General features: G+C 38.1%; 6 protein-coding genes and 1 non-coding gene across 21 annotated transcripts; 5 read left to right on the top strand and 2 right to left on the bottom strand.

Moving 5' to 3' along the window:
- The first annotated feature begins 4368 nt into the window (after positions 1 to 4368).
- On the top strand, positions 4369 to 4440 carry trnaq-cug. The gene has a single exon. It is a non-coding gene; the product is annotated as a tRNA-Gln (tRNA).
- A 133-nt stretch (positions 4441 to 4573) lies between these two features.
- Positions 4574 to 7006, top strand: LOC122138158 (RING-box protein 1-like). The gene is made up of 5 exons (XM_042729106.1): positions 4574 to 4725; positions 5628 to 5706; positions 5818 to 5888; positions 6000 to 6085; positions 6802 to 7006. The coding sequence occupies exons 1-5, from the start codon at positions 4600 to 4602 to the stop codon at positions 6812 to 6814; spliced, it is 375 nt and encodes a 124-aa protein (XP_042585040.1). The 5' UTR covers positions 4574 to 4599; the 3' UTR covers positions 6815 to 7006.
- Positions 7007 to 9733: 2727 nt separating this feature from the next.
- On the bottom strand, positions 9734 to 17344 carry LOC109049411 (ST13 Hsp70 interacting protein). The gene is made up of 13 exons (XM_042729102.1): positions 17184 to 17344; positions 16741 to 16891; positions 16429 to 16480; positions 15541 to 15625; positions 14261 to 14334; positions 13678 to 13744; positions 13453 to 13537; positions 13261 to 13371; positions 13056 to 13158; positions 11713 to 11829; positions 11570 to 11627; positions 11344 to 11435; positions 9734 to 10655 (listed from the first exon to the last, which is right to left on the bottom strand). The coding sequence occupies exons 2-13, from the start codon at positions 16848 to 16850 to the stop codon at positions 10524 to 10526; spliced, it is 1086 nt and encodes a 361-aa protein (XP_042585036.1). The 5' UTR covers positions 16851 to 16891; positions 17184 to 17344; the 3' UTR covers positions 9734 to 10523.
- Positions 17345 to 21404: 4060 nt separating this feature from the next.
- On the top strand, positions 21405 to 35702 carry xpnpep3 (X-prolyl aminopeptidase 3, mitochondrial). The gene is made up of 10 exons (XM_042729092.1): positions 21405 to 21724; positions 22207 to 22329; positions 23169 to 23582; positions 23665 to 23849; positions 24049 to 24111; positions 25728 to 25841; positions 26827 to 26912; positions 27010 to 27193; positions 32548 to 32668; positions 34904 to 35702. The coding sequence occupies exons 1-10, from the start codon at positions 21655 to 21657 to the stop codon at positions 35074 to 35076; spliced, it is 1533 nt and encodes a 510-aa protein (XP_042585026.1). The 5' UTR covers positions 21405 to 21654; the 3' UTR covers positions 35077 to 35702.
- Positions 35703 to 37036: 1334 nt separating this feature from the next.
- LOC109082495 (histone acetyltransferase p300-like) lies at positions 37037 to 70912 on the top strand. 15 transcript variants are annotated; one of them, XM_042729065.1, is made up of 31 exons: positions 37037 to 39160; positions 41102 to 41685; positions 44318 to 44479; positions 45062 to 45302; positions 45403 to 45516; positions 45775 to 46002; positions 46798 to 46906; positions 47008 to 47139; positions 49202 to 49319; positions 49597 to 49765; positions 51000 to 51098; positions 51191 to 51279; positions 51529 to 51681; positions 52890 to 53348; positions 55106 to 55333; positions 55460 to 55619; positions 56326 to 56477; positions 59738 to 59977; positions 60515 to 60603; positions 62948 to 63058; positions 63205 to 63261; positions 63377 to 63454; positions 63905 to 63972; positions 64152 to 64302; positions 65147 to 65293; positions 65437 to 65716; positions 65857 to 66024; positions 66292 to 66453; positions 66541 to 66822; positions 66948 to 68813; positions 68931 to 70912. In XM_042729065.1, exons 1-31 carry the CDS (start codon positions 39067 to 39069, stop codon positions 69768 to 69770), a joined length of 7830 nt encoding a protein of 2609 aa, XP_042584999.1. In that variant the 5' UTR covers positions 37037 to 39066; the 3' UTR covers positions 69771 to 70912. The 15 variants fall into 15 exon arrangements, with proteins under 15 accessions (XP_042584999.1, XP_042585008.1, XP_042584943.1 ...); XM_042729074.1 differs by having other exon boundaries at positions 66948 to 68825; positions 68949 to 70912; XM_042729009.1 differs by having other exon boundaries at positions 45065 to 45302; positions 66948 to 70912.
- Positions 70913 to 71473: 561 nt separating this feature from the next.
- On the bottom strand, positions 71474 to 76234 carry LOC109061103 (chromobox protein homolog 8-like). The gene is made up of 6 exons (XM_019078239.2): positions 75912 to 76234; positions 74860 to 74903; positions 74426 to 74491; positions 74257 to 74323; positions 73463 to 73784; positions 71474 to 72769 (listed from the first exon to the last, which is right to left on the bottom strand). The coding sequence occupies exons 1-6, from the start codon at positions 75984 to 75986 to the stop codon at positions 72171 to 72173; spliced, it is 1173 nt and encodes a 390-aa protein (XP_018933784.2). The 5' UTR covers positions 75987 to 76234; the 3' UTR covers positions 71474 to 72170.
- Positions 76235 to 84919: 8685 nt separating this feature from the next.
- Positions 84920 to 90141, top strand: LOC109107083 (desumoylating isopeptidase 1-like). Its single transcript, XM_019120351.2, has 6 exons — positions 84920 to 85232; positions 85898 to 85919; positions 86013 to 86082; positions 86341 to 86450; positions 86609 to 86731; positions 88367 to 90141. Exons 1-6 carry the CDS (start codon positions 85142 to 85144, stop codon positions 88458 to 88460), a joined length of 510 nt encoding a protein of 169 aa, XP_018975896.1. The 5' UTR covers positions 84920 to 85141; the 3' UTR covers positions 88461 to 90141.
- Positions 90142 to 108483: the final 18342 nt, after the last annotated feature.

Genomic DNA, 108483 nt, shown 5'->3' with positions numbered 1-108483 from the left:
CTTAAAAGTGAAGGGTTTGTATAAATGCTCTGTAGTGAAACTGGTTTAAAAATGTACCTTAAAATACTGTAAAGAAATATATATATATAAACGGTTTGAAATGTTTTGGAATCAGATTTATTTATTTATTTTCGCAATGGCTGCATCTTTAGGGTTGTAGGGAGTGTATGTACGTCAAGGGGGCCTGCAACCTTTTGTTACCGACATTCTTCAAAAGATCTTTTATGGTCAAGAGAAGAAACAAACTCATACAGGTTTGGAACAACCTGAGAGTGAGTAAATGCTCTGACCTGAGCTTGTATCTTTAGGATGGATATATGTGACCCTGGACCACAAAACCAGTCTTTAGTGTCAATTTTTTGAAATTGAGATTTATACATCTCCTGAAAGCTGAATAAATAAGCTTTCCATTAATGTATGGTTTGTTAGGATAGGGCAATACTTGGCCGAGATACAACTATTTGAAAATCTGGAATCTGAGGGTGCAAAATATTGAGAAAATTGCCTTTAATGTCATCCAAATGAAGTTCTTAGCAATGCACATTACTAATCAAAAATTAAGTTTTGATATATTTACGGTAGGACATTTACAAAATGTCTTCATGGAACATGATCTTTATCCTAATGATTTTGGGCATAAAAGAAAAAAAGAAAAGATAATTTTGACCCATACAATGTTTTTTTGGTTATTGCTACAAATATACCTGTGCAATTTAAGAGTGGTTTTGTGGTCCAGGGTCACACACACACACACACACACACACACACACACACACACACACACACACACACACACACATATTTATATATATATGTCCAGGCGGGGTCATTTCTCTAATGTCATTCCAGTGTAGACCGTGACTGAAGGTCCAGCAGATGTGAAAGGAAGGTGCTCGATCTGCAAATTTAAGGTTTCTAAAGTCATGTTTAGTTGTAATGGAAAGTAACACACTTGGGGGATCAAGAAAATATTTCCTCTTCACTGTCAGGTTTAGAAGTGCTTGCTTTGAAGGTCTTCAGCTGTCCTGATCATCATGATCGACCATTAACCATTCTGTGATTACATAACTCCCGAGGGTCCTATCAGAGGGGAGTTTTGTTGTCATTTCTTTCTTCATCTCTGTTTATGGAAATAATAGATTACATTCAACTCAATACCTCTGAATGGGCATATGTGTAAGAATTAAAAAATGAAAATGAGTAAAATAGCCAAGTTATTTGTCTTTCTCCATTTATGCCGTAAGGTTGGAGCCGCTGTGAAATGTGGTACCACTGTTAATTGTGTAAAGGGCAGGATGGGATCAGAGGTCAAAATGCAAGAAAATTACCCATGGCTTTTAAAGACAAGTGTTTGTTGTGTTTGGTTTGAAATAGGAATAAAATCTTTAAAAGGTTACAAGAACTGTAACAATGAATGTTCTCATATGTTAATTTTGTTTATATTTGCTACTACTATTGTTTTTATTTTTTTACATTAATAATGTGGATGTTCCATTTCTCTCAAATTGTATTTCTGAGATAATAAATAAATAAATAAATAAATAAATAAATAATTTGGATGACCCAAAATGTTCTCTGAATAATTCCCAGATATCTGTCTCCCAGGTAATGTTGAATATTGTTGCGTTTGAGTCATAACTCTCTAAATAATCTTGTGACAGAAGCCTTTGCTGGTCGACTTGTATTTACACACTTAAACCTGGACCTCCAGTACTTTCCTACCAAAACTATGACCAGGTTTTTTTTTTTTCATTATAGTCTTTTGAAGCGAAAAGCTGTGTGTTTGTAAGAAACAAATTCATCACTGAGGCATTTTTAACTTCAAACTGTTGCCGACGGCACCTATTCACTGCAGATGATCTATTATTGACCAAATGATGTAATGCTAAATTTCTCCAACTCCTTTCAGATTAAGAAAACAAACTTGTCTACATCTTGGATGGCCTTAGGGTGAGTAAACTGTAGCAGATTTTCATTTTTGGGTGGACAGTACCTTAAATTTAATACATATATCTCCATCTCAACACATTTTCTGTCCTCCTTACTCTCACCATCAAGGCTGCAGTTCAGCACACTACATATGAGGACCGTGGCCACACTAAAGTGCCCTCTGGTTTCCCTGGCAACACTCTTCTGCTTGACATGTGTGGCAACCATTGCCATTATCTCCCTAGCAACCGTTTCTCTAGCGTCCCAGCGTGGGTGTCCCTTCACCTGGACAGTTGTAAGATCCATGAGATCGAGGGTGGTGTTTCCGGGGCATGAAGGGGCTAATGTACCTCTACCTGTCCGACAACCAACTGTCCTCCCTGGACACAAAAACCTTTGAGGGTGCCCCTGAGATCATGTACCTTCACCTAGAAGGTAATAAACTAACTGGGTTTCCTTCTTCAGCTACACTGGCTCACATCCCCAAACTCCTTGAGCTGCATCTGGAGAGAAACCTTATAGCTAAACTAGAGCCTTCAGGGCTCCCTTCCATTGTCCCTCAGCTGACGGGCCTCTACCTCAACAATAAATTCATCACAAATATAGTGCCAAAAGCTCTAGATCGAGATCCCAAGCTGGGCGTCCTTCATCTTGAAGCTAATGTGCTAACAGAAGTCCTGAGTGATGCAGTAGGCCACGCCCCACTTTTGTCTGAGCTCCGCCTTTCAGGAAATCTGATTCGCTGGATTGGGCCAAGCTATCTATCTATCTATCTATCTATCTATCTATCTATCTATCTATCTATCCATCCACCCACCTCCTCCGTGATGGAGGCAGCCATCTTTAAAGGGGTCATATGACGATGCTAAAAAGAACATTATGTTGTGTATTTGGTGTAATGAAATGTGTTTATGCGGTTTAAGTTTCAAAAACACATTATTTACCACATACTGTACATTATTGTTTCTCCTCTATGCCCCGCCTTCTGAAACATGTTGATTTTTACAAAGCTCATCATTCTGAAAAGCGAGGTGTGCTCTGATTGGACAGCTATCCAGTGCATTGTGATTGGCCGAATACTTCAAGCGTGTGACGGAAATGTTACGCTCCTTACCATATAGTCATGCCATGTGTCCCGCAGCGCTGAGACAAAAACATTAAAACCCATTACAAAAGAGGCTTTTGTAGCATCCAGTGGGGACATAATTACGGATTATAATGACAATACCAGCGGTTCTCAATTCCAGTCCTCGCGCCCCCCAGCTCTGCATATTTTGCACGTCTTTCTTTGTTAACACACCTGATTCAGATAATCAGCTTGTTAGAAGTGAGCTCCGTGCTTGAACTGTGTTCCCATTGACATGGTCCCTACAAAGTGTGCATTGCTCCCTACTCCCTGAGCAGGGGATATCTGTTGAAGTTTACTTCACTTCGGAACATTCATTCATAGATTTGTGCTGTGCAATGTCTTCACACACAGAGAAGTGTGACATCATATACCTCTGTAAATAAATACAATTTAAATTCACGTCAGCAGCGAGAATCTTTCTTTGCATGAACATTTGGGTGGTGTTATGCAAATCTTCCCACATCATGATGTAGACATGTGGGGGCGTGTTTAAACGAGCCGTTTTAGAAGTGTGTGGTTGATTCTTAACTTTTATAAAGAATATCTCTTTGGATTTGAGACTTTAGTCTTTGCAACTTTACAGATCTTCTTTATGCACCGATAGCTTGTAACACCCCAAAGAGAAAGAAACATTGAAATTACATCATATGACCCCTTTAAAAACTGTTCTGGAGAAAATGCTCATTCCTCCGTCACTACCAAAGCCCCTGCACCAAACAAACCTATGCAGAACACAACAAAGACCAGACCCGTGCTGTCTGAACCTAATCCTAAACCAGCGAAGACCAAACTGACAGCGGCACCAAAGAAAAATGAGTCTGGTATACTCAAACCAGTGCGGGCCCTAAAAACAACCAGGCCAAAAAAGAGAAAAAGAGGAAGGCGACCAAGGATTAAGTCATCAAGGATAAGAGCCATATAGTTTTTGGTTTAAACTAAGAGGATAATGTGATATATTAGTCTGGTGAACAAATTTGGTGTTATTACTGTTGTTAGATTGTCACCAAAGTTGCCACTGTACTCAGTCTTTACATTCACTTATAGTGCTTAAATGTGCAATGTACTTCAGGGCAGAACAGAATAATTTTGAATATGTTAAACATTCCAGCGTTGTTGTTTTTTTTTTTTTACATATATATGGCGTAACTCATAAATATGGGTTTTCGTAATGTTAAGTATGTGTCATTTTCAAATAAATCTTTTATTTGAAAAACTGTTCTTAATTTCCTTTATATATCAGTATATAATCATTTCTGGGTTTATATCAGTATTCCTTTAAAAGCAGTGATATCTAGCCGAGCCTAGCGGCTGGTTCCATGGTGTAATGGTTAGCACTCTGGACTCTGAATCCAGCGATCCGAGTTCAAATCTCGGTGGAACCTGAACTTTTCCACTTCCCGATAAAACAGTAGAGTTTACATATTCAGAGAATACCAACTTTTCAAGTGTATTAATATGTTTTAATATAAACAGAATTCTAAACTGCGCACTTTTGCTTTATTTATGGGCAACCCATCCGCTGATTATTAAACTAAGGAACTATGCGATCTCACTCCCTCACTCACTCTCGCGAGATCACATTAGCAAACATGGCGGCCGCGATGGATGTAGACACCCCCGGTGGAGCTAACAGTGGAGCCAGTAAAAAACGTTTCGAAGTGAAAAAGGTACAATACTATTGAGACGTCAGTGTTAAGTATTGATGTTAAGTATATTATACATTTAAACAGTTAAGTCTCTTTAAAATGTAAACTCTTTCACAGCGGCGTGTTTATAATCCCCGGTTAGCATCGGCGGCGCTACTCTTGCTCGTCATTATTCATGTTAATCTCTCTCCTGTGTTCTTTATATGATTACAGTCAACATGTGTGGAATCTGATATCAAGTCGACACTTGATAATTCTAATTTTGGCGTTCTTGACGCTTCTGATTTAACTAACGTTAGTAAATTCTGCTGCGTAATCCAAGAGATTATTAAACCAGGCCATGAAGCACTAATAGAAATCACTTAGGGTTAGGGTTTAGAAACCTAAAGAGTCGCTTACCTGAACAACATTTTTAGGCATCATAGATGCGTTCAGTTTTGAGCATAAGTAGGCGCTTTCAGTTTTTTAATAACACACACCAGGGTGGTTCCTTTCTGTTTCTTAAATACAATGAACATGGTAATCATTTAGTGCATGAAAGTTTCATGACATTATCTTGACTGATGCATTCAGATTTCTACATGTATTTTCCGACCTGTGTGCATGGATTGTAGATCTGTAACAGTTGTTATATTTCCTGATTTGCATTGGGTTGGATCCCAGTCTCACTGGAAAATGTAACTATTTTGATGTGTATCTTAGAAACAAACTGGTCAAACATACCAAAGTTTAGGAAAACAAAAACAAAAAACAGCATAAATGTCCACCACTGAACATAACTGTCTCTGAGGGTGTAAGCAAATTGTACAGAAATGCACAAATGAGATAGTATGAGTAAATGTAAAATAGTTATGAATTGCCATGAGGTTGTGTTGAGAGACGTGATTGGTTGAATTAATTCCAGAGCTGTGTTTCTCTTGCAGTGGAATGCTGTGGCTCTGTGGGCTTGGGACATTGTGGTGGACAACTGTGCCATTTGCAGGAATCACATTATGGACCTCTGTAAGTATCAGCTCCCGTTTGGTCTCACCTGACTGTATTCTATCGTAGTTTCTTGTTTAACACACTTTCAGCTGCTATTTAGTCGTTTAAGTCCAGTTCATCTTCCTTCAGGTATAGAGTGTCAGGCCAATCAGGCGTCGGCTACATCAGAGGAGTGTACAGTGGCCTGGGGAGTCTGTAATGTGAGTATGATCACCTCTACACCAACCAACTGTGTTTTATTTGTTGAAATCAAAAGTGTGGACTGTGGTCAGTTCGGTTGTGTTATTAAAATGTTGTTTTTGGTTCTGCAGCATGCGTTTCACTTCCACTGCATCTCTCGCTGGCTGAAGACCAGACAGGTGTGTCCTCTGGACAACAGAGAGTGGGAGTTCCAGAAGTGAGTGATTTTGTTTCTTCATTAAAAAAAGAGGGAGACCCAGGACATGTATTAATAGAGAATCCTAGTTCACTTAAACATCAGTCAAGACCTCTTGAACCCAGTGTAGATAACCTGTAACTTGTATCACTTTATTAGGATACACATATGATTAATGTTAAATACTTTTGATTCAATTATCAGCAGTTATACATGCTAGAAATGATTGTTTTCCCCCATTATTTGTATTTTCCAGAAGTTTATCATTCATGCATTGTTGATCCAATCACACATTTTCTGGCATGTCTTTTATTGGTTGTAATAGGGCTGTGCAAAAAATCGAATACGATTTTCATGCGCATCTCATCAGTAAAGACGCTCCTGTAATTAGTAGTATATCTCCAGCACGTGCGTTAAGATCAGGGTTGCCAGGTTTTCACAACAAATCCTGCCCAGTTGCTTCTCAAAACTAGCCCAATCGCGTTTCCAGGAGGTTCCCTGATAAAAACTGCATCCCGGGGTTAAAAAGTACGTTTTTCGGCAGGGTTGCCTTGGTAAAATTCTCATTTTAGGGGCTAAATATCACGTTGGAGATGCTGGAGATATACTACTAATTACAGGAGCGTCTTTACTGATGAGATGCGCATGAAAATCGTATTCGATTTTTTGCACAGCCCTAGGTTGTAAATGTTAGTATGCTTGTATTAATACTCATCTTGTGCTGCTCTGTTTTTCAGGTACGGCCATTAGCAGCTCAGTGTCTGTGCTTCAGATCTAGGATTTTCTTTCCTGGGATGCATTTTTGTTGTCACCATTCTCTCCCTGTTAAAGACCAAATGGTCCACATTGAAATTGTTACTAGTTATGGTGTTTTTTATTTTATTTTTGAGTTATGTGCAACATTCTGAGCTGTAAATTACCAATAAAGCCACTCTAAATCCAGTTCTATCAGTTCCAGTATTTCTGAAATGTAATTGCGTTCTAACACAACTCAGATATTTCTGTGCTGCTGTTTACTGTAAGGCTTTATGTAAGAGGCTTACCAAGCCCAGTCACTTCATCTCATGTTAAATAAAAAGTAACGTGGAGAGAAGATTGAGTTCTTATCTAAATGTTTGACTGAGTCTAAGGAACCTGGGGCCTGTACCATGAAGCCGGTTTAGCTGGCTAGACAGGTAAGTTTCAGTTTAGTGTTAGGTACCATGAAAGTGAATTGGCATTTAGCGGCATTTGTTGCCTTAGTAACTTACACTCCACAGCTAACCTGCTCTGGGGCAGTTTATGTTCTGGTTTAGAGATCTCAAACTGAAATTTGACCAATCAGCTTCAAGCAAAGTGACACATCTCTGATGCAATAAAGCCACTCCCCCAGTTTCTCTTACTCCAAATTAAAGGACGCTACATAGTAAAACATTTTTAAAGATAAAATTGTCTGGTTTTTAGAGATGAATATTTTTTTTATGATTAATTTATATAATTATAATACCCTTAATCCATTACACAAGCTAGCTTGGTTTAATAGTAATTATTAAACTTTTATTTTAAATTAATATAAACATAGATAATATGCAATATAAATAAGTTTTAGAATCAATAGATTCACATGAGCTTAGATTTTTAAGTGTTATACCTATAAATACAGGTGCTGGTCATATAATTAGAATATCATCAAAAAGTTGATTTATTTCACTAATTCCATTCAAAAAGTGAAACTTGTATATTATATTCATTCATTACACACAGACTGATATAATTCAAATGTTTATTTCCTTTAATTTTGATGATTATAACTGACAACTAAGGAAAATCCCAAATTCAGTATCTCAGAAAATTAGAATATAACTTAAGACCAATACAAAGAAATGATTTTTAGAAATCTTGACCAACTGAAAAGTATGAACATGAAAAGTATGAACATGTACAGCACTCAATACGTAGTTGGGGCTCCTTTTGCCTGAATTACTGCAGCAATACGGCATGGCATGGAGTCGATTAGTCTGTGGCACTGCTCAGGGGTTATGAGAGCCCAGCTTGCTCTGATAGTGGCCTTCAGCTCTTCTGCATTCTTGGGTCTGGCATATCGCATCTTCCTCTTCACAATACCCCATAGATTTTCTATGGGATTGAGGTCAGGCGAGTTTGCTGGCCAATTAAGAACAGGGATACCATGGTCCTTAAACCAGGTACTTTTAGCTTTGGCACTGTGTGCAGGTGCCAAGTCCTGTTGGAAAATGAAATCTGCATCTCCATAAAGTTGGTCAGCAGCAGGAAGCAAGAAGTGCTCTAAAACTTCCTGGTATACGGCTGCGTTGACCTTGAACCTCAGAAAACATAGTGGACCAACACCAGCAGATGACATGGCACCCCAAACATCACTGACTGTGGAAACTTTACACTGGACCTCAAGCAATGTGGATTGTGTGCCTCTCCTCTCTTCCTCCAGACTCTGGGACCCTGATTTCCAAAGGAAATGCAAAATTTACTTTCATCAGAGAACATAACTTTGGACCACTCAACAGCAGTCCAGTTCTTTTTGTCTTGAGAAGCTTCTGACGCTGTCTGTTGTTCAAGAGTGGCTTGACACAAGGAATGCGACAGCTGAAACCCATGTCTTGCATACGTCTGTGTGTAGTGGTTCTTGAAGCACTGACTCCAGCTGCAGTCCACTCTTTGTGAATCTCCCCCACATTTTTGAATGGGTTTTGTTTCACAATCCTCTCCAGGGTGCGGTTATCCCTATTGCTTGTACACTTTTTTCTACCACATCTTTTCCTTCCCTTCGCCTCTCTATTAATGTGCTTGGACACAGAGCTCTGTGAACAGCCAGTCTCTTTTGCAATGACCTTTTGTGTCTTGCCCTCCTTGTGCAAGGTGTCAATGGTCGTCTTTTGGACAACTGTCAAGTCAGCAGTCTTCCCCATGATTGTGTAGCCTACAGAACTAGACTGACAGACCATTTAAAGGCCTTTGCCTTCTTTAAATTTTCCTCTTTCATGGATATATCGTTTCATCTTGTAAATGTGTTTAAATTCTTCATATTGTTCAATCTTTTAATCTTTGGTGGTGAATCGCACTGACTCTCTCACGAGAAGTGAATCACAGTTTCAAGGCATGTGATTGGCTGTTCATTACTGATGTCACTCTTTCATGTGCACTGCTCCATTAACTCAGGATCAAGACTGAGTTGACAGAGAAACTTGATCAATTTCATGGTACCAACAAAGCCGGATTGGACTGGTTTGGTTTTGTCAACTCAAAACTAATCCTGTAAACCTAAGTTTGTTCAGCCACCATCATGGTACAGGCCCCTGGTGCTAGGTCAGTTCACATTTGAAGAGATACCTGTATTGTACTGTACTTATACAATATATTACTTATAAACCATTCTGGAGTCTTGCTAGTCTTTTGAACACTAAAAAAAAAAATGTTTTGAATTATTTGGGTAACCCAAGTAGTTAACTGTAGCCAATATTTTTTTCCCATACTATGGAAGTCAATGGCTGCCGTTGATTGTTTAGCTATCCACATTCTGAGAAATATCATCTTCTGTGTTCAGCATAACAAAGGTTTGGAACCACCTCAGAGTGAGTGAATGATGACAATTAATTTTTGGGTGAACTATGCCTATAAGTCAACATTTCAATGCCGTAAATAAACAGACGACTTATATTTGCAACAACCAAAATGTTTATTGAATTAAATCATGAAAACCATACAAGATGCAAATTTGTCACAATAAGAATGTTGTTCATAACTGAATTTTACACTGAGGGTAAGGAGAGCAAATAAAAATAATGAACTAAAGAACAAAAACATGAATCAAAAACCTTTAAAAGGAACACCCATGAAATCTAAACAGGAAGTGAATGACTGATTGCTTTGGACAGGGAATATGTTTTCATCTGTATGAATATAATCTAGACCCCATTTTGATCCTGACTCCACTGGATAAGACCACAAACATAAACTATGTAGCATACTGAATGGATGAAGGTCAACAGAATTAGACTAATTAACTTGAATAACTGGATGCTGAATGGACACGTTTGTTAAGTTTGTCAATGCAGCAACTGTCAGCTTTAATAGGCTCTCAAATCTCAAACCCCTGATATTCTGGAGAAGTGACCAGGATCGTGATTGCTAAATGTGCTAGCCTCAGTGAAGCCCACAATATAATTTGTCCCCAACAAAACGTTAAAGGAATAAACCCAATTCTTAGTTCATGCGTCACTCAAGCTCCCCCCACCCCCCAAAAAAGCGCCACATCTCTCATCTCTGGTCTTGTTCCGATACTCTTTCTTAGTTTCTTCTGCTCTCATCAGCACAGTCCAGACTTGTCTAAAATCAGTATCTCTAGCGTCTCATAAGCTAAGTGCTGTCTGTGATTTATGGCAAGAAACCCAGTAAGAAAAAGCTACAGCAGAGTATTGGAACGGGACACAAACTCTTTCGGCCCTTTTTAGGGCTGCTGGCCGCCAAACTTGGAGCCGAGTTTGTTGATCAGGGTCATGACTTTGGGGTTGCTCTGGTACTTGGCGATGTTGGCGGGGTTCTGCGCCACATCCTGAAAAGCTGCCATCACCTCCGGGTCCTGAAAATAATAATACATAAACAATTTTCCATCATGTAGATACTATAGTCAGCGGAGACGATCAGGAATGTCAGATATAGTAAAGTTTATTATGGACATTTATGAATATGGTTCAATACTAATGCTTACCAACCCAAGTAACCCAAAGTAGAAACAAAAGTAATAGTGATTAACAATTTCAATGGTTTATTTATTATCACAATGTATTATGAAGCATCTGTGAAACAAAAATCAATTTACAAATCAATTAAAAAGACTCAGGTCAGTAAGATTTTTTTTTTATTAAAGAGATTAATACTTTTTAGAGTTGTCTGTCATAAGACTTCTAAAAAATTATTCAAATGTAGACTGATACCAATGAATCAATCTAATGAACTGATTGAGCTAATTGTGAACTGCTTTTACCAAATTATTGTAAATACCAACATAAAAGTAAGATTCTATCCTAAATTGGTTATCATTATGGCTTTGTCTCTATCTTAAGATCAATACTTAGCCAGTCAAATATTTTACCGCTGAGCTTAACGAGAAAAATCACTATCGACCTTTCCATGATTTTCAAAAATTGTACTGACTGAGATGATTATTTTTAAATTCCCTGATAATTTCAGGCTTTCTTTGATTTTAGACTGCAGTCCATGCAATTGTTAACTGTGTTTAAATGCACCATCCTGGTGCTTAACTTTACCTGCATGGCCATGAGAACCTCTGGGTCATTAAATAGCTCATTAAGTCCAGCCATTCCAAACGGAGGAGCTCCACCTGGGAAACCAGCACCTCCTGAAGGATCACCACAAATACTAACATCAATTATACAATTTCAAACAACAAACATTGTTGATCTTTAATGCTTGCAGTAACCTCTCTTAATGCTTGACAAATCAGTATGGCTTATTACATAAACTGTTCTATACCTGGGAATCCTGGGAATCCTCCACGTGCCCCTCCGGTCTGTTGTCTGGCTTCCTCTTCCTGCACACACAGATGCACATGAACAGGACTGACTGTGCAGAAAATTCTGATGCAGTGGCTTGATGCGAATCAATAGATTTCTTACCCTCTGTGCTCTCTCGTGCTCCTCCTTCGCTTTCTTCACTCGTTCTTGCCGTGCTCTGATCTCTCGTTCTTCACGCTTGCGCTCATATTTGCGCCGGTGCTCAATGATTTTGTTGGCCTGTGAGGGAGAGGTGGGATCACATGAGCCACATCAACATTTCTGCACACTCAGTTTGCTTTTGATGTTTTCAACAAAAGCTTAAATAATTATTTTGCACAATCACAATATAAGTAGTGATTTTCAATCATTCACTACCATTCAAAAACTACCTTAAGATAGTCATTTTAAATACACACTACTGTTTGAAATGTTGGGGTCTGTAAGATTTTATTTTTGTGGATTATTATTTTTTTTTTTTTTACTGACAGGAAAGACATTTGTTAAAAAAATAGTATTTCAAATTAATTGTTCTTTTGAACTTTCTATTTATCAAAGAAAATATAGTCACAATGTAGTTTCACATTCTGAAATATAATCAAATAGAAAACAGCTATTTTAAATTTTAATAAAATTTCACAATATAACCATTTAACTGTATTTATATCAAATATATGTAGCCTTTGTGAGCTTAAGATTCTTCTTTCAAAAACATTAAAACATCTTATCAGTCCCAAACTTTGAACAGTGGTGTACTTGGGTCAGTGATGTAAGCAATAGTAATATGCTAACTTTATAAACAATGATGCTTATATTCTGTTCAGATATATATATAAAAAACAAAAACAAAAGAGGAATTGAATATTATTAAATTATGGTAAAATATATATCCAACATGCAGGAAGCCATTTTGTCGTCATGTCACGTGACAAGCAAACTATAAAACAGGAAATTACATCATGTAAATCCATCATGACTGTATCAAAATCGAGTTCAGAAGTCTTTCAAAAATGCCAAATAATTTGACATTTCACAGCAAGTCTAGTTCATGCAAATTCATTAAATTTATAAATACATCAAAAGTGTTTGTAAAACATAAGTCATTCAATATAAGCTGAAAATTTAAACTATTAGTATTACTTAGGGATGCACGATAAATATCGGCATGATATTAATGCGCATCTTGCCAGTAAAGCTGGTTCTTTAATTAGTGGTAAATCTCTACACATGCGTGCTTTCACGTGGAGCAGCATTTACTACACACAGCCGTCGTTCACTGACAAGCTGCGCAAAATATGATTGTGCCGATATTTATCGTGCATCCCTAGTATTACTATATTACTCGATTAAATAACATCAAGAGGGTTCTCCAGGTGGCAAATTAATACAACTGTTCTCCAAAAAATAATTACAGCAGCTCAGCTGTCTTTGTGTAAGGGTCATAAACAAGAGCTCAGCACAGATACCTTTGGTTGGACTTCTTTTAGCATGGCACTGGCCTCGTCATCATAGTCTAGCTTACAGGCCATCACCAAGTCTCTAGCAGCCTCCTCCCAGTGGCCAAGCAACCTGTAAGAATGAGAGGTCTCCATCAGCAGCACTGAGCACTGAACACAAGTGTCAAGGCAGAAATCACACCTCTTCTGTGAAAATCTAGCGGTGCTCTTTTACCTGTGGGCCTTCCCTCTCCACTTATAAGGCTGGGCTGAGTCTGGGTTGATGCTGATGGCTCGGTCACAGTCTCTGATGGCAGCGTTGGGCTTCTGCATTTTCACAAACACGCTGAAAGACACAAATAGACACGGGTGACCAACCGCCAAACAAACCAGGTCGCTAAAAACCAAAGCAGGGATGGGCTGATACCTGGCTCTTTTGGCATACAAAATGGCCAGTTTGGGGTTGAGTTTGATGGCCTCTGTGAAGAGCTCTAGAGCTTTCTGTAGGTCACCTGAAAAGTTGGCATGTTTTGTTGATTTCATCACAAATTTTAACCTCATGATTTCATCACGAATTATTACTACAACTAAGGAAACGTAAACTATGATTCATTATTACAGATTTCATAATTTCGAGTAAGAGGCAGCTCACCGTCTCCCAACACTCCAATAGCCTCCACCTTCTTCTCATTGGCCTGGTCCATCATCTCATCGGTCACCTGCGATTAAACAAAGCATTTCATAATCCCGTCTGTATAATTTCACTTCATACTAAGAGCTTGATGAAAGACTTGAATCACAAGCAGATACAGGACACCCTCAGTCAATTATGACAGTATTTTGTCAAATACATTTTTTTATTCAGTCATCAAATAACCTTGAAATAATCACAAATGTCAGGATTCATTTTCTTATTTGCACAGAATACAAACTTATATATATATTAATAATAATGTTGCCAGAATGACTCGCAAGTCTGGTAGTGTATATATATATAATCCTCAGTTTTTCTTCTGTAACTACTTATAAAATCGGCAAGTGTATGATACCTAGTTCAGATTTTAAAAGCTGTGTAATGTATTCCAGCCTTTAGCTTCAATATATGGTCTCTTTAGACTGAGGAGAAAGTCTGAGTTCTACACTTTGCGGTATGTTTTCATAGAACAATGAACTCTCATTTCAAAGGATTATGGAAATTTTGATTTGTCACGATATTGCGCGTTCACTGCATTTACCTCCAGGTTTTCATAATCTCCCATCTCCTGAGGATCATCTGTGTCAGGCTCAATCACTCCTTCATTATCAATTTCTGGAGAAATGAATGCCAGATAAAGTTCACATAACAGCATAAGTATTAGAAACTGTTGTTACAAAACGAGAGCATATTCTCCAAATCGACATTAGCAAATGATAAAACTCAACAAGTACCAAACGTGATTAAAAACTGACTGTGCAAAGTAAATCTTTACAGGCCAGTAAGCTGCTAGCATTTCTGGGGACTGCAACAAAGCAGTCACTAAGAGTGTTTTTTAATGAATACTTTTATTCAGCTAGAATGCATTCAATCGGTTAAAAGTGACAGTAAAGACCTTTATGATGTTCTAAAAGATTTCTGTTTCAAAGAAATGCTGCTCCTTTGAACTTTCTATCTATAAAAACATATTGAAAAAGTTTCATGGCTTCCAAAAAAAAAAATCAAACAGCACAACTGTTTTCAACATTGAAGCAATAAGAAACATTTGTTGAGCATCAAATCAGTATATCAGAATGATTTCTGAAGGATCATGTGACACTGAAGACTGGAGTAATGATGCTGAAAATTCAGCTTTACACCACAGGAATAAATGACATTTGTAAATATATTAAATATATAAAAAAAATTATGTTAAATTATAATAATATTTCACAATATTTCTGCTTTTTCTGTATTTTTGATCAATTAAATGCAGCCATGGTGAACAGAAGAGATGTCTATCAAAAAGATTTTAAAAAAAAATTACAACCTAAATCTTTTAAATAATAGAGCATTTGAAATTGGTGATATAAACTAATTTTAATGAGGTTTAGCATCAGTGACTATTGCACCTTTAAGCAGCTTCTTTACCTTCAGAAGTTCAGGTAAAAGCAAAAAGCTACTTTTGTTACCTCCACAGTCAAAAGATTTCAGCCTCTAGTTTCTATGATACTGCAAAACAGACTATTTTAATAGTTTAAATTTAATATTTTAATAAAGGTTCATTTTAAAGCTTAGAGATCAGCTTCACATCAAACACTGTTAGCAGCTGTTTCATTGTCTACTGACGGCCCTAGTTTGAATATCAGAAACAAAGCTGACGTTGCACATTGCCATGGAGCGAGAAATCGAGAGCCAGACGACAATCGCAATAACTGGAAAAGTTTAGAGAAAGTTCAGAGCTATTAACAATCCACAAAAGAAGGCCAGAGCGATGGCATATCAAGATGACATATGAGGAGCAAACAAAAGATATTACAGGAGATATTAGAGTCAACACACCTAATTCACTCTCTTCACTCTCAGATGGAGGGGCATGTTGGGGTTCTGCTGCTGCTTTGGGGGCTCCATCACATGGACAGCTTCCCTACAGACAAATGAAAACACAACAACAGCAATCTGTAGAAAATATCATGCAACAGCCCTGCTACAGTTGCAGATCACGTAAAGTAGCATGAATCTAAAGCACTGGCACTTCAGTGTTTCATCCGAGGAAAAACTACCATCAAATACACTCTGAAACGCAAAGAGTTTCGCAACAAACCACCAAAACAGGAAGAAATCATGACAAAAATAAATTACCATTGTATACTAAAAATTTAAATCTTAAAGTAATGATAATAATATATTTTTTAATCATAAAAAGATATACAATTTTAATTTATCCAGTTATTATTCGACTAGAAAATAAAAATTAAATGCTTTGTTGTAAATTACATGATTTATATTCATTTGATTACATTTTACAATATGGATTTAATTGCTAGAGTTCTATAAATTTATTTCATTAGACAAATAATAATAATTAAATAATGTGCATTAAATCATAAAACACAGAATCCAAAAAAATTATAAAAATAATAATAATAATAATAAATTGAAAAACAGATTTTAGGGAAAGATAAAATGGCTTTTATGGGGCCCTAATTTAAAAAATAACCTAAAAAATTAATTGCGAACAAGCTAGTTATGTTTACATTTACTCTCAAGATTTAAGAAGCATTTCCTTCCCCAGTAATGATAAGTGAATATTGTCACAAACACAATGGTGTGTGTGTATATATATATATATATATATATATATATATATATATATATATATATATATATATATATATATATATATATATATATATAGACAGTAAAATGATTCTAGATATCTTTTCCTACCTTGCACGATGAGCTGTCATTCTTTGTTGGTAATGGTATGTTTGCTCCCATTCTATAATAAAGTAGCATATGTGCATTTAATATGAGTCATACAGGGATGTTTATGCATCTGTGTGCTCCACTGAAACATGATGAATCTGGAACTTTCTGGGAGCCACATGTCACGCTGGACGTGGGTGCGACTGCTCACACAGACACTGCACTTTGGCTATAGAAACACATCACTACACTTCGTAGCTTATCACTATTTTAATAGAAAACATAACATCAGTGCTGAATACAGAAATATGAAGAACACAAACGAGCACTGACCCCTGCAGCCAGGTCTTAAAGAAGCCCATCTCCGGCAGATGCAGCACGGATGGATTGTCTTTGCACAGCTGCACGAAGGCCTTTAACTCAGACACTTTCCTCGAATCCATATTCCACAGCACGAACCAAACTCACGCTGAGAAACAATGTGCTGGAAAACAAGGAAACGTGATTTAATATTCCCGTCTTATGACGCGTCCGATCAGCGCGCGGCCTTAATCATTTACGCAACGCCGAAAACGCACAGGAACTGTGTACTTTAACTAATGCAACAGTGCAGCAAATAACCAGTAATTAGTACTGCACGTGATTAACGCATAGAAGCTTCTGGAAATAATGCGCGAAGAAGCGCACTTTGTAAAATCAGCGTGGTATTTGAATTATTCTATTATTCAGCTGTCTCAATATAGGCTCATTCAAAAAATAAAACATCAACACAGTACCTGAAAGAGCTAAGTCCCTAAAACGTGCTTCCCCAGCAGCGATTTGAGGGTTTGAGCTCGCTGTCTGACTCACTCTGCACGCGCGAGGCAATGAACACGAGACTGAGAATTCTGCGCAGGCGGGAACTAAACTCCTCAATACTGTGACGGACACAACCAAAACAACAGGGGTCCTTTCTGGCATTGCCTTCATTTTCGAGCAGATACGGAACACGTCAAAGACCTACTGTATGGGTGTGGAAAAATATACTCTGAGCTTAAATAAAGCTATTTTAATTAATTAACTGAACTTGATTAAATTAGCCATAAATAAATGTACATTTGCTGAGCACAAATCTAACTGCTTTATCTTACTGGGAAACTAGGCAGTACATTGAGGGACTGTTTGAATAAGACCTGTTTAACCTGTTTATTTTGCTTTTTATGTGCTTTTTTTTTTTCTTTTTACTCCCACTTCTCTGTTATAGTACTGTAAAATGTTCGGTGGTTTATAAAGAAAAAAGAAAGAGACTTGCACAGATATGTTACTCTTCGCATATAAAATCATAGGAATAACAATTGATGCAATCAGTCTTTTTCAGAAAGATATTATGTGTATGAAATCCTTTGCTATACCCATAAATATTTAATTACTATTTATAAGACCGATTTAAGTTTATTTAAAAAAATATAACAATTTCCTTCTGGGAATGTATATGATTTTTACATATTCTTATTGTGATCATGGAATTGTCTTTTGTTTGGAAATTTGCTTGTTTATTAAAGAAAAAAACATCTTGAAGATGTACTGTTCTGTTTTTCATAATTATCATATATCACAGTGAAGTTAGTATTATTTTGTTAAATTGTTACATCTTTTAGGCAAATTTCACATACATAAAATATACATAACTCTATATGTAGGAGCAAGAGGTTTTATTTTATATCTCTAACACTAGAATACAACAAAACAACAATGAAATTACAACAAAAACAAATACTAAAATAATAAATCTGTAAAAAAAATGGTAAAAAATTATGTTTGTTTCTTAATATCGCCACAAAAATAAAGAAACGAATGGTTTTTATGATGATAAAGTGTTATTTTTGTTAACTTAGATTTTGCAATGCTTTTATAAGCTCTTGTGATGATGTCCGTATGACTCTTTCTCTTACTGTTAATACCATAGACAAAAAAAAAGATGGACGATCTCAGTATGGCCGCTGCCATCTTGAGTAAATGAGTCAGAGTCTGTGAATGATGTATTTTTTTGGAGCCAGAGTCTGTTCAGTAGAGATTTGTTTTTAGCCAGAGTCTATTCAGTAGAGATTTGTTTGGAGCCAGAGTCTGCGCAGTAGGGGTTTGTTTTGGGGCAGGGTTTTTTTAGTTGGGGTTTTTTTTTTGGCAGAGTCTGCACAGTACAGATTCGTTTGGAGCCAGAGTCTGCGCAGTAGAGATTTGTTTGGAGCCAGAATCTGCGGAGTAGAGATTCGTTTGGAGCCAGAGTCTGCGCAGATTTATTTGGAGCCAGAGTCTGTTCAGATTCATCTGGAGCCAGAGTCTGCGCAGTAGAGATTCATTTGGAGCCAGAGTCTGCGCAGTAGAGATTCGTTTGGAGCCAGAGTCTGCACAGTAGAGATTTGTTTGGAGCCAGAGTCTGCGCAGTAGAGATTCGTTTGGAGCCAGAGTCTGCGGAGTAGAGATTCGTTTGGAGCCAGAGTCTGCACAGTAGAGATTAGTTTAGAGTCAGAGTCTGCGCAGATTTATTTAGAGCCAGAGTCTGCGCAGATTTATTTGGAGCCAGAGTCTGTGCAGATTCATCTGGAGCCAGAGTCTGTTCAGATTCATCTGGAGCCAGAGTCTGCGCAGTAGAGATTCGTTTGGAGCCAGAGTCTGTGCAGATTTGTTTGGAGCCAGAGTCTGCACAGTAGAGATTTGTTTGGAGCCAGAGTCTGCACAGTAGAGATTCGTTTAGAGCCAGAGTGTGCGCTGTAGAGATTTGTTTGGAGCAAGAGTCTGCGCAGATTTGTTTGGAGCCAGAGTCTGCGCAGTAGAGATTTATTTGGAGCCAGAGTCTGCGCAGATTTGTTTGAAGCCAGAGTCTGAACAGTAGAGATTCGTTTGGAGCCAGAGTCTGCGCAGTAGAGATTCGTTTGGAGCCAGAGTCTGCGCAGTAGAGATTTGTTTGGAGCCAGAATCTGCGGAGTAGAGATTCGTTTGGAGCCAGAGTCTGCACAGTAGAGATTCGCTTAGAGCCAGAGTCTGCGCAGATTTATTTGGAGCCAGAGTCTGTGCAGATTCATCTGGAGCCAGAGTCTGCGCAGTAGAGATTCGTTTGGAGCCAGAGTCTGCGAGATTCGTTTGGAGCCAGAGTCTGCGCAGTAGAGATTCGTTTGGAGCCAGAGTCTGCACAGTAGAGATTCGTTTGGAGCCAGAGTCTGCACAGATTTATTTAGAGCCAGAGTCTGTGCAGATTTATTTAGAGCCAGAGTCTGTGCAGATTCATCTGGAGCCAGAGTCTGTGCAGATTCATCTGGAGCCAGAGTCTGCGCAGTAGAGATTCGTTTGGAGCCAGAGTCTGTGCAGTAGAGGTTAGTTTGGAGCCAGAGTCTGCGCAGTAGAGGTTCATTTGGAGCCAGAGTCTGCGCAGTAGAGGTTCGTTTGGAGCCAGAGTCTGCGCAGTAGAGATTCGTTTGGAGCCAGAGTCTGTGCAGTAGAGATTCGTTTGGAGCCAGAGTCTGCGCAGTAGAGATTCATTTGGAGCCAGAGTCTGCGCAGTAGAAATTTGTTTGGAGCCAGAGTCTGCGCAGTAGAGATTCGTTTAGAGCCAGAGTCTGCGCAGATTTATTTGGAGCCAGAGTCTGCGCAGATTCGTTTGGAGCCAGAGTCTGCCCAGTAGAGATTTGTTTGGAGCCAGAGTCTGTTCAGTAGAGATTCATTTGGAGCCAGAGTCTGTGTAGTAGAGATTCGTTTGGAGCCAGAGTCTGTTCAGTAGAGATTCGTTTGGAGCCAGAGTCTGTCAAGTAGAGATTCGTTTGGAGCCAGAGTCTGTGTAGTAGAGATTCATTTGGAGTCAGAGTCTGTGCAGTAGAGATCCGTTTGGAGCCAGAGTCTTCGCAGTACAGATTCATCTGGAGCCAGAGTCTTCGCAGTAGAGATCCGTTTGGAGCCAGAGTCTTCGCAGTACAGATTCATCTGGAGCCAGAGTCTTCGCAGTAGAGATTCGTTTGGAGCCAGTAGAGATTCGTTTGGAGCCAGAGTCTGCGCAGATTTGTACGGTGGTGGATTATTTGGGGTAGGGGTTTGTTTGGTGGCAGAGTCTGCGCAGTAGAGATTCGTTTGGAGCCATAGTCTGCACAGTAGAGATTCGTTTGGAGCCAGAGTCTGCGCAGATTTGTTTGGAGCCAGAGTCTGCGCAGATTTGTTTGGAGCCAGAGTCTGCGCAGTAGAGATTCGTTTGGAGCCAGAGTCTGCGCAGTAGAAATTTGTTTGGAGCCAGAGTCTGCGCAGTAGTGTTGTGCGGTGGAACCGCAGAATCAAACTCCCACCCAAACTCTTTTTTAAAATATTTAAAATGACCAAACTAGTTTACCACAATGTGTGGTCATGATATTTAGTTTAATATGCCACGAGAAACAACTCTAAAATGTCAGAAACGTTCCTGCCATTTTAAATCAGCTAACTAGATCGATTGCAGACAGACTCGATTAATTAGAGTAGGCTATCATTAGTTTTGTCTTCCTAATTATTATTTTATACCCATAAAAAGAATTAGTAATTGCCAGATAACGATCACCTCCCTTTTCTCGTCATGGCTAACGTTAGGCGTGTTATCTTATCTAATAACATTTATTAGATACCAAAAAATCTCAGTGATCCATCAGATCCTGTAGGTCGGTTAGTACAGTTTACTGCTTAACAACTCATTTTATCGGTGTGACATAACAGAAATCGAAAATTAATAGTTGGTTATATCTTCAATCTCCTCTCGAAGCTCTGAAATTTGTATTGGAAGTGTAATTTAGTTTTTTATTTTGACTTATTCGTTTACATAGAGAGGGCGGGGTTTATGAATGTACTGCAGCCAGCCACCAGGGTGCGATCAAAGAGCCCGCAGCTAAAAAAAAGAAAAAAGAAAGAAGAAAATAAAGGTCCTCCATCATTCAGAGTCGCAGATTGTAGCTGTCATAACAGAGCTGTCCAATCAGAGCGCTGGAGTCGCTCTCAGGCCACCAATAGGAGGCGGGAGCTCAGGGTCTTACATGGGAGTGACACTGTCACCTTCCACGCGATCATGCTCACAGCTGTATGAGTTAAGAGGGAACGCTTACGTGTGCTTTATTCCTTCAGAATGTTACCTTTAGGTTAACAATCCGAAATCATTTCGGTTTATGTATTTTTAATTGAACACGTTTGTTCGAACTTATTCTGCCTCATGCTGAGAGTTGGCGGATCAGTGCAGCTGGTCAGGAATCTCGCGTGCTTGCGACAATGTTGCCCTCCAGCAGCGGTGTACTGAGAGCCGCCGTCCAGCGCGTGACTCGCGCTCACTGGAGTCCAGGTAAGGCATTATAGTTATACTCACTTGTTAGCGGATCTGGCTTTCAGTGCAGTGTATTAATTTAACTCATAGCTGAGTACTTGAGTCAGGAAGCTTGCTGCTGCTGATGTGTGTAAAGAAAAGCGTTGTACTAGGATGCACAAGCTGTTTCTTTTTCCATATCAAAAACCAGGATTAATATGATGTTTATGATTAGGCATTGATGAATAAATTTGCATGGGAAATTACCATTCACCACCCTGACCTCATCATAGCATGTATCAGTTAACATTAAATAACATTACATTTTACATAACATTATTATATAAAAATATATTAAAATAGAAAAGTTATTTCACAATTTGTGTTTTATGAGATTACTGTTTTTACTGTATTTTTGATCAAATAAATGACCTCAAAGTTTTGAACAGTAGTGTACATCAAATTGCGGAAGTAAAATGAGTTGCAAATACAGTTAACTGTAGCTGTGGTTTGTTTTACAGGGTCTGTGTGGTGTCCGTGCAGGAATGTGTCCGTGAAAACTGGAGGATGGAAAACCAAGAAAGTTCCTCAGAGATACCTGGGACAGCCAAGCCCATACACACACCCTCACCTCATCGGATATGGTGAGAGAGAACAAGATTAGTCTCCTTTTCAGTTCTTAGACATAAAATCCAATGTATATTCTTGGTCTTATTGCGAACAATTGATTGTGCACAAGACAAAAAAAATGTGTTTGTAATATTTAACTAAAATGTAACGGCTTGCTTCACCTCTGAAACAACTTTCATTTTTATCTGATGTTATTCAGGCCATGCAGGCTATTGGTTTATAGAGTAAAATAGCTATTTAGCCCTTGTTTTAGATAATACTGTTGTAGATAATAAAGCCTTTACAAATCTTTTTTGTTTTTGAAGTCTCTTATGCACACCAAGGCTGCATTTATTTGATCAAAAATACAGGAAAATTGTGTAATATTATTACAATTTAAAATAACTGTATTCTATTTTAATATATTTGACGATTAAATTTATTCCTGTGATCAAAGCTGAATTTTCAGCATCATTACTCCAGTCTTCAGTGTCACACGATCCTTCAGAAATCATTCTGATATGCTGATTTGATACTCAAGAAACATTTATTATTATCAATGTTGAAAGCAGTTGTGCTTCTTAATGTTTATGGAAATGATACATTTTTAAAGAATGATTTGATTAACAGAAAGTTCAAAAGACCAGCATTTATCAAAATAGAAATCTTTCGTAACATTATAAATATCTTTACTGTAACCTTTGAGCAATTTAATGTATTCTTACTGAATAAAAGTAACAAATTCTATCAAAAATAAATAAAATAAAAATTACTGATCCCAAACATTTGCACTGCAGTGTATATCACATTATGTAAAATAAAATGGGTTGCTCTGGGTTGTTTAATAATTTTTGCAAATGTCTTGGTCTCATAGGTGAGGTGACGCCAGGTCTCACCCAGACAGAGTTTGAGTTTCGGCGGCAGCGCTTGGCGTGTCTGATCGAGATGCAGGCGGAGCGGCTAACAGGTTCTGGAGCCTCTTCAAACTCCTCCCACATTGTCATCGTCCTATCGCATCCCATTCGCTACATGACCAATGACATCCCTTACCCGTTCCACCAGAACCAGGACTTCCTGTACCTGACAGGAATTATGGAGCCGGACAGCGCACTGGTGATGTACGGATCGGGTAAGCCGGACCAGGCCGTGTTATTTGTCCCACGGCGAGACCCGGCACGAGAGCTTTGGGACGGCCCTCGCTTGGGGAAAGATGGGGCAGCTGCTTTAAAGGGTCTAGAGTGGGTTCACAGCACAGAGGAGCTGGGTGTGGTGCTAAAAGCCTTGAAGGGTAAAAAAACGAACATACATTTACATTTACGTGTATCCAAGGTTTACATTTGCATCAGCATCTTAACTTTTTATTCTCTTAGGAGGAACTATATGGTATGACAGCTCTCAGCCTTGCCATCCGCGGTTACACCAGACTCATGTGTGCCCCCTATTGGAAGGAGGACAGCTGACGAAGTCTCTCCGACCCCTCACTCATTCCCTCAGAGCCATTAAGAGCCCAGCAGAGGTCGCTCTGATGAAGGAGGCAGGACGGATCACTGCCCAGGTAATGAATGTCATGTAATAATAGTACCATATGTTGTGGCAAATTACTTTAAATGAAGGTTTGGGTCATCTTGGGTGACTTCGCTAGGTTAAGGAAAGGAAGGTGTTTGTGTAAAGTCTGAGTGAATTGATCATTTCAGTTATAAGGGACTTGACGTAGGTCAAACGTGCATTGTATTGAGCCGAGTGTTTATCTTCAGGCATTTAAGAAGACGATGGCCATGTCAAGAGGAGACATTGATGAGGCAGTTCTCTATGCAAAGGTGAGCAGAGGGACTAAAATCATGCAAACACACATAAACAGTCCATTTAAACAAAAGATTTAGTGTTTTGCAACCTGTACCTTGTTGTATATTATATATTATTATACAGGGCTCGAAATTAAGAGGGGGGTGGCATCCCCCTGGTGGAAAAAAATGACAAAAATCATCCCCCCGTGAAACCACCATCCCCTTTAGATTAATAATGTTGTGTATTATGTAAAATTTATTGTGCAAATTAAATGTTAAAATTCTCTACATATGATAATTCACGAACTAAATAATGGGGATTGGCCAATCAGAACTCGTTTCTGTAACAAGCGGCCACAAGCTGAACCAAGTTTCTGTAATTTTTCATGCACAATGGTTCAAGCGCAACTTTTGATTTTCTTTAAAAAGAAGACAACAGAAGGTATGATTTATGCCTGATTATAATTTAAGACATTCCCCTGACAGAATGTCATTGTGCTGTATGTGTGACTGTGAGGGACTGAGAGACGATTGGAGAGCTGACGAGTATGTCACAGACTTTGCAAAAAACAAACAAAAACACATCTTGAGAGTCCAGAAGCGTTCACTGCTTGATGAAGCCTGTTGGAATACAATTAGAATGCCCTTATAATTCAAGCAATGAAAGAAAAAATACCCATGTATGAGTTTTTATGTTTTTATATCCATTGCACAAGCAGTGTACTTTTCTGAATATCACCACATAAATATTATAATTTTATACATCAGTGTAGAGCAACGCTGTTTCATTCCTTGAATTAATCTGTTTTTGAACGAATCATGTGAGCCAGTGATAAAACGGTCCATTCACTTGTTTAGTTTCTAATCGAATCAGCCGTTTTGAACAAATCGTTTGATGTGAATGATTCAATAAATCATTTATTAAAACAGGCATTTGCTGCGACCTACTGGTGGTTTTATTGTTATCTTTATTTATCCATGACAGGCCTAAACCAGACAAGGCGCCAGCACAAAAACACATTCAGCAAAATATTGTTTAATTAGCAGTATTGACCCAAATTTCTCCATTTCAGGCCCCAGAAGGAAAAAAAAGAAGCTTAAAAATAATAGTTTAATAAGGCTAATTTTTCAGTACATGAAAACCTTTTTAGACACATTTTGTAATCATTGTGTAAAATTAGCTAGGTTCTTCAGCAAGCATCCATTATAAAACACACGCTGTACATTAATTTTGACAACTACGTGAATATACTGACCTGCAATTGTAATTTAATAAAAATGTTAGTGGACAAATTAATTAGTTGGAGCCTGAAAAAGACAATCTAAGACTGCTAACAGTTGAAGAAACACTTGTGTATATATATTCTTATGTAGCAGAAAGTGACAGTTATTTTTAAGCCTTTCAGAAGTTTTTTGTAGCTCTGGGGTAGAATTACTATACAAGGTTGTCATTGTTTGGCTTTTGGCCAATGCAGAGGTAATGGACCGTCTAAGAACTGAAAGTGTACCACAGAATCAAAGTGACGTCAGCAGGCTCTCGGAGAGTCACATGTTAGTGTGTCCAGCCCACATGCTGACTAACATCTGTGCCTTCTTTCTTCCTTTCTCTTTCTTCTCTCCTCTGTTTGCCATTTTGCTCTTCCGTACAGTTTGATTTTGAATGCCGTGCTCATGGCGCGAACTTCCTCGCATATCCTCCCGTGGTTGCTGGTGGAAACCGAGCCAACACACTTCATTACATCAATAATAATCAAATAGTGAAGGTAAAGTACAAACGCACTCATAATCACTACTGGGCCATTTTTTCTAAGAGTGGGAGTCTAGAAAAGATTCAGTAGGAAACTGTAATTCTGTAGTCTGTTTATACTCCGGTTTGTAAGCAGCATGTATATGAAAACTTTGTTTGCTAGTGATGCACTAAAATTTTAGCACCCAAAAATTTGAAGCTGATTTTTCAATAATTTCGGCACAAATAGTTCTGGAGGCCCAAAATCATTGACTGAAACCATGACGTGTAATTAGCATTTTTACTGTCAGTGTCTATTTCAGCTCTGTTAGCGCTCTTTAATGTGACGTGACCGATCGCTTTAGTCACAACTGATCTTCTCTTTACTACTAGTTATAACACCAAATAAACACGAATGAACATCAGAAGGCATGTTGAAAGAACGGTACAGCTTGCTGAAATGTATCATGCCTCATGTAATCACTTAATCAGTGTTTCATAATAAACCAGCTTGTAAACAATATTTACCCTTTAGGAGCCATTCAATAACCATAAACATGTTAGAAACTCTAGAGAGGAACATTTTGCTAACTATATGCACTGTTTTACATATTTATAAGATTTTTTCTTAACCTTTTGACTATATTATTTAAAATTATTTTTTTTCTATTAAAGCCACCATTTAAATGTTTATATTTTGACAACAATAGTAGAGTAGAAACATAATTGTTATTAAAACGGCAACATAAAAACTGACTTGCGTCCCTCAGGATTTATTTGAGTGTTGATTTATTAAATACATTTGATATATTTTTTTATATTAATATCAGTATCGATATTAATATCGGTTTTAGTGTTTTGGTAAAAAATTAATTTTGGTGCATCACTATTGTGTCTGTGTTGAGTTTTTACAAGGCAGATGTACAGTATACACAATGTCATAGGACTGGGTGATCTAGACAAAAATATCACAATATTTGAATATTGCTTTTTTTTTTTTAATGCTTTCTTATTTTTCTCAGGATGGAGAAATGGTCTTGTTGGATGGTGGCTGTGAATATTTTGGTTATGTGAGCGACATCACACGCACTTGGCCGGTGAATGGAAAGTAAGTCTGTTTTCAACAGATCTCTCATTGTCTCATAATGTAGCTTTAATTTTGTGCTATTAGTAAGTGATCAGTCAGCTCCGTGTGCCGTGTCCAGGTTCAGTCCTGCTCAGAGAGAGCTGTATGAGGCCGTGTTGGAGGTGCAGTTGTCCTGTCTGTCTCAGTGCAATCCTGGCGTCAGTCTGGACTACATATACTCCACCATGCTCACGCTGTTGGCCCGGCAGCTCAAAGAGCTCGGGATCGTCCCGCAAGGCACGAGTGATACAGACACACTGAAGGTACTCCGTTTTAAAAGCTAGCTGTTTAAGGAAGTGGTTCCCAAACTTTTTGCAGCGTGCACCTCTTTCTAGTGTTTGACACATGTCGAGCACCCCTACCACCGTACTCCAGTTAAACATCACATTTTTAACTGCAATATAAGTATAAATACAAAGTATTCACTGTATTCAGGGCTTGACAGTAACTCTTTTGCTCACCAGCCACTGTGGCTAGTGGTTTTCCAAAATTACTACCCACTCAGCATTTTCACTGGCCACAACATTGTTGCTGGAAAATTACATTTTATATGACTAAAGTTACTGCATATTAAAATTTATTTGAATTGATTTCCAGGTCCTTTTTTTTTGCCTATAAAAAGGGCATTTCCTCCTAGTCTTATTAAAATACATGTGTCATCTTTCATATCAAATTCTTACATTTTATTAATAATTTCACTTAATGTAATAAGACTCTGTAGGGCTATTACCAATCAAATGAAATCAGTATTAACAAAACCAATTTTTCCACTGCCGGAGAAACAGACGCAGCTGAAGTGGAATTTAGATGCATTTACACAGACAATTTAATGAAGATGAAATGTAACATGAATGCATTTACACTGCAAAATTACAATAATGCTGTGACCGTGGTGTTTTACATCAGGTTTTTTTTTTTTTTTTTTTTTTACAAATATGAAATGTTACTTTTAAATTTGAAAGTAACCCGCCAGCAGCAAGTGAATGTCTTAATGAGTGAGTCATTGAGGCATTCAAACGATTCGTTCAGACGGCTGATTCATTCAAGAATGAAGCAAGCGCCTGTCTTTATGAATGGAACACTGAATCATTGACTCAAATTATTAATTCAAAATTGTGAATCAGTCAGTAACAAAACACCACTGTGTGTTGCTCAGAGATGCGCAACAGTTCTGCTAATAAGTTTGCTTGGAACTATTTTCATTAAACAAATCGAGCAAAAACATTGACATTATTGTACTAAAACGTATGCCCTATGTCACTTAATATTAACTCCTCATTTGAAGTACTACTCGTTTTTTGTTTAAAATCAGTGACGAACTTACATTCGTACTGATTTTCAGGGAAAACTGCACTCTCTAAAGCCCGAGACACACTGCACGATTTTCGGCTGTCCCAGATGAAAGACTGGCATCGTGAAACAATCGTGGCGATATCTGTGATCGTGGCTCCTAATCGGTGGTCCTATGTCGTACAGTGAGAGAGGTTCAAAGATGGCTGTTGTCACAGTCTTGCGACCAAAGATAGCCTACGATAATTTTCTGGCAGTGTCAGAAATTCAGCATGATCATCGCACAATGTGTTTGCAGTTACAACCCATGTTTACAGACCAACCAGTAAAAATGCGACATGAAATCAACGTGACATGGTGCTAAAACATAAAACTGCTTACCTCAAGCTCTTATTCATTCCTCTTTCGCCGCTCCCACTTTTTCAGCACACATAAAAACTACAACTGTCAAAGTGTGTTTCAATATGCTCTTTTTGTTTACCACTAACACATGCTAATGACGTTTTATTCTTCTATAGAAACGTGCGTCGTAGCCTACAAGTCAATAGGTGTCATCATCATACAGTCTACATGCATGTCGTACCCAAGTTTATCAGATCCATGTCGCACAGTGTGACCAGCTATGATCTTATAGGATTGCTAAAATCTTGCAGTGTGTAGAAGGCTAAAGTCTTGTCATGTTAATTAATTAGGTTAGGCCAGGGGTCTCCAACCCTGCTCCTGGAGAGCTACTGTCCTGCAGATTTCAGCTCCAACCCCAACCAAACACACCTGAAGCAGCTAATCAAGGTGTTCAGGGCTACTTGATAATTACAGACAGGTGTGTTGGAGCAGGGTTGGAACTGAAGTCTGCAGGACGGTAGCTCTCCAGGAGCAGGGTTGGAGATCCCTGGGTTAGGCTATATGTAATAAATACAAAAACTAAATTTTTCTGTGTGCAGTTGTGTTAATTTGTTTAGAGTTCTCCATGAGATTGTCTCATGTGAGTCTCAACAGCCACGACCTTGTTACTATTGATTATCCATTATGAATTGCCGTTTACACCAAGTGTAATAGAACAGAAATTTTGGTTCTTATCCCTAATTCGATGTTTAAATTAGATTAGAAAAGTTGTCCGGTCGGCCAAATAAAGTTCTCTTTCACTTGCCTCTTCAAAAAATGCAGACAGATCATCAAAAGCATTCCCCCGCGGACCCCTGCTGGTCTGTATGTACACCCCAGTTTGGGAACCGCAGGTTTGAGGAAATTGTTAATCCAAAAATTAAACAACTGATGTTATTTACTCAATATATCAAATATATATTACCGTTTAAAAGTTTGGAGTCGGTAAGATTTTATTTGTATTTTTTTTGGAAAGAAATGAATACTTTTATTTAGCACGGATGCATTTTATTGATCAAAAATGACAGTTTTTATAAAGTAGACATTTATAATGTTACGAAGAAAGTGTTTTGTTGCATAATTCCAAATAAATAGATTATGATCCACAAATAAATTTAAAGAAATCTTCAAAAAAATTTACATATTGACAAATAAATAGAAAGAGATCCTCAAACAAACATTGATTAAATTCTATTATTTTTATTCTACAAACACAACTTTGCCTGGCGTACATTTGTGAATCGCGTCCTGTGCATTTGTAGATCACTGCACGCATTTGTGGATTTTGAAACATTTCTAGCATCAGGACGCTGACAAATCCTCAAATAGGTAGACGCCACCCTCCATCTACACAAGCCAGTCAGATAACAGCTACATTTTGCTGACCAATCGTAGCACATTCTCGCTATAGCCAATCAAGTTTTGCTTTACAATCAGGGTGAGATCAGATTCATTTATTTGCACTCCTGTAAGAACTGCATTCTATGGAAACTTCGTTCAAATTGAGCTGAAGTGCTGTTTGTGTGGTTAAAAAAAACCCTGTTTGGCTTCTTTATTTTTCCATCAGGATCAGTGAATGAGGATAAACTCAGGATTATACACAACTTATGATCATTCACAGATCCTGAGCATCCTCGAAATCATTATAATCAGCCATACAGTCTATACTGGACGAGGCGCGGCACGATGAAGCACAAATGATTCAAACATCTGCTTTGATGCGTCCAGTTGCAGTTTACAGCACTGCGTGACATTGTAAGTGGACCATGTAAATAAAAACCTGGGATAGCCTACTGTTAAGTTACTTTTACAATCAAAACTAGTAAGTCTGATTCATATGAAATATTGTTTGTGTGATCAAGGGTTTTCAACCAATAAATATCTCTTGTTTTACATTTATATGCACTTGATTTCAACACACCTGCAACACATTTAATGACAATGGCAATAACTTTGTTATACTTTTAATAAATGTCTGAAAATATTATGTATAATGCTTTATACATCATTAGATCCACATTGCTGCTCATGTACTTCATTTAAACAGCTTGACTGAAAAAATGGAAAACGCTGTTAAGTTGGCTGTTGTGTGACTAATTTAACCTATTACACAAACCTGATGTTTATCATGAGGTTGAATCCAGTTATTGACCATTTTGTTTCCATCTTGAATAACATGACTCTTCCAGTATATCCAGTATAGCATTGTTCCCATAGCCATGATTTAAAGTGCTGTTTCTCTGGCATTTTCAAAGGCACGTAAAATATAACACTGTGGCTTGGCTTGATACACAGTCTAATGGTCTAACGAAATCCAATTTTAGACATCTTTTATTGTACCAATTTTGCAGCCCTTATATTTCCTTATTTGAGCCAATGCAGATGAATGAAGTTATTTCAGGACGAGACCACCCTGATTTTAAAGCAAAATGTGATTGGCTATTGCTAGAACGTGCTACGATTGGTCAGCAATATGTGGTTGTTATCAGATTGGCTTGACAGACGGTGGGTGGAGTCCACGCATTTATTTATTGTCAGCGTCTTGATGCTAGAAATGTTTCAGAATCCACAAATGCGTGCAGCGATCTGCAAAAGCACAGAAAGCCATTCACAAATGAACAGGAAGCAATCTGCAAAGGAATGCCAGGCAAAGTTGTGTTTGAAACATAAAGATATTTGTGATTGTGTTTGCGTCTCATTTTATTTATTTGTGAATTCAATTCATGTTTGTGAAACTCTAATGCCCGTTTTCACAGACAAGGCTTAAACCTAGTCCCAGACTAACATGCATTTTTGAGCCATCTTAACTAAAAGCAACCTGCACTGGCATATCTAAAGCAAAAAACTGTTTTTTTTTTTTTTTTTTTTTTTTTTCCTAAGGCACATTTATAAAAAATAAAATAAAACTACTTAAATGTCCCAATTTAACTAAGGCTTAATGCTGGTTTAATCTAAGCCCTGTCTGTGAACCCAGTCCTAAGATTTACTTGTAGATCATAATGTATTTATTTGGAAAAAAGCAACAAAAATATCGCCATAGTTTTTACTGTACTTTTAATCAAATAAATGCAGCCTTGGTGAGCATAAGAGACTTCTTTCAGTAACCTTTAAAAATCTCACCAACCTCAAACTTTTGAACAGTATTTCTTATTTTTATGTTGTTGTGTTTTAGAGATAAAACTTGGCAGAGAGAGTTTTGCTGTTCTAAACGTATTACAGTAACATTCAGCATGCTAAAACTTCCAAGATTCATCTTTATTCATCTTTCATTGCATCTTTAAATTCATTTAGTAAAGAACCACAGGAACACACATTTAAGCAGCACATTTCTAACGAATTTGCTGCCTTCAACAGTAGATTTGAAAAAATTAATATGGTCGTTTTGTGTAAGAAAAGAATAAATTTAGCCTGTTTATTCATTTAATATCTGGATTGGTCCGCACTTTTTTTTAATTTCTGTGTATACATAGAAGAAACAGACGCTCATTGCATTGTTCCAGTTTTTACATCATTAATGCCAAATGCAACTAATTCTTGCTTGTTTGTAATCGATTGCAATTCTCCAAGCATGAATATACTGTAAAATGTATCACTGGCTTGTCACACCAACCTGAGATTCTGCTTCACAGTGCTGAAACACCAAGAATTTGAAGCATTCTTTATTTATTTAATTGAACTTCCCTAAAGCTCTGTGGTTGGGAAATGACTCTAAGACTTTCTGCCCAATTTAAATGGCAAAGATCTGACCCACTTATAGCGTATGTAAAGTGCCACACTGCCAAAAAAGCACCATTTCACTTTCAATGCAGCGAGTTTATGAAGCCAGGTTCCTCACATGCAGGTTTTCATCTGTTTCACTCGCTGTAACATGCATTATAATCACATTACAGTTGTTTTTTCTCAATGGATGTCTGCCTGTCTCGTTCCCCCCCCCCCCCCCCCTTAGGCTGCTCGTCAGTTTTGCCCCCATCATGTGGGTCACTACCTGGGCATGGATGTTCATGACACTCCTGAGCTGTCCCGTTCACAACCGCTGCAGCCTGGCATGGTGATCACAATAGAGCCAGGTAAAGATCACTTTTATTCAAAAAATAAATTAAGTTCCATCTCATGCTTTTGTGATTGAGTTGTAGGTTGCTTCTCATGGACTTTACAATATGAACAGCGCCTCTAACCTAAATGTATCCGTCCACAATAAAAATTAACCATTTAATATTGTCCATTCTATTCTTTTCATTTTATTCTCTGGTATCGGATGTGGCTTTTTCCTTGCATAGAGTAACCTTCACCCCCCAAAACAACAACAGACTGATGAGATTCTAGAAAATGTTGGACTTGAAAGTATGGCGACTTGCAAGAAATGCAGGTGTACTCAATACTCCAGCAACCGTTTTGTAATTTCCACAGTTCATTGAGCAGCACAATCATTTTCCACTGTGCTAAAAATGAGGGAAGTTTCTTGAGTAGCAAATTTGAACATTGGAAAGATTTCTTAATAACAAGGTCGAGGTAACAGTGTTTGTTTACTGTATAATGGCTGCTGAAAATTATGCTTTGCCATCACAAATTAAAATAAATAATCATTTAAAGATAAAAATAGAAAGCCATTCTCTCTTGTGTTGTTATTCTCATCTGAAACTGTTAAAGCATTGTTGTTAATTAAAATAAAGCTGAAATAAAACAAATATTAGATAAATAGATAAGCACTGAACGTACTAAAACTAAATAATAATAATAAAACGAAATAATAATAATAAAAAAACTAATAAAAATGACAAAACAAAATTACTAAAACTGAAAATACTTTGAATTAGCTGTTATATATTTAAAACTATAATAGTATATAAAATATTAAAGGGGTCATTATGGTGTTGCTAAAAAGAACATTATTTTGTGTATTTGGTGTTTTGCAATGTGTTTATGTGGTTTAAGGTTCAAAAAACACATTATTTTCCACATACTGTACATTATTATTGCTCCTTTATGCCCCACCTTTCTGAAACGTGTTTTTTTTTTTACAAAGCTCATCGTTCTGAAAAGCGAGGTGTGCTCTGATTGGCCAGCTGTCCAGTGCGTTGTGATTGGCCGAATACTTCAAGCGTGTGATGGAAATGTTAAAGGGGTGGTTGATTGCGATTTTAACTTTTTTAATGTTAGTTAGTGTGTAATGTTGCAGTTTGCGCATAAACAATATCTGCAAAGTTGCAGGGCTGAAAGTTCAATGCAAACGGAGATATAGTCTTTTAAAATTCTGGCAGTTTAATGTTTAAAATTATGGCTGTTTAGTGACTAAAAAGTGCTTCTTGCTTGTTCCGTTGTGTGTTAAATGATGATAAACCCCGCCCCCGGGAACACACAACAAAGGGGGCGAGGCCATGTTGTGCTGCTTTAGAGAAGCAATAAAGAGGAAGAGAAAACTAGGGGTGCACGTAAAAAACTGTACATATATGAATCGTGATTCTGTCTTCTAATGGATTCACAAGTTTCAAATCCTTTACATATGAAAATGTACTTACAGACTGTGAGTCCGAAGCACCAGACTGTCTTGCAAAGTTGGAATTACCCCACTTTATAGAAACTGACACCGGCATTGTAGGCTATTCTCACAGGAAACAATCCTCATCCTCCGCAAAATGCGCTGCACATCATCTGAATATTTGGGTTGAACTGTTCTGGAACAGTGTTGTAAATACAACTTAACCACTGATTTCTAGTCGTGTCCTCTTTTGGAGGTCTGACAAAGACACTGATTGTACATGCTATGTTGATTGTATGGGTTAGGGTTAGAGTGGTATGCATCATTATAATCACAGGAATCTCAGCTTTCCAAAGATATGTGTTATGTTTAGCTTTTGCTTTTTCTTCAGTTTTAATATGTCACGAAGTTAGCCCTCAAAAAACACGCTGTGGAACGATAACTTAGTCAGTCAAAAAAATACATTGGCTGGACTAGCTGAACTAAAATCGTAATGAGACGTAAGTCATCTGAATGCATGTTGGAACACACTCCACCGGGCACTTGATTTGCTGCTTACAATCAGAGCGATGTAGTCTTGTTTTGCACTTTGAGTCCCAATAGAGATGTTTTGAAACCTGCACTTGTTGGGGACATGCATACAGCACCATGTTAGAAAAATAATAATAATACTAACAAACCGCAGGCCTGTATCTTGAATGCACTGTAATTTTCACAGAACCGTGGCATACTGGTCAAAGTAACATTCAACTTCTCAGCACTTGAGCTGTACTGCAAAAAACAAAACGGAAGCTCTAAACTTTCATCTCTTGCTCCTTTCACGCAGGACTGTACATCAGTGAGGACGAAAGCTCATGTCCAGAGCGATTTCGGGGTCTTGGGGTGCGAATTGAGGATGACGTGGTGATCCGAGAACACGGGGGACCCCTCGTCCTATCTGCAGACACCCCAAAAACCATCGCTGAGGTGGAGAGTGCTTGCTCGCATGGAGAGGACTAAAAGAAGAGAGTAAAACATAGCAAGTCCTTCTAGAATGAGACTGTTTCTCCCATCTTTTAACACCTCCGCTGGGAGGGTTTTCTGTAATAGTCAACTCAGGAGGTCTGGATCTCACAGAACTACCTCCAGTCATGTATTAAATCTGAAGGATTAAGAGCTGGACGTGTTGGGACAGCGTGCAACGTCTCCCTGATAGCCAGTTGGGTTATGTTTTGTATTTGACATACACAACTACACTCTTAGAAAAAAGGTACAAAAACTGTCACCGGGGCGAAACCCTTTCAAAACGTACATTTGTACCTTATATACATACATATTAGTACCTAAAATGTACATTTCGGGACCTAAATGTACATATTTGTATTTTTTTTGAACAGGTACCACCCCAGTGACAGCTTTTTGTCTGAGTGTGTAAGATCTAGGATGAGGGTTTATTGGAGACTTCAAATGAGAAACAAACAGGTTACTATATGATTTAGCAAAGTTGAACAGTTTATGTTTGGGAGATAATTTATCTGTTTCACTGTGAGAGGCTCTGTATGTGTTTGATTGTGTTTGTCTGCTGAGGTTTTTATTGTCATAAATGTGTTTTTTTACTGTTGTCAGAATAAATGTCCGATTCTTGATTTTGTTGCTGTGTTTTGTAAGAGCAATGCATTTCTAAACCACATAATTAGTCACTGAACAGATTCTTTGCAAAAAATTAATTTTTCAATACATATTCTAAGTACATTTGAAACTTTTAATCACTCCGTAACCCACGAATGATCTGATGTAGTAAATAAGTTATACTAACATATACTAGATTTGCTTGGTTTTAAGTCACAGTGGTTTACTACTAGAAGTCTAAATAAATAGGTTAAGATTAATAGAAAAAATTGTTTAAAAGTCATTAAATTTATGCTGAATGAAGTCTAAAACTACAATTGAATAGCATTTTTCACAATACATACAGACACTAAAATAGTCCTCTAATGCCTCAGTAAGGTTGGGAATGACCAGGGGACAACAGAATTTATTTGTGTGATGGGCTGCTGTATTCTTTGTATGTCTATCCTAATAAAACTAAATATATATAAAAGCTAATTCAACATATTAATATACTACAACACTAAAACAACACACACTTAAGGTGTCCAAAAAACTAAAATTTTGAGACAAATGATCTCAGTTCAGATCACTTACAATTCGGCCATAAATGCTGTCTTGGAAAGCAACTTGATGTTTTGAGCTGAATTGACTCTGAACATGTTTATGCTGCCCAAACTGCTGCTACATCTTCAGTTCCCTTGGTTTTGAGACTGTCTCCTAGCTGAGATGATTTGTGGTTATGCTCGAGTTACACTGTTGCCAGTTGCTATCTAGCTACGGTTTTGAGCCGAGCAGACTCTTGATGCGCATACGACGTCCAGCAATGCCGTATAAATAGGTAGCTCACTAGGTTTTGGAGTTTCTTTATCTGAAATCCCTCTGAACATGTTTATGATGCCCAAAATGCTGCTACACAGTAAGTTCTATGGGTTCCCTGCTGGAAAAAAAAGACTGCTAAATCCAGTCTATGCTGATTTAAGCTGGGCATAGCAGGTCTCCCAGCCTGGTGTGGTCTTCCAGCTAATGAAGTGGTCAAACCATTCTGAAATGACCAGGCTGGAAGACCAGCCATCCAGCTAAGACTGGTTTCAGCAAGGTTTTGAGACCCAATCTCTCATCTGAGATGATGCCTAATGCAGTTATGGCAAAAACAAATCCTAGTAAAGCAAAGCTTCTGAGCTAAGCTGACTATGAACATGCCTATGATGTCCAAAAATACTCTCTAGTTTGGCAGTAGGATGTCCAAAAAGAAAAGCTGACTGCTTGTTCTTGACTCTATCACTATTGCACTTGGTTTCTCCGAGAAGACTGACTGTACCTCCAGCTAGCGAAGCAATATTTAGCACAGCAAGTCAGCAGGTGGGCATCATTTCACTACTGGTGACTCCATCATCTGATGATGCTGGACCGCGTCTCGCGCCCGCCCAGAACAGAAGCAACTCCGAGAGAGTGCGGAAACAGCGCTGTCCGGGAAATCCCGATCGCCATCTCCCCCTCCACCCCCCTGAACTAATGCAAGCGCACCTCCAGCCTTCCCTCCCCCCAGCCAGAGGAGTAGAAACAACAAGCCGCCATTTTGTTTGTGCCGAGAGAGTGAAGGAGGCAGGAGCGAGCGAAAAAAAGCCACTCGAGCGCCGACCACTGCGACTCCGAGCGCCGCCGGCTCCGTGCTCGCGGAACACAACCGGATCAAACACAGCTCGAGCGATTAGCGGAGGGAGATTATAGATTCTCCCGTGTGGGAATCAAAGAGCAGACTGGGTTTTCCTTTCTTTTACTGGTCTTGTTTTAAAACGAAGCGGAGAGGCGGAAGAGAGCAATACATTTAAATGAAGGGAAGCTCGTCAGGGGGAAAGGAAAATAACAGCGTCACGAAGTGGGAATATCTGTGAAATTGCATCGCCGGTTGCTGGCGGACGACAGCGAAAGTGGGAAAAATTGCTGGAACTGTGCAAGAGAAGGGAGAAATTTAAAAGGGATGACCGCGCAGGGGGGTTCACGGCATCACAAAGCCTATGAAGGGGGTTTGAGGACCCCCAGATTTTGGGGGGTGCAGCTGGCAATATCTCCCGGATCGGCAGATGCTTCAGCGCCGAAATATTACTGAAGCCCACCTCGGTTCGGTTCTGTTTTCTACCCACTGCTGTTCCTCTCGCGCTTTCTTAATGCTGCGCAAGGCTCTTCGTGCAGTGACGAATTATTCTTATTTCTTGATGTGTCAGTGCATTGAAATACACGCATATGCATTGACCAACTTCACTTGATTCCCGTTCTGTAGCTCCGTGCACAGCGGACTGCACGACAGCGAGACGAGATCCTGCACTTCAGACGAGCTGCCGATTGCGTAGATGTTCTGTCCATTAAACAGACACTTTTGAAATAATTTCTTTGCATTTTGCATGCACGAGCTGTGCGCAGTGCAGGGTGGTCTCTTGAGGCAATGGTCAGAGGTTTTCTGCAAACACTTTTAACTCGTGCAGTGGACACATTCACACAGAGGGCGCACGAGCCATATTCAGATGTGAATGCACAATAAACCATTTAACTTGTCACTTTGAAGTATTGTTGCAAAATACTAAGAGACGGACGCTGAGATATGCAACTTGTTTGGAATCATCTAAAGCAGCAGCTCGTACATGCAAACTGGTCATTTACAGTTCTTGGATGCACATTTATCGTGTTATTTATTCTGCAAAGAGCATGAAAGGAAACTTTTACATGCGTATGGTTGTTTAATTATTTTCCCACTTCCAAGTATTTATTTGTTCTCTCCATCCACCTTAATGAGTTTGGAGGAAATAAATACATTGATGAAGGAGATGCAAACATCTGTGTCGATTTCAAGGAGCATGATGGACTTTTAATCTTCTAAATAAAGTGATGCTGGCTGAGAATTGCACATGGTGAAATGCAAAGAGACATAATTCTGAATCTTAGTGTTTGCTCGTAAACATTGCATGAAGCCGCACCGGAGCGAGTTCGGTTTCTCGTACACAACGCCTTAAAAAAAAACCAACACTTAAGCTCGCCGCCGACAATGGCGGAAAAGACGGATGCAAGCAGCGAGGATAAATCTCGGGAAAATTGCTCAGTCGCCGAGGAGGCTACGTGAGTTTGCGGCGAGCTTGCATGACCGTCTGTCCCTCCCTTCACCTCCTCCATTCGGAAATATACTTTGAGGAACTAAAGACTAGAAAATCTTAAAAGGGAGCTTTAAAGGTGGACTGAACATTGAAGCATTGCATTGCATTGCATGTATCGTCCCATGAAAGGGAAACGGGAATCCGTCCGGAGCTCGTGAACGAGGAGAGATTTCATTTGCACATCGGCGCGCGCGACTGCACAGGAAGGGCTATCCTACGCGGGATATATGCTTTAACACTAAACCGGAGGAAAACTATGGCCGATAATGTGCTGGAATCCGGTCCACCTTCAGCTAAGAGGCCTAAATTGTCTTCCCCGGCTCTGTCGGTCTCCGCGAGCGATGGAAACGGTAAATAATAATGTTTCACGCGCTGCGGTGTGCGGCGAGGCGAGTCTCGCGCCTGCACACTAAGGCTGCTCTCGTGCATGTGTGTATATATATATTTAAACAAACAAAAAAAGACACTCGACGTGTGTTTTTAAGAGCTTTCTTTTGTTGTTTTTGCTTGGTTGCATCGTGCCCCAGTATTTAAATAACTTAGCAGGATAGCTAGCAGGCTAATTTGTTCCGTGTTTTCATTTGAAGTTGATGAGGTGTGTTACAATACTGTTTGTGCGTGGTCATCTGAGTGTGCAAAATAGTATGCAGTGTTTTTCCGGGTGTGCGTTACAGAAACTTTTCGCTTTGTTCGTCGTTGTGAGATGTCGAGAGCTGGGGTGGGTGTCAAAGGTTTATAAGGTGATGCATTTCGAGCTTGTCAGGAAAAGGAATACTCGACGGGAACATGTTATATATCACGTCCTTTTACTGACACACGGTTGGGCAGACTGCTTCTTTTCAAGTTGGTTTACGTGTAGTGCGTACTTAATAGTTGACAAACTAGTGCGAGAGCAAGTTTCTGATCAGCACGAAGTGGTAGATGCTACTTCAGTCGTCTGGTTTCTCTATATTTTAACTTGCTTAATGTGGTTTGCAGGTCTTACTGTTTGACCAGATGAAAAGTGTCCAAGATCCTTCTAAAACCAGCTTGACCGGTTAAGACCTGCTAACCTTTCTGAGCTGGTTTAAGCAGTTTTTTTTTGCAAGCAACGATGATAAAGAAGTGGAAGCCAGGTCATATTGTCTGAACTTTACTGGTCCTCCAGAACAGATACTGATATCAACATAACAGATGGTATAATTAAAGATTACCTTAAGATTCCCATAAACCAGGCATAAGATGGTTATTTTAATATTCATAATTTTTTTTTTAATTTTTAGAAATAAAGAAAGAAAGAAAAAGAAAAAACATGCCAAAAATTTTAAGCATTGGCTAAATGCTGTCACTTCTCATTTGTTTCTCTTAAAAATTTGCATGCACTTAAAAATATATATTTTAAAAATAAAATTAAATAAAAGTTAAGGGGGCGGCACTCTCACCTATGCACAAAAAGGGTTGTATGCAGACTTAAAAAAAAAAAAAAAAAAAAAAAGCCTAAATCACCATAATCTCAAATTCAAATCCAAATATTGTCTGATTAATTGTTTGGCTGATATTTTGATCTGTCACTAATGTGAAGACTGCACTCAAAAGCTTGCTTGCTTCATATTTAGAGTATTTAACATCTATTCGTTGTTGGTGTGTTGCTGTTATCAGGACCTGCCATTATGTAGGAAACCCCCCTCCCATTGTGTCCCACCGCTTGTCCATTGTTATGCCATGTGTTTTTTATTAGGATGAACCATTAGGACATGCACACCGGCTGTACTGCATACTGCTCTCCTGTGAGCCGATAATCTCAGTCTTTCTCTCATCACGGGAGCTGCAGTAAACGGTTTCACGAGATTCGTTCCGCCACGCTTTGGTCAATTTGTCTAGATTTCTTGCTGCAGAGTGATGGATCAACCCATGCATTGAGGAGGCCAACTAACCTCCCGATGTATTGAAATTACAGATGTGTTGTGCACTTCTTGTTTTAGTATTACTTTGTCTCATCAGATTAAATTAGTTCTAAAAGTTTTTATCTCCAGCAAACTTCAAAAACCTTATATAGTTTTTTAAATGGCTCTTTTATGGTGTTTCAACTTGTTATCCACCAAGGAAGCTGGCATGGCGTTAAAACACCAACCAACCAATTCAACCATTTAAAAACTTGGCAACTTGGGTAAAATATGGTTTATTTTGCTGTGGCTTTGCTGGACACGTCTCATTTTTTGGGCATACTATAATTATTCTCTGATGTATTTCATTATGACTGATTTTTCTGTGAGCAACAACCTGATTAAAGTCTCTTTTCCCTTTTCTTTTAGATTTTGGCTCTCTATTTGACCTGGAGCATGACCTCCCAGACGAGCTCATTAACTCCTCCGACCTGGGCCTTCCTAACGGGATGGACCCCAGCCAGTTACACACCAGTCTGGGTGGAGGAGGGATGTCGGGCCCTCTGGGCGGCTCGGGCCAGGACACAGCAGCCAAACACAAGCACCTGTCTGAGCTCCTCCGCCCTGGCGGCCCTCCATCCACCTCCACGGCTGCCGGCATCCCTGGTAATGTGTCCTCCTTGGGGATGATGGGAGGTCTGAGTGGCACCCCGGTTAATCAGGGACTGGGTGGCCCTCAACAGCAGCAGCCTGGGATGATGCCGCAGCCTGGCATGGTGACGGGACTGAACCGGGGCATGATGGGTGCCCAGAAAGGGAATGGACAGCCGCAGAGCATGATGGGAGGGCAGATGATGAATGGTGCACCTAGAATGGGCTACGCCAATGTGAACATGAATGCGGGCATGGTTGGTAACGGGAACATGCTGCCTGATGCTCTGCAGCAGCAGAACACAGGGCAGCAAACAGCACAGGTAGCAATGAGACCGCAGCAACCAGGAGCAGTGAACAAGGTAATGTGTGAACATATCAGTGTGTCAGTATAATATTTCTGCGTGTTTGTACAGTTTAAAATGCATTCATGCATCTAAACCAATGAACTGCATGCAAAATGGTTTTGCTTCAAGCTTTAAGGTTAACTTGAATTTATGTTTTAGATCTCATTATGCATCTATGAACTGATGTGTTTTGTGTGAAAGAATTATGTAGGCTACGTTTAAACGACACAATGTAGTCAAAAACAGAAAAGTTTTTGCGTTTTTAAAAAGTTTCACGTATACACGACAAGATTCTCAAAATGATTTGCGTTCACACACAACCGCGAAAACGGCCAAAAATGCTGTATTACGTATGCCTGTCCAGTAGTTGGTGCTGTCACCTTGTTAGTAAACAGTACCTGTAGGAAAGTGACGATTATATGTTGTATATGATGCGTCTCTGCTGTTGGTTGTAATATTGAAGTAAATCCACACTTTGCAGAAGAAGCGTTAGCAAACTCTTGAGCACCAACAACAGTGCCATGTACTCCGCCATTGTTGTGTATGTTTGTTCGCGCTTGCCTTTAAAATCGACACGTACTGCGCATGTCTACATATCTAACACGTACTACTCACGCGCATGACGTCACTGTTTTCAAAGATTCCCGTTTTGGGTGTTTACACGGAAACGATAACGGTGGCGTTTTCTAAAACTTGCACTTTTTAAACCTGTTTTCAAATATATGTGTGTTCAGTCCCCAAAACGCCGTTGTTGTGTAAACGAACAGGCAAAACGCAAAAAGTTTCCCGTTTTTGGCTGAAAACATTGTTGTGTAAACTGCCCCTTTCATCAAGGACTAAACTGAATTTAATATAATGTTATAAGAATTATATTTTGTCACCTTGGAATTACAAGGTTCTATCTGAAATTTTTGTCAAATTTGAGTTATTAACATATATTCTTATTCTGTAACAACTTATTTACATTGTGTTTTTGTGTGTGTGTGTACGTTGTGTAAATTTTGGGACTTTTTAATATAAACAAAATCAAAAAGATTCTATCTATATGGAATGCAAAAATGTTCAATATCTCATTTTTTTAGAATACAGGCAGAACCTTATAAGGTGTCGATTTAAAATAAATGCTGTTCTTTTGAACTTTGTTCAAGAATTCTGAAAAAAAGTATCACATTTCCTCAAAAATATTATGCAGTACAACCATTTTCAACATTTGTTATAATATGAAATGTTTTGTGAGCAGCATATCAGAATGATTTCTGAAGGATCATGTGATGCTGAAGACTGGAGTAATGATGCTGAAAATGATGATGAAAAACACTTATTTAATATTGTAATATTTCACAATATTACTGTTTTCACTGTATATGTGATCAAATAAATGCAACTTTGGTGAGCATAAGAAACTCAAACATATAAAAATCGTATCACTCCCCTTTTATCACCAACTTTTCAACAGTAGTGTGTATGTATAATTTATTATAGATATTATATTTAATTTTGATATAATTATTAATTACAATAAATATATATATTTTTTTATTAATTTAATATTATTTTAAACAAACATGAGTGTTGCTTTTCATTAGACAAATTGAAAAATTGACAAAGACCCAATGAAATAAATAAAGACCATTGGCATGTTTGAATTTTTCAAACAAATGAATGAATGAATTTATTTTTTACAAAAAGTGCAAGCCCTTTTAAGCCCTTCTGTCCCAACTTCCTGTTTCAACAGTTGTCAAACTATTTTATGGAGAGAACCAAAAGCACAATGAATGTTCTGATGCTGTCACACACCTATCAGTCCCGGTCCCACACTTTATGGTTAAGTTGCTTTAGAGAGAAGCTAATATTAGAAATTAAAGGTCAAACTAAAAGTTCTCAGGATTTATGACTTTTAAAGGCCACGTTTTCTTATTTTCAAACTTTATAAAACGACTCGTAGTGTTTATCATTGGTTGACTGGTTAAAAACTAAAATCTGACAATTCTGTTTTTCATCATCTGATTAAACTGATCTGATGACTTATCATTCTTATGATATCACTCTATTCCCCTCCTTTAAGAACACAACCTTTTGTTGCATTTTTGTCCAGTAAGACTGTTGTAGAAATCAGGTAGAGAAATAGACTATTCAGGATAGGTGAAAGAATAATGTTTGTTTGGTTTGAATAAGACATTCAGTGATGTGATTGTTCACACCAAAACTGACCTGAGTTTGAAAAACCTTCTCTACTCCCTCATACGAGGAACTGTGTGCACCATTTTGTTGATTCACGGGCGATTGCACAACCTGGACCGCAGGAAATGGGCAGAAAAAAGAGGGAATGACATTTTCTTTTTTTTGTTTTGCTGGATTCTTCTAGATTTTTAGCAGCTGTTTTGAGGTTTATTTTGCAGAATTGATACCACAGTGTCTGTGATATTAATACATAAGCGATGAGAGAATGTGAGAGTCAAACAGGCTGAATGATGGATGCTCATCAATTGATGTTCATTTTCTTGTTTTGCCGTTAACATTCTCTCAGTTTTTTCAAGCTCATCTTTGAAGTTTTATGATTCTGCTCAGGATGATGGATCATATTCTGTCATTACTAAAACTGATACACTAGCTCATTTAAATTTTTTGTTTTTTTGTTTTCTCTCAGATGGGAATGATGGGTGCTCCAGGACCCTACGGGGGTTCGTACGGTCAGTGCGGAGGACAGTCCCTTGGGCCTCAGCACCAAAACAAATCGGGTCAACCCAACAGCATTAACCAGTTCAACATGGACAAGAAACCCCAGCATGGGCAGAACATGGTCAGCATGGTGAGAGAACTATACGGAAATTGTCATAGTGAACCACATGCACACACATTCCCTGACCCTCTCTGACTGAAGGGAATTAATTCCTTCTGGCCTCCAGGAGCCTTCTGTTATCATTTCCCCTCAGAGCTCAGCCAGAGGTTCATCCCACAGACACAGAACCTGGTGATTGATTATTTTTGTGTAGTCACAAAATTTGTTACCCCAGATTTCTGCACAATGTAAAAGCCCATTTGTTATGAAATTCTACACATCAGTTACCCAATTTTCCTTTAGTTTTAATCTTGAAAGTGCTTTCAATAGTGATGCACTGCAATGAAAACTCGTCGCCTAAAGCTACTGGAAATTCTGGACTCACTGGACTGAAAGACAAAATCAAAAGTTTTTTTTTCTCCATTTAATGTGTATATAAACAATTACACCAACTTACTTAGATTAGTGTGACCTTATATCTTAAATAGTCAAAAAAGAATACATTTTAAGACACTGCTCTTTTGATCTAATCCTGATCTGATTTGGATCTAATCCTTAACCCTCTGCAGCACCAGGGTTACCAATGAAAACCGTCTTTCTGTCTGTCTCTAGCAGAGCTCAGGTGTGGTGGGTGGCGTATCGGGGCCAGGCGGGGCGGCGGCGCCCCCTGCAGCAGACCCAGAGAAGCATAAACTCATTCAGCAGCAGCTGGTGCTGTTACTTCATGCTCATAAGTGCCATCGCAGAGAGCAGGCCAACGGAGAGGTCCGCCAGTGCAGCCTGCCCCACTGCAGAACCATGAAGAACGTCCTTAATCACATGACACACTGTCAGGCCGGCAAATCCTGCCAGGGTGAGCGTTGCCACCTATTTATCTTCTTTCAATCATATTTTATTTTCCCACACATAAACAAGAAGATATGGCATCTTAAATGCTCGTGGTTCCTCTGCAGTGGCTCACTGCGCATCCTCCAGGCAGATCATCTCTCACTGGAAGAACTGCACGCGGCATGACTGTCCCGTCTGCCTGCCGCTTAAAAACGCCGGAGACAAACGAAACCAGCAGTGTGAGTTAATACCCCCAAATGCTACTCATCCACATGTCGTTCAAAATCTGTAAGACTTCTTTTCTGCTGTCCAACACAAGAAGATATTTAAAAGAATGTTTCAGCTGTTTTCACCAATTAAATGAAACGACACTGGATTCCATTGACTTTACTTATGACATTATAATTTTTTTATACAAAAGTAGTGCAATATCAACACATTTTAATATTTCAAAAGAAATGTTCAGTCTTTAATCCTTTCGTTATCTTTCTCTCTAGCTCTGCTGGGAGGTGCTGGGATGGGCATGGGTGCTCCGTTAGGTGGGTCGTTACCCAGTGGTCAGCCTTCAGCCCCAAACTTAAACCCACCCAGTCAGATTGACCCAAGCTCCATTGAAAGGGCGTACGCCGCCCTTGGACTCACCTACCAGGGCAACCAGGCATCCAGTCAAAATCAGCAGACCTCTGTACCCGCTCAGCCCGGCATGAGGACGCTCAACATTATAGGTGAGAGCTTCAATAAGCCTACATCTATATCCACTAAAGGTATTTTTTTAAGCATTTGTGTAGAACAAAAATATGTACACCACCACTAAAGGATCAAACTGATAAAATCATCTCAGTAATTCAATACAACATAGTAGGGCTCCATGATTTGGGAATTTTTAATTTTTTTTAACTGATAGTAATTTTAAAATACGATTAGCCAAAAAAAAAAAAAAAAAAAATATCTAGGTTTGCTGCGCTTGTTTGTAGGGCTGCAAAATTTGGTAATTTATATATCAATATGGCTATCGTAGTAATAATAATTTATGTATTTAGCAGACTCTTTTCAGGACTCGCAAAATCGCTATCCCAATGTCATGGGGCTATTGTGTCTTCCAGTCGGGCTACCAAAATGTATCACCGCCGTTAAATACAGGGTACCTGCAGGTTCTTAAAAAGTCTTCAATTTAGTTGTATCAAATTTAAGGCCATAAAAAGTCTTAAATACCTTAAATGATATAAGAAAAATCTTTATAATTACAAGAGGTCTTTTGGGGGAGAGGAAAGACAAGAATCATGTCATCTTTCCTATAATGCTTGATGAAGTAGTCTTGAGGGGTGCAGAGCTCCTTTGTGTGCAGGTGTTTGATAATAGTGTAAAGCAGTTTGATAAACGCACAAAACCAAGTTACATTTTAATTTTTATTTCGTTATTAATCATACATCCTGTATTTTTTACAGGTAGTTTAAAGACTAGTCAGCTAGTGCACATCCTTAAAATGTCTTGCCTACAATGTCTTAAACTGTGTGCCCCAGCAGGTGGGAACTCAATGGGAGTGAACGGGGGAGTCAGCGCTCCGATAACAAACCAGCATCCAGGAATGCTGCCTGACGGCATGATGCACAGGACCATGATGGCTCAGAGGTACTGTACATCACTGCGGCTCAGTGGGCCAGGTCTGATTTAAATGGATTGGTCAGTGAAAGCTTTATGTTGATGTTTGATGGTTTGTCTCTCTCTTGCAGTCTGATGAATGACGGCTCTGGTGTTGGTAACATGGGTTCTGCAGTGACAGCCGCACCTCCCTCTGCAGGAATGAGGAAGAACTGGCATGAAGACATCACACAGGACCTCCGCAATCACCTCGTTCACAAACTGTGAGTGATATGCTAACACACAGCCTGTCAGTTTATACATCTATTATTAGAAATGGATGTAGAAAGAGTAGAAATATGTTTGGGAATTTTACATTTATGATAAATTGATAAAAATAAAAAAAAACCCAGCTAAAACAGTCACTATTGCTCCTGTCACAAGAAAGCACCTCTCATTGAAAATGAATGACTTTAGGTCATTTTATACAGACACACACACATATGGTGACTAGGCCTATGTATTTACATGTTGTATCTTAAAAATTTGCATGTAATGCCTTTTTTCCTGATTGTCTTGCGATTGCATCATTTGCTATGTTCACATATTAACTGAGACAAAGCGCATCAAAGTTTTAGTGAAAAAAGAGTTTCAAACAGTCCTCATCTCAGACTCTGCCACGCTGACGCACAGCTGATAAACGCAGCTCAGATGTGCGGTGCAAGAGAGATCGAAATGACGGAGACGTAAGAAGTGAAAGTGCAGAAAAGCAGCGTCTATTTCTTGCACAACTTGAACAAACTACAACAGGTAAAGCTGACAACTGTGGATATTGGCAATATCGTTAACAATTCTCGTTTATAATCATTAATAATATGGTTTCTTCTTAACAAGATCTTAGGTCTACGCTGTGTTCTGTTAATGCTTGAACTTCATTATTTGAAGCGCATTGCCGTCCAGCAATCGCAAAAAGCTTTGAGCTTTGTTACTTTTTAATAAACAAAGTATCAGCTTTAAAATTATTCAAAATTCATAACAAAATACAAGCAATAAATAAAGTTTTTTTTTTTTGTCATTCTTTAATGTGCCAGGCGTGATCGCTTTAGTGAAAACCGCTTTTAGACGATTTTCAAGCGGCAAGTAACCCATTTAATCTTTCTCTTTACTACTATAGTAAATAATGAACATGAATTAACATCAAAAGGTAGGCTATTTTATAAGAGAGCCTACACTACAATTTTCTGAAATGTCTTAAAGCTCATTCAGTGTTTTAAACTGCGGAAAACATGTAAAGCTTGTAAACATTGCAACGCAATATACATGTACCTCAGAATAACCCTTCGGTGTTAAAAAGCTCATCAGTCAGCAAGAAAAATAACTATAAAGAGGAGCATTTTGCTATATTTATGTGCTTTTGCATATTAATATTTTTACTTAACCTGTTGTCTACATGATTGAACTCCTCCTATAAAACTGCATTTTACTAATTAAGAAAAAACAGGCTGAAAGTGTGAAAGACATACATTCTTATAAATAAAGGTGCTTAAAAGTTCTTCACATAACCATTTTTGGTTCCACAAAGCACCATTCAGTCAAAGGTTCTTTAAAGAACCATCTCTTTCTCAACTTTTTATAATCTGAAGAACCTTCTTTCACCACAAAGATCCTGTTGTGAAACGTAAAGGTTCTTCAGATGTTAAAGTTTCTTTATGAAACCATTTAGACAAAAAAGGTTCTTCTATGGCATTATGAAGCATCTTTATTTCTAAGAGCGTATGCCAACATTTACAGGATGCATTGAAGAGGAGCCCAAACTGGTAAAGTGATGCTTATGGTCCATGATATTGGTACAGATATTGAACAATTCTTTGTGACTGTATTTATTTTAAGTTGGAAAAGACATTTAGCTACAAGACAAGATGGATTAAAATGCTGATAAAGTCAAGAAGAGATGAGACATAAACACATGACAGTATGATTAAAATGATAAAATGTAAAATAATAATAAAATAAATATAACGTTTATTCTGTCGCCTAAAAAAATAATTTGAAAAAAGTTTTTTTCTTATAGGAGCCAATGGCTCCTTACTCTATACTCCTGCGTATAGACAAAAACTAAAAAAACAAAATTACTGAAAATTTAATAGAAAATTAAACAGTTAATTGAAAATATGAGTAAAAAACTATAATAGAATCTCAATGATACTGATTTAATTTAATTTACTTTGTGAACTCACTCTCCACAAAATGATTTGAAAGTCATACACGGGGTGCTGTTTAATTTCATGAACTCACTCTTTTACGTGTTGTGTGTGTGTGTGTGTGTGTGTGTGTGTGTGTGAGTAGTGTGCAGGCTATCTTCCCCACTCCAGACCCTGCAGCACTGAAGGATAGGCGGATGGAAAACCTTGTAGCTTACGCTCGCAAAGTGGAGGGCGACATGTACGAATCCGCCAACAGCAGGGTAAGAAAACGCTTGCACAGTCTCATGTCTGTGGATCATATTTGGTAAATATCTAAGTGAATCCACAGAATCACTTGATTCCTCACATTTTACCCATGATGCAGCTGTCACAGTCTAGTGCTGGACAGAGCGCTGGAAAACCTCATCCTAATCAGGCGTTATACGTCCATTAATTTTTCTGTCTTCACTAAAAGCTGCTTGAAAAGCACTTTGTACCAAAACATTGTGAATGTTTAAAACGAGTTATAAGAATGAAAGTCCTGTTTATCTTTTCCAGGCGGAGTATTACCACTTGTTGGCGGAGAAGATTTATAAGATTCAGAAGGAGCTGGAGGAGAAGAGGAGAACCAGACTACAGAAGCAGGGTATGATGCCAGCTCAGCCTGGCATGCCCAACAGTGCTCTACCTCAAGCACCAGCTGGCATGAATCAGGCACAGCCGCCCAGTACGTACACATACACACCTGCATGCACTGACCTTAAAGGAATAGTTCACCCAAAAATGAAAATTTGCTAAAAATTTACTCATTCTCGGCCCATCCAAGATGTAGATGAGATTGTTTGTTCATTGGAACAGATTTGGAGAAATGTAGCACTACATCACTTATTCACCAATGGATGCTCTGCAGTGAATGGGTGCCGTCAGAATGAGAGTCCAAACAGCTGATAAAAACCTCACAGTAATCCACACCACTCCAGTCCATCAATTAACGTCTTGTGAAGTGAAAAGCTGCATGTTTGTAAGAAACAAATCCAACATTAAGGCGTTTTAACTATAAACTGTTGCTTCTGGCCAAAATATGAGTCCATAGCTGGAAGCAACGGTTTAAAGTTAAAAATCTCTTAATGGATTTGTTTATTATAAACACACAGCTTTTCAGTTATGTGGATTACTTGTGACTTATTGTGATGTTTTTATCAGATGTTCGTACTCTCATTCTGACGGCACCCATTCACTGCAGAGGATCTATTGGTGAACAAGTGATTTAATGCTATATTTCTCCAAATCTGTTCCCATGAAGAAAAAAACTACATCTTGGATGGCCTGTGGATGTGTACATTTTCAGTAGGGCTGCACGACAAATCGTATGTGTTTATTATGTGCATCTCGTCAGTAAAGCCGGTTCTGTGATTAGTAGTAAATCTCCAGCATGTGCTTTCAGATGGAGCATTATTTACTACACAGAGCCATAGTTCGTGGTGAGGGGAAGTCGTGGTATTGTTTTTAGAGTTTTTGTCCTAACCCTAAGGTTGTGGGTTTCGAGTCTCGGGCAGGCAACACCACGACTGAGGTGCCCTTGAGCAAGGCACCGAACCCCCAACTGCTCCCCGGGCGCCGCAGCATAAATGGCTGCCCACTGCTCCGTGTGTGTGTTCACTGCTGTGTTTGTGCACTTTGGATGGGTTACATGCAGAGCACGAATTCTGAGTATGGGTCACCATACTTGGCTGTATGTCACTTTCACTTCACTTCACTTCACTTCTTTCACTTCACTGACAAGCTAAGCAATATGGCGTTCATTATCAGCAATGTATCGCATGCGATAATGAAAGCTGGTTGCGTAGCTTGTTAGTGTTTGAGTGAACTATTCCTTTAAATTTAAACCATGTATTAAAGTACAAACACACACAGTTAAATCAGATGATGCTGTTTGTGATGGATGTTCTGGTCTTTCGTAGATGGTCCCCATTCAGATCCATCCTTAGTTCAAGCTGCTGGACCCAATCAGATGGTCAACCGCATGCAGAATCCTGCTGGTATGGCACACTCACTAAATGGTCTGTAGTTGAAGCAGATTTTTTTTTAACATCTATAAATAAATCACTGTTTTTGTGATTGTATTAATTTTATTTTTTTAACTTTTGCGCAGGTATGAATCAGTTTGCCCAGGTAGGGATGCAACAGCCAATGGGACAAAGGGCAACGCCACCCCTGCCAATGGGAGCAAACCACAATCAGGTAAAATTACTTGTGACCTAAAGAAGGCCATTTACATTACATTTACATTTATGCATTTAGCAGACGCTTTTATCCAAAGCGACTTAGTGCATTCAGGCTAAGATTTTTTTTAGCCAACATTTGTTCCCTGGGAATCAAACCCACAACCTTTTGTGCTGCTAACACAATGCTCTGCCACTGAGCCACAGGAACACACAAATAATTTAACTGATAAAGTGTTTATTTAGAGTCTTTATTGTGTATTTTTAGATGGGTATGCATGGAACACCTCGAATGACTCAACCCAATGTACCCCAATTACAAAACCAGTACATGCAGAACCAGTTTCCAGGCACGGGTGCCGGACTGGGCCAAGGAGCGGTCGCCCTGAACCAACCTGCGGGGCAGGGAGCCATGTCACAGGTCAGCTATTAAAACACATTCACAGGGCTCAACGCTAAGGATTTTTTCTACTGGCCCAGTTTGTTACTTGCCCTGCCAACATTTTCACTGGCACTGCCACAAAAAATAAAATTGCTGCCTTTATCGTTTTTGATCCGTTATCTTGGATTCTAATAAATAAGCTTGAATGAAACCAATATTTTAGATACCAATTAAATTTTACAATTTAAAAATCTGATACAACAACAAAAACTACTAGACTGACAAATATAAAGTTCAGTCATTATTAAAGACAAGTGAACAGTTAGTAAATAACAACAAATGAACAAATTACAAACAATAGCACAACTGAATATATAGAACAAAGATTGAAATGACATGATTTTATGTTTGTAGATGTTCATGTACAGAAACTGAATAATCACATCTAAAATATCATTTCCATATTCTTCACTCTGTGTTGCATCTTGATTTTTCATAGCCATTTGAAATGAGTGGAAACCACTGCATTTTAATCATGAATCGATTAAAAAAAAAAGATTATACACTTGATTTAAATTAGACTGTATAATTTAAAAATTTGAAGAAAAAACAGAATGGCCTGACTTTAGCGGACCTTTGTTAATGGCCGTTTACAGACTAAATATAATATTAACATAATATTTCCACACAAATGACATTTTGAGAAAAAATAATGTGAAGTTTGTGTGCAAGCACGGAACAGAAACCTATTTTGATCACTGATAAACATGTATCTTGGTGTGTTTGTATATGTTTTAGTTATGCTGAGTGATTTGTTAGTGTTACTTGACTGTGCTCATAAACATTAATAAAACTCAATGTTAAATAATACTTAATGTGAAGTAAAGTGACAGTATACAAAGCAATGCACAAAAATATTTCAATATTTAACTTAAATGTTTTAAAATTCAATAATAATAAAAAAAACATCCTAAAACTATGCTGTAAGAATTTACTCAAGTGAATTGCTGAATTGAACAGACTCTATGAAATGGACAGAAATGAAAAGTGAAACAAGAAGCAACTTTGGAAGAGTCTACAGGAAACAACAAATTTAAGATCACTGCAGTATTCACAATTCGTAGTGTTACATCACCAACAAAACTATCAGGAATATTTTGTAAATATTTATTAGATCACCCAGCCCTCGATGTATAGTAAAACCACCCAGCTAAGTCTCATTTTTGTTTGTTGTCTTTCTCTCTCAGAATCAGATGCCCACTCCACCATCGCTGGCAGTCAGTAGTCCAGTAGCTCAAACCCAGGCTGCAGTCTCTGGCTCCGGAGCCACTGTCGGCCCTCAGGGGCCTCCGTCCAACCTCCCTCAACCTGCTCCGCAGCCCGGATTGCACACGCACTGTCCTCCCTTACGCCAAAACTCCCCTTCTCCTGCACGCAGCCTCACCCCTACCCCTGCCCCACATCAAACGCCCCCGCAGTTGCCGGGTAACCAGACCCCCCAGCCCCACACTCCCACTTCTTCGACCACTATGGCCCCACCCACAACGCAGCTGCCCCCGCTGTCACAGGGGGTGGGCTCAGAAAAAGCCAGTCAGCTACAGCAGCAGTTGCATGGGGGTGGAGTTGCAGGAGGCCCCCAAACAGGGCTAGCGTCATCTGTGCCTTCCCAGAATGCACACGGGCTTTCTGCACACCCACACACTCCCGTGAGTATCACAATCGAGAACGTGTTTGTTTGGGGTGTTTTTACTTATATGTTCACATCGTCTCATAAGTTGACTGTCACTGAAAAGCCTCCATTTATCGTTGTTCGGCTGTAAATGTAGGGCCCTTTGATTTCCGTGATGCGGAAAACACATCAGAATCATAGAATCATAAAAATGGAATTTACATTATAATGTGAAACCTCAAAGAATTTGTCAAAATTTGGATGATTAAATAAAAAGTAGGGCTGTACACTTCATCAAATCACAGTATGAAGTAGTGTCTTTGGATATTAAAGCACAAAAAGACTGCATGTCTATGTGAATTAGATTATATTTCTTAAAGTAATAATAGTAATAATACAGTTTATTAAAATACTATTAAAACACATTTTTTTGTCCATGTTTTAATTTAAACTGTAAGCCTTTGATGTGCAGGGCTGTGTTCACCACAAATGAAACAATTGTTCAAATTTCATTTGATTACATTTTAAAAGACTGAATTGCTGTATGCATTAATTTGATTTACAACTGTTTTTGATAATAAGTATGTATTAAATATTACAACACAGAATCCAGAAAAAATTGAAACACACACAACTGATTTTCTGAAAAAAAAAAAAAAAACTTTTTTATGGCACTATCACTGTTAAATGTTAACAATTCAGTTTTTTTTTTTTAAATTAAAATTTAATTAATCCATCAAACTGAATCCAGAAAAATTAAAATGGAAAACAGAATTTGGGAAAAAATAAATCAAAATGAAAAACTGATTTCACAGAACCAAGGATTCCGTCAAACATGTCCAGCGTGAAAGCTCTCTTAATCTGTTGTATGTTTTTGCTTTTCCTTCATACTCTCGATTCATATTGCTGTTCTTTTTTGTCTTTTGTTTATGGGTTTCTTATTTGTTTTCTTACTCTGTTGTTCCTTTTTTCACTTCCTTCTGACACGTGTTTCTCTAGTTTGCATGTTATTTTTTTTATTTGCTGTTCCTTTTGTTCGCCATTTGGCTGCTCTTTATTACTTTGCTGAGTTTTTTTGTATCTTCCTTCTGATTTCTGTTTGCCATTGGCTGTTTTGTCTTGCTCTGCTGTTCTTTATTTGTTTTCTGGTATTTATTTTATTTCACTGTTAGCTCTTATGATATTGTTTCTGTTAACTGGTTCTCTGATTTTGGTTTGCCATTGGCTGTTCTTTATTGATTTTGTTCTGAAATGTTTTCTGTCTTCACTCCTATACTACTGTTATTGGCTATTATTTCTGATGTTTGTTTGCCATTGGCTGTTTGGTCTGTTTTTTTTTTTTTTTTTTTTTTTTTTACTCTTCCTTCTGATGTTTCCTCTTACTTTACTGTTCTGTTCCGACACTTATTTTCCCTATTTGCTCTTAACTGTTCATTTTTTACTTTTTTGCTATTAGCTGTTCTTTATTGACTTGTTCTGAGTTTGAAAAAAAAAATATTTTGGGGGGATGGGGGGAGTTGGCTGTTCCTTCTGATTTTTGTTTCCCATTGGCCCTTTTCCCGTCCCTTCTGACTCATTTCTTATTTGGTCATTTGCTCTGTTCCTTTCATTTATTTCTCATTGGCTGTTCTCTCTCTCTGCTGTGCCTTGTTGGCTGTTCCTCTCTCATTCTGTTTGTTGTTTGCTCTTCTCTCTTAATCAGCTGTCTTATTTATTTTTATTTTTTGCTTTTCTTTCTTGTTTTTGTTTGCCATTGGTTGTTCTCCTAAATTGGTGTTCTGTCCCACCCCTCAGCTCTCTCAGAAGTCGTCTCTGATGGCCGACGGTCAGGCCTCAACTCCTGCCTCGGACAGCAGTGCTGACCCTAGCTCACAGCTAACATCATCCGAGCCCACCGCCCCACTCGACCCCAAAACTGAGGTCAAACAGCAGGAAGAAGAGGATGAGAATGAGACGGAGGATAAGGCCTCAGGGAAAATGGCTTCCATGCAGACTAAGATTAAGACTGAGGAGAAACCAGAGGTGAGCAGAGAAACATGGATGACAAAGAAAATCATTAAAAACACGTCTGTTAAATCCAAGACATTCGAGTGATTGATCCTTTATTTTGATTCCGTCTCTAACCTTATTTTGGTCTGGCACATAAAGAAGGAGGAGCCTGCAGACGATGAATGCAAGAGCGAGCCGATGGAAACATCGACTGGATCGACAGGCGAGGACAAGAAGCCGGAAGTCAAAACTGAACCCAAAGAGGAAGAGGCTGCAGGGACGAACAGCTCTCCCACAAACACACAAAGCAAGAAGAAAGGTAAAACAAACTCACGCACACCTTCGTAGATGCATTTTACACAAAACTCTTTTGGGGTTCAGTGTAAATCTTTTCCTTTTAATCCTTTCCCATCCATTTTTCTATGCAAGTATAATGTGCTGGGGAAAAAATCCATTGGTAGACTGTCTCAGAAAAGTTAAACATGATGCTTTTTGTTTTAGATGTCTCCATTTTTAATTTGAGTTTTATTTACAATGCTTCATGGGATGTAATTCTATCCTCATTCAAGCTGCCAAGTATACAGGTCAAATAATTACACAGTTTCAAATAATTTGTTTTATGTTGAAGTGTGTAATAGTGTAACTGATCTTGTAGGTTTAAGCTGGTTTGTTTGGTTCATGGTTTTAAATGAAAAAATTCTGATTGTCTTATATGCTTCACCTTTAAGGATGTTCTTATATAATTTGCATACAGTCATTAACCAAAGCACCTTAAAAAAATGAACTAAAAAGGATTTATTGTTATTTTATATTGTGGTTAAATTTATATGTTAAAAATAGGGAAAATCATCAGTTCTCGTTGCATGAAATCTACTAATTCTGATCTAGAATCAGCAGGTGCTTGTTCCTTTTCTCAGTTTGATACGAAGGACAAACACTGCTTTGAAATCAGTACTCATGATTTTCATGATTGTGTGCCTGATTCTTGACTCTGCTGCTACCTTTATTTCCTTCCTCTCCATCAGTATTTAAACCCGACGAGCTCCGCCAGGCTTTAATGCCCACTCTGGAAGCTCTGTACAGACAGGACCCAGAGTCGCTGCCCTTCCGGCAGCCGGTGGACCCCCAGTTACTGGGAATACCCGTACGTATTCGAACTAGTAACAAAACTAACCTGGTAAGGGCCTGCGCTGGCACGCATTACGCTACAAACAACCTAGCACTTTTCAGTTCTAGTCTCATTCCTGTTTTATTTTTATTTTTTTACCCCCCTCTCTTTCTCTCTTCTGCTCGCTGTTGTGTACATTGTGTTTGGATGTGAGAGAGACGCTACAAGCTTGCTTCTGTAGTGTTTCTGTCAGAAAACAAGAGTGAATATAAGGCAGCGCAGACTATGAACATCTGTTTTTGTGATTGATATGTCAACAGTATGTTAGACACAATTCAAATCAGGAAAATTTAAAGCTAAAGTTTGTGATTATTTTCACCTTTAACTATTTTTTGACCAGCCCAAAACAGCAACTTTGACTCAACCAATCACGTTTGAGGAGTTTTCAGTTATTGATAAAACAGCATAGGTTGAGGGTGAACCAACTCCAGGGTTAGGCTAGAAATAGCCTAATGTTTGTGAAATCTATTAACTATGCACTCAACCTGCAATATGGGTGTCATCTCATAACATACTTTTAATAGGACTGAATTTGTGTTTAACATGATCACAGTTTAATAAAAACATTGTAAGTTACTGATTATAATGCTTCAGTTTCCACAGTTATTCAAACAGCAACATGCAACTCTAATTGGCGATTGCATTCATAAGCTCAGCAGAATCGTGTGTGATTGCTTAAATTGTGCAATGCACATAAAAACAAATACGATGCAGAATGAAAGGATCTTAAATGTTGTTGGTTGTTTGACTGCTCTGAAAGGTGTTATAGTCTGCACTAGGCTTATTTTCTTCATTTAGTATCGTTTTTGCTCTCATCTGATTAAAATCCATGTAATTCATTATCTTAACCTGAGCTTCAAGCCATTGCAGTTGTTTTATTTTGCCACATAAAATTCTCATGCTGAGTTTACCATCATTCCCCAGAGTTATGGCCTTAAATATTTTAGTAATAACCAGCATAGCAGATGAAAATGTACTGATTGATCAATGCATCACATTTATGTGACGTATAATTGGCTTTCATTTACATTTAAGGAGCTACATTTCTTACACCGATCAGTTGACTTATTTTGTTTCTTAAAATTGTGCCAGAAATGAAAATTAATTTCCTGCTTTTCTGGTTATTTTGCTGCTTTATCAGTGGTTTGTTTGAATGAGGCACCGGCCCTATTTAAGGTGTGACAAGCAAACATTACAGACCGGAGAGAGAGATGTGTAACCTAAAAATTGAAGAGTCTTAAATAAAATATGTATAAAAGTAATCAGGGGCAATCAAAAAGTCAGGTAATCCCTGAAAATGTCTTTTCAGAGTGCTTGTAAAGAGTCTGTCCCTCTGATTCTGGGTTTATTCCCTCTTCACTGGTCTAAGATTAGTGTTTGTTTGAAACACCTCAGGTTGTCCTGACATTGTGTCTTCCCCATCGTATCTGCTTGAAGATCTCATATGGTTGTGTAAACATAGATGAGGGAACCATTATTGTAATCGCTGCACACATTCATATTTTAATATATGGTTCTGCAGATCTGTCTGTTGGTTGTTTTTGTTTGTGTATATATATTATTTTTTTTTGTGTGACAAAAAATCTAAATATATTTCTCTAAAACTAAAGTTTTGATAAAGAAACACAAGTTGATTCTAAATAATTTGACTGTCTGTCGCACACAACCTGAATACAGTGGGGCTGGCAGCTGAAGGACTGTATTTCTCCTGTGTCTTTGATGATTTGTGCTGTTGGACTGTAAAGAAGTGGGTCCAGCTGTGATTTGTGGTGTAAACGCTCATAGCTACACTGCTGTAATTTAATATCACCCCGCTTGGACTCACCTCAGCTTACTGTACCCTAAATGATAACCCTGCCAACATCACCCTAGAAAGCTTCAGTTTATTTGAATTTTTTGGCCAAATGGATTCATTTTGTTCCCAGGTTGTCCTCCACATGTGAAACTGATCCACTAAGCCTGGATTTAAAATGAGTAAAAGTTTTCTTAAATACAGTTTCCAAGCTAAAAAGAATGACAGAGCATGAGAATGAATTACAGTCCTAATGGTTAACAAGTGAATCTTATGAAGAAATGCCCGGCTCATATTTGACCCCAAATCAAAAGAAAAACTAAATATATTTTTATATTTTTTGTATTATTGTAGCATTGTGACAGTTAAGCATATATATTGTCTTCATTCTTTAAAAATTTATATGAATAATAATACTAATTGTTAAAATAATGATGATGAAGAAAAATATAATGATAATAATAATACTCATTATTATTATTATTATTATTATTATTATTATTATTATTATTATGGTAACACTATACAATAAGGTTCAATTTGTTAACTATATATTATATATATATATAATGTATAAATATATATAATATATATATAATGATTCATATATATATATATATATATATATATATATATATATATATATATATATGAAATGTAATGCATTAACTAAAAAAAAAGAGCAATACATTTGTTACAGTATTTATTTATTTATAAAAATACATCATCTGTTTGTTGTTCGTGCATGTTATCTGAGGTCTATTAAGTAACAATAATAGATATGTATTAGTAAATGCTGGAATTAACATTTAATTAAGATTAATAAATGCTTTAGAAGTATTTTTCATTGTTAGTATATGTTAACTACTGTGTAACAAATGGAACCTTGTTACCTGAGTGTTACCATTATTATTATTATTAATCATAAATTCATTACTGCAAGTACTTTTAATGATATATACTTACTATTGTATTTTTCGGAATATATCATTAGCATTGGGGTGTTAATTGTCATTTAATATATAAAAACAATGCAAAGTCTTAAAAAATTGTGCATAATTTTTATTATGCAAAATATAATTTTCCTGGCATTTCTTGACATTTTGAATGCGATTCAGCATACTGCCTGACCATATTATGTTCATATATCTTTGCCCACATCAGTTTGTGAGTAGATGTCTGCCGCCATTGCCGCTGGCCCAAAGACTTGTCTGTGTTTTTGTGTGTGTGTGAGAACAGGAGAGAAGTAGGGTACAGATTTGAGTGAGGCAGTGGGAGTCTGTTACGTTTTTCTCTGTTTGTGCATGTGAACCTCTTCTACAGCGCTCAACATTGTCCCCCTGCACCCTCTTCTCTCCCCCTGATTCTCAACCCGCTGGGCCGCCGTCCCTCGCTCTGTCCGACTGCGACTTCGTTTCACCTGGTTATGATGATTATGATGATGACCTCCATCTGCGATCTGGACTCCGTTCTCCAGGACTACTTTGACATTGTGAAAAACCCGATGGACTTGTCCACTATCAAGCGTAAGCTGGACACGGGTCAGTACCAGGAGCCCTGGCAGTACGTGGACGACATGTGGCTGATGTTCAATAACGCCTGGCTGTACAACAGGAAGACGTCACGCGTGTATAAATACTGCTCCAAACTGGCTGAGGTTTTTGAACAGGAAATAGACCCCGTTATGCAGGAGTTGGGGTACTGCTGTGGAAGGAAGGTGAGCCGTGTGTGTTCGTCTCTGCATCACATTAGGTTTTGTTTTTTTACTTTTAGATTTAATAAAAGGAACGTGGCTCAATGATCAGATTTCATCGATACAAAATACAAAACTTATATTTAGCTATTAATATTATAACAATTTCAGCAAACAATATAAATGGTGCCTTAAGTGTATTTTAAATACTTCTTCATATAATACTAAACTTATTTAACAATATAGCAATTGTTATTATTAATTTTAACAATAGTTCTTCACACAAGCATGTGATATAATGATAAATACATTTATTAATATTATTATAACAATTTCAGCAAACAATATAATTAGTGCCTTAAATGTATAATACTACTTCTCGAGATGAATTATATTATACTACGATGTAAAACCACTTCTTTGGCACCTTATGAGGTAGATTGTGGTTTCTTGCTTTAATATCATTATCTGACCAAAACTAATGGGATATTGCTACCCCACTCTCCTCTTCCTCTTCTTCTCTCTCTTCTAACCCCTCTGTTCCTATTTTTCTTCTTTCAATTGGAGTTTTCTCCTCAAACTCTGTGCTGCTATGGCAAACAGCTGTGTACCATCCCTCGAGACGCTGCATACTTCAGTTACCAGAACAGGTCAGTATTAGAGATGATATCCACACTACACACACAGTCACTCGCACCCTTAACTTAATCCTATGCAGTCCAGCCACTTATCAGTCCTATTAAAGGAAGAATAACCACTTGAAAGTTCAAAGAGACTTGGTTTGGATCTATATTATGCATACAAACAGAAGCAAGTTATTATATTAATTCGAACAGTTATATCATAGTGAATGTGGCCTGATGGGTAATTGCCTGACCCTATCACACTATTGTAGATCATTTGCATTTCAGCCTAAAATCAATTTGATGTTGCCTGGCAGCATTGAAAGCACTGCTGTGAAGCGGCCCAGTGCTAGAATGAAGTATGATGAAAGCTGTTTGTTTTCTGAACACTTTAATGGACACTAGGCTGCTCCACTACATCTGACACATTCAGATTTGGTTTATATTGTGTATTTGTATGTAAAAAGACTGAAGTGAGGTCTGTTTTCATGTGCTTTGTAAAAATGTAAATGCTGTTCTGCTGTGAGCACATATTTCCCACATCAGGGTGTTGTTGCATTTCAGGCCTGTTGATTTGACTTTCGGTGGCAAAGTGGACCACATTTCACATCTCTGCTCTTTTCCTGATTTTAAACAGCCATTTTAAAGAGGGTCTGCATTTTTGACTTCTGTTCTGTTTTGACGTTTTTGTTGATGTTCTTACAATTAACATATTGGCAGGTGTGTTGGCAAGTATTTGTGTTGATTAACTCATTTTCTAGCAACAAGCACAAAATAACAAAGTGCTAATAAGAAGGAAACATCAAAACGATTGCAGTGCTTTCCCTTTAATGAGTTAATGAAAATCATTGCCAGTTTTCTGAAATGCGTCATCTTAGACCCTAACAGCAAAGCACTTATTCACCTAGGCTGGCAAAGACTTTCACCAGAATCAGAGTTTCAGCGGTAAACAAACAGGGGCTGTGCAAAGCTTTTGTATAACTTTGGCTACCTTAGGCTTAATCTGAACCTTACTTTCGTTACAGAAAACGAAAACGACATAAAAGGTCACATTACAGCCCAAAATTAAAATAGGAAAATAAGATTAATTTTAAACATGCGGACTGAATATTGCCCCCCCCCTCCAAAAAAAAATCTATTAAAAATAAAATGATATTAAGTGTTATATTACAATGTTGTTTTTTATTATTATAAAAATATATTTAAAATAAAAATGTATAATGTAAAGTAACACAAGGTACTGGATTGTTATTATTATTATTATTAAAACATTGAAAACAAAATGTTATGACAAAATTACATTGTGTTGTTATAACCTTTTATTTTTGCTATTTTCATGTAATCTAACATTAAATTAAGATGATTAAAAATCTATTAAAATAAAAGGTTGTAATATAACAACACATATTTTATAATTACATTATTGTTGTTAAAATATATTAAAAACAAAAGAGTATGACAACACATGGTAGGAAAAAAAGAAGCCCATGTGCAAGCAGCCATAATGTTGTGTTATATATTTTATTATTATTATGTGGTGATGCCTTTATGCTGCTTTTAAAGAAATACATTTGTAAGATGATAATTTCAGATCTTAATGGTCCTTCATTTTTTTTTTGATGTGAAATTATTTTTGGGTTAAAATGTGATCTGGATAGGTTTTGTGAGATTGACCCAAAAATTACAGACAAAAAGTACAATATTTCAGTTACTGAAAATCAGCTTCATTCACGCTGCCAACTTCAGGGCGTACTAACTTCATCTGTCCCATGTTGTTTTAGTATCGAGTCTTGAGACCCTCTTTAAAATGTACTGAAAGGATGATGGGTCTCTGTTGCTCCTGTTCTCACTCTTCTCATCAGTTCGTTCACTCAGTCCATTGTTGTCCCATCGCTCCTCTGGGCGTCACGGTTGTTTTAGAGCTCAGCGGATGCAAGGGTGACCGTCTGTGCTTTTGCCTCGGCTTCCTGCTCTCTCTTTTGGTTTAGTTTTCTTCTTCTACATCTGACCCACCCCTCCACCTGTCCAACACGGAGCTCTTTGTCCCTCATAACGGTTTTGTTTCTCACACTTTTTTAAAATATTCATTCTGCCCTCCTCCCCACCCCCCCTCCCTTTCTCTCCCTCCTTTTTAACGCTTGTGATGTCTGCATTGGCCTGCTTTGATGTGACCAATCATCCGCTCCGAAATTTACACGCAACCAATCAATCAATCTGCCCACCCCAAAAAAAACCTGCTTCATGATTGGCTGCTCCCGGTGACGAACCTGCCTTCTCCTGTGTGCCTGTCTCCTGGCCTGCCCTGCCCTGATTGGTGGCTGCTTCCACGTGCCCTCACTGTGATTGGCTGTGCTCTTGGCGAACGGTCTAGTTCACCCAAATATGGGCTTCTTGCTGGCAGGTACCACTTCTGTGAGAAGTGTTTCAACGAAATCCAGGGGGAGAATGTGTCTTTAGGGGACGATCCAACCCAGCCTCAAACGTGAGTAACCATCTAAAAGTTTGTGTTTTGATCTTCTTCTTCATTGTTATTGTCGTAATGCTATTCCTCCGGGATTGTTCAGTGATTCTCATGACCCACTCGATTGGGCGGCTTCCTGTTCTCTGTCTCTCGTTTTCTCTCCTCAGGTCCATCAATAAAGATCAGTTTCAAAGGAAAAAGAATGACACCCTCGACCCTGAGCTGTATGTAGATATTTTCTCCCACCAAATGTTTCATCTCAGTTTGCTTGTTGTGAAGTTTTAGTCAAGACATGGATTTGTCATTATCTTACCTTTGTTTTCTGATTTTCCTCGTCAGACTGTTGGAATGTGCCGACTGTGGTCGAAAAATGCATCAGATATGCGCTCTGCACAATGAGACGATATGGCCGTCGGGGTGAGCTAGTTTTATTTGAGCACACTTTATTTAATGCATTCTACTGCAAAACATGGCTTAAAAATGGAGTCAGCAGACTGTTAGTGAATGTAAGGCTTTACCTGAGGAAGCGAAACTTAATATAAGGTTAGCCTTTTTCATTTATCTTTATTTTGTATGAGGTTTGCTGGGTTTTTCCTGTTAAATACAACCCTGATTCGTGAATTTTATATATCACCATTAAATTAGTATTAAAACAAGATATCCATTCTTCTAATTAATGGTCAAATTTTAATGTTGTGACAAGATGAGCACTGCAAACATGGAAAATGTAGGACAACTTGATGTCCTTTGTTACTACTACTTTTTATGATTATTGCTGTTCCATATTGTATGCAAGTTAATCACATTTTCAGGGATGTGTCTCTCTGTTTCCAAATATTCAGCTCTGTCTGTCTTCCTTTCAATCAGGTTTGTTTGTGGCGGCTGTCTGAAAAAAGCCAATGCTACAAGGAAGGAGAATAAATACACTGCAAAGAGTAAGTGGTTAAGAGCTTTAAAAATCTGGAAAAAAAATCCCTTTTGTTTAATTTTTGAGCATAGATTATAAGTATTTTAAAGAGCTGTGTAATAAAAATATTTAATGGCAGATCTTAAATTGTCAAATGCTGTAGTTGCATCATTTTAAACTCCCTGCTTTTCTTTCTCTTTATTCCAGGACTTCCTCAGACAAAGCTTGGTAGCTTCCTGGAGTCACGAGTGAACGAGTACCTGAAGCGCCAGAGTCATCCAGAAACCGGTGATGTCACCATTCGTGTGGTTCACGTGTCTGATAAAGTGGTGGAAGTCAAGCCTGGCATGAAGTCCAGGTGAGGGACAGTGCAGAATATTCTGAAATATTGTTGTCGTTCCTTTTAAGGTTTGGGAATTTTGAAACTGTTTACTTCATTTCTTTTAATTGTCATCAAGTAATGTTGTTTGTAGTAGGCATTTATACTACTGGATGCCCTAACAGTGTTATTTTAGTACTATTTATACACTATTATAGGATATGATATTAAAAATATAAATATTTTGGATTACTTTTTATTTTCATAATTTTTTAATAATTTTCAAATTGCAGCTCTATATTATCATAAACAACATCACCGATTATCAGTGCATGAATTAAACTGTTTTGGAATGCCCACGCTTTTCCATGTAATTTTTTTATGATGTTGATGTATGTGGGCAGATGAATTACTCACAGTAAACAATAACATCTTGATCTTGCTTGCACTCAACTACAGTATCTCAGAGGAGACAGCTCACGCATCCCTGTTGCTCTTTGGGATGTCTTTTTCACTCACATTGGTAGTCAGTGTCATTGCTTTGTTGATCATTTGCATAAAGTCAAATTGTTCTAAACTTTGGACATGACTGCATTGCATCACCATCAGTCACTGCTGTGTAAATAGCCATTGAAAATGAATGACATCAAGGTGTTTTGACTTTGAAAGGCCTCTAGGAGGATGAGAAAACAACTTTGGATCAATGTTACACAAACTTGGGTATTGAAAAGTTGATTAATTAATGGTTCTTTGATTCTGTAACTGTAAAAAAATAAATATTCATGCTTGCTTAATTAAAAATTCCATTTTGTCCTTTTGAAAAAGAAGAATTTTAATGGACACCATGAAGAGATCTAAAGAATTAACTGTCTGTCTTTTACAGGTTTGTTGATAGCGGTGAAATGTCAGAGTCATTCCCGTACAGGACAAAAGCTCTGTTTGCGTTTGAAGATATTGATGGAACAGATGTCTGCTTCTTTGGAATGCATGTGCAAGAATACGGCTCCGACTGCCCTCCTCCCAATCAAAGGTTAAAAATAACAAAGACCATGCAGTCGGACATTTTCAAGCACACACAGAATCTTCCTCTACGCGCATGTGGATAACATTACATAGGTGTCTGAGAAACACAAGTAACTTAGCGATATCCTCTGCCTCTTTCTCTCCATGCAGACGTGTGTACATCTCCTACCTAGACAGCGTGCACTTTTTCCAACCCCGTCACCTAAGAACTGGAGTCTATCATGAGATCCTAATTGGATACATGGAGTATGTTAAAAAAATGGGGTTTGTCACTGGCCACATCTGGGCTTGTCCACCGAGCGAAGGTGATGACTATATCTTCCACTGCCATCCATCGGATCAGAAGATTCCCAAACCCAAACGCTTGCAAGAATGGTACAAGAAGATGCTTGACAAAGCAGTAGCTGAAAGAATTGTACATGACTACAAGGTACTGCTACAGCTGTACTTTTGGCTGACAACAATAAAAGTTTAGACTTGAGTCTTTTCCCTTGTTTGGCTCGCTGTTGACAGCAATGTGTCATCTATTTGAAGTCCTTCACTAACTATTGCATGTTTCTCCTTGCCCAGGACATTTTTAAGCAGGCAACAGAGGATCGTCTGACCAGTGCGAAGGAGCTCCCATATTTTGAGGGTGATTTTTGGCCTAATGTCTTGGAAGAGAGCATTAAAGAGCTGGAACAGGAGGAGGAAGAACGGAAGCGAGAGGAAAACAACACCTCTAGTGAAAGCATTGACGTGAGTGATTGACTCAGATTTGTAACCATTTTGTACTGGGTGAAAACATACTCTAGTGCCAAAGGAGAACATTTGTTGTGCATAATATTTCTACCATCAATAAACTAGACTACTTTACTTTACACATCAGTAGCTGGGTTTTTAGACCTCTACTGTCATTTCTTGTATTTGACTTGATGTTGAAATTCATTCTAGTGCAGCTGCTTTAATATGTATTCTTAAAACACAATTATTATAACTTATAAGATTGTTTTTTTGACTGTCTAGGCTACCAGTGGTGACAGCAAGAATGCCAAAAAAAAGAACAGCAAGAAGACTAGCAAGAACAAGACCAGCTTGAGCCGAGCCAATAAAAAGAAACCGGGCATGCCAAATGTCTCCAATGATCTATCCCAGAAACTCTATGCTTCGATGGAGAAACACAAAGAGGTATGTAGCTCCCAAAAACATTTGAACCATTTGTCATTTACACATTTGGACTGAACTCACAAATGTCAACACTCTGCTTAATTTCAAGTTTTCTTTGTTATCCGTCTCATCGCTGGCCCTACTGCCAATTCCCTTCCACCCATTTTGGACCCTGACCCCCTGATGGCCTGCGATCTGATGGACGGACGAGATGCTTTCCTAACGCTTGCACGAGACAAGCACCTTGAATTCAGCTCAATGAGGCGTGCCAAATGGAGCTCCATGTGTATGCTAGTAGAACTGCACAACCAGAGCCAAGACCGCTTTGTCTACACGTGCAATGAATGCAAGCACCACGTTGAGACACGCTTTCACTGCACTGTTTGTGAGGTAAGAAATGCCATGTATGATACTCTGTATGTCTTTGAACAGGGTTTCTAAAAATTGTGCTATATGTATTTTAGATCAAAAGACTGAGCAACTTTTGAAACGCCCCCTTCTCTCTTCTTTTGTAGGATTATGATCTTTGCATCACTTGCTACAACATTAAGGGCCATGAGCACAAGATGGAGAAACTTGGACTGGGTCTTGATGACGAGAGCAACAACCAGTCTGCAGCCTCCACTCAGAACCCTGGTGACTCGCGTCGTCTCAGCATCCAACGCTGCATCCAGTCACTGGTGCATGCATGCCAGTGCCGCAATGCTAATTGCTCTTTGCCATCTTGCCAAAAGATGAAGAGAGTAGTGCAACATACCAAGGGCTGCAAACGCAAGACCAATGGTGGCTGTCCCATCTGCAAGCAACTCATTGCACTATGTTGCTATCATGCCAAGCACTGCCAGGAAAACAAGTGTCCTGTGCCCTTCTGTCTCAACATCAAGCACAAGCTTCGTCAGCAGCAGCTGCAACACAGGCTTCAACAAGCGCAAATGCTGCGTAGACGTATGGCCACCATGCAGCGAGCAGGGCAGCCACCCCCTTGTGGAGGTGGGCCACCAGGAGGTCCTCCATCACCCTGCAACAATGGGGCCACAGGTCCTAGCACACCTACGTCGGTGGGTACGCAACCTGCAACGCCTCAGACACCCACACAGCTAACACCCAACCTTGCGTCTCTGCCCCAGCCCGGTGTGGGTGGAGTCCCAGCTGGAGCTCCCCAGCAGCCTCCTCAGCATCCCGTCCACCACCAGTTTCAGCAGATGCAAGGTGCAGGCGGGATGATGACCTCACCGCAGCAACAAATGGTTCCTCAGCAACCTGTGGGACAACTCCCGCATCCACACAATCAGTATGGTCCCCATTCCACAGGTCCCTCCCCAAATCCACAGTCACAGGGTAAACCAGGCCTTGGTCCTGCAACTCCTCCGCAACTCCCTAGCAACCCAGGCACAGCACCTATGTCCCAGCAACAGCAAACTTCAGGTCCTCCGCCTGCAGCTGTGGAGATAGCCATGAAGATCCAGCAAGTGGCTGATGCACAGCGAAAGATGGCACAGGTTCAGATGCTACACAGGCAGGCTGTGCAAGCTGGCATGATGCCACAGCACCATCAGCAGCCACAGGGACAGATGGGAGTAGCCCACCCTGGGATTGGCATGGTAGGGCCACCAGGAATAGCCTCGCAGGCACAAACATCAGCGAACAGAGTGCAGATGGAACAGCAGCAAGGACCTCAGGGAATGATGGTGGGAGCTGGGCCCATGCAGCAGCAGCAGCCTCAACAGGCAGGTGTGCAAGGCCAGATGCCACCACAAATGCTTCTACAGCAGCCGAGAATAAACCCACCACTTCAGCCTCAGCAGCAACAGTGGCCAGGACAGGGTATACCAACCCAGCAGAGGCCTGCCATGATGGCTCAACCAGGAATGGTTGCAATGCAGCCCCCTCCGCAACAGCAACAACCACAACAAATGCAACAACAGCAAGCTCCCCAAATGCCGAATCGAAATGCCTTGATGAGTATGGTGCAGGCAGGTCTGCAGAGTGGCATAGTAAGTGGGGCAGCAGCTGGCAATCTGCCTCAGGGAGCCCTGCAGGATCTTTTACAGACCCTGCGATCTCCAAGTTCTCCTCTACAGCAGCAGCAAGTCCTCAACATTCTTCGGTCTAACCCACAACTAATGGCAGCATTTATCAAGCAGCGGGTTCACAAGTATAAAGGAGGCACAGGTGGCCCCGCTGTACCACAGGGAGGGCCAGGACCAATGGGGGGCCAGCCAGTGAGTGTCAATACTGGGGTGCCCCAGCCTGGCATGCACCTTGGACAGGGTGTTAACATGCAGACTCAAATTTCTCAGCTCCAAAAGCAGCAGCAAATGCAACAGCGGCCGCTACTGCAGCAGAGGCAGCAGCAAGTAGCTGCCTTGCAGCAGCAACAACAGCAACAGCAAGGAATTCAGGGTCAGGGGGCTCCAAACATGGCCAACATGAATCCACAGTTTAGAGAACTGGTCATGAGAAGGCAACAGCAACTACAGTTTCAGCAGCAGCAGCAGCAACAACAGCAGCAGCAGCAGCAGCAGCAACAGCAACAAATGAGTAATCACGCAGCATTCCAACAGCAGCAAGGTTACATGGGTCAGCAGAGTAACATGCAAGTCCCGCCAGGAGGTCAACCACTACAAGGTGTGCAACCTGGCCAGCAGCAGAGTTTTCCAGGCAACCCTGCGCAACAGCAAGCTGCAGCTGTCTTGCAACAGAGGCTTGCACAGCAACACCATCTACAGATGCAACAGCAGCAGAATGCAGCATCACAAGGTCCCGACATGGGGCATGGAGGAGGTCCGCAGCCCACACAAGGAGGTCCCAGTCTCCAGACATCACAGACATTATTACAACAGGCTTTGCATCAGCGTCTGCTTCAACAGCAGCAACATCTCAGTGGCACCTCGCCGGCACAGCAGAACAACCCCATGAGCCCGCAGCAGCAGCATCAGATGTCTCAGTCACCACACTTGCAGGGCCAACAGCTCCAATCCTCCCTCGGCAACCAGGTCTGTTCCCCTCAGCCCTCCCCACGACCCCAGTCCCAGCCACCTCACTCAAGTCCATCCCCGCGCCTGCAACCACAGCCCTCGCCCCACCACATCTCACCTCAGACCCAAACAGGTTCTCCGCATCCCAACCACCTTCAGCAGCATCACTCAGGCATGGCTCCACCTCCTCCACCTCCCCAACAGCCACAGCACAACTCTAAGGACCCAAGTGGATTTGGTGTAGATCAGAATGCCATGCTATCTCAGCTCAGTGGCTTGGCAGGACTCCACGGACCTGGAGCTAATGATATGCTGCCCCCTAGTGGCCAGGACCTTGGCATTAACATGAAAACCCTTTAGACATCATATAGTTATCACAAAATTTCACAAAACCCCACCAGAGACAGTGTTAGCTTTTTTATATTATACGGAAGAATTTAATGTTTTTCATCATAAATGCTTTGAAAATGGACCGGCCTAGAGAAGATGGCAAATGAGCATGGGGGGTATTTTCTTTTTTTTTCTTTTGCCAGTTGTGTACAAAGAGAGGATTGTTTCTCAGCCTCAGAGAACAAACCACAAGTAATATTTTTTATGTCAGGTCCAGGGGAGAACTTTTCCTTTTTCAAGAGAAATTTTTTAAGATTTTAAAAGTGGTATAAAATTAAAGTGCAAATGATTAAGGACTTTTTATATATTGTTTCACCGTGTACCGGTCTCTGTTATGTGTATTTACAGAGTCATATGGAACATTTCAAACATTGTGATGCCTATATTATTATAATTACCTGAACATCATGCATATCTTCCTTGTAAATTTTGAGTTTTGCATTTTATTTATTCTAGCTTTTTCATTTTGTTGTCATGATGGATTTTGTTCATGTGTGTTCCCAGAGACTGCTACAGTTCACATAGAATATATTTTTGTTAATACCTATTAAAATGAGGAGATATTCCTTTACTTAAGCTGGAGATTTAGGTTATTGAGTATAATATAAATTACAGTGTTGGGGGATCGGGTTTTGGTGTGCGCTCCGCTGCCCAATGGATCTTATTTCATGCCATATTGGAAATTCCATTGGACATCACTTCTTTTGCAAGAGGACAAGTTCGTAGATGCGCACACCCACCCTCAGAATGTGTATGCACTCCTTATAAGATGGATAGTGGAGATGTCTGTACTGGTTGGATGAACGTTTTGTGTGTATGTGTATATATATATATATGTGTGTGTGTGTGTGTGTGTATTGGATGTGGTGCTGGAGTTCATCTGCTCATGTGCTCAAAATCATGTTGAGCAGCGTTTCACATATGAACTGTATGGCACAGTGAAACGATGGAGAAGAAGAGAAATGCCACTGATTTCAGTTTTATCTTCAGTACCACTGATTTTCCTCCACTTCCAGAACTTTCTTTGCTCTGAACTTTGGGAGTTTTATTTGAATATTTTGTACTGTACAAAGGAAACACAAACTGTGGACTTAATACTTTTTTTTTTTTTTAATAAAATGAAGATATCAAATTTATTGGGCATTTATTTTTGAGGATCATTTGAAGATTGTATTTTTTAACCATTTTCCTTTCTGCTTTAATCTTTTAAATCTCTGTTTGGCAGAATGGCAGTGCTCTTGGATTTGGGTTTGTTTGGTTAAATGTGTTTAGGGCTGTTAAGCTGGTCATAGTTGACTCATCAGTCAGCTGTCATTGCCAGTTGACGTTCAGACCGATGCTGAATAAACTGTTGCTCCTGCAAATTATCCTAGAGGTGATAAAAGTGAACTTTACAAATTACAGATTTACAGATTCATATGTGACTTTATATCTTGCTACTGTAACATCTCTCTCAATTGCAACTTTCTTGTAAATGTGACTTAATATCTCATAGTTGCAACTGTAACTCACTATATGATGATTTCAATGTAACTGTCTTGCAATTGAAACCCATACAGTCACAATTGCAGGGTATTAAGTTACAATGGCGAATCACTATATTTCACTCTAAGACACAAATTGGCGTACACACAAAAAGTATTACTCCAAAATGAATTAAAATCACACACAACTTCATTTTTCCATTTATTTGCTGTAAATACAAGCAAAAAAAGTGTAGTTGTCACGTGAGAGCAACAACAGAGCTTACAAGTCATGTTCAACTATCACCACGACCACAACATGTAATTTAGGCTCGGCTTTGATTTCTGCCATGCTAAAAGCACACCTAAAGCACATGTGTTCAGATGAATAGAATCTACCCCTACGGAAGCATCTACTGTAGCAGTTGTGAATGTAAACCAATACTGTCTCTTTAAAAATGCACAAAGGGCTCCAAACAGAGTGAAGACAGCTCAGGTGGAGACATGGAAACAAAGCCAGGTGGCCTTTCCTTTTCCCACCTGGTTGTTTACACGACAAAAGAGGTGATGTAACAGTAGTTTTGTCTTCAAGTCGGAACTAAAAACAGTTTCTTCTCATTGTTATGTCAATGACTGCTGCTGATGGAAAAGTAGTGGTACAGATACAAAGATTCGCTTTACATGCTTAAAGTCTTCGCATACAGCATCACCGAGAATAATCAGAAATGTCATCCTTTAACAGTTATTTTATCACAGTGACACAAGGATAAACTTAAGAAAACAATTGCCTTGTTGATGTCTTTACCTTGTTTAGACAATATCTGCTTCACTACTAAAAACTGTATTATTCACTTGGTCCTGACTAAATACATAAATCTATTGTACGTTCTTGGGTTCCTTTGTCAACTTATATCTCAAGCCCATCGCCACTAAAAAAGCCTTCTGCACTCATGGCCTCTTTAAAGGTGACGGTCAAGGAATTTATCGTCACCTGAGTCACAGTGACTTTCTCAGGATCCACTGTGGTGGTGGAGGGAGTCTGTGATTGGTCAGTTGGGACTTGTAATAATGTGCATTCTGCTGTAATATCCGCATCCATTCCTTCCTTTTCTTTGGCCTCTGAATGGTCTGCCTCACCCCCTTCACTTACCTCTTCCTGTCTACATTTAGTGCTCGAATGTACCTCGATAACCGAAGGTCTGTTCTGTACTTTGTCAAACACACCTTGCTTGGCTCCTGACTCGGTGCTGTTGTGTAGTGATTGGTCAGTGTTTGTTGTGTCATGTGATATCCGTATGGAGTCCTCACCCCCTGTAGTGTTTGTGACTGGCTCGTTCTCTTGTGTGTTAGTGATCGTACTGTTTTCTGTTGCTCCTAAAACTTGACTCGTATCCTCGCTTGGCGTCTCAGCATGGTCATAAATGGAAGAGCAGTTCTCAGTTTCCTCGATGATGATTACAGCTTCATGTTCTGCCGAAGAGCTGTACCCCTCCGTTATCTCTTGACCTCACAAAAAGACAGAAACTCATAATGAACTTTCACTGAAAGTTATTTAGTGACCTTAAAATCATTCCAGACACATATGACCTTCTCTGCTTCAAGATATGTCATAGAAGTGTTGGGGTCAATCATCTTCAATGACTCTAAACCTGTCGTGCTGCATCTTTAACTGGAAGTTTGAATGAACTCGATTGCAAAAGAGAAGCAAAGGGAACTTTTGTCAAATAACAATATAAAGTAAATATCACTTTGTTTCTAATATTGGAAGTGCATGAGTCGTATGGACTCCTTCATGAAATTTATTTTATAAAATGAGGAACACTGTTTAAATGAGTCGTTCCTCACACAAAAAGTGAAATGGCTTCAGAAGTGTAGACATTTCTGGCAGATGTCATATGTACTGCTTTTATGGTCCAGGTTTTATGTTTAATGGTCATTCACTTTCATTGTAAGAAAAAGTAACTAAAACTTATTTTTGTGTTTTGCAGAGGACAGAGTATGTTGCAGGTTTTGAAGGATGCAACATTGTCATTTTTGGGGGAATTTTGACAGTGGAGTATTTCTTAATCATATTAAACATGTATTAGCCAGTTAAAAAATTTCTGGCAAGTTTTTCATAATGGCCATCATGACCCCTGAATATGTTCATTGCAGTGTATCTTAGCAACAGTTATTGTATTGATGCCACACAACACCTACTACTTTGAATGTCCTGGTGCACTTCTGTTGTTTTTTCTTCGTTTTCCCTCATCTTCTTCACTTTGTTCTTCTGCTCATCATCCTCATCGTCTCCATCCCACTCTTTCTCTGAGTCTTTTGCAGGAAGTGAATGCTGGGATAGTTTGATGGCATCCATGAGCTTGGACCTGCACTGCCTGTTCTTGTATTTGTCTATGGGACGGTAGTGCCGCCCATTCTGGTCTATTTCCGTCCCCATGGAGCGGGTGAGTGACAGGCGGATTCTCGGGATAGGTTTATCTGGAACCTTGTGTTTACTTCGTAGGTCCATTGGGTAGATACTCTGTTAGAAAATTGAGATTATGCAGTGTTTATCAGATATTGCAAATACTTGTTAGGCTAGATTGTTCTTTCTGAAATATTGAAGTGTCTTCACAACTGCTGCGATACATTATCTTGCAATCTAGATGGCTCCTTTGGTGCACTTACAGAGAACTGTTTTGAACCACGTCCAAAAGAAAAAGTCAAGTACAGTCCCCTGTGGATGCTATGTCAAATTTGGACAATGAATGTAAGCTCAGATCTTGGGACACTTTAGTACATCAGATCACTTTTATTATGTGTATCAGATTGTTGGATATATGATATATGAATTGATATAAAACCTTTGCTACTTGTTGTTACAGAAGCTGCATAGAAATGACACAACAGTTGGATGAGGCTTCAAAAATTGTTTTAAGGAAAATAACATCAGAATTACTTAAATACATAAGAATGGCTACTGGACATCAAAATGGTAGAGAGATAACTCATACCCGCAGAATAACTCGACGAGGTCTCAAGCCTTTCCTCTTATAAGCCAGAGCTCTGTCCTTCTCCTCTCTGTTAGAAAGAGAGAGATATTGCAAAGGAATGGGGGGATGGAAAGGAAAGAACATCCTGTTGCCTCCAGCATATTCATCTCCTCATCAGAGTGCGACTTACTTTTCTTCATAGGCGAGGACAAGACGAGGGTCCAGTATATTGTCCTCTGGTTCCCAAGTGCTGTACCTGACAGTCATACAGAGAGTCCCAAACAGATCATAACACACGTCTAAAAGAGTCATTTTCATCTTATAATGATTTTCGAATATCAGGGCTACTTTTTGTTTGAAAACCAATAAACAGCAAAAAAAAAAATTTTGTCAATGTATTTATTTATGTTAGCAGAGCATAACATTGTCTTCTCTTGTGGTGAAGAGAAAGGAATGATATGATGCTGTGTTTTTATCCAATATCTATTTTTCTCATGTTTTATGTAATCTTTATTGGGGGCATGTTTTTGTGGGATTCACCCACATATTGTGTCGTAGTTGTAGGCTGTATTTTGTCTTTAATAAAATGACTGTATGTTTTTCCAATCTTATATGAGAACTTACTTAGGTGCCCACCCTTGCCACTTTAGCAGATATTCCACATTGCCCTGAAATGAGAAAGAGAGCGAAATAAAAGAAGTCACTTTCACTTTTAAAGTTGAGAGGACTGAGGGGGGATATACGTCACCATTTTGTTTTCAAACAATCCATGACACAAACATCCCACAGATTTTGAAAAAGCATGCCTGTCACTTTAAGATGTCACAGAGGGGCGAACACGTGAGTTCCATTTAAAAAAACAAAAACAGAGTTTCAAGAACATTCATGGATGGAAGTAGGTGGGGCCATGGAAACGCGTAAACAACTCATTTTGTGCAACGTGAAGCTGCGAAGGTCTTTCCTCCCCTCACGCTCGAGCGTTCGAAACGAAACCCGCGCGCACATGCAGCGTTAGTCATCATAATCACTGGCTATTACTGTACATAACAACATCTGGCTGTATACCGCACACAAAATAATAAATAAATGAACACCTACCAATGAGATGGGCTACTTCGTGCGTGCTCTATTAATAACATGACCTAATTTATTTATCTCTATTTAAACATCTTTAATATTGTTTATTCTGCCGTTGGTCTAAACTGGTCCGATTATTTTTGACAACTGCGCGGATGTTTCATGCATCATTCTTGGCCCTGCGCGCCTACAAATAAACTGCGTAGCCGTTAAACGCGGTGATTTTCCGAACGCAACGCGCATCGATGGAGATGATGCTGACACGCGCGCTGTTCTCACACGCCCCCCTCCATCTACAGTGCTTGCAATTCAAGCGCAAGCCTTGCTAAAATTTACTAACTTTAGACAATGACATACAAGTTGCCGCAGTGTTTTGCACACGAAAAGTCATGCGACGAAAAAGTTCCAAAATGTTACGCAAGCTTAGGTGTTATTCACTCATGAGTGATTCCTGAACTGGCAACAGAAGAAAACTGTGCGGATTTTGGTGGTATTACTCCCTTCAAAACAAAATAAACAGCGCGTGCAGAATACATTGCTTAAAGCAACTGGCAAATGTGCGTTTTGTATTTTATATGAAGGTCCTTAAATTTCTTTTCCTTTTTTTTCCTCTTCTTCGTGATTGACTCCACAGCAAACACTTGCTCTCCTATTGATGACAGCTCCATGTTCATGAGATCATCCAGTGCAGCAAACAGTTTCTAATCTCTCTTGTTATTTCTCTGCAGGTGATGAAATATCACTGAAATATTCTGCGCTCACTCTTGGGAGTGTTTTCTTTTTTAGGATTTAAACCCTTCGGTACTCTTGGTGCACCCTCAGGTCTGCCGCTGTTCCAGCTCTTACTGAGTTTTAAAATCTGCGACACATGTACGCACTGGCTTGGCTTGGCGCGTGCACGCTCTACGCGCTCGCGCCCACCCCCTTCTCCGTCTATGGCAAGCCGTGGTAACATTAATTCTGTTAACGAGTAGCGTATCTATTATTGTTATATTTTACTTTTTTTAATTTAATAGTTAGTCTAATGGTGGTATCCTTTGTGTCACTGGTTAGTACATTTTTATCTGTTAACAGTACGTTTTTCTAGTTACTGGAAATTATCACAGTTGTTATTAGATGGATACTAGTTCTCGACTAGTTTTATTTATTTATTTTTTTACTTGCCAGATGTAATGTGTAGACTTGAGGAAACTTTATAGGTGAATTGAGAATTTACTAGAAAGACTGAAAATGTCAGTAATAAGAACTATGAGCTACTCTATTTTTTTGGTGAAACATTTGTACACTTCAAAATATTGAATACATTTTTAAGCAGTTAAAGCAATTAAATATACATTAGGAACTGAGTAAATGTAAGTAAAAAAGAAAAAAAAGAAAAAAGGACATAACTTTGGTAACCATGACAATTAAAACTGAGTAGACCCAACAAGTTAAGGTAATGTACATATTTGAAATAAATCAATAAATCAATGCTAGTGTTGATGAGTAATTTGCACTTGTTTCCTCTAAACTTTATACTCCATAACTTTCCTTATTTCAATGATTGCAGTTAATACAACATACTTATATCGTTTAAACATGTATAAATTACTTAAAATTTGTTTAACAAACATTTTAGAAGTAAAAATGAAACAATCAAATGCAATTCAAGTATATTCAAATGGTTTCTGTTTTCCCATTTCCACCATAACTGTGTTGGATCTCTCATGTTTCGCAGGGGAGCTGTGAACCCATCACCCTGCTTTCCACACATAGCTGAAATATACTGTGACTCCATAACTTACCTATAAACAAACAATGCAAAGCTATAAGAACATATTTTAACATCCAAAGTAGTTACATTCATTATCTTTATGAAGTCATTTACTTTATTTAAGGCATCATACATTTCCATTTAATGTACATGTAATTTTAACAGCAGGGCAGCAATTGTTTTAATTGTGTCCAGCTTACACAAAGTTTTTGTTAAAGATGTAGGGCTAACTAGCAAGGCAATGAATACTAGTAGGCTACATTTATGCATTCTGGCAGAGACTTCCGTCAAGAACGACAAACTTTAGATATTATTTTAACTGCAATTAAAATAGCATAGATACTAGTTAGTTTTAAATAATGTTGAAATGGCATGCCAAAACTCCGTTCGTCCCTTTAGCAATGCACCGAGCACGAGTCACCACGAGAGTTCGCGCGCGCTGAGGAAGGAGCGCGACTGGTTTTGCCAAGAAATGGAAATGAAAGACGGGAAAAGGTGGTCTCTCTCTGAGCGTTCGAGACGTATTAGTGCGATGAGTCACTTTTGAGATAGCTACACGAGAATATCGGGTCATTGCAGAGGCTGATGTAAAGCCCTGTGTGTATAGTAACGTGGTCTACACATACACCTAGAACATAGGAAGTTCTTAAATAGTGTTTTCCGAGGAATGCGCAGAATAACACTCATAATTAGTTCTTCCCAGAATCTGCGCCAACAGAATTCCATACAGTTCCACAGATTTCCAGAGAATTCAAGGCCCCTCATTTACCGTTCTACACACCTCCACCCTCGCGTGCTCTGATCACAGTGTTTTGGTTTATTCGATGTGTTTACCAAATTTAAAACATATTGACAGAATTCTGTTGATTTTTACCCACAAACACAGATCATGTGAGAAGGTGTAATTAACGCACAAAGACAGTGAAGGGAGGACTAAAAAAAAAAAAAAAAAAAAAAAAAAAAATCAGTTTAGGCCAGAGCTATTCAGTTCGTTTAATTTGAGGGCCAGATTATCGAACTGAAAATTTGAAGGGGCCGGGTGGGGGTGGTCATCCCAATGTCTTTTTGGGGGGGCCTATAAAATAAGAAATTAAACTGAAAAGCATATTCAGCTGTATAATAAGCAAATATTATACCAACAATAACACCTTTTAAAGGTTTACCTTAGTGCTATCAATCGATTAAAAAATAATTAATCACACATTTTTTATGTAGGCCTAATTAATTGCGATTAAATTAATATTAATACATTTATGTTATCATAATTTCACACTGAACCTGTGAAAAGTCAATGAAGAAACAACATATTATAAATACGGTTTAATGGTTTAATCTTTTCACTAAGTAGCCTATACTGTTAATGAAGGCCAGTAACATTGATACCAATAATGTTACTGATATCTCTATTAAATTCATTTTCCCTCAATTTTAATCAATAATTATAGCCTTTCAACATTACAGTATAATTGAAAGCCATTATTTTTAAACTATAAAGTGAATATAAATTAATCTTTATTCAAACTACAAAAGTTAATCAGCGACTAGAGCAGTGGAGTGATTTCTCCTTTTTTGTTGTTTTATTTTTGTTCTGTGATTTACATCAATGACAGACTTCATCAGGTTGCACTTTAAAAGCAGTGCTATTTCTTTAAAACCTGATGCAAATGATGCAGATCTGACACACATTCGCTTTTCTCCCAACATTTTACAGTCATTTAGGACTCATTTAAGACCGTGTTTACGAGGTAACTCGGCATAACCGCACATTTTAACATAATTGTGTGCGTTTTTGTCTGCTGAAACGGCTCAGCAGCATATGTGGAAAGTCGAACGCACAGCCTATCAAACTCCATTTGAAAATCAACTATGTCCAGTCTCTGTGCTATTTCTCGCTAGAAGAAATTACCAATAACATGGTCATTATACTCGTTTAAACTAGAGTTGCGAAGAGCTTGTCGGTGAGTGTCTTCCTTTTCTTTTTCGGCTGTGAAGCAACAGCCCGGGCCAGTGTTGCCACCTTGTGGAAAAACTAATTAGAGCAAAAACGATTCGAGGCGTATGTTCGACTCTTCCTCGGGGCTGGATGAAGATGATTGGCGGGCTGGATTAGGGTATAGGCTATAGGCTAGTTGATGATCCATAGCCTACAGCTTTATACAGGCAAACAGATAAACCCAGAACGCTTTTTCGGCCCTTCAGTATAACTGTCCTAATACATTAAGTAACGTTAAGCTTTGTCATTAAAATGGCAGAAAACGCTTAACGTTACATTTTTTGTGTGTTGCATTCACTGGGAGTTAATTTCTTGCCTGTAGCCTATATTGTGAATTATCAATCAATCAATAAATAAATAATAATAATATCCCAGCTAACCTTTTTTGGTTCCCGGAACATTCTCAAAAACGTTCCCTGTTGGTTAGCCAGGAAAGTTTTCTTTACGTAAATAGAACGTTCCCTTTAGGTTAGGGGAACGTTCCGGGAACCTTCTGGGAACGTTCCCGGAACGTTGCGGGAACATTCCCATAATGTTCTCGGCAGGTTTCGGGAACGTTCCCCTAACCTTTATGGTACGTTCAGTAACCTTTCTAGAACATTTACCAGAAAGTTCTCTGAAGGTTCCCAGAACGTTCTCCTAACCTCTTTACTCCGATACCGCTGCTGTACGTCAGTAATCATCCAGCCATCCCGCGTTAGGTAGAGTAAGCGGCATGGAAGACGGACAGACAGGGACGGACTGGCCATCGGGAGCACCGGGACATTTCCCGGTGGCCTGATGGTCATTCTGGCCTGCCGGCTGCGCTGTGCAGTCGATCAGGCTGACGTGCAATAGGCTGGGACGCAACTGCGAATTAATTGACGGATTTATGAATCTACGAATCAGGCGATCGAGGAGTGAAAATGACATCATCAGCGAAGCACTGCCTAATTGGCTATATCCAGAGGCAGGCTTCTTCTTAGAAAACCGTGCAAAAAACGGAGCGTAAAAGCAAAGGAGGAGCAGAGAGGGAACGTATAAAAAAGAGAAAAGCCCTGGCCACAGACGCATTAAGTTGATGCAAAATCCCAGCCATGTTCACCAGTAAGGGAGCAGGTCGGTCAGCATTACATTTACATTATATTTACTAGGGGTGGGACGGTTCACTGAAAAAATCGAACTGTTCGGTTCTCCACACACGGTTCGGCACGCGCTGGAAACGCTGTTCAACTTAAATTTGACAAAGCATCTGTAATATGGTTTACTATAAATAACACGTAAAACAAACAGGGTTCAGTTAATATATGTTTCTGTTGATGGATGAACATTCTGGCTTCCCAGACATTACAACAACAGCGATGAAAAAAAAAAAAACCTGTGGCCAAACCATTCACTCTTGTTCAATACGAATACGAACACTGGATCAGTGCATTCTTTTAAAGTGACAGTCTTTATATTAATCGATCAGCAACAACAAAGAAATCACTCACTGCTCTTGATTGAAAAGCTTTTGTAACTTTAATAAAGATTTATCTTTAATTTGTAGTCCAAAATGCAATGCTGTTTGACATTTGATTACTTTATTCAATTTATGTACCTAAAAACTATGCTATACCAACCTAAAAACCCCTGAGTCAGTTTATTTTATTTGTAGCTTTACTCTGTTTTTTTTATTTTTTTTTTTTGTTTTTGTTTGTGTTTTTTTTTTTATATGATAAAATATATATTTTTTGAAAGTATCGTTTTTCCATAAACATAAGCACATACAACTAGCGAAACAGTGACTCTAAAACTGTGAAACAAACCGAACCGTGAAAAAGTTGAACTGTTCCACACCTTATATTTACGTAATCATTTGGCAGACGGACGCTTTCATCCAAAGAGACCTACAATAGATACAAACTATTCTAAAAAAAATTACAAATATATATTTAAAAGAGCATCTTTATGACAAACTAGCACACTGTTTTACATATGGGGACACAGTATTTTTTTAGTGCCAAATTTGACCAGAAATTTTGATTTTCCATTTCTAGCCTACAATATGTAGTCTAGTCTACAATGTTTATTTATTTATTTTGAAGGTGACGAAAGGAAGCAACAGTAGCACTAGTGCTCCAAGTGCTCCTGCTGTTAAACAAAAGTGGGTGGACAGTTCAGCTTTTGAGTCAGAGCAGGAACCTTCCGGTAAAGTTTAAGCTATAAGCAAAACTAAACATGCTGGCTATACTAGAACAATATGTGCTTTTATGATTTATAAGATCATCAGTAGTAGGACTGTGATCATGGGGACATACAATTGATGGCTGCACAATTAATATAGATTATTGAAAGTGCTTATTTCATATAGCAGAGATACTAGATGTGCAGAGTGAGAGAGAGAGGGATTCAGGGAAAGATGATATAGATGGTGGATTCCTAGTGAGTTTTTGAGGGTTTATTTATTTATCCATTCATATTATGTATGGTATTCTACCTGTTACATCAACTAACAGGGTTAGCCTACAAGTTTAGCAGTCTGGTGGACACATGAATTGGGTGGTGGTGACTGCAGCAACAGAGGTGGCCTGGGGTGGAGTCAAATTCCCGGCCTGATTTACTGTCCCAGTCCGCCACTGCGGACAGATATGTACCTCAATAATCAGTACTAAACCATGTCTTGTTTTAAACTATTGTTTAATCATTAAAGATAATCAGAGCACATTTAACCATCATAAGAAGCATTAAAAGAGATTGAATTATCCGTTCTTTATTATCCGTTTAACTACCAATAACCCAGATTTTACGCTTCTTTTTATTTGGTTAACTTTTTTTTCGTCATTGTTTTGGGTTTTAAAAATGTGAATTTTATTTTTCCAGACTTTTAAAATGAATAACATTTCTTTGACTTTAATTAGGATAACATTTCATTCATTTCTTACCACTGAGTTAAGGACGAAGCTAAAAAAACTAAAAAACTCTCTGTTAACATGGCCTCTTCAATTAGACGTGTCAAATCTCTCTGAAATCACAATGTTTACTCTCGTATATATCAATTATAAGTATTTCTTCAATAAAGAGATCAATAAATGAATGGTAATCAGTTAGTAAAACGAAATGCAAATCAGAGGTGCGCAGTAAAGAAAGATACAAACAAACCCAGTTTATGATATGTTTTTCAGACTTCGCTTAACCTTGGCTTAATTTCAGCTATGAAGGTGGAATTATATTATCATTATAATGCAATCTGACTACTTTGATGTCTACACTTTATTAAAAGCTTATTTCAGACATGAAATTCTGCAAAAATAGTTTGCTTATGATTAAAAAAAATACACATTTCAGCATTAGAATAATCAGAAACATCTGCAATTTTTAATTAGTTTACATGGTTATGACAACTAAAAATAACTTACAGGGAACCTTCTGGGAACGTTCCCTTTAGGTTATAAAAATAAAATCTAAAAATAACCTGGAGGGAACGATCTGGGAAGGTTCTCTTTAGGTTATAAAATTAAACCTAAAAATAACCTGCAGGGAACGTTTTGGGAACGTTCTCTTTTGGTTATTAAAAAAAATAACCTACAGGGAATGTTCCTAGAATGTTCTTATTTGGTTCCCGAAAAAATAACCAAATGGGAATGTTAGAAGAAAGGTCTGTGTTTGTTGGGATGTAGGCTACCTAATCTAGTCTTCCAATATCATCTTTTATCATATACAGTCGTGGCCAAAAATATTGCCCCCCTTGGTAAATATGATCAAAAAAGGCTATGAAAATTAATCTGCATTGTTAATCCTTTTGGTCTTTTATTTAAAAAATTCACAAAAATGTATCCTTTCATTGGATAATAAGAATTTAAAATGGAGGGGAAATATCATTATGAAATAAATGTAATATAAAGAGGAGGGAAAACAAAGCCCAAATCCCCTTAATCATCCATTACAATGAGAAAAACCAAAGAATATATTTCTGATGTGCAGCAAATGATAATTGAGCTTCACAAATTGGTGAAGTGGCTTTAAGAAAAGAGCTAGAGCAGTGAAAATTCCAATTCCAATAATTAAGAATTTCCAACCAACAGAAAATGTTACAAAACTTCCTGGAAGAGGACGTGTGTCTATATCGTCCTAATGTGCGGTGAGAAGGAGAGTTTGAGTGGCTAGAGACTCTACAAGGACCACCGCTGGAGAATTGCAGAAAATAGTTTAGTCTCTGGTTCAGAAAACCTTAAAAAAAATTGTCAAACAGAACCTACATCAACACATGTTGTTTAGGACGGTTTCAAGAAAATTTCTCCTCGCTCATCCAAAAACAAAACTCCAGCATATTCAGTTATCAGCCATGACTGGAACTTTAAATGGGACTGGCTTCTATGATCGGATGAAACTAAAAAATGGGCTTTTTAGCAGCAAACACTCAAGATGGGTTTGGTGAACACAGAGAAAAAAAGTACCCCATGTGTACAATGAAATATACTGCTGTATTTTTGATGTTGTGGGCCTATATTTCTGCTGGAGGTCCTGGACATCTTGTTTAGACACATGGCATAATGGATTCTATCAAATACCAACAGATACAAAAATCAATAAGTGACTGACTCTGTTAGAAATCTTATAATAATCTTACAATAACCCACACACAAACCTCAAAAACAAGACAGAAATGGGTCACTGAGCTCAAAACCAAGCTTCTGCTATAGCCATTCCAGTCCTCTGACCTGAACCCTACCGAAAATGAGTGTGGTGAACTGAAGAGAAGAAGCACCATCATGGAGCTGGGAATCTGAAGGGAGTGATCTGGAGTGATTCTGGATGAAGAAATGTCTCTGATCTCTTGTCAGGTGTTCTCTAACCTCATCAGGCATTATAGGAGAACATTTAGAGCTGTTAAACTGGCTAATGGAGGTTTCAAAAAGTACTGAATAAAAGGGTGCAGTCAATTGTGGCCAATGTGTATTAGAGAAAAACATTTATTTCATAATGATATTTCCCCCCATTTTAAATTCTTATTATCCAATGAAAGGATACATTTGTGTGAATTTTTAAATAAAAGACCAAAAGGATTGACAATGCAGATGAATTTTCACAGCCTTTTTTGATCTTATTTACCAAGGGTGCCGATATTTTTGGCTTCGACTGTAGCTACAAAGCCATGTTTTTAACGTTCAAACGATTTTACTTGAAAATTAACCAGTCTCATTATAGGATTGTTCAACCTATAAATTATTTATTTAAATTTTTTTTGAGAAAAGAGGGAATGTTTTCAACATTTTGAGAAAGTCAAAGTTATGAACAACATTCTTTCAGTAACGTTAATAGAATGTTTGTTCAAAATGATCTGTTCTTCAGTAGCCTACTGTTCTCAAAATGTTAGCACAAAAACATTTTTATACATCACCCATGGAAAGTTTTTCCGAAACATTTTAGATGGATGTTCGTTCCACATTTTTTACCCTGTTTAAGAATAAAACTTTCCCACAATGTTTGCAAAATGATAAAATGTTCTTTTCGCATAAAAAAAATAAAATAAAAAAAGCTTCATGGGAATGTTAGCAAAACGTTCTTTGAAGACATATTTTCTTAAATATATATATATATATAAAAATCTTTATAAAAACTTCTTTGTTCTGAGTTCTTCTGGAGGAATTGGCTCTTCTTTTCTCTGATCTCAACAGTCAAAGCTGATCTCAAAAACATAAGTTATATATCATAAGATTTGCCAGACTATACAATCAATAAAAGAATATGGATTAAGAAATACAGTAAGGAAGGATTACAGGTCATCCAGTTGTTGTGGATTTTATAGTTTAGTTTTATTCGACGGTGGTCAGTAATGTGGTCACTATGTCGTGACCGTGACGTAAACGCTTTCTCATTCGCTAGATGGCGCTGTCGTGCGCTTCTTCATTGAAGACTTGGACGGACAGAGCCTATTTATCTGGCTATCGTTTTAAAGCAGTTTTGCAGTATTTTTTAATCAGACCCTCCTAATGCCATCGATTCTCAGAAAGTCCAATACACATAAACTGTTTTAGAAATTTCAAACCTGAGAGTTCAGACTGTCGTAATCATCTCCGCCGCAGACAGGCTAACGTTAATCAGCCGCTCTCAGCATCACAAACATGGAGCAGCACGACTCGACGTTCGGAGTGCAGCTCTTCATTTATGACCTGTCGAGGGGGATGGCCCGACAGCTCAGCCCGATAATGTTAGGTGAGTGACACAGACAGTATATCTTTACCGTTACATTGGTGAGCTCCGCGAAATTTCCAATCCTACCATGAAGAAGGTTTAGCTCATTTATATTCCATCGTGCTGTCGTTGCCTGGCAACCTTCCAACGACAAATCTCAGCCACTGAATTTTAATGAAGTAATTCTAACGTTGATTGGCTAAGTTCTTGATTATAAATAATGTAATACTGACGTTTTGTCGCTACTGTCCAATGGCAAATGGTTTGCTTATGAATATTTAAAAGAGCCATCACAAATTCGACTATTGTAAATTTGCGTCCGGTTTTGTTGATAAAAACACTTTTATCAACAAAATCTTTTATTCACATAACCGTAACATCTATATTAATCTTGACCTGTTGATTTGGTTCTCACAGTTATCTAGAATTATTTATAAAAACAAACTCTTTTAGAACACGGTGTTCTTTATTGTAATCAATCACGTGCCGGTGTTAGCAATTATGACAATGAAGATTCATTAAATTGAACATAATGTAACTATTTGAGTGGTTCAAACCATAACAGTCCTAATACTTATATCTTAATAATATAAACAAAACAAAATTATTAATAACTTATGAGGAACATATGAAATACCTATAATATCTATAATTGTATGGTTTATAAAACATATTTTTTCTTACAGGAAAACAGCTTGATGGGATTTGGTAAGTGAATTGTTATTTAATATCTGCATATTATACATTATGGTCTAGTTATGTAATTCTATGCTTTTCCTGTATGATCATATGTCTAAACAGGCACACATCTATTGTGGTCTATGGAGAGGAATTCTTCTATGGTGGTGCTGGGATCTCTAGTTGCCCACCGGTAAAATCGACAAGCACTTCAAAGAGTAGCCCAAAAATATACTTAGTGTATTCCATATTGTGCTGTTTGTGAGCCCTCAGTTTACATGTTTATTGCCATCCATGTGAAGCTTTGAACAGCACATCTGAGCACATTATTTTTGGATAATAGCATGTTGAGATTTAAAGGCCTTGGAGCATGATTGTTCTCAAGAGGTGCATTTTTTTCTATGGCGGCTACAAGGACACTGTGTACCACACTGTGTATGTGTGTTTACAGGGTGGGACAATGCTCGGACCTCCAGACACAGTGGTGCAGCTGGGAAACACAGAGGTGACAGAGGAGATCTTTATGGATTATCTGTCCTCACTTGGAGAGACAACATATAGGTGAGTAGGTGTATCTGACAGTTGTTTATTATTAAAAATAAAATGATGTATTCGTTTTTTCCAGTAGCTATAAAGTACTTATAAAGTTTTTGTACTGTATAAACATTTGCTTTATATGCATTGCTTGGTTTAAATCTGGTCTCTATCTCTCTCTGCAGTGGTGACAAATACAGATTGTTTGAACACAACTGTAACACGTTCACTAATGAGGTGGCCCAGTTTCTCACTGGCAATAAAATTCCCTCCTATATCACAGATTTGCCCTCTGAAGTGCTCTCCACGTGAGTACGCTATTTCAAGAAGATTTCCAGTGTTATTTTTATTTCCACCTGATACGGTAATATTTAGTAACTACATTCAGAGAATAAATTAATAGCTTGAGATCTGCATTGCAAATTTTTTGTTTTGAAGTTGTGAATGAAGCATTATTTCTGAGAGAAAATTTTTTCCACACTATTTTTTTCAGTGTGTATCTTTATTATAAAAGGTGAAAATACTGCTTTACAAAAGTGTAAACAAAAACTGAAATGTCTGTATGGATTATGGTAATAAAAATTGAGGGAAAAGTGGTTAAATATATGGAAAATAATGTGGCAATGCAAAAAAAATCTTTGACACCTTCATGACGTTCAAAATCTGTGTGATTTTTATTCTGTGAAATGTTTTAATAATGTTTTTATCCATACGATTAAAGGAATAGTTCACCCAAAAATGAAATCATGCTGAAAGTTTACTCATCCTCAGGCCATCCAAGATGTATAGGAGTTTGTTTCTTCATCAGAACAGCTTTGAGGAATGTAACATTTCATCATTTGCTCATCAATGGATCCTTTGCAGTGAATGGGTGCCGTCAGAATGAGAGTCCAAACAGCTGATAAAAACATCACAATAATCCACAAGTAATCCACACCACTCCAGTCCATCAGTTAACATCTTTCAAAGAGAAAAGCTGTGTGTTTGTAAGAAACAAACCCAGCATTAAGGCATCATTTCTGGTCAAAATACTAGTCTTTAATCCATAATAATGTTTCCTCTAGTGAAAAAATTCATCCCCTGTTGCTCTCTCACATCAAAATCCACCAACATAGTTATTCAGAACTGTTTTGGCTTGTAAACAGTGCTTGATGTTTGCATATTTCTCTCCTGATTTGAATAGATTACTTTTTCACTGGATAAAGTATTATAAGGGATAGAGGACTCGTATTTTAGCCGGAAGCAATGTTTGATGTCAAAAACGTCTTTTTGCTTTACAAGATGGTTCATTCAATTCATGACGTTGTGTCGTACAATTCATGGACTGGACTCAAAGACAGTTTGGACTCTTATTCTGACGGCACCCATTCACAGCAGAGGATCCATTGATGAGCAAGTGATGTAATGCTACATTTCTCCAAATCTGTTCTGATGAAGAAACAAATCTACATCCTGGATGGCCTCAAAGTGACTACATTTATTTATTTATTTTTTTTGTGAGTTATTCCTTTAGAGTCAAAAGGGCCCAAAACAACATTGGATTCCAGTGACTTTCATTGTATAGACAACAGCCACTAAGACATTTTCCAAAAAAAAAAAAAAGTCTTTTATGTATTTCATAGAGGTTCTGGATCTTTTACGTGATTGACAAAATTTAAATTTTTGGCTGAATTGTCCATTTAATGGTCCTAAAATAGGCTTCATTTTCTTCATGCAGTTTATTTTCTATTGAAAATGTTTATTTTCTAGTGAAATGTGACCTTGACCATTTTTCTGAATTTCACTCATTGGCGATTGTATAACTGTGATGTTCTCTCATTTTCAACTGTCACATTTCCAATGCTGAAAATTTATGTAAGAAGATCTGTGTGATTTTCACAGTACTTCATGCTCTCTCTCTCTCTCTCTCTCTCTCTCTCTCTCTCTCTCTCTCTCTCTCTCAGGCCATTTGGTCAGGTGCTGCGGCCAATCCTGGACTCAATACATATTGCCCCTCCTGGCAGAAACGTGATCAGCAGTCAAAATAATCATAGCTAGATCAGCTTTGTAATCTCTCTTTCTCTCACACACACTCACCTACACATGCAATAATTCACACATACGCTGTTTATACACACACATTAGCCCTGTTGTAAATGAAGTTGGCTCAAAACACCTCGTTCAAGAGCACAGAACAAAATTTCCTCGGTTCTGGTCCATATTCACAGATGCCCAGATATTTTGAGACAGTTATGCTTAGTGTTTCATGCACAAGGTCTGGGTCATTCTTTCCAGATCACTGATGGTTCATATTTTTCAGTGTTGAGTTTTTGGTTTCTTTAGTTTTCATTTTAATATGTATCTTTATTTTGTATCTCTACAGCCCACCACATGCAAAGATCATTTGTTGTTTGTTGATGACAATCCAACTTTTTTCCTGTTGTTAGTTTTGATTCCTTTCGCATCATTTCATGCTTCCTTTCCTTAATAATATGTCTGTTGATATATCTTACTATTGGCAAGCCAAAAGTTGAAGGACTATCTTTAATTTGAGTAACATACAGTATATTTATTTATTTTTGTGTGTGACTTTGTGGCAAAGAAGCACATATGCTATAATATGACTTGCATTCTGAAGAAATTACTGAATGGGGCTCAGATTCAGAGAGAAATATATGTATCTGTGCCTTTGTCATGCCAGCTTGGGCACAAGTAACATTTTTAACTAAACTAAACTGTAAAGTACAAAATTATTTATACATTTAATGCTCGAGGTAGACATTGTCTCTTCCATTTATATAACCAGCTGAATGTTTTTATATGTGCTTTACGCTGATTTTTATTTTCATGAAAGGAAAGTTTGCTGCTGTTGTCAGTGTTATATGGTTGAATATGTGTGTTTGTTATTGGTATTTATTAACATTTTCCTATTTTAAAAGGTATTTATTGAGGACAAATGATAGTATAATAGTCAGAGATGTTTAATGAAAGACTATTGCCACTCTTATTTTGTTTTCATGCTGTTGTCATTGTCAGATTGTTACTGCAAACCCTAAGCTGCACTCATTTTGAGCTTTATACTAATTTTAATGGAAGTTATCTCATCAAAGAACCAGCACTGAGTATACATAAACGTGTGTGTGTGTTCTTATCCTCACTTTTTCTGTGATCTAAACATAGACATAGTACATGATGCTACTTGTAAAAATGTATAAATACTTACTTTGAAATTGAGTTCACAAATCTGAAATAAAACAATTCAACCAGTTTTCAAAAAATGTACATATATATATAGAGAGAGAGAGATAGGGACCCCTGCATTAATTACAAATGCTTTGGTATTCAAGCTGAAGGAAGAAAGTCAAATCTGAGACATTCTACACAGATTTCCAAAAATGGAATGGACAAAATTATTGGCACCTTTTCAGAATCTTCAGAATTAATTGTATTTCAAGCATGTGATGCTCCTTTAATTTGTAATTAGACTCACCTGTAGCAGTTCAAAGGTGCTGGCAATATAGAAATCACACTTGCAACCAATTAAAACAGAGAAAAGTTTGGCTTACCGAAACAAAGTTACCTTTTCACATTTGGGGGCCCATCAAGACTGCCTATGCATAGGGCCCGGGATCTTGTGCAACGCCCCTGTGTTCAGCAGCCGGAGCTCTTAAAGCCGCTAAAATAACCTAATAACCAGATGCTGTGATGTCTGTTAATCAAAAAAAAAAAAAAAAATGGAAAGCAATAACTTTTGTAGCTTTAAGGATTGACCTTTAGTTAATTTAGAATTTAGTGTTTGATAATGTTATTCAATTTCTGTATATTTCCTACTTTCTAAAGGGCAAAGGTAAATATGACTATTATTATAATGGTTTTATGTAAAGATTGTTTGAAGTTCACTTTTTTTAAGTCTAATAAATATTAAAATTGATAGCTCTCAATTATACTGAATGTTGAATTACTATATTCAATGGTTAAATAATAAGCAAAAAACTATTCCTAGAGACATCAGTAGTATTGGTGATACGGGCCTTCAGTCATAAAAAAAAGATGTCATTAAACAAATTAAAAATAGACAGTTTTTATGTTGTTACTACATTAATTTGAATATTAAAGTATATTTAAAAACTTTAATGTTTGGTTGGAATCACTTCAGAGAAAAATGTGGGATTAATTAGTTAGTAATTTTTTTTAATCGATTGACGGCACTAGTTTCAACCCATCAAATGCAAAGAGCGACCGCCGCTGCAACAGTGCCGCACTAGATCAACAGGGCCCCTGTTGTAGTCAGTGGAGCACACAGAAACTTTGCTACATATAACAGTGAAGTCACGTCATGTTTCAGCCATAGTCATGCATTTCTTCCACATTTAAATAAATGTAGAATTTATATATCTCTGTGTGTGGAACTGATAATCATTCTTTCACAATCTACTAGATACAGACTACTTCATTATAAAGAAAAATAAAATAAACAATAAATATGGAAAAAAAATATAGGTCTATGCATATTGATAATCTATGACAAAAAATTATCATAAACTAGGTTAGTGGATAATTCGTTAGCAAAAGTTATTCTAGAAAAATCAGTGCACAATAATTTCAGAAATCCAAACATTTAGTGAAAAAATCAATATTTTGTGGGGAACAAATAAAAGTGTTGCAATAAATATGGTAAAATATCACACATTGCTATTTGTATTATTATAAAATCCATTCATTAAAAACATTCATGAATGTATTTATATATAAGAACTATAAAATTAAAATACAGTTCTTTTAAATGTATAGCATATTATTTAATAAGGCAACAACATATGATAGATACGATAGGACAAAACAAATACAGTGTGGCACAAAAAACTTACAATATGTACATCCGGTGTGCATAATGATGCGCTTGAAGCAACACAGAGTCACAGCCAGTATCGCCAAGTCCGCGGTTTTCCCGCAGAATTAGGTTACTTGAAAGGGTTCATATGATGCAATTTAAATTTTTCCTTTCTCTTTGGAGTGTTATAAGCTCTTGGTGCATAAAGAAGATCTGTGAAGTTGCAAAGACTAAAATCTCAAATCCAAAGAGATATTCTTTATAAAAGTTAAGTCTCGTCCACTTCCTCCTAAAACGGCTCGTTTAAACACCCCCCAAAATCTCTACGTCACTATGTGGGAAGATTTGCATAACACCCCCAAATGTTCACGCAAAGAAAGAAGGCATAACTTTTATTCTCGCTGTTGCTGCCGCTACAATGTTGTGAAGTCGCTGTGTGTTTCTTGTGAAAGCGAAACTACTTTGTTTGTTCTTCCAAAAGAGGACACGACTAGAAATCAGTGGTTAAGTTGTATTTACAACACTGCTCCAGAAAAGTTCAACCCAAATATTCAGATGTGTGCTGCGCATTTTATGGAGGATGAGGACTGTTTCCTGAACCAGTAGCCTACAATGTGTCTCTGGCACAATGTTTGTTTCTATAAAGTGAGGCAGTTCAAACTTTGCAAGGACAGTCTGGCACTTCTGACTCACAGCCTGTAAGTACATTTTTTTTATATTTAAATAATTTATCAATGAATATTCAAACGCGAGTTCTGAGCAGGAGAGTAGGCTTGTTGTTTGTTGTTTTTTTCTGATCACAAATGCAGACATGGTTTTATGTTTACACAGCGCGATACTCAACGCATAAAAAGACAGTAAAAGTAATTATAATCAGTAATTATGTCCAGATGGAGTTGTATTAAGCAGTATATAAAAAGTGTTTCTGTTGCTCATGAAAACATTTCTGAAACGTCTGTGCATTTAACAAATATTGCATGTTATTCACTTCATCTCTGATAAGAATATGCAAACTCCGTGAAAGCATCACTACCAGGAGCAGAGAGTGTCGGACTTCATGTCTCCACTTTCAATTCCTCCCCTGACTGCAAGCAGGTCCTCTCGCAGATAGGTCTGCTCGGCGCTGCATGAAGTCGCACACCTGATATAATGGTGTTAATGGGAAGGTCCTTTTAAAAAAGTAAACAACATACACATTTAGATATTATCACTTTGGTACATCAAAATAAGACTTAAAATGGCCTGAAAACATGATCTGTGGAAGTGTTTAGTGAGTAATCATCTTGGTGAAATATAAAGTAGGCCTTCTCTGTGTCTGTGACCAGTATTTACTGAGCTTTGATGACTGATGTAGCAAATAGTTCAAAAATAGTTAAAAGTTAACTATTAAAAAGAATAACTGAACATAAGTTTACAGATAAAATATACTGTCTAAATTGTTACTGCCTTCAGTTATTATTTTGGAATAAATGTAAAATGCTTAAAACACTAACTTGATGAGATTCATACTTGGCTTTAATAAACAGAATATTGATTACATTGTTAATGTAAAAATATTAAATTGATTCCCCATAATATATTTGTGTGTACTGTATAATATGTATATATAAATGCACACACATACATGTTGGCCTATAAATGTAATAAATATTTACATGTGTATATATTCATAATTATATTATTTATATTATATATAAATGTATATATTACACACACACACACACACATACATATTTTTCAAATATATAGTATACACATATGTATGTATTTATATATACATAGTAATATACACAATACACACATATATATTATGTAAACAAAAAGTTTTATGTTGGATATTTAGGAATCTAAAAATAATAGCATGAAAACCTGAATACAAATACAAATATATGTACAACCAATCCATAATATATCCATAATAATCATATTTATTTGTGATGATTAAATGTGATGTGAAGTATACAACTGAGAACGTGTTTAAAGGGAGATATTTTAAAAGTGTGCTACCCTAGAAAAACACCAGATGGAGATGTTACATAAGGCAATGCTGTTGTCCTATAGCTCTCTGGTACTTTTAATCCAAAACTGAGTAAATAAAACGTTGGCATTGGTAGGTACCACTTTTCCTTATTTGTGGTCATTAGTGCAATCCCCCCTGAGAGGCAAGATAAGACAGATAACAGGCCCTTCACATGATTTTCCAAAATAGATACATAGAAATTACATAAATGGCATCATCATACTTTTTTTTCAGCACACTGAACTCAATTCTATAGTGTTTTCTGCAAATTACTGCCTCTATTTTTAGTTTCAAATAACGTCTAAAGATAAAATCATGTCAAGATGAATTTGGAGTTTATTTCAGTGCTTTTATACCAAATCACTTGACCTGAATAGTTTCATGGAGCTCATTTTCAATATTTTCTCATAAATTAAAGGGGTAGTTCACCTGAAACATCTGTCATCATTTACGCACTCTCAAGTTATTCCAAATCTGAATGAATTTATTTCTTCAGCTACATCCAAAAGAAGATATTTTGAATATAGACTTCCATAGCATTTTTTTTATTTATTTTGGGGTAATCTATTCCTTTAACCCCACTCACTCACTATCCACTAATCCAGAAACCATTTATTAGTTATAAAATAGATAATTTAGTAAAATAAATGATTATCTATATCTATCTATCTCTGTCTATCTACTGTGTATCTAACTTTTACTCACAACAAATTCCATGAGAGGAAAACCACTTTCAAAGGGGTCATTTAATGAAAAATCTTTTGACATAAAAGATTAAGTGTGCTATGAAAGCATACTTTCAGAATTCCAAACTTAAATGACACTAGCTGCAAAATCACTTTGTTATGAACTTCTACAAAGATCTGATTTCAGAAAGACACATTAACAAATGCATTAAAAATAATATTAAAAAAAAACTTAAATATACATTAGTTAGCAATAAAATGCATCAAATAACTGAACAGAAGATTGCCTACAACAGGAAATTAAATCGACAGACCACTAGCAGCCCCTTGTGGTTTCTACAGTCATAGTTTTTTTTTTTTTTTTTTTTTGGAATACTTATATTTAAATGTATAAATGTTGACATTTATAAATGTTTTGCTTTATCTTTCCATGGATACTCTGTAAAGCTGCTTACATTATTTTGTAACAATATTTAATCTTAGGTAGGAGCTAGTGCATAAGAAAAAAAATTATTATTATTATTTTTTTGCTAGTGCAGAAAAAATACTTTTCTATTTTTCAGACATTATTCCAAGATTTGCTTTAGATTTCATTAGAGTGGCAATATTAAAAGGTAAATACTTAATTGTACAAACAACATACAGTATTTTCGTATAAACATTTTCTCAAGAGAATAAATGAGTCTGTATATGGGACAATATTTGGTTCCCTCAAAAAGGGGATCATCACATTTGAAGGTCCTTTTTCAAGTTTGAAAACCCCTTGAGTTGATCACAAAACAAGGTTCTTCCTCAAATTATATCTTTCTTATGTATTTTTCTAGTACAAAATCCATTTGTTCCTTTGTGACTGGATGCATCACTACAGAAGGGGTGCCTGTGTTCCCGCCCTGAAGTCAACCAGTTACACTCCTTCACTGACTCATTCTCTCGTTGGCTCTCTCAGCTAACACTGTCACTGTGCGAGGTGTGAGCTCTGCGGAGACGGCGCCAGTCCTGTCGCATACTTGCGGTCAAAAGAGTGTGTGTGTACTTTTGTGTTATGACTGTGACAGACCCTCGATCTGACAATCCAAAGTTTTGGTGCACATGTAAACATGACCCAGAAAGGTTCTGAGGGAAAATCTCAGAATAGAAATAAGCAGTTTAAACCCAAACTTAATCCCCACAGAGAGACCTATGATGGATTCTCTTGGTACTCTGTCTTGTTCTATTAAACTGCGAAACTGTAGTTCACTTCCAGAACAAAAATTTACAGATAATGTACTCATCCCCTTGTCATCCAAGATGTTCATGTCTTTCTTTCTCCAGTCGTAAAGAAATTATGTTTTGTGAGGAAAATATTTCAGGAATTTTCTCCATATAGTGGACTTCTATGGTACCCGCGAGTTTGAACTTTCAAAATGCAGTTTAAATGCAGCTTTTAAACAGCTCTAAATCCAGCCGAAGAAGAAGGGTCTTATCTAGCAAAACGATCGGTCATTTTCTAAAAAAAATTACATTTATATACTTTTTAACCTCAAACGCTCATCTTGTCTAGCTCTAGAGCAGCTTCATTAAGGCGCTGACTACGAATGCAGCTGCTGCATGCAGTAGTCAGAGTCTGGTCCCTCACTAAAGCTAAGCAGGCCAGAGTCTGGTCCCTCACTAAAGCTAAGCAGGCCAGAGTCTGGTCCCTCACTAAAGCTAAGCAGGCCAGAGTCTGGTCCCTCACTAAAGCCAAGCAGGCCAGAGTCTGGTCCCTCACTAAAGCCAAGCAGGCCAGAGTCTGGTCAGTGGCGCCCCCAGAAAATTTTAATAGGGGTGGCCAGATGAGGCCACAGTAAATCTTGGGGTGGCACATCAATAAATAAATAAATATATAAAGGGTTTGCAATATTGACAAAAAAAAATGATATCTCTGTGATTTCTGGGATTTTATCGATAACGAAAAATTAGACAATATTTTGCTGTGTGTGTTATTGTGCTGATATCTTATTTCTAAGTGTGCTGACAGCTGAGGCTTTTTTTTTTTTAACTTTACGCCATTTTTTTTTCTAAAAGTGTGCACCATCTTTTAAGTCAGACACTTGCATTTGGGCTGTTACCAAGCAAATGCAATCAGTGTCAACAAAGTTGATCTTTGCAATGCAGAGAAAACAGAAACTGCATCTGAAGTGCCATTTAGAGGTTTTTACACACTGTTTAATGGAGCTCTGAGGGACATGGAATACTTTAACCTGGAGTTACAAATTAATAAATAATGTTTTGATATTTTAAACATAAAACATTGAAAACTGATGTTTGAAATTGTTTAAAAAATGAAATGGTACCTTAATTGTGAAATTAAAACAGCCAGTAGGTGGCAGCGAGTCACTGTTAATAAGTGAGTCATTGCGATTGAACCGAATCATTTAAACGGTTGATTCATTCAGGAACGAAACACTATCATGTTGCTCAGAGACGCAAAACAGTGGCTGTGTTTGGAATGATTTTTGTTTTTAGAAATAGAGCACAAAAAGTGAATATGTTGTCTAAAACGTAAAACTCTTGATATTAACTTCTTGTTTATTGAACTGTTGTATGAAATCAATGTCACATTTGCAATTATGCAGACTTCTGGAGAAAAAACGTCACTCTTCGTGTGATAGTAACTATATTAAATGATATATAAATTATATAGATCTAAAATTAATAGATTTAAAATAGATTTAAATTAATAGTAGCCACTGCAAATCATCCTAGGGGTGGCCACAGGGGTGGCCGTGGCCACCCCTGGCCACCCCTTGGGGGCGCCCCTGAGTTCGTCTGTGCACTGGTGGGAGACCGTTTCTGAAAATATAGCTTGCTGCTGCAGCTACTTTTAGTCCGGCCAGCAAGGGGTGATCATTCGCTGGCTTGAATGGGTAACACTGAATTACATGTTAAATTTTGAAGTAGAGAAAAACCGAAATAGTAGGCTATTTTGTTTTAAACATACTCCAGTAATTGTTGTTTTATTTACAACTTTGAAAAATAATTTTTACAGTGAGGGACAGTTAACCTAAAATAAGAATTATGTCATTGTCTACTCTGGAACATGCAAGAGATTTTAAAATAGAAGTCAAAATATATATTTAAAAGTTGTAAAAAAAATATTTCAGTCTTTCTACTTCAAAATTTCATGTTAAATTAATGTTTGTTAATTATTTGTGACATTTACTAGCAATTTCTAAGTGTTTTTTTTCTTAGTTTTCACCCTCATGTTATTTTAAACCTGTGAATAACTTTGAAATGTGCAAATGAGATTTGATAGCTACAAAGTAAAAATGATTTATGAAAGTTATAAATAAAACAAAGATTATTGGATTATTATGCACTGTACAAGAAAATACTACTTCAGTCTTTCTACTTCAAAATGTAATGTTTAAATCAATGTGTTGCATTTTTTTTTTTGTAATTATTTGTGAAATTTACTACTATTTATGAGTGAAAATGGTTTAAAAGGAAATCCTGTAAAAGCAAAAGAGAATTTCAGTCTTTTCCTCCCAAAACTATTACACGTTTCAGAAGACTTGGAATATGGTGCAAAAGGCATAAAAATACTTTTAAGGCATTTTATTTCCAACCAGTTGTATGGGAATGAGCAGCATTTATATTGTTTAAAATGTCTAATTTTGTGTGCGACAGCAGAAAGATCCTAATCATAGAGGTTTGTAATGACATGAGGGTGACAAATAAGTGTCTTTTCAAAATAGAACTGTTCTTTTAATTTGAGATGATTATGATGTCATAGACCCAGTTTTAGCTACCGCTCAGCCGTTCACGGAGACTCATTTGGTGTTTTGTCATAACATCCAGACACAATGTCTCACGCTTGCTCTGACTGTCTTTGTATGTGAGGTCCCATCTTAAGTGGGTCGGCTCGCAGACAGAAGCAGAATTAACCTTCCTGTTCTTCTCCAAGGGTTTAATTCCAGCTTTATCTGGAAATCTAATGTCTGAATGTTGCTTATTGTATTTCTGAGAACATTCAAACCCTCTCTGTCTCTCTGCCACTGTCATAAATGAACTGAACAAACTGAAACAAGAGCAAGAGTCTCATGCTTGAATGCATGTACTCGTGTCTCTTCTACTCTGGCTTCTAATATTTCTCCATCCAGTTCTCTCATCTCCTGTCCCTCACATCAATCTCTCATGACTTGATTCCTGAGCTCTCTAACACTTTCACACCATAACAAGCATCTTGTTCATACTATTATTTCATTTTCCCTTCCAGCCTTTCTATATATTTTTTTTCATCTTCTTTCCAGTTCTTAGGTAATGTAGCACATTTTGTTTTTTCTTTTAAAAACCTAAAGAGATTTGAATCAGATATACCAGATACAAATTTACCACCTCTGAACAAAGCTGAGATATTCTACAAGCACATTAATTTGAGTGTTCACTGAAATTTTCCACACTCTAAAAACTGCTGGGTTATTTTGGAAACTCCGCTTCGCATCTTGGCTGCATCACCACCTCGGGTGTGCATTATTTTTCTAATAATTCAACGTCCCGTCGTCAATTATTCCTTACGTATAAATGCTCTGTTTTTTTATCTGGTTTTATCTAAATGATTTTTAACAACATTGGATTGTAAATTACATAATTTTTGTAAAAGTCAATGACTGTGAGACTTGTTTTATTTTAAATCTGTTATGTACATTTGAAAAACAGCCATGGGTAAAATTCAACCCGTGGTGGTTCTACTGTTAAACATTATTCCAGTAATGTTGATAGAACATTTGTTCAGAGTTTTCTGGTCTTTTCTATTTTTTTTTTTTAACTTTAGCAGATATAAAGTTTTCATAGCTTTTATAACTAAATGGAAATGTAAGTAGAATATTCTTAGAACTTATTTTTGTTAGCTGGGTCCAAATTGACCACTGTCAATAAAAAGATTCATGTAGTTTACATTAACTTAACAAGCAGAAAAAAAAATCTTGAGTGATGCAGTGAATTAAGCTCTAGATAAAATTATAATAATAATAAAAAAAATAGTAACTCCACAAATCAAATCTATTTTTGTCCAGCATGCTTTTATTTTCCCTGAAAGTTAAGTTTAATTTCTCCTTCTGTTCACTACTTTGTCTTTTACAAACCTTCGTGACATTGACCCGAAAGGCACAACTGCAGGGCAGGAGCCATATGGATTTCTCCTGAGATTGGCATGACCCAATATAAACACACATATGCACATGAAGGACAGAGGTTGCTTACGCATGTGTGACTTTAGCAGAAAGTACTGCATGTACATTTGCTTGAAACAGTAGGAACACTGTAACCAATGTTAATTTAATGACCTCATGTATACCAAATGCATGCACATGAACAATGCATACAAATACACATGCACTTTTTCGCTCATACTGTATGTAGTATATCAAACTTATGCAGTACTTGCAAACATGTATCCCTATAATTTATTACTGATATAATTAGAAAACACACTCATATTAAGACTTTGGTTTAATTTGATTTAAACGTTTATGTGGACAGTGGTTCCACATATTGGAAATAAGATTACTTACATACCTTGTGTAGTGGAAACTAAATTGATTAACTCCCAATAAATTTAGGTGTATTAAAGCAATTTGACAGTAATTTCTTTCAGATTAAGAATGATGCATTTTAAATAATGCACATTAGCAACCCTTTATCTTTATATAATAAGCAAGACACGGGAGACTGGTCAACATACTTGCTTTTGCATATTAACTGCTATTTACAGAAATTAAAGGGATAGTTTGCCCAAAAATGAAAATTCTGTCATTAATTAATCACCCTCATGTCATTCCAAACCCATAAGACCTTTCTGGCCCTCCACAGACAGCAAGGGTCCTACCACGTTCAAGGCCCAGAAAGGTACCAATAACATAGTAACACTGGGTGTGGGACTATTAGGATAGGTCTGATGGAACTCTTCTAGCAGTATGGGGTCAAGAACGACGTCCTGGGCCACCCAGGATCTTTCCTCTGATCCATATCCTTCCCAATCTACCGGGTATTCTAGCCAGCCGCCCCGCCGCCACGAATCCAGCTTTTTCTTGACCTGGTAAATGGATGGCTGTTTGAGGATCTCTGGAGGAGAAGGCTCAGCTGGCTCTGTGAATTCTGGTGCAGAAGGAGAGAAGGGTTTTAGGAGGGATACGTGAAAGGTGGGGTGAATTCTGTACCTGGGTGGGAGTTGGAGCTGGTAGGTGACCTCATTTATCTGCCTCTGTATCGGGAATGGAACAATGTAGTGGGGATTCAGCTTCTTGCAAGGCAGGCGGAGGCGCAGATCCCGGGTTGATAGCCATACTTGGTCTCCAGGCTGGTAAATGGGAGTCGAGGAACTCCGGTCGTCAGCAAAGGTTTTGTGCCTCCACACTGCATGTTGAAGGTGGACATGAACTGAGTCCCACACACTCTCACTCCCTTGGAACCAGTACTCCACAGCTGGGACCTCTGATGGTTTTTCAGTCCACTGGAATAGTGGGGGTTGGTAGCTGAGTATGCACTGGAAATGTGTGTGTCTGGTGGAGTTTTGTGCATACTCAGCCCATGGGAGGAAGCAGGCCCAGCTGTGCCAGTCATCTTGGCAGTATGCCAGGAGGTAATGCCCGAGTTCCTGGATCTTACGCTCAGTCTGACTGTTAGTCTGGGGATGATAACTGGAGGACGAGCTCATTGGGATCCCTAGCAGTTGAAAAAATGCTTTCCAAACGTGGGAAAAGAATTGCGGGCCCTGGTCCGAGACTATATCCTCTGGGATTCCATAATTCCTGAAGACATGTGTGAAGAGGGACTCTGCAGTTTCTAGCACCATGGGTAATTCTTTGAGGGGAATCAGTCTGCAGGCTTTTGAGAAGCGATCTACTGCCACTAGAACGCAGGTGTTGCCTTCACAGTTGGGTAAGTCGAAGTTACGAAATCGATCTCAATGTGAGACCAGGGCCGCTGAGGTATGGGCAGTGGCATGAGCTTCCCCACGGGGAGGTGATGAGGAGATTTAGACATGGCACAGACTGAGTACCCTCTGACATACCTGATGACATCACGGGACATACTGGGCCACCAGTACCGAGCTTGGAGGAGCGAGAGGGTCTGTTGGCTGCCTGGATTTCCAGAGCCCGGTACATTGTGAACTGAGCCAAGAAGGGGTAGTCATTGAGATGTGGGAACATACGTCTTCTCTTCTGGGCCTCTAAGCAGAGCTGGTTCAGTGAGAGTGGCGGCTTGGGTGTCCTTGTTGATATTCCATACAATGGGACTTACAATTAGGGCTGGAGGGAGAATTGGCTCAGGTTCAGAGGGTACATCTGGTGAGTGCATTTGTGACAATGCGTCTGCCTTACAGTTACAGTTGCCAGACTGGTAAGTGATGGTGAAGTGAAACCTGGTGAAGAACAGTGCCCAGCGGGCTTGACGGGAATTTAGGTTCTTGTGGTCCGTAACAACTGTAAAGGGATGAATAGCTCCCTCCAGCCAGTGCCGCCACTCTTCAAGTTTTGCTCCGCTGGGGTCAGTTTCTTGGAGTAGTATAAGCAAGGCTGGAGGCATGGAGGCTCACCATACAGTTGTGACAGCACGGCCCCAACCCCGGTGGAGGATGCGTCCACTTCCACCACAAACGGGACTTGAGTATTGGGATGACGAAGGATAGAGGCCGTGCTGAAGGCGGTCTTGAGTTGTTCGAATGCTTTGTGGGAGCTGGGGTTCCAGGACAGGGACTTGAGCTTACCTCAGAGCAAAGAGGGCTTGGGCTTACCTTTCCTTGGTCCATTTGAATTCCCTCCTGGCCGATAACGTACCCAAATCCCAAATCCCTGGAAGACAGACGGGGCATTGGAAAGGCTATACGCCATAACGAGGTATTCATAGTAATGAAGGCCGTCTTCCATTCATCGCCTTCCTGGATTCGAATGAGGTTGAATGGGCTCCGCAGGTCCAGTTTTGAGAAGATGTGACACGTGAACGGAGTTCCTTGAGAGCGGCAGGGAACAGGAGAAGTGGATAAGGATGCTTCACAGTCTGGGAGTTTAACACACAGTAATCAATACATGGCCTCAAGCCCTGTCCTTTTTGCCCACGAAGAAGAAACTGAATGCGGCCGGTGATGTGGAGGGACGAATGAAACCATGAGAAAGAGCCTCCTGGATGTATTCCTCCATAGCCCAAACACTTCCTTGAAATGGTTAGTAAACGCTTCATAAGAATTGATTATGAGGTTATTGGCATTCCATATTGCCTTTGCTCACGTTAATGCTCTGCCAGAAAGGAGAGAAATCAGAAAGGCTACCTTCGTGCGCTCGGTCGTGAAGTTCTACGGCTGCATTTCGATAAATAGCTTGAAGGAGAAAGCCGCCACACTCAGCTGCATCACCCACATAGGAAGGAGGCATGGCCATGGGACTGACAGAGGTAGATTGAGGAGCTGTTGCTGGCATGAGAGTGGAATGGAGTGCATTCACCAGCTCCTCGAGGACATCTGTGGGAGGTCTGGGATCCAAGGAGGTAACTGTCTTCTGTCACAGATCAAGCCGGAGACAACAGGTTAGTGAATGAAATAGCAGGTTTATTGACTGGTATGGCTAGGGTAGGTAGATTGACTGAAGCAAAGATGAGTATTAGGGGTGTAATGATTCACTCGTTTTATCGATGCATCGATTACAAACCCTGACGATGCATATGTTATTGTCTTGAAACATGATTTTTGAATGGTGAATCATCGATTTTGGACAGTAATCAATATAAAATGCTAAGAATGGAATGCATTGCAATTTCTATTACGATTCAAAGCTTTCAAAATATATACACATTAAATTACTACAAGCATGAATTAATGGAGACCTTGAACAGTGTTCATGCCTTGCATCTCTCCTTCACACGCTCCATTATTTACTGCCTGTGACTGTCACAGGATTGCGCTTGCGCTCCGTTCATCTCACTGACGTAGTTGATGTGTGATCTATCCTTAGTACTCGTGGCCAGTAATGCTAAAGTGAAGTAGTTTTGCTTTTCTGTAGTTTTTCAATGGCTCTCGGTCATGCCGACGACATTACCTGAGCAGTCGTAGGTTGCGCATTTATTGCATGGACTAAGCAAAAATGTAAGTGTCTAAAGCATACACACAGTTCCATTGAATGATAAATGTGTTCTAACAATGTCATTGAACCGAATGTTAAAAAAACTGGTAAAATATTAACACAGCATTAACAACAACAACCTTGAAATAAGAGTGCAAGGTTTTACTGATAATCAGATGATTACTAGATTTATAGTGACTATTTATAGTGTCATGACCCATACTCAGAATTCGTGCTCTGCATTTAACCCATCCAAAGTGCACACACTAACAGCAGTGGGCAGCCATTTTATGCTGCAGCACCCAGGGAGCAGTTGGGGGTTTGGTACCTTGCTCAAGGGCACCTCAGTCGTGGTATTGCCGGCCCGAGACTCGAACCCACAACCTTAGGGTTAGGAGTCAAATTCTCTAACCATCAGGCCACGATTTCCCCAAGTAGCGTTCGTTGCTATAGCAAAGACATCATTGCTGTAGCAAACAGTTCACTCAGGCTAACGTGATCTGGTGTAAGTTGTGGCTGGTGATTGTAGTGACTCGCTGACTAAAGAGCATGATTTTGACTACAGGCGCTGTCTGTGGCATTCAACATCATCACGCCGAATTTGTAATACAATTAATTGTAGAATAACCAATAAATAGTGTTCAACAAATAAATGGTGTTCCTGTGGCTCAGTGGTAGAGCATTGCGTTAGCAGTGCAAAACGTTGTGGATTTGATTCCCAGGGAGCACATGTTAGGTGAAAAATGCTGAATGCATTGTAAGTCGCTTTGGATAAAAGCGTTTGCAAAATCCGTAAATGTCAAATAGTTTCCCGCATTTTATATTGTTGTTCCAAAATGTTTTTTTTGTTTTGTCCTGAAATGCAACACAAGTCTTCAGATGGAAGATGCTCGTTTTAACACTTTCCTACTGATGTGGAGAGACTGGGTTCGTACCATAAGGTAAACATTATGATTATTCCATGTAAACACCACATTTACCAGCTTAGTTACGGTGAAAGTGAAATTTTAACAATGCATAATGCTTAAAGTCACGTTAAATTTAAATGTTTAAGGCCACATGAAGCTGTTAGAAAGCGTATGAGGATTTCCTAGAAGCAATGATAAAATAACATTTTGTGTATACCCACCCTAACAAAGCTGAAATGTGGTACTTTATTCACTAAAATAAGTTTATTCTTACTATATCCAAAAACTCACTCACTCTGCTGTTATTTAAAAGATTAAATGCACCAGAATTTTATTGAATAGTATGTGGAGACACATTTTTAATTAAAACATTCATATTAATCAAGGATTTATTGAATTTTAATGCACCTTATTTCGAAATACATGCTTTCATATGTCCTTTCATCATGATTATTTCATTTATCCACTATACCATTTATTATTAATGTCTCATTTTAGTTTAAGTTTGGCTGTAGTTTTGTATTTATTCCAGTTTATATGAAAAGGTTCATGTAGCATGGATTGAAATTCATATACAGAGTATATCCTTTTCACTGAACACATTCAAATAAGTTTGAAAAAGTTGTGGGAAACCTGGTGGTGGTATCGCTGAAGGCGAGGGACCGTGGTGCTGTAGTTTGTTTATAGCCTAAGTTTAGCTTTTAAGTTCTGGTGCTTTTATTTAGGCTTCAAATTTCATCAAAGTTATATTATTTTGTGAAGATTATCTTGATGGACAAAACGTGTAAGTTTTATGAACTATGGCTGAACACAGAACTTACTTTTTTGTGATAATCCAAAAGCCCATGGAAAAATCCTATAGGCTTTTGTTGAGGGAACCAGTGTCATGCTAACAGCTGATCCGCCTACAGAGTGACGTCATAGTTCCCCCACTCTATAGGAAAATCTCGAAGGAACCCGTGGCAAATTACTCTTCCGGATTCTGACATTCCCCCACTCTATTGAACAAACAGCAAACTTTCTAGTAGTAAATTTTATCAATTCTAATATCACTCAAATTTTGGTGTATTTTGTGAGAAATGTAAAAATTATGCATAAAAAAATTTATTATAAATGTAATACATTTGTAATGTTTGTGCAACAACCACACTCTAAAAATAATTTTTCTAAGCTGTAAACAAAATGATTAAAAGAAAATGAAATTATTATGGGTGTCCAAGATAAGTAAATAAATAAATTCCATTCTTTTTACTTCAAAATTTCACTTTTAAGTCAATGTGTTACTTGTTGTTTCTTTGTAATTGTGAAATTTACTAGTGCATTTAACTGTTACAATCAAAATATGTTTTGGTGTTGAAGGGCAGAACAAAAATGTCTTAAGAAAAAGACCTTAAGAATCAGCCTTTAAAAAAAATCTCATTAGTTGACTAATAATAATAATAATGTATACTGTACACTAAATAATATAAATATATAATATTGGTCAACCAATATCACAGTCAACACAAACAAGTTTGTCATCTGTGAGTGTTGATTTTATACATTGTGGAAAGTGTTTTACCTATGTAAGAACAGATCAGTGTAAATGATTTTTACTATACAGATGCAGTTGTTATATTCAAATGGCAACGGCAAATCTCTCTGTGTGTGCTATTGACTGATAAAGCATCAACTACTGGCTTACAGAAATATTAGTGTGTCAAAGTAGTTTAGACACACACTCACAATGTCCAATTTGTGCTATGTGTGTGTGAATGCTTGTTTGAGAGAGATATGGAGTGAATTCGTTATCCACGACATTTTCCCATTGCAGTTGCAAAGGCAAAAGAAATTCCATTATTGCACTGCTGAGTGACCAAAGCTCTCCAGGTACAGTAGATTTCAAGCACTGCTCATAAGTTACCTTTCGATTATAATTTCATTCGACTTTAAACAGTGATTCAGAATATCAGGGCTAATATCACACTGACATAAATTGACAATGAATATTGACTCATCTAAACAGTTTTTGCCCGAGGCCAGGACAGACAGTTACTTAGTCTGACACATGGATGCCCATGATGTAACCGGACTGAGAAATGCTGGGCTTGTACATTTTACTAGCATGCAGCATCTGGACAACAATTCAGAAAAACACCATGAAAGCAGAGTATTGTGTTCATGTTTGTGTGTTTACCCAATATGGCATGCACAGTAAATGCTTTGAAAAAATATGCTATATTGCAATAAGTGTGATTCACAGACCTTTGTGACTTTAGAGACATTGTCTCTAAAGATCATACCTCCCACCCATCCATCATTATTTATAATGAAAAGAATAACAAGTGAAGAGTAAAAGAGTGTGTAGACTGATGTAATTAATATTCCTCTAAAAAAACTCACCTTTGCTTCTCTCTTTGAGAAATTAGCTCTGTTTTCAAGAGTATGTTTGTATTTCTTAGACCATAAACAAAATGCATTTATTGTCGTAAAAGCATCAGATATTCACATTGTTTATCAATGTGGGTTTTTCAATGACTGATTCTTAAACTTTGACCCTCCCTTTCTTTTTAGTATTGATTATTTGGTTGCACACTTGCATCAGTCACCTGCGGGTCCCACAAACCTGCCGTTCAGAGATGTGATGATTTATAATCAATAAGGTACAAAAGCAACATACAGTATGGATGTAACATCTATTTATTTCAATACCATGTTGCAATGCTTTATTTTTGGTTGTATACTGATCCTGTTCCTCATTCTTCTCCTCATCATTTCCTGTAAGGTCTTTACATTCACTCTCAATTAAATGTAAAAACACCAAATTTCTTTATCTAACTATTTTAAAGAATTTGATATTTTTAAATAAGCTACACTGTAAGAAATAAATCTGTAAAATAACAGAAAAAGTACTGGCAGCTCATTATCAAGACATTTTCCATTAATTTTACTGACATTAAACATCTGATAAAACATCTGCAAAAAAAATAAAATAAATAATAATAATAATAATAATCATTCAAATTAAAACAGTACATTGTGCCCTTTTTTTTTAAGTGTTACAACTACACAGATAAAATGGTCATTTAGAGTTCAGATCAGTGTTATGATTTTAACCTGACAATGGTCAATAAGCTGTAATTCTAGCTTTAGTTTAGCAACTGCATGGCAAACCACAAACAACTCACAACCACAACCTGTTAGCAGCATTCTGGCCACCATCCAGAACACTTCAGCACTGCGACATCGAGTTTTGCTGGTTTAGAAAATAGTGAAATGTATAAATATTTCAAATGTTCTGTTTGCTCCCACAAAGCAGCAGACATCTCCCCTTCTCTCACACAGTCTCTGTTTATCCATGACATTTGTGCATCTCCATGATTGCATCTTACTTAGCATGCACACACATGCATGCATGCATTCTCATGCTGCACAATTATCTGGCCTTCAGGTGAAACTTGCACTCAAGTGGGAATTATACGTACTTTATTTACATCAAACTACATTAAATATATTTATACATAAGGAAGGCTTTCGGCACTTTCATGTCCCAGGGATGGTTTTAAAAATAGGACAAACTTCAACATGTTATAGCTTCTTTTATTGTTTTACAATTGTATAAGCATACAAGAATACAAGTTAAGGATTTTTTTTTTAAGCATCTGAAACGTGCTGCAATTTCTATTCCAAAACCACTTATATAATGTAATTAACGGCAAGCACACAAAACATGCACAAAATGTACACATTTGGATTTGTGAGGAATGAGAGAGGTTTCAGTTTTGCTTTAAATTTGTATTTATATTTTTGGCTTGCCATTTTTAATGTATGAAAGGAAATGAAATGAAATTAATGAATGAATGAAATCTGGCCTTAAACAAGGAAAGACTCACTTACCTGATCTCTGCGAATCCCAGTGAGCATTCCTGGTCCTCCTCATCTGTCCCTGAAGATATTTACCTGCTATACTTACCAGCTGGTCCAGTGTGTGCTCCTCCATTCCCCACCTGCGATTTAAACAAGGACAGTTATCATCTTCTTCTTACAACTCTTTATGCTATTTGTGCCTTTATACACACATACTCTCTTCCTGTCCTGCCTATGTCCAATTCAGCTGTGCATGAATTCAGTTAAATATTCACTATTTCCTGATGGAAAAAACATTATCGATTGCACTGTAATTTTGCTAAATTATGCAAAAACATGTCAAATATTATTTAATCGTGTGTATTTAGGATACATAAGATGTAAACTATAAAATTAGCCATAGCAAGATAAAGGAGTCAGATAAAGGATATCTACGTCACGATGTGGGAAGATCTGCATAACGCCGCCCAAATGTTCACGCAAAGAAAGAAGGTGTAACTTTGTTTCTCTCTGTTGCTACTGGCACCATGTTGTGGAGACGCTGTGTTTTGTTGTGAAAGTGAAACTACTTTGTTTGGCCTTCCAAAAAGAGGACACAACTAGAAATCAGAGGTTAAGTTTTATTTACAACACTGTTCCAGAACAGTTCAACCCAAATATTCAGATGTGTGCAGCGCATTTTATGGAGGATGAGGACTGTTTCCTGAACCAGTAGCCTA

The sequence above is a fragment of the Cyprinus carpio genome, chromosome A3 (assembly GCF_018340385.1).
Source record: "Cyprinus carpio isolate SPL01 chromosome A3, ASM1834038v1, whole genome shotgun sequence".
Lineage (NCBI taxonomy): Eukaryota > Metazoa > Chordata > Actinopteri > Cypriniformes > Cyprinidae > Cyprinus > Cyprinus carpio.
This window is presented reverse-complemented; position numbering and strand designations above follow the sequence as displayed.

Bases quoted from the DNA above. Each gene is read 5' to 3' on its own strand.
- LOC122138158 (XM_042729106.1), top strand. From the start codon at position 4,600: ATGCGATCTCACTCCCTCACTCACTCTCGCGAGATCACATTAGCAAAC. The intron at 5,707-5,817 runs GTAAGTATCAGC...ATCTTCCTTCAG, and splicing joins GAATCACATTATGGACCTCT to GTATAGAGTGTCAGGCCAAT. The intron at 5,889-5,999 runs GTGAGTATGATC...TTGGTTCTGCAG, and splicing joins TGGCCTGGGGAGTCTGTAAT to CATGCGTTTCACTTCCACTG.
- LOC109049411 (XM_042729102.1), bottom strand. From the start codon at position 16,850: ATGGATTCGAGGAAAGTGTCTGAGTTAAAGGCCTTCGTGCAGCTGTGC. The intron at 14,335-15,540 runs GTGTGTTGACTC...TCATTTCTCCAG, and splicing joins GAGTGAAGAGAGTGAATTAG to AAATTGATAATGAAGGAGTG. The intron at 11,436-11,569 runs GTATAGAACAGT...GTGATCCTTCAG, and splicing joins AGGATTCCCAGGATTCCCAG to GAGGTGCTGGTTTCCCAGGT.
- xpnpep3 (XM_042729092.1), top strand. From the start codon at position 21,655: ATGTTGCCCTCCAGCAGCGGTGTACTGAGAGCCGCCGTCCAGCGCGTG. The intron at 24,112-25,727 runs GTGAGCAGAGGG...TCTTCCGTACAG, and splicing joins AGGCAGTTCTCTATGCAAAG to TTTGATTTTGAATGCCGTGC. The intron at 26,913-27,009 runs GTAAGTCTGTTT...TGCCGTGTCCAG, and splicing joins ACTTGGCCGGTGAATGGAAA to GTTCAGTCCTGCTCAGAGAG.
- LOC109082495 (XM_042728995.1), top strand. From the start codon at position 39,067: ATGGCCGATAATGTGCTGGAATCCGGTCCACCTTCAGCTAAGAGGCCT. The intron at 59,978-60,514 runs GTGAGCCGTGTG...TTCTTCTTTCAA, and splicing joins GGTACTGCTGTGGAAGGAAG to TTGGAGTTTTCTCCTCAAAC. The intron at 63,455-63,904 runs GTGAGCTAGTTT...CCTTTCAATCAG, and splicing joins GAGACGATATGGCCGTCGGG to GTTTGTTTGTGGCGGCTGTC.
- LOC109061103 (XM_019078239.2), bottom strand. From the start codon at position 75,986: ATGAACATGGAGCTGTCATCAATAGGAGAGCAAGTGTTTGCTGTGGAG. The intron at 74,492-74,859 runs GTAAGTTCTCAT...TATGACTGTCAG, and splicing joins TGGCAAGGGTGGGCACCTAA to GTACAGCACTTGGGAACCAG. The intron at 74,324-74,425 runs GTAAGTCGCACT...TCTTTCTAACAG, and splicing joins GTCCTCGCCTATGAAGAAAA to AGAGGAGAAGGACAGAGCTC.
- LOC109107083 (XM_019120351.2), top strand. From the start codon at position 85,142: ATGGAGCAGCACGACTCGACGTTCGGAGTGCAGCTCTTCATTTATGAC. The intron at 85,233-85,897 runs GTGAGTGACACA...TTTTTCTTACAG, and splicing joins GCTCAGCCCGATAATGTTAG to GAAAACAGCTTGATGGGATT. The intron at 85,920-86,012 runs GTAAGTGAATTG...ATGTCTAAACAG, and splicing joins AAACAGCTTGATGGGATTTG to GCACACATCTATTGTGGTCT.